General features: G+C 36.7%; 4 protein-coding genes and 1 long non-coding RNA gene across 7 annotated transcripts; 3 read left to right on the top strand and 2 right to left on the bottom strand.

Annotated features, from left to right (window-relative positions):
* The first annotated feature begins 35,173 nt into the window (after window positions 1–35,173).
* Window positions 35,174–36,818, top strand: PGK2 (phosphoglycerate kinase 2). The gene has a single exon (XM_045498505.1). It carries the CDS (start codon window positions 35,287–35,289, stop codon window positions 36,538–36,540), a length of 1,254 nt encoding a protein of 417 aa, XP_045354461.1. The 5' UTR covers window positions 35,174–35,286; the 3' UTR covers window positions 36,541–36,818.
* A 6,158-nt stretch (window positions 36,819–42,976) lies between these two features.
* LOC123608490 lies at window positions 42,977–47,109 on the bottom strand. Its single transcript, XR_006717255.1, has 3 exons — window positions 46,597–47,109; window positions 46,268–46,400; window positions 42,977–43,065 (listed from the first exon to the last, which is right to left on the bottom strand). It is a non-coding gene; the product is annotated as an uncharacterized LOC123608490 (long non-coding RNA).
* Window positions 47,110–48,092: 983 nt separating this feature from the next.
* On the top strand, window positions 48,093–101,402 carry LOC123608488 (cysteine-rich secretory protein 2-like). Its single transcript, XM_045498501.1, has 9 exons — window positions 48,093–48,117; window positions 74,836–74,872; window positions 84,423–84,493; window positions 89,601–89,717; window positions 90,500–90,587; window positions 95,632–95,777; window positions 96,187–96,284; window positions 98,201–98,289; window positions 100,729–101,402. Exons 2-9 carry the CDS (start codon window positions 74,845–74,847, stop codon window positions 100,854–100,856), a joined length of 765 nt encoding a protein of 254 aa, XP_045354457.1. The 5' UTR covers window positions 48,093–48,117; window positions 74,836–74,844; the 3' UTR covers window positions 100,857–101,402.
* Window positions 53,179–110,025, bottom strand: LOC123609897. Its single transcript, XM_045500911.1, has 3 exons — window positions 109,899–110,025; window positions 109,469–109,836; window positions 53,179–54,107 (listed from the first exon to the last, which is right to left on the bottom strand). The coding sequence occupies exons 1-3, from the start codon at window positions 110,023–110,025 to the stop codon at window positions 53,955–53,957; spliced, it is 648 nt and encodes a 215-aa protein (XP_045356867.1). The 3' UTR covers window positions 53,179–53,954.
* Window positions 109,699–130,442, top strand: LOC123608489 (cysteine-rich secretory protein 2-like). Of its 3 annotated transcripts, none has more exons than XM_045498502.1 (10): window positions 109,699–109,819; window positions 110,676–110,776; window positions 111,857–111,893; window positions 113,552–113,622; window positions 119,507–119,623; window positions 120,553–120,640; window positions 124,616–124,761; window positions 125,417–125,514; window positions 127,876–127,964; window positions 129,907–130,442. In XM_045498502.1, exons 4-10 carry the CDS (start codon window positions 113,554–113,556, stop codon window positions 130,032–130,034), a joined length of 735 nt encoding a protein of 244 aa, XP_045354458.1. In that variant the 5' UTR covers window positions 109,699–109,819; window positions 110,676–110,776; window positions 111,857–111,893; window positions 113,552–113,553; the 3' UTR covers window positions 130,035–130,442. The 3 variants fall into 3 exon arrangements, with proteins under 3 accessions (XP_045354458.1, XP_045354459.1, XP_045354460.1); XM_045498503.1 differs by lacking the exon at window positions 109,699–109,819 and adding an exon at window positions 110,272–110,295; XM_045498504.1 differs by lacking the exon at window positions 109,699–109,819 and adding an exon at window positions 110,513–110,534.
* The last annotated feature ends 13,737 nt before the right edge of the window (window positions 130,443–144,179 follow it).

Below are 144,179 nucleotides of genomic sequence, written 5' to 3'. Positions count from 1 at the left end.
AGGACACCACAAGAAAAGAAACTGCAAGTCAATATCCCTGGTGGATATAGATGCAAAAATGTTCAATATAATACTAGCAAACCCAATTTAGCAACACATTCAAAGTATCATACATGTGATCAAGTGGGATTCATCCCTGTGATGCAAGAATGATTCAACATATGCAAATTAATAAATATGATACATCATATTAATGGAAAAAGATAAAAGTAATATCATATTTCAATAGATGCAGAAAAAGTATTTGAGAAAATTCAACATTCTTTCATGATAAAAACTCTCAACAAATTAGGTAGAGAAAGAACATACCTCAACAAAATAAAGGTGGTATATGACAAGCCCACAACTAACATCTTAGTCAATGATGAGGTTGGCAGATTTTCTTTACTCTAAGATCAGAAACATCATGAAAAATTATATGCCAACAAACTGGGCAATCTGGAAGAAATGGATAAATTCCTAGAAACTTATAAACTAACAAAACTGAAACAGGAAGAAATAGAATATTTGTAAAGACTCATAACCAGCAAATAAATGGAATCAGTAATCAAAAATCTCCCAACAAACAAAAGTTCTGGGCCAGATGGCTTTCCAGGGGAATTCTACCAGACATTTAAAGACGATTTAATAACTATTTTTTTTGAACTGTTCAAAAAAAAAAAAATAGAAATGGGAGAAAGACTTCCAAATTCATTCTACAATGCCAGCATTACCTTGATTCCAAAACCAAAGATCCCACAAAAAAGGAGAATTTCAGGGAAATATCCCTGATAAATGGATGCAGAAATTCTCAACAAGATACTAGTCAATCAAATCCAACAGTACATGAAAAGTATTATTCTATTCCTTGTCTATGGGAGTGGTTCTACATCTGCAAATCAATCAGCATGATACAACCCACTGATAAAAGTAAGGATAAGAACCATATGATACTCTCAATAGACGCAGAAAATGCATTTAGCAAAGTATAGCATCCATTCTTGATAAAAACCCACAACAAAGTAGGGAGAGAGGGAAAATACCTCAATATCATAAAGGCCATATATGAAAGACCCACGGCTAATACCATCCTTAATGGGAAAAACTGAGAGCTTTTCCTCTGTGATCAGGAACAAGACAGCAATGTCCACTCTCACCATTAGCATTTAACATAGTATTATTGGAAGTCCCAGCCTCAACAATCAGACATCAAAAAGAAATAAAAAGCATCCAAATTGGCAAGGAAGAAATCAAACTTTCACTATTTGCAGACGACATGATACTCTATGTAGAAAACCCAAAAGACTCCACTCAAAAATTGCTAGAACTAATACAATTCAGCAAAGTTGCAGGATATAAAATCAACATGCAGAAATCTGTTGCATTTCTATACACCAATAATGAAGTGGCAGAAAGAGAAATCAAGAAATCAATACCATTTACATTGCACCAAAACCCATAAAATACCTAGAAATAAACCTAACCAAAGAGGTAAAAGTTCTGTATTCTGAAAACTATAGAACACTTGTGAAATAAATTGAAGAGGACAGAAGGAAATGAAAAAAACCTTCCATGCTCATGGAATGAAAGAACAAACATTGTTAAGAGTCTGTGGTCATGAATAAGGTCAATTTTTAGAGAAAACAGACAATAGAGCCATCTGTGGTCAGGACTTCCAGCTCATAGAGGAGTAAGTATTTCAGTGCATTAAAGGGACAATGCATTGCAGGATGCATGGATGCAATCATCCCTGAGTTAGCCAGTTAAATTTCAGATCTAAGCACTTGATAACCTGGTCATAACAGGCAAGATTTCTTTGCCAGTGAGTGCTTTACTTATTATCATTGCCAGGAGATCCCATATCTAGATTGGGCGTTTCCTGTCAACTATAGTTCTTTTAGTTGTATAATTTTTATATAAATATGTAACTTTGATATGAAATCATTAAAGCTGCAAAAATCATGTTGTTTTTTCTCTGTGCCAGGCTATTAATTCATCTCTGGTGTAGAAAATTCCTCACGTGAGGGATAATTCTAGAAAATGACCACAAGATGGCAGCATATACATATGATAGTTAAACTTTAGCTGCCAAGGAAAATTAAACTCAGACTGATATCCTAAAACCATTCTAAAGAGTAGATAAATGATTCCATAAAAGTGTAACTTACAGTAAACAAACAAAAAAACTTCCAAAGTTGTTGGCAATATGTTGCAGTCCTTGGAGGAGACATACACAATGAGGGAGGGATGGGAGTGCTGGGGACATTATTTGTCCCACACCTTCTTATAGAGAGGTTTTACCCTCATATCACTTGTAGAATAGCTCCTGCTGACACCCAACTTATCCGTGCTTCAGTTTCCTCATTTGCAATTAGGGACAATAATACTACTGCCGCCCTTGTAGAGAAGCTGTGAGGATAAAGTGAGGGAAAATATATACTGAATCTATAACAGATCCTGCTATTTTGTATAAGCTATTAATATTTATTATTCATAATTTGCAATTGAGCTACCTGACACTATACTTGCTTCTGATCTAAGCTGTCATTTATTAATTGTGCATGTAGTAAAAGATTTAGCATATCACATTTGTATTGCATGGCGTTTTCACTAAATCTTTGGACCAAACTTTGGGTGTGAATAATGGAACACATTTATAGATGCAGAAACTGAGATGCAAAGGGATTAAATAACATGTCTGAGGTAAAACTGCTAATAAATGACTAGGATGGATTTCTAAGCCTGCTCTGACTTATTGGAATCATTTCCGTCAACTCTTTACTATATCTGAACATGATTACCAAAATTTCATTTTGTGATACATTGGATGATACGTTAAATCGAAATATTTGTCTTCCTCTTCCTACCAAAATATTTAAGAGTAATCTCATTATTTAAATTAAAATTTTTAGTTTACATGGCTCTAAGAATGGGACACGGAGCAGAAACAACATAAAATGCAATACCTGCATGTGTAGGTGTAGTCAGTCTAATGCTTGTGAAATAAAATTAAAAAAAAAAAAAAAAAACATTCCTACTATAAAAATAGGGGAAAGTATATAAGTTAAAATTAAAGGATAAAATAAAGAGATAAAACACCTTAGAAAGTAAAGAAAAATATGTCACTTATAAAGGGGGGAAAAAAACATTTGACATCATATTTTCCCAGAATATTACATAGCAGAAGATATTGGAAAAATGATGGTTAACTGATTTAGAAAAAGTGATGTTGTGTGTTCCTGTCCATGGGAAAGAGCCAGGATAGGAAAACTACTGCAGTGGTGCCTGGGTGGCTCAGTCAGTTAAGTGTCCAACTTCGGCTCAGGTCATGATCTCATGCTTCAAGAGTTCTTGCCCCATGTTAGGTTCTGTGTGGACAGCTCAGAGCCTGGAGCCTGCTTAGGATTCAGCATCTCCCTCTCTGCCTCTCCCCTGATCGCACTCTCTCTCTGTCTCTCTCTCAAAAATAAACATTAAAATAAGTTATAAAAAGAAAAGAAAAAACTGCAATGTTAAAGACATACCGCAGTATTATTAGTGCCAGACAAGCATAACCGTCTTTTCTTTGACAGTCAGAAACCCACAGGTTAGAATGAGAAAGATTTTACAATCACATGGTCTACCAACTTAAAATGCATGGAAGGCTTAGGGAATACTGAGGGTTTTGATGTGGAGACAGTGAGTGCTAGAAACATTTGCTCACATTTTAACATTTTAAGATAAATCAATACTTATTTTTATATTTCTTTACTCATTTCATTTCAATATTTGGATACAAGGAGATTTTTTTTTATATTTCTTTACTCTTATTTTTATATTTCTTTACTCATTTCAATATTTGGATACAAGGAGATTATGTGCATTACAAAAGTAAGACACATCTCTCTCCCATCCTGTGACATACATAAAATACAGTCAATGAATAGACTACCCATTGGTTGTATTGGATCTATCCATTGATTGTATTCGGTTTACCCATTAATGGTTTATCCATATAATGATCTTTTGAGTAATTGTCAAGTGAGTCATCAGGCATACTAATGTCAGAAGAACATTTATCTTCATCCCTGGGATGCTATAAGTAGGATGGTACTTTGGACCTGACATATTTAATAACTGGAACTCATTATAAATTTTATAAATTTAGAATTTGTTCTTAGAAATTAAGTGCATGTATGATAGGAAATCTTAACTCACCTCTGTATTATCAGGTGCTGTGATTGGTCTTAGCTAACTAACCAAGTTAGTATTTGGTTATGGAAAGTTGCAGCCCAGTTTCATACTGGATAAAAATTGCAGATGTTGTAAGAGAAAATTCCTACACTATATGATCATTTGCAAATCAAGCTCTTCTCTTCTTTCCAATTGTTTTCAGAAAATTCTGAAACACTGAAGCTGAATATCAGCTTTAATGATACAGTATAAATATGGACATAGTCTGTTGGAAAAAATTATCTCAAAAATGACAGGATGCTACACACATGCACATACACACACACACACACACACACACACACACACACACATACGTGCACACACAAACGTCTTCCTTACAATCAAAACCAAGGCTATATTTTTAGCAAACAATATCTAATTATGTTTTTTATGCAGATATTGATGTGACCACATGTGAATAATTTTGATATTTAAAAAAAATTTTTAAACATGGACATTGTTATCCACTTGGTAATTATTAATTATATAATAATGTTAGTCTCTCAGGTTTCATCCTCTTAATAGGTGACATTTATTTGTGGGAAATAGGGGTGCCTGGGTGGCTCAGTTGGTTAACTGTCTAACTCTTGGTTTTGGCTCAGGCCATGATCTCACAGTCATGAGGTCTAGCTCTGAGTCAGGCTTAAGATTAAGGTTCTCCCTTTACTTCTGCCCCATCCCCACATGCCTAAGCGCGCGCTCTCTCTCTCTCTCCTTCAAAAAAAAATTTTTTAATTAAATACATAAATACAATAAAATATTTGTGGGAAATAACCTTTCTTACATAAAACACTCTATAGGGTTAATAGAAACTCCTACATCCCCAGCCTCATTTTGTCCTGAATTCTTTCCTAAAAAATATTTTTTATATTAAAATATTTTCAAAAATACTTTAGATAACATAGGATCTATATCTTCCCCTGAGAGTAAACCAATTTGTCAGAAACAATTTCTATATCAACTGTTTTATTTTCCCACTAATATTTGATACAAATTCTGTTATAAACCAGTGTCTAAATACACAGTGTTTGTCCCTGAATTTTCTTTTCTGCTGTCTTGGTTTATTTATACCACCCTGTGACTTTTTCTCAATAATGGTTTAATATTTGTCTTAATATCTGATAGAGTAAGTGGCCCTTCTTTTATCTTCTTATAAAAAATTATCTATTAATGAACTCTTCTGCTTAGTAGTTGAAGTATCATTAGAAAAATAACTGCTACTATGAATTTGAACTCTTTGGCTTCTAATTACTTTGTTAAAATTTTAATTTAAGGGATCACCTTTGAATCACCTACAAATCAAGAAGTTTTGGAAAACAATTTTCTTTTCCTTTAATTTTTTAATGCTTTTTTTAAATTTAAAAAATTATTTTAATTTTTTAAATTTATTTTTGAGAGAGAGACAGAGTACAAGCAGGGCAGGAGCAGAGAGAGAGGGAGAAACAGAATCTGAAGCAGACTCCAGGCTCTGAGCTGTCAACACAGATCCAGACACAGGGCTAGAACCCATGAACCGTGAGATCATGACCTGAGCTGAAGTTGGATGCTTAACCAACTGAGCCACCTAGGCGGCCCTGTAACACAATTTTCTTTATTTCAGGAAATGAAACTACATGTTGTGCAAGAATTTAGTGTGCAAAGATCTTACAGAAAAATAAAATATTTGTGATCTGGGTGGTTTAGTCATTTCATTTTGTCCCTATATTTATCTGAGGTCCTTTGCATTTATTAAGAAAACAAATTTGGTGCTCAGACACCAGATTTAAAACCTGAAAAAAATAGATATCATCAATGTAACACCACAAACCATGTGGGAAATTTTCCTGGTCTCTACTTTGGGAGGTCATGATCAAGTCATCTGTACTGACAGTGGGGAAATGTGTCCTTGTGGTTAGATGTCTAACAGGTGAGTCACTCACAATCCTCAGGTCAGCTCTGCCACTTTTGACATGTGCTCTTGGGAAAATTGTTTATCCTCTATAAATCCCAGCTATCTCATCTGTAATCGGTGACTGTGAACAGACTGCAGCAGTTTCAATGTGAGAATTAAATGAGATGACATATGTTAAACTGCTGTCAGGATGCCTAGAACATCAAAACTGCTCAATAAATCATGGTTGTGGCTATAACATGTCTTAGAAAAAGAACACAGAAAGAAAAGAACACAGAAGAACCCCACATTTGACAAACAAAAATTAAACAATACTAAATTGTCTTACTATTTAGTAATTTGTTCTAATATTTATGTAAGAGTAGTATGTTACTGAAAAACATAGACAAACAGATAAAATTTTAGATAGATAAAACAGGTACTTTAAAATGCTTGCATTGTTAATCTATCCACAGTGTTACTGTAGGATTCTACAATAACTTGTTAAAACTAGTTCTACTTAAATAATCAGGAAAGAGGATTATACCACTATTTTTTTTACCTTTATTAACAATGAGAAAAGCTCACGGAAAATTTTTTTTACAATGCCAACTTAGTAGCTCATGGCTATTTTCCTAATAGAGTTTATGGCTTTGTAAAAGAGAAATGTTAATATTTAATAAGAGATTGATTCATTTTGTTCATAAAACAAATGATTAAATTGGCTTATAGGCACACAGACTATTGGGCAACTTAGCACCCAGACTCTGTGGAGTGCACATTCCTTATCAGTTTTCAACAGAATTGTGAATCGAAGCTAAAATGCACTAAATTTTTAACCAGTTACTAATAGGACAGATTATAGATTATTTCCATTTCTTATGTTGTATTTCAAAGTTGATTTTTAGGCTACTTTTAAAAGTTACCCCTCTGTGATACAATATACCCTATTTTTCAGTATAAAGAGATATTTATTAAAATAGAATATATTCTGGTTCTTATAAGACATTTCAATGTTTCAAAATGAATTCACAGCACACAACATCCGACCTTTGACTGCAATGGAAATAAATTATAAATCAATTACAGAAATTTATCTGGAACATTCTCAATTGTTTTCTGACACTAAATAACTCACAAATAAATAGCTCACAAAGCCCGAGACAATAATGGAAAATTAAGAAACTACTGGAACTAAATGAAACTAAAACCAAATATCCAGTAATTTGGTTAAAAATTAAAGCAGTGCTTACGGGGAAGTTTATATTACTAAATGCCTATGTTAGAAAAGAAGGAAGTTCTTATTTTATAATTCTAGGTAATCAAGACAATATGGTATTTTCATCAAGATGAACAGAGCCTAGAACAAACATAGACATAAGTGACCAAGTTATTTTCAACAAAGTTGAAAAACATTCTGTTGGAAAAGAAACGCCCCTTCAACAAATAATGTTGCAACAGTCTGGTATCCATATGCGTAAAAACTGAACATTGATCTATACGCTGAAATTTATGCAGAAATTAACTCAAAATGGATCCTTGACATTAATGTAACATCTAAAACATCTGGAAGAAACAAAGACGTGTGAGTTGGTAGGCAGTTTTCTTAGAATCAATGAAAAATAAAGTTCATAAGTGAAAAAAATGATAATTTGGCCTTTTTCAAAATTAGAAACGTGTAATTGATACACTGTTAAGCAACAAAAACACCATTCAGGGGCGCCAGGGTGTCTCAGTCAGTTGAACCTCTGACTCTTGATCTCGGCTCAGGTCATGATTTCCCCATTTGTGAGACTGAACCCCATGATGGGCTCTACTCTGACAACTCAGAGGCTTCTTGGGATTCTCTCTCTCCCTCTCTTTCTGCCTCTCTCTCAAAATAAATTAATAATAATAAACACAATTCTTCAAAATTGCATATGTGATACTGAAATTGTTTCCAAGTTTACATAAAAATTCTGACAACAAAAAGACCTATATGTATGTATATATATATATATATATATATATATATACACATACATATATATAAATTTGCAAGGTTTTGAACACATGCTTCACTGCAGAAGATAGACAGGAAATAAACACATGAAAAGATGTTCAACATCATTTATTGTTAGAGAATTCCAAATTAAATGATGAAATAGAACTATAAACCATTAGAACAAAAATTAAGAAGACTAAGTAAAAGAAGGTATAGCAGTTGGAACTTGAACACACTGTTGGTGGAAATGTTAACTGGTACAACCATATTTGAAAAGAGTTGGCAGCTTCTTAGAAGTAAAAAAATTTACAACTATCAGTCTTGTCCATTCCATTCCTAAGGATTTAACCAAGAAAAATGAAATCGTATATCCATACAAAGATTTGTACATGAACGTTCATAACAACTTTTTCTTTGATAGTAAAAAAACAAGAAACATTATAAATACATCAATAAGTGAATAAGAGCCATCCAATGTTCTAGGTAATAAATAATTAGGAGTAAGTTTTCCCTCGGATCAACTGAACAAGGATTTGAAAAATTACTAGGTACACATAGCTGTGATTTGGAAGCACGGGTAAGAATACATCAGCTTGCCAAAAAGTAGCCATAGTGTCCCTGTTTGTGATTAAAATTGGAGATACAATAGAAACGTTGCTGAGACCAAGATTTCCTGGATTAGGGTGTAGAAAGTGAGTGGCGGAAAAGTAAGCATGACAGTGTGTATTCAGAACAATGATTGGAATAAAAATTAACCTACTTAGACCACTGCAAAGTTGTGACATACCCACCCAAACAGAATGACTTAAATAAATTGTCATTAGAATATTAGCAGAAGCTGGAGTTGAACCTACATAAGCATTATGTAGCCATGTTATCTCATTCTCTATGCACACTCATCCTAAAACAATAGCTTTTTAAACAATTGCAAAAAAAAATTATATGTGTATGTAAAACTTGCAGATCTCTAGATTCTTCCCAATAATAGAGAAAATACTATATGTTCTCAAAGGAATTCCTTCTGAAATAATTTAAGATGTACTTTAAATATATACCTGTGGATTCTTAAATCGTTAAGCAGATTAAACTTTCTAAAAAATAATGCCAATAGCTAACTCTCTATGGAGAGTTGGTGGTGTCGTCCAGTGCTTATGGTCCTATAGTCTAGTCTATATTCCATAAAATTCCATATTAACTTACCCACAGATTTCCAATCTGGGAATGTAGTTACACATTGATATCCTATATAAGAACAGACACAAAAAAATATACTATCATCTCTATAAAATGATTTTTCCTTTCCCTACATACTCAAAGAATTTGAGAGTAATTTCTGGTTCAAACAATATTGTTATCCTTTAGAGCTACTCCTCGAAGTTTTAGCTCTATCAAAAGCTTTTATTTATAATTGATGAGATAAATATTTAAAAATAAGAAAATTGAAAGGTGTCAGGAAATGTAGTTGTGGATATTCTCATATGTTTCATACTCACAAAGTGAACCAATAGAACTCTGAGTATCAATTTATTTATTGTTAAATCTCTACAAACCCATGAAACTTAGTTTTGCATGAATTGATAGAATGTGTTTTCCTTCCTTATCAAATCTCTTTGTACTCATTTCTTGCTTAACTTCTGTGCTCTGTCTTCTCTCTGCAATCCCTTGGTATATAATGTGCTCAGTTCAGGCTTTTCAATTACTCAGATTCGTATTTCCTGAGGCAAGACAGAAATTCATGTGGACTAGATTACTAAAGACTTACATTGCCTGCCCTAGAGAAGCAACTCAGTACCTAAGCTGGCCACTGCTGATGTCTGATGCAGTAAGGACAAGAGATGAATACATTTTCCTGGGTTTCCAAAGCTGCATTAATATCCTTGGTGTGGAAAGTTCAAATAAGAGTTGAGGTATTTTTGAGATGAGAGACACAAGACACAATGCAGAGGAAGGCAGGCATGATTGTCGGGTGGACACCCCTGGATTTGATTTCCACATGTTTTGGGTCCCTCTGAACTGGAATTCCTGGCCACTGTACTGTAAGGACCTGCGATGCAGGAGGGGGTTGGATTTAGAGTCAATAGGTGAGTAAGGGGCTACCCAACTGTAGACCTGGGAGACAATGTGGAGCTCAGAGCAGTGAATTAGCAATGTGGCCTTCTTTGTCCCAGGGGAAAGGCTGATCACTCCTGAATACCGTGCGCCATCAAAACCCATGCCATGAATGAATGGCTAATTGAACAAATGTTTATTTTAAGGTCTTTGCTTTACGAACACCTCTATGTGGTTCCTTTCAAGTCATACCCATAGGCTTCTCTGATTTGCATTCACCCTTCTCCATCAGCTTGAAGTGACAGAGACTCAAATGTTAGTTCATTTGATTTCAGAGTTTGCTCATCATCTGCTACTGTCAATTTCTCACCAAATCACCACAAGTTCACTCACCAGTAAGGCAATACTGCCAACAGAGATACTGCTGAATCTGCCTCCTTTCATAGGGTGTTTTTTGTGTGATCAGTGATGCATTTTTTTAAAAGAAAATTTTAATGTTTATTTATTTTTGAGAGAAAGAGAGAGGGTGCACACATGTCCGAGGTTGGGGAGGCCAGAGAAAGAGGGAGACAGAGGATCCAAAGTGGGCTCTGGGCTAACAGCAGAGAGCCCAATGCAAGGCTCAAACTCATGAACCCAAAGATCATGATCCCAGCCGAAGTCACACACTTAACCTACTGAGCCACCCAGGCACCCTAGTGATGCATTTTAAAAAGTAAAAACAAGGGGTACCTGGGTGGTTCAGTTGGTTAAGCATCTGGCTCTTGACTTCAGCACAGGTCAGGATTCATGGTTCATGGGTTTGAACTCCATATTGGGTTGTGTGCTAACAGTGTGGAGCCTGCTTGGGATTCTCTCCCTCCCTCCGTCTCCCCCTCACCTGCTCATGTGCTCTCTCTCTCTCTCTCTCTCTCTCTCTCTCAATAAATAGACTTTTAAAAATAAATAAATAAAAAGTAAAAACAAGAAAATATCTTGGAACAATATGTACAAATAATTATTATAAATGGGTAACATGTGTGCTAGAAAATATACACTTTATTTAAGGGATACAAGTATGTGTGACAAAAAGATAGGAACAATAAAAAAATCATTCTACAATCTTATTGCACATGTACACTTGGCTCACTGAGTTCTTCTGATAATTTGGAACCCAGGGAAAAGTAATTCCCTCAACATATGGCTTAGAGAAGATAGTTAACCTCTTCAGTTCCTCTCCTTACACATTTGATTTTATAGGAAGTCACAAAACCATAAAGTATCAATCTCATTTGTAAATTGCATTTGTGATATTTATAATAATAAAAAACAATAGCCTCTACTCCTTTTGTAGCACAGAGATCCCCTAAAATATACCACATTTACTTTTTTTTTAATTCTGTGGCATTAGTGCTGAGTAGCATCACATACATTCACATAATTGTGAATTAAGTGATGTCTCTTTTTTGTTGTTGTTGAAGCCACAGTTGTGCAACACCACCATTCATCTCCAGAAATTCTTAGTCTTCCAAACTCAAACCATACCCATGAAACCATCACTCCTCATTTCCCCCTGCCCCCAGCTCCACATTCTACTTTCTGTATTTACTAGTTTGACTATGTTAAGTACCTCCTATAAATGGAAACACACAATATTTGTCCTTTTTCAACTTGCTTATTTCACATAGTAAATATCCCCCAATCTGTGTTAATGCATGTTATAGCATGTGTCAGAATATCATTCCTTTTTAAGGCAAAATTCTCTCCCATTGGATGCATAGACCACATTTTGTTGATCCACTGATCTGTCAACAGCCATTTGGCTTATTTTTACCTTTCAGCTATTGCAAATTATGTTCCTAGGAACACAGGTGAGCAAATATCTCTTTGAGTTTCTGCTTCCAATACTGTTATACACAAAATGAAAGTATTGGATTATTACTAATTTTATTTTCAATATCTGAAGAAACCACCATACTGTTTTTCACAGCAGCTATATAGTTTTACATTCCTACCAAAAGTTCACAAGCATTCCAATTTCAGCACTTCCTCACCAACACCTGTATATTCTGTTTTGTTTTGTTTTGTTTTGTTTTGTTTTGTTTTGTTTTGTTTTATAGTAACTTGCTAATGGGTATGAGTTGGCATCATATTATGGTTTTGATCTGTAGTATTGAACACCTTTCATGGGCTTATTGTCCGTTTGTGTGTATTCCCTGGAATGATATCTATTCAAATCCTTAGCCCATTTTTAAAAATTTATTTTTAATTCCAGTATAATTAATGTGCAATGTTACATTAGTTTCATGTGCACAATATAGTGATTCAACAATTCTATGAATTACTCAGTGCTCATCAAGATAAGTGTGCTTTTAATCCCCTTCACCTATTTCATCCATCCCCTCACCCCCCTCTCCTCTGTTTATCATCTGTTTTCTGTAGAAGAGTCTGTTTTTTGGTTTATCTCTTTTTTGCTGTTGTTCACTTGTTTTGCTTCTTAAATTCCACATATGAGTGAAATCATATGGTATTTGACTTTCTCTGACTTATTAATTTCATTTACTTTGGCCCATTTTTTAATGAGATTGGTTTTTTCCCCTTAATTATACTTGAGTTGCAGGAATTCTGTGTTTTGGATACTAACCCCTTCTCAGGTATATGTTTTGCACATAGTTTTCCCCATTCCGTGGGTAGCATTTTCAGTCTGCTTACTGTGTCCTTTACTACACAGAAAATTTTAACTTGATGTCATCCAATTGCCCATGCTTTCAGTCTCATGTTCAAGAATCATTACCAAATCTAATGTCATAAAGTGTTTCCCTGTTTTCTTCTAAGAGTTTTATAGTTTTAGTACTTACATTTAGGTTTTTAATCCATTTTGAGTTAATTTTTTTAAATGATTATTTTTGAGAGAATGAGAGAGTATGAGCGAGGGAGATGCAGAGAGAGAGGAAGAGAGAGAATCCCAAGCAGGCTCCACACTGTCAGCACAGAGACAAACAAGGGGCTCAATCTCACCAAACGTGAGATTATGACCTGAGCTGAAATCAAGAGTTGGACACTTTACCGACTGAGTCGCCCATGTGCCCCTTGAGTTCAATTTTTATATGGTATAAAGTCAGAGTACAACTTCATTCTTTGTCATTTGGATATTCAGTTTCCCCAGCACCATTTGTTGAAAACACTGTTTTCCCCATTAAATGGCTTGGGACTCTTTCTGAATATTATTTGACAATATATGTAAGGGTTTATTTCTGGGCTCTCTATCCTTTCCACTGGTCCACATGCTTGTCTTTATGCCAACACTACATGGCATTTATTACAGTATGTCCCTTGATTTTTATGAAACAGCCAAGCAGACCTCTTTGTTACCTGATTTTCCACACAGGTTTGACAAGAAAAAGGGAAGGAGTCAGGGTTGATGATAGCCACTCATGTTTCTTAGGGAAAACTCATAAATAGATTTTCTGGTTTCAATAAGAATGAGTCAGGGAAGGTTGACACATGATTCTGATCATCCCTGAATATATTAGGTAATGTGATTGAGAAATTAGTCTCATGCACAGCCATGCACAGCCTCTGTACACAATATCAATATTCAAGTTCCCTTTGAACATTGTCCTCTTCATTACAAAGTAATCAATGCCACTTCTTTTTTTACCTATAGTTTCCCCTCTACTCATCACTCATATCCCATAAAAAATGCATGTTGGGAATTTTAAAATAGATAAATCCAAAAGCCAACTTATTTCCAAAGAAAAATAAAAGGACAATAAATAGAAAAAATGGCAATAATCAAGTCGCCTTCCTCTGCCAATATTATTTCCTCTGCCTGGTTGCCATAATTTCCAGCTGTGAGTGTGCATAAACAAGTTTAACTAACAATTGTTGGTGAGGATGTGTTGAAATTGGAGCCCTTGAGCCCTGTTGTTGGGAACGTATAATGATGCAGTCACTGTGATAGGCAATATGCCAATTCCTCAAAACATTAAACATAGAACTAGCATATGATTCAGTAAGTCCACTTTCAGGTATTATTCCCAAAAGAATTGAAAACAGAGACTAAACTAAAGATTCACACAATCAAGTTCATAATAGCATCATTTATGATAGCAAAAAGGTGGAAGCAACCCAAGTGTCCATCAATGGATGAATGGATAAGCAAAAGGTGATGTGTACATACAATGGAATATAATTCCACTTTAAAAAGGAAGGAAATTCTGAGCCTTGCTACAACACGGATTAACCTTGAAGACATGCTAAATGATATAAGCCAGTCACATAGGGACAAATACTGTAAGGTTCCACTTAGATGAGTGACCTGGAGAAGTCAAGTTCAACAGACAGAGAGTAGAGAGTGGGATATGGAGAACCATTGTTTAAGGGATAGAGGGTCAATGTGAGAAGATGAAAAAAAATCCTAAAGATGAATGATGGAGGTTACACAACAATGTGAATATACTTAATGCCATTAAACTTCACACTTAAAAATGATTTAAAAAATGGTAAATTTTCTGTTATGTATATTTTTCACAATAAAGAAAGGAAAAGAAAAAATCTTAATCTAGCTTCTGTCTTCATACAGCAAATTGTGAAGAAATCTTCCCCATTTTTTTTTTTTTTTGGTTAGAACATCCATTTACTAAATTAACACTGTTCTCAACATAGAAACAAATAACACTTCAGAAATTTTGTTTTTACAAGTATTTTTTAACTGTTTATTTATTTTTGAGAGAGACAGAGACAGAGTGTGAGCAGAGCAGGGGCGGAGAGAAAGGGAGACAAAATCCGGAGCAGGCTCCAAGCTCTGAGCAAGCTGTCAGCACAAAGCCTGACGCGGGGCTTGAACTCACAAACTGCGAGAACATGACCTGAGCCAAAGTTGGATGCTTAACCAACTGAGCCACCTAGGGGCCCCTGTTTTTACGAATATTTTAAACATTGTATTACAAACATTACACAATGGTGGATACATCCATTCACTGAAATAATTGAGGTGTAATTGACATATAGCATTGTGTAAGTGCAAAGTGTACAACATAATGCTTCAATACATGTATATATTGCAAAAATGATTGATACAATATAAGAAGCCTTTGATAACTGACTTCATTTAACCCATTACATGTATTCAATACAGATTTAATTAACTCATGTAAATCAGATATACTTACCTACTGTTAATAAAATTAAAGTTTTATATCTTTAAGACAAGTCTATTTTCTCAGTGACTGTGGCTTTTTTGAGACAATGTTGTATAACCATGCTAATTTCTTTCAGTTAGCTCCTGTTCCCGAGCTAATGAAGTCATTAGCTGTCATGAAAAAATACAAGGTCTTGAATGAGGTCACATGGTGGTAGAACAAGTCTGCAAATCCACTTGCTATTTTACTGAGATAAAATAGCTCATTGTTCACGTACTATGTTGCGGAGATAGAGAGATGTTTATTGGATCATATCTTTTACCTTATTTTTCCCCGGTAGCACTTACTGAATTTTGTTTAATTGGTACCTGAAATCCTAATTGATAGTAATCAACAGGGCCTCAGTTTATTAACATCAGTGTCATCTACTCCTCTCTTGATACAGCCTGAGCTAACACTGTTGCAACCTTTATTAATGCTAGAGCTAAAGATGGAGTTCAACATAACCTCATCAAATCATGTGAGTTATAGCTGTTAAGGTTGACATGATTCATTGGATGGCATAACTGAAACCTTTTTAGTCACTTTTCATTTACTTCTCCTCACTTTTTCATTTACTTCTCTTTCAAATCAATCACTAAAGCGATCTACAAAACAGAGTCTCATTACTTAATTAAGGCAAATATTACTTAATTGAAAGTGGTTTACATGTATCATATATTCATTGTAACTTCCATAAACATATGAAAAGCAGGAATAAACAACATCACACGTCCTTAATTTACAAATATTTGTTCAGCAGTGACTACAAAATATAATGCATATAGATGGGAGGTCGTCCCTTCATGTCAAAGGAATCACAGAAGATATATGAACAATATGACCTAGTATTAAAAATAAATAAGTTCCAAAAGGTACACTAGAAATATAGGACTAGTGCCAGAGCAGCGTAAAATGGATTCTGTTTAGAGACTTGGTGGGAGTACAACAAGTAGACTACAGGATATTAGGGATTTGACTGGTTCAGAAATGTGCAGCTAATTCACAGCCACTTGGTAAAAAAAAAAAAAAAAATATATATATATATATATATATATATATATATATATACTATACATATATATACATATATATATTTGTATAGAACCCCACATTTCTATCAAATTTATATTCATTTTATAAAAATGTGAATGGCATGGTAAATAAATAAAAAGTTCTTTTCATCCTCATCAAAAATTAAAATTGACATTTTGTTGATTTTCTCAAAAATATTTGTGTCATGAGTACAGTTGGGATATAACATAAGAACGGGGTGCTTATGTGCAAGGAAGTGCCTAAGATAGTAATGAAATACTGTATTAGGTATAAAAGATAAGTAATATGCAGTCCCAAGGAGTGCCTGGGTGGCTCTGTTGGCTGAACGTCTGACTTCGGCTAAGGTCATGATCTCCCAGTTTGTGAGATCGAGCCCTGCATCAGGCTCTGTGCTGACAGCTCAGAGCCTGGAGCCTAGTTTGGATTCTATATCTCCCTCTCTCTCTCTGCCCCTTCCACGCTCATGCTCTGTTTCTCTCTGTCTCTCAATGATAAATAAACGTTAAAAAAATAAATAAAAATAATAATATGAAGTCTCAGGATATTCAGAGGGGAACAATGTCTAATGCTCACGAAGGGCAAGAGACAAATACAATTTGACCTACCACTCAAGGGAGAACTAAGCAAGTTAGTAGAAAGTCAGGGAATCTCATGTCCTGGGGGTGCAGCAGAGAGGGTGCTAGAAGACTTCAGGGACCACACACATCCAGTCAGTCAGGGCCATAAATGGATATCAATGCATGTGAGTAGGAGGCTTCGAGGCTGAAGAAAACAAAAGTCAGGACACCTAGTCACAGGAGTACTGCCAGCTTATAAGACAGTGGAGTGTTTGGTTTGGATAAAGGGATGTAATCTAAGACAAGACTATAAACAAGATAGAAAGGAAGGTCTCATCCAAGGAGAGCCAGACACAATGCTAGTCTATATTTCTCAACATAGCTCAACAGAGACTCTCCTTGGCCTAAGTAACGAATAAGAGGGCCAAAATCTTCACAAAGGCTGAGGCTCCACATTCTCTTTGTGGATGGTAAATTGCCCTACAGCCCACACCCTAACCTGAGGCCCCAGTCTCTTGAATCAACACCATCTATTGCCAAGAACTTTCCTTAATGGAAAATTCTGCCCCAGAAAAGGAAAACAAAAATGACACAGCCAAACAAAACTCAAAACTAAAAGAGATAATCACAAATTTTAATGCTTCCTATTTTCCCTATGCTTCTCCTGTCCTGTTTCTGAGAACAAGGTCTATCTTGTTATTTTTTTTTTATTATTTAAAAAAAAATTTTTTTTAACATTTATTTATTTTTGAGACAGAGAGAGAACATGAACAGGGGAGGGTCAGAGAAAAGAGGGAGACACAGAATCTGAACCAGGCTCCAGGCTCTGAGCTGTCAGCACAGAGCCCAATGCAGGGCTCGAACCCACTGACCACGAGAGCATGACCTGAGCCGAAGTTGGACTCTTAACCGACTGAGCCACCCGGGCACCCCAGTCTATCCTGTTATTTAAACTGATTCATCGGGGCGCCTGGGTGGCGCAGTCGGTTAAGCGTACGACTTCAGCCAGGTCACGATCTCGCGGTCCGTGAGTTCGAGCCCCGCGTCAGGCTCTGGGCTGATGGCTCAGAGCCTGGAGCCTGTTTCCGATTCTGTGTCTCCCTCTCTCTCTGCCCCTCCCCCGTTCATGCTCTGTCTCTCTCTGTCCCAAAAATAAATAAACGTTGAAAAAAAAAATTTTTTTTAAATAAACTGATTCATCATTGCAGAACATAACAAAATATCCCCTTACCCAAAAATGTAAACAAATACCACCCAAATTATAAACTTACCCTAAATAAAAGTCAACATCAACTTAAAGATCCTACTGTAATATTGTACCACCCTAGGGTATTATAATCTCTTATGACCTATTTACAAAACGTCCTAATTCTGGGTGTTCTGGAAGTATTACACTCATTGTTATTCTCTTCCTGTGGTAGTACAAAGTCTTGAAACACAACAAACTGACCTGCTTTTCTACACGACCACTGATTAATAATTGTCATAAAAGGCCTACAACCAAAATTCTCATCCTTTGATTCTCAGATCAGATCATATAAACCTTTTTCCCTCATATCCATACAAATGAATCTAAAACTGGAAACACAAAAAGATTGAAAGTCATAAAAAATAAAACAGAAAAAAGAAACATAAAAAGGAATCTGTGAGTGGAACCATACAAGTACTCCAGACTTTGCTAAAGACAAAAAAAATTCACTTTGGTTTGCAAAAGATTCAAGAATTTTCTAAAACATTCAAGAAATAATATGGCAATGAGAAAGAATGAAATTCTGCCATTTGCAACAACGTGGATGGAACTGGAGGGTATTATGCTAAGTGAAATAAGTCAGTCAGAGAAAGACAGATATCATATGTTTTCACTCATATGTGGAACTTGAGAAACTTAACAGAAGCTCATGGGGAAAGGGAAGGAGAAAAAGTATTTTCAAACAGAGAGGGAGACAAAAACCATAAGAGACTCTTTTTTTTTTTTTAATTTTTTTCAACGTTTTATTTATTTTTGGGACAGAGAGAGACAGAGCATGAACGGGGGAGGGGCAGAGAGAGAGGGAGACACAGAATCGGAAACAGGCTCCAGGCTCTGAGCCATCAGCCCAGAGCCTGACGCGGGGCTCGAACTCACGGACCGCGAGATCGTGACCTGGCTGAAGTTGGATGCTTAACCGACTGCGCCACCCAGGCGCCCCCATAAGAGACTCTTAAATACAAGAACAAACTGAGGACTGATGGGAGGGGTGTGGGGGAGAGGTGATGGGCATTGAGGAGGGCACTTGTTGGGATGAGCACTGGGTGTTGTAAGGGATGAATCATGGGAATCCACCCCTGAAACCAAGAGCACCTGTATACACTGTATGTTAGCTAAGTTTACAATAAATTATATTTAAAAATAAAAAACAAAAATAAATAAAACCAAAATTTTCACACAAAAAAGAAAATCTTTAGAATATAATTTTTATTTTTAGAAGTTTGTAGTTCACGTCTATGACCATACCATCCTGAACGCATCTGATCTTGTCTGATCTTGGAAGCTAAGCAGAGTCAGGCCTGGTTAGTACTTGGATGGGAGAAATTTGTAGTTCACAAGCAATTTTTAAAAGGAGATTGATTGCTTTATAAAAATAAGTATAATATTACTGAGAGATTATTCTGATAATAAAATAAGTAACTACATTTGCTTATATTAATACAGATGATTTATCACATCAGCACCCAGAACTCTGTACACACCATAGGTCAATATAGATTTCACATACATCATCAACAGGAAAGTCAAATGAAACTAAACTGAACATGACTTCTTAAATGACTTATTAATGGACTAAATGATAGATTATATCTTGCGACTTACTTCAAAGTTTTTTTAACATCTCCAAAATTTAATAACCTATATTGAGATCTTCTCCCCACAGGGTTCTTGTTTCTCTAGGAAGATACACTCAGTCAGGCAGTCTTTCATAGACTTCCTGGATTTCTGAGTAGATGGTGTTTTCCAGGGTCTGGGTGGGAGGGTAATGAGGTGGTATTAGTCAAGGGGTACAAAATTTCAGTATACAAAATGAATGAGTTCTAGGATCTACTATACACCATAGAGTTTATAGTTAATATTGTGTTGTATACTTAAATGTGTGCTAAGAGGATAGATCTTATGTTAAATGTTCTTATCTCTCACACATGAAATAATAAATACAGAGAGCAGTAAGAAACTTTGGAGCTGATGGATATGCTTATGGCATAGATTATGGCGATGGTTACACAGATATATACTTATCTCTAAATTCATCAGGTTGTATACGTCAAATATGTACAGCTATTTGTATGTCAATCATACCTCCATTAAGTGGTTTTTTAAAAAAAAAAAAACTATAAAAAAAAAAAGACTTGCTGGAGAGGCAGTTAAGGGCTATCTGCACAAATAAAATCTAAAACACCTGGGCAAGAGAAATAGCAAAATATAGAATTGTGTGCACATATGTAAACATAGGTGAAAATTAATTTCAATAAAACAGAAATTTCAGGTTGACCTACATGTGGGGTGATATGGATAAGCATGGTGAAAGCATCAGGGGGGGTTCCCCATATAGGTCTTCTCCACATGCTGGCTAGACTTTTCTCCCATACCAACAACTATTAAGCATGACCCTTGCCCCTAAAAAATGCATACTTCCTGGTATGCACTGTCAACCTCTTCTACCACTAATATTATAATGAGAGATCAAGTTTTTCAATGTATTGGCTGATCAAGATTGGTCACTTAAGAGTGAATGGTAGTGTTGTCATATGTCTGATAGAAGATGTCATCAATTTTATAATACATATTTATTATATAGGTCAACAAAAGGAAAACCAATACTGCTGAATGTCTTCAATTCCAGGAGCATCCTGATTTCAGAGAAATTAAATTGTAAGAAAAGCATAATGTATTTAATATGCCTGATATCACTGCAAGTGTTCAAAATATTTCTGGAAGACTATGTCAAAACAATATAATTAAGATACGTGTAAGTAAAAAGATAAAAGTAAAAAAAACTGATTTTATTATGCTGAGATTAAATCATCCCTTAAGTCACATGTATATTTTTTTTCCTTTGAGTTTCTATTTAAACTAAAGAAATTTAGCAAGGAAGCCCAATGTAACATCAACCTATTCCCATAAACAGTGTCTTTTTATATAGGCAATAAATACAAATAATATAGAAATCAATTTATCATTTATAGCAATAAAAACTCTAAAAACTGTGACCATTATCATTAATCATCATGGGATTACAAATTGAAACGACAATGAGATATCACCTTACACCTGTAAGAATGGCTAAAATCAGAAAGACAAGAAACAACAAGTGTTGGAAAGTATATGGAAAAAAAGGAACCCTTGCTGCAGTGTCAGTGGGAATATAAATTGGTGCAACCACTGTGGAAAACAGTGTGAAGTTTCCTCAAAAAATTGAAAATAGAAATACCATACAATCTAGTAATTCCACTACTGCATATTTACCCAAGGGAAACAAAAACACTAATTTGAAAACATATATGTACCTCTATGTTTATTGCAGCATTATTTACATAGCCAAGATTCAAAAGCAACCTAAGTGTCTATGGATAGATGAATGTTTAAAGAAGATGTGGTACATACATACAATGAAATATTACTCAGACATAAAAAAGATGAGAGCTTGCCATTTATGACAATATGGATGGACTTAGAATGTGTTTTGGTAAGTGAAGAAAGACAGAGATAGATAAATATCACATGATTTCACCTATATGTAGAATTTAAAAAACAAAACAAATAAACAAACAAACAGATGAAAAGCAGAAATAGAGCCATAAATACAGTGAACAAACTAATGGTTGCCAGAGGGGTTGGGATGGGGAATGAGTAAAATAGATGAAGAGACCTGGGAGGCACAGGCTTCCAGTTATGGAATTAATAAGTCATGGGATTGAAAACTACAGCATAGAGAATATATATAGTGACTGGTATTGTAGACAGAGGGTAGCTACACCTGTGGTCAGCATAGCATAATGTATACAGTTGTCAAATCACTATGTGATATACCTAAAACTAATATAATATTGTGTATCTTCTATCTTTCAATAAAATTTTTTTCAATAAAAAATAAATTAAAAAAATAAACTACAAACAAACTGTTATAAAAGCTCCCTTGCCCAATACCTAGCCTACAGCTTCCATAAGATTACTGGTAAGGAACAAACACAATTTTTTTCAATTAGAAAGATATAAAACTGTGATCATTACTTATTTAGAAAATGAGTTTTACTAAGATTTTAAGTCATACTTAGCTTCCCAGATTCATTGCTTTGTTTTAGACTTAAATTGCTCCCTGGCAGAATAAACTTTCCCAGAGCTGTTTTTTTTTTCTTTTTTTAAAAAAATAGCCACACTGAGATTAACATTCTGATATTTTTTAATGACTTAAAATACCTTTAACTCTTCTATTTACATTATATGTTAGCTAGAAATAAAAGTTTTTGTAAAAAGTCATTTTTTGTTTATTTTGATAAATGGGATCTCGATAAGAATATTTTCCCTTGTATTTCACCATCTTTTTCCATTCTAGAAACTTAAAAAAATATTTTCTCGGTGTGAATTCAGCATATTAAAATTAAATTTTAATTAAATTTTAAATATTAAAATTCAGTATATTATTTCTAGGATGTTTGTTTGTTTCCAATGTTGGCTATTCTGCACATCATGTTATGTCTTCTTTTAACCTGAGGTCTTATGTCCTTATTCTATCATAGGATTTTTTTTTCAAATATTTTATCACCTTCATACATTTTCTCTCCCTTTATGACTTCTCTGTGATGGATACTGTCACTACTGTTAATTTTCCACACCCCTTGGCTTTGTCCTCACTCCTCTTCTTCTTCTTCTTTTCTAGTGCATTATGTCAGTATTCTTCTACAAATGATCTGATCACTAATTCATTCTTTAGTTATATGTATTTCTATTTTATTAAACAGCCCATCCCCTTGAGTTTTGTATTTCAACTTTTTTTTTGTCTAATATGTTCCAGTGGTAATGCTTCCTACCTGCTTCATCATCCTTCATATTTCCACTCTTTTTATTTCCCTAAGGTTAGTTTCTCATTTATTTTAATCTTGTGTTGAATTCCCATTCGTTTGCCTCCTTAGATACATTGTACTATTTGTTGCCTTTCTCTCATAATGTGGAAACTCCTCAGATATATTGAAATTTTCCCCTTATAAATGCTTTTGCTGCCTTGGTTACTAATGTCTGTGGGGTGAGCCAAATCTCAGGCACTAAGTTCACTTTGTGTGTGTGTGTGTGTGTGTGTGTGTGTGTGTGTGTGTGTGTGTATGTGTGTTGAAACTGGAAGAAAATATCAATTAAGAGAGTCTCCTATACTGCAGTGGATGATTCCCTGTTCCTTGTTCCTATTTATACCATGGATGTTATCTATACTCTATGAAATATTATAGTTCATATACTTCAATACATTCTTCTTTCCCAGATTATCAGTTGAGAGATAGAAACTGCCACACCTAAACATAATTGTCCTTGGCTCCACACTTCACCTAGACAAACATTGGCCTTACATTACTCTACAACTGACACACTTAAAAATGTGGGGGGAGGAGAGATATTTAAAAGTAATCTTTAAGGTACTGGTTTCATGCTTCTTGTGCAAATTTATTTTTTTTTCTTTTTTGCCTTTGTCTTTCTTTCTTTTCTTTCTTTCTTTCTTTCTTTCTTTCTTTCTTTCTTTCTTTCTTTCTTTCTTTCTTTCTTTTTCTTTTTTTCTTTTTTGCTTGAACCTTTATTTTGCTGAGCTGCGAAACCAAAACTTCAAGACTGTCCAGCACTTATCCTATTAGATAGAATTCACAAGACGTACTCCTTCCAACTACTATCCCAATTAAGTCCATTCTGATTGTACTCACTGGTTTGATGTCAACAGGACACAAGGGAAAGGTGAATAGTGCAACAAAAATCCTCTACAGAAGCCTAGTCTCTCTCTCTCTCTGGGCTTTGGAATTCCAGAAGGCTAATTCTTCTCCACCACCCCTCCCCAAGAAAAGCAGGAATTCAAAAATCTTCAACTCTTATAGGACTCCTGTAGGTTTTATAGTTGCTAAAGGAAATCTATCTAATCACTACTGGCATCCCAAGACCAGGAAGGGACACAGAATGAAAATCAATTGCACACATTTCCATCTTGTACAGAGATTAGTGATGTGTGGTCACATTTTGAATGTATATATTCTTCAAAACTATTTCTATTATGATAGGATTTCAAAATCAATTTTCCTTGTCCTCTGCAGTATTCTAATAACTCCCAATTTCTCTAATTTGTGCTGGAGATACAAAAACACATTCTCATTATTTGTCTCTCCTTTGGCTAGAGCTTATGCAGACTACAGTAGTCTCCTTCCTCACCTGTATCTCTTCTCTATGTCAGTATCTTCAACATGTTATAATGGATGAAGCCCCAAGAAATATTACAAGGCAAACATTTTTATTACATTAAAAATCAATCAACTAGATGTAATTTTTTAATTGCTAAATATGTTTTATATTACGCAAATCACTACAGATTCATCACAACTATGATAAATCAGTGGTCTTAAGAGATAAAAAGCTTTGATGAAAATTCAGTAGATGATTGCTCAAGAAATACCACATGTTTTCATTTTCTATTAAAAACTTTGAGACAGCCAGACCAACACTAAACCTTCCTGCCCACTTAGAAAGCTGATCTGAGGATTAACACAACAGTCTGCACAACCTGATCCACAGAATTCAGCAGGTACACATTGCTGAGAAGTGAGATGGGGGAGACAGAAGCCACGGAGGGCAGGGAGCCGCTTTTGTGTGTGGAGTTAGGACAGAAACGTGGAAGGGGGCGGGGGGAGAATATGGGAAAAGCTTCCACCCGAAAGCAGATAGAGAGAAAGTGGAAAAGTGGAAACAGCTGCAGGGACTGAACTAAAAAGGAGAAAGGAGAAAGGAGAGGGTATAAATTCCATTAAGACTGTAAACTGGGGAGTGCAGAGTCTGAAACTCCGCAACACAATACCTGGTGGTGCTCTGGTGGGAAGGGCGAATCCCCAGGAGCAGAGTGGAGTCCAGGGTTCTTCAGGCCACACGGGAGAGGCGGTCTCCTGCTGGGAGGACACCTGGTAGAGGCTGTGTGGGTCCGCCAAAGGCAAGGCTCCAGTGGACCCGAGAAAACAACCACTTTTGCTGGTGCTGGAACAAGGTCATTAAGGGTGAAGCCTGGTGCTAGACGTGTGTTGTGATTTTTTCATAATCCCTGAAATGCTGCTGCTACACTATCTCGCGAACTTTTTCTGGAGCGGGCTGGCACCCGGCTGCAGTCTCTGGGTACCGGTAGCAGCAAGGTCCTGCAAACATTCCTGAGTGCCTCCGGCACCCAGCCATTGTTCCGTGAGACCCTCCTGCAGAGGGGCAGAATGGGTCGAAGCCACAGTCCCTCAAAAGTAAGGGGTCAGGAAAAACAGCCACATCTGAGACAGAACTCAGGAGGGAGGTGCTGTCTGGGGCTTGGTCACGGACTGTGCAAAAACGGGAAGTGGACGGAAGCTGAAGACAAAGGATGGATGTGCAATTGCTGACTGGGGAGAACAGAGTTTCCAAAAATGGAGAACTGGGCGAGAGCTGGGCGAATCCATGGAGAGCTCCAATGGAGAGCTGGGCCACTCCATCGTCACTGCTCCCGCGCATGCGCATACACACCTACAAGCACCACAATCGTCCACCCCAGTAAGCTAAGCAGCGCCACCTAGTGGAGAATGGAGTTATTACATTAAGCCATGCCGAACTGGGCCAACCTCGCACTTCAGGAACACAAGTCTTTCCGCCTGCTTAGTTTATGGGCTATAAAATTCTTCATAGTTTGACTTCTAGGGGAAAATGAAGTAATTTCAGTCATATTTCAGTCTGTTCGCCAGTCCATCTATTCAATTTTCTTTCTGTTTTTTCCCCATTTTTCTTGTCTCTCATTTTCTTTTCTTTCTCTGAATACAAAAAGAGAAAAAATTCATTTTTATTTTTAATTATTATTAAAAATATTTTTGTTTAATTTTTTTCTACTATATTTTTACTGTTGTGTAAATTTTTTTCAAATTCTATTTTACTTCCATCATTTCATTTTAGTCTACTTCAGTGTATTCATTTTTTCAAATTTTCAATCGATTTTCTTTTTTTTAATTTCCCCTTTTTTCTCTAATCTATTAAGCCATTTTCAACACCCAGATCACAACACACAGGATCTAGCATCATTTATTCTATTTTTTGCATATGTGTTTGTTTCTAATTTTTTAATTTATAATTTTTTAAATTTTAATATATTTTAATTTTCATTTTTTTACCACATTAATTCCTTTTCTCCCTTCAAAATGATGAAATGAAGGAATTCACCCCAAATAGAAGAGCAGGAAGAAAAGACAGCCAGGGACTTAACCAACACAGATACTAGCAAGATGTCTGAACCAGAATTTAGAATCACAATAATAAGAATACTAGCTGAAGTCAAAAATAGATTAGAATCCCTTTCTGTGGAGATAAAAGAAGTAAAAGCTAGTCAGGATGAAATAAAAAATGCTGTGACTGAGCTGCAATTTCAAATGAAGGTCACGGAGGCAAGGATGGATGAGGCAGAACACAGAATCAGTGATATAAAGGACAAATTTATGCAGAATAATGAAGCAGAAAAAAAGAGGGAGATGAAAGCAAAAGAGCATGATTTAAGAATTAGAGAAATCAGTGACTCATTAAAAAGGAACAACATCAGAATCTTAGGGGTCCCAGAAGAGGAAGAGAGAGAAATTGGGGTAGAAGTGTTATGTGAGCAAATCATAGTGGAAAACTTTCCTAACCCAGGGAAAAACACAGACATCAAAATCCATGAAGCACAGAGGACTCCCATTTTATTCAACAAAAACCAGCCATCAACAAGGCATATCATAGTCAAATTCACAAAATACTCAGGCAAGGAGAGAATCATGAAAGCAGCAAGGGAAAAACAGTCCCTAACCTACCAGGGAAGACAGATCAGGTTTGCAGCAGATCTATCCATGGAAACTTGGCAGGCCAGAAAGGAATGGCAGGATACATTCACTGTACTGAATCAGGAAAATATGCAGCCAAGAATTCTTTATCCAGAAAAGCTGTCCTTCAAAATAGAAGGAGAGATAAAAAGTTTCCCAGACAAATAAAAACTAAAGGAGTTTGTGACCACTAAACCAGACCTGCAAGAAATTTTAAGGGGGACTCTCTGAGGGGAGAAAAGATGAAAATGCATGCACACACACACACACACACACACACACACACACAAATAAAAAAAGACCAAAAGCAACAAAGACTAGAAAGGACCAGAGAACACCACCAGAAACTCCAACTCTACAAGCAACATAATGGCAATTAATTCATATCTTTCAGTACTCACTCTAAACATCAATGGACTCAATGCTCCAATCAAAAGACATAGGGTAATGGAATGGATAAGAAAACAAGAACCATCTATATGCTGTTTACAAGAGACCCACTTTAGACCTAAAGACACCTTCAGATGGGAAGTAAGGGGATGGAGAACCAGCTATCATGCTAATGATCAACAAAAGAAAGCCAGAGTAGCCATACTTATTTCAGACAATCTAGACTTTAAAATATAGACTGTATCAAGAGATAAAGAAGGGCCTTAAACCATAATTAAGGGGTCTATCCACCAAGAAGACCTAAAAATTGTAACCATTTATGTGCCAAATGTGAGAGCACCCAAATATTGTAAATCAATTAATCACAAATATAAAGAAACTCATTGATAGTAATACCATAATAGTAGGGGACTGCAACACCCCACTCACAGCAATGGACAGATCATCTAATAAAATCAACAAGGAAACAATGGCTTTGAACGGCACACTGGACCAGATGGACTTAACAGATACATTCAGAACATTTCATCCTAAAGAGCAGAATGTAAATTCTTCTCCAGTGCACATGGAACGTTCTCCAGAATACACCACATACTGGAACACAAATCAGCCCTCAGCAAGTACAAAAAGATTGAGATCATACTGTGCATATTTCCAGACCACAACACTATGAAACTCAAAATCAACCACAAGAAAAAATTTGGAAAGGTAACATATACTTGGAGACTAAAGAACATCCCACTAAAGAATGAATGAGCTAACCAAGAAGTTAAAGAGGAAATTAAAAAGTTCATGGAAGCCACTTAAAATGATAACACCACAATCCAAAACCTCTGGAATGCATGAAATGTGGTCATAAGAGGAAAGTATATAGCAATCCAGGCCTTCCTAAAGAAGGAAGAAAGACCTCAAATACACAACCTAACCTTATGCCTTAAAGAACTGGAAAAAGAACAGCAAATAACAACCAAAACCAGTAGAAGACAGGAAATAATAAAGATTAGAGCAGAAATTAATGCTATTAAAACCAAACCAAAACAAAACAAAACAAAACAAAACAGGAGAACAGATTAATGAAACCAGATGCTGGTTCTTTGAAAGAATTAACAAAATTGATAAACCAGTAGCCAGTTTGATCAAAAAGAAAAGGAAAGGACCCAAATAAATAAAATCAAGAATGAAAGAGAGATCACAACCAGCACAGCAGAAATAAAAATAATAATAAGAGAATATTATGAACAATTATACACCAATAAAATGGGCAATCTGGAAGAAATGGACAAATTCCTAGAAACATATACACTACCAAAACTGAAACAGAAAGAAATAGAAAATTTGAACAGACCCATAACCAGTAAAGAAATCGAATTAGTAATCAAAAATCTCCCCCCCCACAAAAAAACAAACAAAACAAAACAAAACAAAAAAACAGGAGTCCAAGGCCAGATGACTTTCCTGAGGAATTCTACCAAACACTTAATGAAGAGTTAACGCCTATTCTCTTGAAGGTTTCCCAAAAATAGAAATGGAAGGAAAACTTCCATACTCTTTCTATGAAGCCATCATTAACTTGATTCCAAAACCAGACAGAGAACTACAGACCAATTTCCTTGATGAACATGGATGCAAAAATCCTCAACAAGATATTAGCCAACCAGATCCAACAATACCTTAAAAAATTATTCACCACAACCAAGTCGGATTTATACCTGGGATGCAGGGCTGGTTCAATATCTGCAAAACAATCAATGTGATTCATCACATCAATGAAAGAAAGGACAAGAACCATATGATCCTCTCAATAGATGCAGAGAAAGCATTTAACAAAATACAGCATCATTTCTTGATAAAAACCCTCAAGAAAGTAGGGATGGAAGGACCATACCTCAAGATCATAAAAGCCATATATGAAAGACCAAACGTTAATATCATCCTCAATGGGGAAAAACTGAGAGTTTTCCCCTTAAGGTCAGGAACAAGACAGGGATGTCCACTCTAGCCACTGTTATTCAACATAGTATTGGAAGTCTTAGCCTCTGCAATCAGACAACACAAAGAAATAAAAGGCATCCAAATCAGCCAGGAGGAGGTCAAACTTTTACTCTTTGCAGATGACATGATACTCTATATGGAAAGCCCAAAAGATTCCACCAAAAAACTGCTAGAACTGATTCATGAATTCAGCAAAGTTGCAGGATATAATATCAATGCACAGAAATCGGTTGCATTCTTATACACCAACAATGAAGCAACAGGAGAAATCAAGGAATCAATCCCATTTACAATTGCACCAAAACCATAAAATACCTAGGAATAAATCTAACCAAAGAGGTGAAAAACTACACTGAAAATTATAGAAAGCTTATGAAAGAAATTGAAGAAGACAAAAAAAAAAATGGAAAAAGATTCCATACTCCTGGGTAGGAAGAACACATATCATTACAATGTCAATACCACCCAAAGCAATCTACATATTTAATTCAATCCCTATCAAAATGACACCAGCATTCTTCACAGAGCTAGAACAAATAATCCCAAAATTTGCATGGAACCCGAAAAGACCCCGAATAGCCAAAGCAATCTTGAAAAAGAAAAACAAAGCAGGAGGCATCAAAATCCCAGACTTCAAGCTATTCTACAAAGCTGTAATCATCAAGACAGTATGGTACTGGCACAAAAACAGACACTCAGATCAACGGAACAGAATAGAGAACCCAGAAATGGACCCACAAATGTATGGCCAACTAATCTTTGACAAAGCAGGAAAGAATATCCAATTGGAATAAAGACAGTCTCTTCAGCAAGTGCTGCTGGGAAACTGGACAGTGACATGCAGAAGAATGAACCTCAACCACTTTCTTATACCACACACAAAAATAAACTCAAAATGGATGAAGGACCTAAATGTAAGACAAGAAGCCATCAAAATCCTCGAGGAAAAGCAGGCAAAAACCTTTTTGATCTTGGTTGCAGCAACTTCTTACTCAACACATCTCCGGAAGCAAGGGAAACAAAAGCAAAAATGAACTATTGGGACCTCATCAAAATTAAAAGCTTCTGCACAGTGAAAGAAACAATCAACAAAACTAAAAGGCAATGGATAGAATGGGAGAAGATATTTTCAAACAACATGTCAGATATCCAAAATCTATAAAGAACTTATCAAACTCAACACCCAAAATGCAAATAATCCAATGTAATGGGCAAAAGACATAAGTAGACATTTCTCCAAAGAAGACATCCAGATGGCCAATGGACACATGAAAAAATGCTCAATATCACTCATCATCAGGGAAATACAAATCAAAACCACAATGAGATACCACCTTACACCTGTCAGAATGGCTAACATTAACAACTTAGGCAACTTAGGCAACAACAGATGTTGGATTTTTTTTCTTAGTCCATTTTTTTTAAGTTTATTCATTTATTTTGGGGGGAAAGGGAAGAGAAAGAGGGAGAGAGAATCCCAAGCAGGCCTCACACTGTCAGAACAATGCCTGACATAGGGCTTGAGCCCATGAACTGTGAGATCATGATCTGAGCAGAAATCAAGTCAGACACTTAACTGACTAGCCACCCAAATGCTCCCCCAGTTTTTATTTTATCGATTTTTTCTATTGTTTTTCTATTCTCAACTTCATTTACCTCTGTCCTAATCTTTATTATTTCTTTTCTTCTGCAACATATGAGTTTGTTTTTTTTCTAGTTTCTTAAGTTGTAATCTTAGGTTGTTAATTTGAAATCTTATTATTTAACTTAAGCATTATAGCAAGAAAGTTCCACTTTAGAATTGCATTTTTTGTGTGTTCCATACATTTAATTATATTGTTTTTATTTTCATTCTTCTCTAAGCAATTTCTAATTTCTCTGTGATTTCTTCTTTTTTTAATTGGTTGTTTAAAAGTGTGTTAATGTCCACAAATTTATGAGTTTCCCAGTTTTTCTTTTGCTATTGATTTCTAACTTCATCTAGTTATGACCACAGAAGAACTTTATATATACTTTTTAAATCTATTCAGACTTCATTTGTGGCTTAATATTTGGTCTATCCTGGAAAATGTCCTACTGCACTTGAGAAGAATGTGTACATTCTTGTTGAGTAGGATGTTCTATGTATGTCTTTTAGATATAATTGGTTTATTGGATTGTCTTCTCTTTCCTTACTTATCTTCTATCTGGTTGTTCTATTCATTATTGAGAATGGGTTATTGAAATCTCTAGCTGTTGCTGGGGAACTGTCTACGTCTCCCTTTAATGATACCAGTTTTAGCTTCATATATTTTGATGGTCTGTTCAATGTGCAAATGCTGATAATTTTTAGATCTTCTTGCTGTATTAAGCCTTTTTAAAAAGTTTTTTTATTTATTTTGACAGAGAAAAAGAGGGCACATGTATGCACATGCATGTGAATGGGAGAGGGGCAAAGAGAGAGAGTGAGAATCCCAAGCAGGCTCTGTGCTGTCAGCTTGGAGCCTAATGCATGCAGGGCTTGAACTCATGAACCATGAGATCATGACCTGAGCCAAAACTAAGAGTTGGAGCTTAACTGACTGAGCCACCCAGGTGCCCCTGTATTAAGACCCTTTTATTAATATATATTGTCTTTCTTTGTTGTTTTAATCCTTTTGCATTTAAAGTCATTTTTCCCCTAATTTTAGTATAGCTACTCCTGTTCTTTTTTGGTTACTATTTGCACAGAATATCTTTTTCCATCCTTCCACTTTCGATCAATTTTGCCTTTGGATTTAAGCTGAGTCTTTTGTAGACTGCATACAGTTGGATCATATTTAAAATTTTTTAATGTTTATCCATTTTTGAAAGAGGACAGACAAAAGTGTGAGCAATGAGGGACAGAGAGAGAGGGAGACACAGAAACCAAAGTAGGCTCCAGGTTCCAAGCTGTCAGCACAGGGACCGAAGTGGGGCTCAAACTCATAAACTGCGGGATCATGATCTGAGCCAAAGTCGGTCAGTCACTTAATCAACTGAGCTACCCAGGTGCCCCTGGATCATATTTTTAAATTCATTCTGCCAATCTCTGTCTTTTAATTAGAGAGTTAAACCCTTTTACAGTTAAGTAAGTACCGATAAGGAGGAACTACTTCTGTCATTTGGCTGTTTTCTATATGCCTTATAACTTGTTTGCCCCTTATTTCCTGCATTACTGATTGTTTTTTTTTCTTTTGTCTTTATTTAACTTTTGTAGTGAAATTTGGTTTTCATTTACTTTTGTGTATATTCTATAACTATTTTTGTTGGTAGTTAGCGACTGAAGTTATAACAGTCTAATTTAAATTTATACCAGTGTAACATCAATAACATACAAAAACACTGTCATTTTATAGCTCTGTCTCTACTACTTTCAGTTATCACAAGACATAAACTATTAACTTTTTCAAGTGCACTAGTATCTTATATGACATAGAAAACAAAGTGTATAGAGTTATAAACCATAGTTATAGTAACAGTAGCTATGAGTTTAGTTATGGAATTTAATATAGGGCATTTGTCTTGGATTATCCATGCAAGCCCAACTTAATCAATGAGTTCTAGCACACTGAATTTTTTTCTGGCTAAAAGTAGAAGAGACATGCAACAGAAGTGAAAATCAGAGATTCCAAGAGTAAAAAAGATAAACAAATTTATCAATGGAAGATTACATTTGTGTATGGTTCTTTTTGTCTTCACTTTATCAGTTAGAAACCTTTCTTCCAGAGTTACTTAAGTGATCTTTTTTATCCCCAACATTTTTAATGGTATTTGTCATATATTGTAATAGTTTGGCTTATTTGTCAGTCTGCATTCCAACCTGAGATTTCTCAACATCCTGGTCCATTTTATTTTATTTACATTTACTAAAGTTCAGTCTCTATAATATATAATTCTATGGATTTTGACTTGTACTCAATAATGTAGTGCTATATAGAAAAGTTTTATCATACTAAAAATCTCAACTAATAATAGTTGACCTCCTCCATCTTCCTTTAAGGCCTGACAACTACTGATATGCTTTCTATCTCTTTGTTTCATCTTTTTTCAAATGTCATGTGAGTGGAATTTTACGAGGTCTACATACTTTTATGTCTGGCTTCTTTAGTTAGTAAAATACATTCAACTTGTATTCAGGATTTTGTGTAAGTAAATAGCATATTCCTTTTATTTGAGAATATTACATTGCATGGATATATCTACAGTTTTATAGATGTCACCAATTTAAAAGCACTCAGTTTTTGGCAATTATGAATGAAGTTGATCTAAATATTTGCATACACAAGTTTGAAACAGTATAGGTTTTCTGTGCACTTGAACAAATACCTAGGAGAAGAATTGATGGCTTATATTGTAAGTCTATGTTTATAAGAAACTGCCAACTTGTTTTCCAAAACAATGCTGTAGCATACCTCATTCTTCTTGGCAATAAATGAGTTTCTATTGCTATGCATCTTTGACAGCATGTATTATTGTCATAGTTTGGAATTTTAGCCATTGTAAGAGTATAATTTTATCATTGTAGTATATACCTAGGAGTGTAATTGCTGGGTTTTATGGTAACTCCATGTTTAACATTTTGAGGAAGTGTCAAACCTTTTTCCTAAAGTGGCTGCAGCATTTTGTATTCTTACCAGCAATATGTGAAGATTCCAATATCTCCACATCCCTGTCAACACTTGTTATTGTCTGCCTTGTTTTAAATTATAGCCATCCTACTGGATTATGCCTCAAACATATTTTTTTTTTAATTTTTTTTTTCAACGTTTATTTATTTTTGGGACAGAGAGAGACAGAGCATGAACGGGGGAGGGGCAGAGAGAGAGGGAGACACAGAATCGGAACAGGCTCCAGGCTCTGAGCCATCAGCCCAGAGCCTGACGCGGGGCTCGAACTCACGGACCGCGAGATCGTGACCTGGCTGAAGTCGGACGCTTAACCGACTGCGCCACCCAGGCGCCCCTATCAATAATATATGCTACATTCAACTTATGGAAACTGCCATATCAACTAATTACAAAGCCAGTTTTTATTATTAAGCCAATCAGCCATATATTCTTTCCCCCCAAATTAAATCTCTTACTCATTTTCAATTCATATGGGCATTTTCATCCTCATGAAAATCATTCCTCTTTTCAGCTCAATTTCTGATTCATACAGGTAATGAATCAAAGAGCCAAAAAAAGAGAGGCCTTATCATAACTGTCGTCTGAAAGAAAAGTCACTATCACCTGCAGTGTTTAACTGTTACCCTCTTTGTCTCATGGGATTATCCTAAAGCCACCAAGCATTCTCTCACAGTTGTTTGAGAACAGAATAAGCAAGGTAATAAAAACAAATCATTCCCACTTACCCTAGAATATACCTAAAGCCAATGGCTAACAACAAGCTAGACTGTTAACGGAAATATGTATCAAGGAAAAACAGAAGCATAATATGTTGCCTTGAATAAATAAGGATTTATAGACCCATCATTTCAACCCATCTCTTTATTTGGTACTGCAGTTTTTTCTATCTCAATATAATTAAGATTTGACATGGTCGAGGGTTTTTTCGTTGTTGTTTTGTTTTGTTTTTAAAAGTAAGAGCAAGAGTCAAAATATGTGGAAAAAGAACCTGCAAGAGCTTTAGCAGAACTATTCTTATTCCAAGGTTTCTTCACTTCCCCAGCTCTCACTGCAAGCCAGGTACCAATCACTACTCGGGTTCGTGTTCAGCACCGGCAGTTTGACGCTTTACGGCAACATATTCCAAATCAAGATTGACAGGACCGTTAACCAATTGCAGAGCCAAGTTTCCTTTTCCCTAGTTCAATCACGCCTGCCCTGTGGGGGACTTAGTGATGAAAAGGAAGGGGCGGGCCAAGGGGAAAGCCGTTGGAAAGCATCACCCATCCAGCCTCCCGAGAGCAGTAAAGTGGTTCTTCAGCATTGGGATCCAGGTGTCAGCTTCTGTCTTTGTATTATCAAGATGTCTCTTTCTAAGAAGTTAACTTTGGACAAACTGGATGTTAAAGGGAAGCGAGTCATCATGAGAGTAGACTTCAATGTTCCCATGAAGAAGAACCAGATTACAAACAACCAGAGAATCAAAGCTTCCATCCCAAGCATCAAGTACTGCCTAGATAATGGAGCCAGGTCAGTAATTCTTATGAGTCATTTAGGTCGACCTGATGGTGTTCCCATGCCTGATAAATACTCCTTAGAGCCAGTTGCTGCTGAGCTCAAATCCTTGCTGGGCAAGGATGTTCTGTTTCTAAAGGACTGTGTGGGCCCAGAAGTGGAGAAAGCCTGTGCCAACCCGGCTGCTGGTTCAGTCATCCTACTAGAGAACCTGCGCTTTCATGTGGAGGAAGAAGGAAAAGGCCAAGATCCTTCTGGAAATAAGCTTATAGCTGAACCAGGTAAAATAGAAGCCTTTCGAGCATCACTCTCCAAACTAGGGGATGTATATGTCAATGATGCTTTTGGCACTGCTCACCGGGCCCACAGTTCGATGGTGGGAGTGAATCTTCCCCAGAAGGCATCTGGATTCCTGATGAAAAAGGAGCTAGAGTACTTTGCCAGAGCCTTAGAAAACCCAGAGAGACCCTTTCTGGCTATACTTGGTGGAGCCAAAGTGGCAGACAAAATCCAACTGATCAAAAATATGCTGGACAAGGTCAATGAGATGATAATTGGTGGTGGAATGGCTTATACCTTCCTTAAGGTACTCAACAACATGGAGATTGGTGCATCCCTCTTTGATGAAGAGGGGGCCAAAATTGTCAAAGATATCATGGATAAAGCTAGTAAGAATGGTGTTAACATTACCTTTCCTACTGACTTTGTCACTGCTGACAAGTTTGAGGAGAATGCTAAGGTTGGCCAAGCCACTGTAAAATCAGGCATACCTGCTGGATGGATGGGTTTGGACTGTGGTCCTGAGACCAACAAGAAGTATGCTCAAGTTGTGGCCCACGCTAAGGTAATTGTGTGGAATGGACCTGTAGGGGTATTTGAATGGGATGCCTTTGCTAATGGAACAAAAGCCCTCATGGATGAAATTGTGAAGGCCACTTCCAGGGGCTGTATCACCATTATAGGAGGTGGAGACACTGCCACTTGCTGTGCCAAATGGAACACTGAAGATAAAATGAGCCACGTGAGCACTGGAGGAGGTGCTAGTCTGGAACTTCTGGAAGGTAAAGTCCTTCCTGGCGTGGAAGCCCTCAGCAACCTATAGTTGATGATATTCATGTCTACTATTTCCTGTCCATAGGCTTCAATTCAACTTAGTGCTTTACATTTCAACTTGACTTTTGTTAGTTAGCCCCAGATCAAGACCTATGCAATGACTAAGATATTGGCTATCAGGAACTCTTAACATTAGTACAGCAATGCAACCCAGTTTGGCCATGCATTTGCCTGCTCTCTTCAAGATCTCATTTGAACTTTACCATTGTGATACACAGGAAGGACATAATCTTGCATTGCATATTAAAGTGAGTTGAATAAACTTAATCTCTCTCTCTCTCTCTCTTTTTTAATTTTACTACAGCTTTGTTACTGTTTCACTACTTGAAACATGGAAAACAAGAGAAAACCCAAACTGTTGAAGGATGGGGTAGAAGCTAACAAACTTTTAAACAATAAAAGAAAAACAAATGAAGAAAAATAATTGTGTTTAAGAATTCATGGGTAACAAAGCTCAGCTAAAAGGAAATTTCTTACTAAATAAGAAAGAAGAGAAATAAAAGATATTTATTGAATTCAAGAAGTTAAAAAAGGGAAAGAAATGAAACCCAAGAAAGGAATTATGTCTCTATGTGTGGATGCACTATAGTACATATATATGTCTGTGTACTCTCATATGGGATCTACAAATTCAATCCACATTTTAAATAATTGCTTAATATGTAAAGCAGAATTGTTTTAATAAATGGGTAATATATATAATTGCTAAATCTTAAAACTAGATTTTTGAGATAAATATATTTATAGTCATGAGAAAAATAAGGATATAAAAAGTCTTCCCTGTTAGAAAATAGAATAAGAAAATACTCAGAAATGTAGAAGAAATTAAAATACTTATTGGAAAATATTTTGCCTAACTCTATATACAAAGAGCTGTCACAAGGCAATACTGTTAAGTTTAAAGTAAAAATGCAGAGTAACTTATCCCAGTTGTAATAGCCTATGGCCCATAGCACCAGGTCAATTCTATAAATTAACTTAATTAAAAATAAACTAAAATTAATTAAATAATTAAACTTTTAATGTTAATATGCCCAAAACTTCAGCATATTTCTGAGGACAATATTCATAATGCCATGATAATCCCAGAGAAAATACAGGAGTTAAGATATAGATTTAAAAACAAGTAAAACAAAAACCCAAAATTATAGCAGTTGAAATAAGGTTATACTGTATTATTTTCTTTCATAAAAGTCCAGGGTAAAAGGTGGACTCTTCTCCATGAGGTCATCTAGGGAACCAATCTAGTGAAACAAATCTCTTACTCTCAATAAGTAAGTTACATTTCTGTGTGTGAGGTGTCAGTCTGCATTTTTACTGCTTGATATCCAGTCCAAAGGAGAAGTTAGTGAAAGGCAATGTGTTTCTTTTACACACATGTCCCCCAAAATTCAGGAATTTTTCTTTTATTGGCTATTTTGTGTTCTGCTGGTTATTAGTTGCATGATGGGGTCTATTTTGCAAGAGAGGCCTGGGAATGTATTCTCTGTAGCTGGATACCTTGTACTCAACTAAAGATCAACAGATTCTATTACTAAAAGGAAGTGGAGAGGCAATAAATACCAAGGGAAAAGTAAAGGCTCCTGATAGACTTTCACTCTGGCCACCCCAGTATCCATGTATGAGTATCCATGTATCCTTCTTCCTACATAAAGAAAATATCCTTTCTCCAAGAAATATAATAAAATGTCCAGTTACTGCATCCCACTCAAAACTGAGTATCTCTGGGTGATACACAATCTTTTCGATATCCTGTGGGGAGCCCAACAGTCTGATGAACAGAAAAGTGCAGTCATTTATTTCTCTCTCACCTACAGCACTCATACACACTCAATATACAATGGTGGCGAAGAAATAAGAAAGTGCAATTAAAAATCCTCACCTAAAAAACTCATTGGTTCATTACGATTGGGAAATAAATAGGGCTGGCTCAGAATTTCAAAAGCTCCCACGGCCTGGCAGTAAAAGAACTTCTGTGGTCAGACTGGTTTTCTTCTCTGGGAGGAAGTTTCTTACCCATTGTCCCTTTTTTGGCCCCAAGTTTGATCACCTGGGAAATTTTCTTTGTTTCCTAATCTTCCATGCCATCTTCTAAAGCTGATGTTGGAGAGTTGGGCCACATTAGGCCACCACATGGTTCTCATAGCTTCCTCTTTGATGCTGTGGTTTTAAGAAATCAAGGATTTCTTCATATCACACAGTTGAAAACCTTTTAAGGCCAGGTTAGTGACTTTTCAACTTAAGAATCAAGATCTCTGTGTGAAAGAAGCTCACCCAAAAATATCTTCTAGTTATGTTTCTTATTCTCCTGACTCTTGCTTTTAATTAATTGGTTGCCTTGCTGGCCTCACTTCCTTTTTCTTCATTTTAAGATTAGTTAACTTGTGGCCCTCCAAAAAAGTAGGCAGTGGGAAGGCAACACCTATCACCTGATATTTGCCTGTGACCTCCTCATTATTTTTGGCTGAAAACTCCAAATGAGAGACCTTTGAGTAAAACTGACAGTCTTTCTTGTGTTGTTTGTGGGAGTGAGACTGTTAGCTTTTCCAACTCTGAGAGAACTTACTTTCCTGGTGTATTAGCCAATTTGGGTTGCAGGCAACAAAGAGATTGTCCAATATTTCCTGGATATGCTCATTTTTGGGGGTTGCAGTATTTTGCTTAAGACAGCGTGTAATAACCAAATGTACTGATATTCTGCTTCTTTCTAAACACTTTCTCTGTAGCTTTAAGCTCTACAGGAACATGTTGTGCCTACCACAGTTTTACCAAATGCCACAGCAGAAACATGATCAGCACCTCCCAGCCTTCCATGCCATTTTACTCTTTTCCTTCCACCTGACCTCTACATGAATACTATGTTGTATGAGTTTTTTTTTAAGGCAGCACCCCACCTACAGGTAACAATTTCTACATTAGTCTCTACACTAGTGATTCCCACCCAGAGACAATTTTTCCTTGTAGAGGATATTAGCCAAAGAATGGAAACATTTTTGTTAGTCACAACTGGGATGAGAAGAGGAACTATAGGCATCTTGTTGCTGTGGCCAAGGATGCTACTAAACAACCTACAATACAAACACAGCCTTCACAAAAAAGTACAATCTAGCCCAAAATGTCAACACAGAGATTTCTTTCTTTCTCATGTGACATTCCCCAGGGTGATTATGGGTAAGTAGGCACTTCTTGAGCTGACCCAAAGATTCAGGCTAGGAAAATGGCTCTATTAACACCTGCACCTAGCTTTCATCGTTAGGAGCAGAAAGATCAATTCAATTGTTGACATTTTCCAGCCAACAGGATAGAGAAAGAAGAATCCACAGTAAGCACCATGTCTTTGAGAAAGAGAACAAGAAGTTCTTTTGGCCTGAACTTAGCAATGTGATCATATCTAGCTCACAGGGAATAAGGGCAGTGCATTCTTTGACTGAGTGATCATGGGCTCAGTTGAAACTATTACTAAAAAAAAGAATTAAAGGTGAATTTAAAACAACATCAAATGGAAAGACTTATTAAAACTTTAGAAGACATGAAACTAGACCACTTTCTCACACCATTCACAAAAATAAATTCAAAATGGATAAAGGACCTGAATGTGAGACAGGAAACCATCAAAACCCTAGAGGAGAAAGCAGGAAAAGACCTCTCTGATCTCAGCCGTAGCAATCTCTTACTCGACACATCCCCAAAGGCAAGGGAAATAAAAGCAAAAATGAATTACTGGGACCTTAAGATAAAAAGCTTCTGAACAGCAAAGGAAACAACCAACAAAACTAAAAGGCAACCAATGGAATGGGAAAAGATATTTGCAAATGACATATCAGACAAAGGGCTAGTATCCAAAATCTATAAAGAGCTCACCAAACTCCACACCTGAAAAACAAATAACCCAGTGAAGAAATGGGCAGAAAACATGAATAGACACTTCTCTAAAGAAGACATCCGGATGGCCAACAGGCACATGAAAAGATGCTCAACATCGCTCCTTATCAGGGAAATACAAATCAAAACCACACTCAGATATCACCTCACGCCAGTCAGAGTGGCCAAAATGAACAAACCAGGAGACTATAGATGCTGGAGAGGATGTGGAGAAGCAGGAACCCTCTTGCACTGTTGGTGGGAATGCAAATTGGTGCAGCCGCTCTGGAAAACAGTGTGGAGGTTCCTCAGAAAATTAAAAATAGACCTACCCTATGACCCAGCAATAGCACTGCTAGGAATTTACCCAAAGGATACAGGAGTACTGATGCATAGGGGCACCTGTACCCCAATGTTTATAGCAGCACTCTCAACTATAGCCAAATTATGGAAAGAGCCTAAATGTCCATCAACTGATGAATGGATAAAGAAATTGTGGTTTATATACACAATGGAATACTACGTGGCAATGAGAAAGAATGAAATATGGCCTTTTGTAGCAACGTGGATGGAACTGGAGAGTGTGATGCTAAGTGAAATAAGCCATACAGAGAAAGACAGATACCATATGGTTTCACTCTTATGTGGATCCCGAGAAACTTAACAGAAACCCATGGGGGAGGGGAAGGAAAAAAAGAAAAAAAAAAAGAGGTTAGAGTGGGAGAGAGCCAAAGCATAGGAGACTGTTAAAAACTGAGAACAAACTGAGGGTTGATGGGGGGTGGGAGGGCTGGGAGGGTGGGTGATGGGTATTGAGGAGGGCACCTTTTGGGATGAGCACTGGGTGTTGTATGGAAACCAATTTGACAATAAATTTCATATATTGAAAAAAAAACTTTAGAAGACACTGAAAGATCTTAAAGATCATGTTTCTGTACATTTAGAGAATAAGCATACTTCATGGAAAAAAATTATGAGGGAAGTAAAATGAGTTAAGGGCACTATGAGACTGAAAATAAGCTGGCAAAAGGTAAAGGAGGTGACAAATTTAAGTATTGCTAATACAAAATATTAAATGGTGTTAGAACCATTACATAAAAGAATTAAAACTGCAAGGGAAAGAATCAGTGCCTTGAATTAGAAGATTGGGGGGAAAAAACAGAATTCAAGCAGACCTAGAAAGTAAGAAATATTTGTGTGTGTGTGTGAATATATATACACATACTTACATACCACATACATACATGTATGACATGTATATTTATGAATAATATATAGTACATAGTTGTAATTGAAATTTTATTTACTTCATTTTTTTTTCTTTTTTTACTTTTTTAAGCTTTTATTCAAATTCCAGATAGTTAACATACAGCGTAATATTAGTTTCAGGTGTCCAATATAGTGATTCAACATTTCTGTACATCACTGTTGCTTATCACAAAAAGTGCACTCCTTAATCCCCATCACTTCTTTAACCCAATTTTATACTTACATTTAATAATTATATACATTAAAAATAGTTTTTTACTTTTTAAAACCAACTTTTAAAAATTATTTTTAATGTTTATTTATTTTTTAGAGATAGAGTGTGAGTCAGGAGAGGCAGAGAGAGAGAGGGAGACACAGAATCTGAAACAGGCTCCAGGTTCTGAGCTGTCAGCACAGATCCCAATGCAAGGCTCAAACTCAGGAACCAGGAGATCATGACCTGAGCTGAAGCCAGATGCTCAACCGACTGAGCCACCCAGGTGCCCAAAACCAATTTTAAAAAGAAACTGAAAATTAAGGTATTAACCACAGGATGGTGGGACTGCTCTGGGTTTTGGGTTCAAACCAAAAGTGTGGGACTTACTTGTTTCCTGCAAGGTTGCAATTTGAATTATTTAACACATGCACTTGGAGGTTACCATTTACTTATTTTCTGTGCATTTTTTTTTGAGAGAAAAAAGTGCAAGCAGAAAAGAGAAAGGGGGGGAGAGAGAGAGAGAGAGGCAGAGAGAGAGAGAGAAAAAAATCTGAAGCAGGCTCCACACTCAGTCAGGAGCCCAATGCAGGGCTCGATCCCACAACTGTGACATCAGGACCTGAGCCAAAATCAAGAGTCAGACACTCAACTGACTGAGCCACCCACGTGCCCCATTTTCTGTGCATTTTTTATTTAAAAATACTGTATTTAAATAGCTTATTTCAAGCAATGTTAGTTAATAAAGCTGTGAAGAAACTTTGTTTTAAAAATTAGGTGCTATATTTCATGGCTTTATGCTTCCATTAACTTTGCTTTTAAGTATTTCATATTTTAGTTAGTTATTAGACATCTCCTAGTGATCGTAGCAAAGCTTGGGTTTCCTAATTCAATGCATGTTAATAATAAACCAAGAAAGGTGGGGATGTCTGATAAAAATTAAGAGTGAAATATTTGGAAAATGACAAATTAGAAAAGCATATGAGTTTATATATAAAAGAAAATATTTTAGTTGGTTTATCCTTCCCTTAGAGACTCCAAGATTCCTTTCCTTACTTCGTGGCCTGACAGTAAACAGTGCAACTGTGGGCTTACCTTCTTTGTTTCTTCTCCCTTGAGTGTTGTTTCATAGATTTTGCCTGTTTTTCACTCATTCAGATGAGATGGTGTATCTACTCCCTGCTATTCCACCTTAATCAGAAGTGAAAGCTGAATCATTTATTTTCAGAGTTTTACACTAATAATCTTTTAAAGATCCAGCTTTTAAATTTGTCATCCTTTCTTTTCTAATTTTAGTAAGATTTTTTTTTTTTCTTGGTCAGAGTCACTTGCTTTCTTGGGAGGGCATATTTTTTAGAGCAGTTTTAGGTTCATAGGAAATTGGAACAGGAAGTACAGAGTGTCCATGTTCCCCTGTCTCCATAAACATATACAACCCCCATTATCAATGTTTAGCAACTGCCTGGTACATTTGTTGCAGTCGATGAACCTATATTGGCACATTATCATTTCCAAACTTTATATTTTACATTAGGGTTCATTGTTGGTGTTGTACATTCCAAGGTTTTTGAAAAATGTGTTATGATATGTATCCATCATTATAGTATATCATACTGAATAGTTTCACTGCCCTAAAAATTCTCTGTGCTCTGACTATTCATCCCTCTGTGACCTTAACTTCTGGAACAGTTGACCTTTTTACTATCTCCATAGGGTTTTTTTTTTAATTTTTAATTTTTTTTTATTTGAGAGAGAGCATGGGCACAAGCAGGGGAGAGGGGTAGAGGGAGAGAGAGAGAGAATCCCAAGAAGTCTCCACACTCAGTGTGGAGCCCAACACAGGGTTCAATCCCACGACCTGGGGATCATGACCTGAGCTGAAATCAAGAGTCCAATACTCAACCTAATGAGCCACCCAGATGCCCCCTCTATCTCCATAGTTTTGCCTTTTCCAGAAGGTCATACAGGTAGAATCATGATGTGTTGGCTTCTTTCACTTATGGTATGCATTTAAGTTTCCTCCATATCTTTTCATGGCTTGATAGCTCCTTTCTCTTTAGGATGTATCACAGTTTATTTCTCCATTACCTGCTGAAGCACATCCTAATTGCATCTCAGTTTTGGTAATTATGAACAAAACTGTTATAAGCATCTATGTGCAGATTTTTGTGTGGAAAGACAGACAGGATGTACTAAGTAAAAGGAACTGTGGTAAATAGACCTTCAGTAATACACTGGTAAGGTGTGGGCATAGAGAAATTATTTTATAGTCCTATGATTCAGCATCAGTCTTTTAGCAACTTTTGCTTTGTTTTCACCCCCTTTGGTGGTACAGGGAAGCTAGAGGGGGCTGGAGTTGGTATGCAATTTACCCTATGTGGAAGGCTAGAACAAGATAAGTTGGGTATTTTCCTTTCCCCAAGTCTGCTAGGCTCTGAAAAATCCCCAGCAAATTACACTCTGGTAACACAGTTTCTCTTGAAGACAGGTTTTATTAAGTAGATCAGAATGCTCTGTCATATTTTGAAATGGCTAGTTTCTTCCCACCTCAGAAGCCTGAGGGGATTTTTCTCTGATCTTCACTGCGAGGACTTGACAGACTTTCTGCAGTTAAAACACAAAAGTGAGTGTGGGGGACCAAGAAGCTAGGGGCTGAGATGAAGTCTTCATCTCTCAGGCTTATCTACACTGAGCCTCTGTCAATTCCTCAGTTACAGTCCTAATTTTCCTATCGTGGTGCTGGTTTCTGTGGAGTTCTTTGCTAATGGATTTCCTCTCTGGTAAATTGTGATTATCTGTATCTATGTGTCTGTCTTCTCTGCAGTTTTGGAGTCAGCAGTTGGTCCTGTGGCTTAACAGCTCTGATAGATCTAAGAAGAGCTTATTTTTCAGATCATTCAGCCTTACTTATATTGGCACACACTGACGACTTTGTAAGGTTCTTCCGTGTTGGACAGCAAACTGAAGATTTGGGTTTGTTTTTATTTTTGTTTCAGACTCAAACATGTTCTTGATTTCTTAACATATTTTATAGATATTATGTTATGGAATCCATTATAATTAGGGCAATGAAATAATAGGTTTTAAGTTGGCTGAAATTATCCATTCTTCAAGCAAAACTCATCCACTAAAAATTTCTTGTATGGGATTGTTTTAGTCAGCAGATAGCTATCCCTCAGTCCAACATATAACTTAGCTTTGGAACCTTTTTTATTTCTACAATGCAAGGCTGGCTTTGCATGTTAAATTTGATATATCACAGGTATTTTCCTTAATGGCAAGGGCTATACGAGTTTTCTCATGTGGAAATAAATCACTATATGTCCAAATGTTCATACTGAATATTTAATTAAAACCGTAGGCCATTTTTTTTTTTTAGTAGGAATCTAAACCACTCAGCTTGTTTTCATTTTCGTTTTGCTTCTTGGTTGCTGTTGTTCTTGGTTTGTTTGTTTTGTTTGTTTTTAGTTTTGATAAACTAATTCATTATTTTGTCTTAGAATAACAAAATAAAACTGAAAAAGAGAACAAAAGGAAAGTATGTAAAAGGTATGGGTACAGCAGGGTTAACAGAGTATTGGCAAACAACTGTAATAGACTTTCACCAATTTTTCTCAAGCAGTTTGAATTTATGACAATAGTTTTCAAGTGTTCTTCTGGGTTTTTACAAAAGCAGATTGGGGCACAGTGCGAGAAACAGTGGATTTGGCCATTGCTTACAAAATCAATTACATAAAAGCCTAGCGTCACAGTTATGTTTGCAAAGCTAAATAGAACAGCAATCTAAACCCTTTCTTTGGCCTCTTATATTATAGGCAATAAGATTTCCCAAAGGCTATAGTGTAATTTTAAATCACTACATGGAGGGGTACCTGAGTGGCTCAGTCAGTTAAATGTCCAACTTTGGCTCAGGTCATGATCTCATGCTTCATGAGATCGAAGCCCACCCCCCCCCCACGCTCCCCTCCTGCCCCTCCTCCCCCCCAGATCTGGCTCAGTGCTGACAGCTCAGAGCCTGCAGCCTGCTTCAGATCCTGTGTCTCCCTCTTTCTCTGCCCCTCCCCCACTCATGCTCTGTCCCTGTCTCTCAAAAGTAAATAAACATTTAAAAAATTTAAATCACTACATGGACACACTTTTTTTTATGTATAATTTTGAGAGACAGAGAGAGCCTGAGTGGAGAAGGAGCAGAGAGAGAGGCAGACACAGAATCCAAAGCAGTCTCCAGACACAGAGACTGACGTGGGGCTTGAACCCAGGAACCCTGAGATCATGACTTGAGCTAAAGTCTGACACTCTACTGACTGAGCCACCCAGGCACCCCTACATGGATACACTTGGAAAAAATTTTTTTTTTAATTTTAATTTCCACTGTTTCCTTCAAGGGTCATACATGAAGTTCTGATGAGTTGTGTGGGGCCATGGGCAGCTTCAGGAGTGCTTAGATAATTGCACATGTGACTCAGATGGAATGAGAGGCTGAGCCACATTATGGAAGCTGTCTGTCATGCAAGAGGAAATCAAGCCTGAATTCAAGGGACAAAAACAAACACATTGTCTATTAGAAGTAGATGTCACTGGTCTCATTATTTATATGAATACATTACATGTGGAATAACAAATTAAAAGAAAGACAGTTTTTCTCCTAAAGATTGAAACTGTGCACATTAAATGTGTCTTATAAATAATAATCTTGTTCTGAAGGTAGGTTAATTTACTCACACATTCAAGTATTCAGTACCAGTTCTTAATGTTATAATAAGATAGTCAATTCGTCTAATATTTCACAGACCTATGAATGAAAGAAAAAAATAAGCAAATGCTTTTATTTCATTATGATAAGTACTATATAACACAAATGAAGTGTATTATTTGAGTTGACAATGTGCTGATGACTTGTGACCCTATTCTTTATGGGATAATGTGGGCAATAGGTTTCCAAAAGACCTTATTCAATTTTAATAGAATCACACTTTGCTACTTCATTGTTCTCCATGTGAATTTTCTAATAAAGAAAAACTTCTATCACTGAGGTACTTCTCATACCTTTCATACTATATACACCATACACATCATTTAACATATTTGGTTTGCCAAAAGTTATAGGTGCATGCTCCACACAAACCCTTTACTCTTGTAGTTTCTGCTCTGAATCTCCAGATTTTTTTTCAATGCAGATAAACTGAGCTTTCAACCCAGAAGGAAACCTGAAGCCGGGCTCAATGTCACAGATGTATGACCTGTGCAGTCAGCCACACAGGGCTCCAGTCTCAGAAGAACTCCATTTTTGCTTTAATGTTCTACCATTTTGTAATTTTTTTAAACCTTATTTACTTATGTTTAGAGAGAGAGAGAGAGAGAGAGAGAGAGAGAGAGAGAATCCCAATCCCATTAGGCTCTGCACTGGCAGCACAGAGAATGACTTCGGGCTCAAAGTCACAAACCTGAGCCAAAATCAAGCACTGGACACTTAACCTACTGAGCCACCCAGGGACCCTGACCATCTGTAATTCCTAATACTTTTGGACATGGAGCCTGACATTTTCATTTTGTGCTGAACCCACTGTCACTCAAAAATCAGGTAGCCAAGCATGCTGAAGATGGCTCTGAGCCCAGAGTTAAGGAGACTAAGAAGCTGAGTCTTCAATGTCTCTCTCTGGATGCTTGCAGGTTTCTCTAATTCTTCAGAATCATACAGAGGCCTTCCTGAAGATGGATTGTAGATTCAAACCTCACAGAATGCTTCAGAAGACACAATCTCCCACCCCGCCAAAACAAATCTTATTTCAAAACAAATCTCAACCCAAATATGATCTCTGAATATGTGTGTGTTTAAATGCTGAAGAAAAAAAAAAGATCAGTTTTGGCTTCCATATTGGCTCCACCCCTGCTCTAAAATGTGCTCATGTTGTTCTTAGTTATCTTTACCAATAAAAGAAGAAAAAAGCAATTAAAAAGAACATGATGCCTTTCAATGTTCCCAAGATGGGTCATTATAAAATCTCATGACAATTCTTTATTTTTCATATATTTTACAGATCTGTCCAGAGGTCAGCAGAACAGGTGGTTGATTTAGAATATTTCTGTCAGGGGAGGAGCCAAGGTGGAGGAAAAGCATGGAAGTTTTTTGTGTGTCTCGTGTCCATGAAATACAGCCAGACCAACACTGAACCATCCTGCCTAGAAAACTGATCTGAGGATTAACACAACAATCTGCACAACCTGAACCACAGAACTCAGCAGGTACGCAGCATGAAGAGGTGAACTGGGGGGAGAGAGAAACCGTGGGGGGGGGGGCAGGAAGCCACTTTTGCATGCAGAGAGAGGACAGAGATGGGGTGGAGGGGAGAGTATGGGAAAAACACCCCCCAAAAAGCAGCTGGAGAGAAAGTGGAAAAGTGGAAACAGCCTCAGGGACTGAACTAAAAAGGGAGAAAGGAGAAAGGAGAGGGTTTAGATTCCATTAAGACTGTAAACAGGGGGACTGCAGAGTCTGAAACTATGCAGCACAATTCCTGGCGGTGCTCTGGTGAGAAGGGTGAATCCCAGGAGCAGAGTGCAGTCTGGGGGTCTTCAGGCCAAATGGGGAGAGGTGGTTCCCCTGCTGGGAGGACACCTGGTAGAGGCTGTGTGGGTCTTCTAAAGGCAAGGCCCCAGTAGACCCGGACAACAACCACATTTGCTGGTGCTGGAACAAGGTTGTTAAGGGTGAAGCCTGGTGCCAGACGTGTGTTGTGATTTTTTCATAATCCCTGAAACGCTGCTGCTACACTCTCTCGCAAACGTTTTCTGGACCCGGCTGGCACCCACTTGCAGTTTTTGGGCACCGGTAGCAGCACGGTCCTGCAAACATTCCTGAGTGCGGCGGCACCCGGCCATTGTTCTGTGAGACCCTCCTGCAGAGGGGCAGAATGGGTCAAAGCCGCAGTCCCTCAGAACTAAGGGGTCAGGAAAAACAGCCGCATCTGAGACAAAACTCAGGAGGGAAGTGCTGCCTGGGGCTTGGTCACAGACTGTGCAAAAGCGGGAAGTGGATGGAAGCTGAAGACACAGGACGGGTGCGCGATTGCTGATCAGGGAGAACAGAGTTCTGATACTAGGGACTGGGTAGCTGGGTAACGCCATTATCACCATTCCCGCGCATGCGCATACACACCTACAAGTGCCACAACAATCCACTCCAGAAAGCTAAGCAGCGCCATCTAGTGGAGAACGGAGCCATTACACTAAGCCCCACCCAACTGGGCCAACCTTGCTCTTCAGGAACAGAAGCCTCTCCGCCTGCTTAGTTTATAAACTATAAAACGCTTCATAGTTTGACCTATAGGGGAAAATGAAGTAATTTCAGTCTGTTTGCCAGTACATCTATTCAATTTTCTTTCTTTCTTCTTTTTTCTTTTTTCTCTTTTTCATTTCTGTTCTTTTTCTTGAATACAAAAAGAGAAAAAATTCATTTTTATTTTCAATTTTTATTAAATATTTTTATTTAATTTTTCTACTGTATTTTTTTACTTTTGTGTAAATTTTTTCAAAATCTATTTTACTTCCATCATTTCATTTTAGTCAACTTCAGTGTATTTATTTTTTCAAATTTTCAAATGATTTCCTTTTTTTTTTCTTGCCCCTTTTTTATCATATGTATCAAGCCCCTTTCAACACCCAGACCAAAACACACATAGGATCTAGCATCATGTATTCGATTTTGTGTGTGTGTATGTGTTTGTTTTTAATTTTTTAAATATATTTTTAAGTTTAATTTTTTACTTCATTAATTCCTTTTCTCCCTTAAAAATGATGAAATGAAGTAATTCACCCCAAAAGAAAGAGCAGGAAGAAATGACAGCCAGGGACTTAAAAAACAGAGATACAAACAAGATGTCTGAACCAGAATTTAGAATCACTATAATAAGAATATTAGCTGGAGTCAAAAATAGATTAAAATCCCTTTCTGCAAAGATAAAAGAAATAAAATCTAGTCAGGATGAAATAAAAAGTGCTGTAACTGAGCTGCAACTTTGAATGGCTGCCACAGCAGCAAGGATGAACGAGGCAGAATAGAGAATCAACGATATATAGGACAAACTTCTGGAGAATAATGAAGCAGAAAAAAAGAGGGAGATTAAGGCAAAAGAGCACAATTTATGAATTAGAGAAATCAGTGACTCATTAAAAAGGAACATCAGAATCTTAGGGGTCTCAGAAGAGGAAGAGAGAGAAATAGGGGTAAAAGGGTTATGTGAGCAAATCACAGGGGAAAGCTTTCCTAACCTGGGAAAGACACAAACATCAAAATCCAGGAAGCACAGAGGACTCCCATTAGATTCAACAAAAACCAACCATCAACAAAGCATATCATAGTCAAATTCACAAAATACTCAGACAGGGAGAGAATCATGAAAGCAGCAAGGGGAAAACAGTCCCTAACCTACCAGGGAAGACAGATCAGGTTTGCAGCAGACCTATCCACAGAAACTTGGCAGGCCAGAAAGGAGTGGCAGGATATATTCAGTGTGCTGAATCCGAAAAATATGCAGCCAAGAATTCTTTATCCAGCAAGGCTGTCATAGAAGGAGAGATAAACAGTTTCCCAGACAAAGAAATTTTGCAATAAATTTTAAGGGGGACTTTCTGAGGGGAGAAAAGATGAAAACACATGCACACACACACACACACACACACACACAAATAAAAAAAGACCAAAAGCAACAAAGACTAGAAAGGACCAGAGAACACCACCAGAAACTCCAACTCTACAAGCAACATAATGGCAATAAATTCATATCTTTCAGTACTCACTCTAAACATCAATGGACTCAATGCTCCAATCAAAAGACATAGGGTAATGGAATGGATAAGAAAACAAGATCCATCTATATGCTGTTTACAAGAGACCCACTTTAGACCTAAAGACACCTTCAGATTGAAAGTAAGGGGATGGAGAACCAGCTATCATGCTAACGGTCAACAAAAGAAAGCCAGAGTAGCCATACTTATATCAGACAATCTAGACTTTAAAATAAAGACTGTATCAAGAGATGAAGAAGGGCTTTATATCATAGTTAAGGGGTCTATCCACCAAGATGACCTAACAATTGTAAACATTTACTGCCAAATGTGAGATCACCCAAATATGTAAATCAATTAATCACAAATATAAAGAAACTCATTGATGGTAATACCATAATAGTAAGGGGACTTCAACACCCCACTCACAACAATGGACAGATCATCTAATAAAAAAATCAACAAGGAAACAATGGCTTTGAATGGCACACTGGACCAGATGGACTTAACAGATATATTCAGAACATTTCATCCTAAAGCAGTGGAATATACATTCTTCTCCAGTGCACATGGAACATTCTCCAGAATAGACCACATACTGGGACACAAATCAGGCCTCAACAAGTACAAAACAATCGAGATCATACCGTGTATATTTTTAGACCACAATGCTATGAAACTCGAAATCAACCACAAGAAAAAATTTGGGAAGGTAACAGAACATTTCTGTCAAAAATCCTGGTTAAATTTTGTCTAAACGTTAGGTGTTTTTTTTTTTTTCTCTCTAAACACATACATAATTCCTTTAATAGAAAGCAATTGGTGTAAGTTTAATGTGTTATTTATAGCTGTTGATTATGAAATTGCATTTTTAGAAAAGCAAATATTACCTAATGATGTTAAACCATTTTTTTTAAATGGAAGTTATACTTGCTCAAGGTATTTAACTTTTTCTTACTATACTCCTAAAACTCTGAAATTATTTAGACACTGATTTCTTTAGAAGGATTATTTTTGTCAGTTTGTACCTGAAGCAAGAGAAAAGCAAAAGTGTAACCACCGCAGGTTTGATGGAATACTTTTGGTATGGCCGCCTGAACTAAGGTAGTAAAAGAGAGTGGAGAAAGGAAGCTGCAGGCAGCAAGACCTAGTAGTGGTTGAGGAACTGTGACAAAATAATTCCCAGACACTATCAACCAGTTAGATAGTTATGGGGAAGTAAGCATGAGATGATGGAGAATAATTTTGATCAATAAAGAAAATGAGGGTAGTGTGATAAAAAAAATATTCTATATTTTAAGAAGCATGCAGACATTAACTGGTCTATAATTAGATAATCAATTAATTGATCAGAAAATCTTCAGTTCTTAGACTGAGCCATTATCAAATAAAGCCTTTAGGTACACTGTAGAAAGATGATAAGTCTCATTGGGAGAAAAAAGGCAATATAGATTTGTAGTGATAAATACCTAGTAGTAAGTTCTCAGAAGTTTAGGATTAACAGTACTTACATGAAACTGACTAGAGGCCTCAAGATGCATGCTGTTAGAACGAGGTTCTCAATGTGTGCTTCCCAGCCCAGCAGCAGCACCACCCAGAAACTTGTTAGAAATGCAGATTACTGGGCATCCACAAGACCTACTGAATCACAAATGCTGGGGTTGGAATCCAGCAGTATGTGTTTTAATAAGTTCTTCAATGTTTCTATTTCATTTAAAATTTGAAAGCCACTGGTATAGAACAAAGATCACTTTTTAAGGAAACAGGAATTGTTCTATGTTCTAATGATAACCATGTCACTATGTGGCTTTAAGTGAGGCAGAGCATTTCACTTTTGTAGGCTTTTTTATTTGAAAATTGATATGTAAACTATATATAATCTGAAGTTATTTCCACTTCCCAAATTATATGTCTCTGAAACACTCTGAAACAAGTATACTTGAGACTATTGGCTACCATTTTAATCTAAATCTCTTGCCAAATAGGGGGAAATGGCCCAGGAGATAATAGACAAATGACATAGAGGTCTAAATTGAGAGGAATAAAAATAAAAAAAAAGAAAAAAGAAAAATAAAGAAACAAGAACACCAGAACTTTGGCCATCTCACTATAGATTCCTTTTGCAATTTGACTCTTTCTCCCTATATATGAAAGCAAATTTCCCCCAAACTACAGCGTCTGAGAACTTTTAATTGGTGCATTGATAACTTTTTCAATTAAGAAAATTTATCTACAGGGGCGCCTGGGTGGCTCAGTCATTTGGGAGGCCAACTTTGGCTCAGGACATGATCTTGCAGTCTGTGAGTTTGAGCCCCATGCCGGGCTTTGTGCTGACAGCTCAGAGCCTAGAGCCTCCTTCTGATTCTGTGTCCCCTCCCCCGCCCCCACCCCTGCTGCTTCCCCACTCATGCTCTGTCTTGCTCTGTCTCTCAAAAATAAATATTAAAAAAATAGAAAATTTATCTACAATTGAGAAGAAAGTGGACTTAACTGGGTAGACCTAGATATTACCCCTGCAAGAAATCTTACCCCAACCACCCCAATCCACATAATCTGATGAATGACTCACCTTTGGGGTGTTTTCTTCTTTGTGCAAACCTCTTGTTTGAAATTGAAAATTTTCAATAGAAAATTCAATAGAAAATTGAATTTCTATACAACTAGTGAGAAGTCATTATTGAAAGTCGCCGGAAGTTGATAATAAATGTTCTGCAAACTTTAACAGAGGGAAGACACATGCATCCTTAATTACTTTTCTATGAAATGGAAATGATATTAGGATATATCAGGTGTGTGTGTGTGTGTGTGTGTGTGTGTGTGTGTGTGTGAAGACTACATGAGACAGTCTTTCTAAAGTGCTTGCCAGTGTTTGACAAAAGTTCTAATTATGTAAACACTTATATTATTAACAGTAGTAGGATGCTTTGCCTACACTACCACTTCTAAGATTAAGAACATTTTCATAAGATCAAGTTCCATTGGAAAGAAGTATTTCAAGGAAACTGTATATATTAAATAAATTCAGTCCAGTCCCATAAAATGTGCCAAGCCCTTTGCTCACCTGTAGTCTTGGAATATCCTTGTCAAAGTTTGGGTTGGCTGTGTTCTGACATACACTGAAGTACACTCTCCTTGGTATCTGAAGTATTTAACACCTGCTTGGACTGTAAAGGGTTTAACACATCCTGTTCCCTAGTGATGAAATGGGCCAATATATCACACTGAAGTTTTGACATGCAGTCTTTTGTTTTGTTTTTGTCTTTTATATGATACCTGAAAGTATAGTACACCTTCCATTATTTTATAGCGAAGGGAAGAGCAAGGACTACTCTGTCTAGTGGAGAGCTGCTTATGTTGTATCTTGCAGTACATTCTCTATTCTTACCTGGGTTTGCATGTATTCCATATAAATTTTTGAAGAAGGGACTACACCTTATTCGTTTAGGCATCTGCAACACATAAAACCTTATCTGACACGCTGTAGAAGCTCAGCAAGTTCTTATTAAGTGAATAAGCTAATTAAATGACATTGTAACTGCTCTTCCTTTTCACCTGAGTTAGTAATAGATTTAACTTATTGAGAGCTTAGTTTAACCCCTGGACTAAGCACTTTGCCAATGGTAAGTCATTTAATCCTTAGAACTGTACTACAAGGTAAAGTTATCCCATTTTATGAATAAAAAAAACTTTAAGCAGAGAAAGAATGAACATCTTGTTCAGGGTTGAGTATTGGAGACTCTTTATACTCTAAGCTCTAACCATTAGGGATCACCATCCCATGGGATCTTTTTTTAATTCAGGCAGGCTAAAACAATGATTCAGGAAGCATTTCAGAGACATTGAGAGAAAAAAAATTAAGAAGCTATATTCTTGAAACTAATGTAACATTGTATGTCGACTATACTTAAGTAAAAAATACAACATAAAAAAGAAGCCATATTCATATATATATCTTGGTTTTTCCAATATGTTGCTATTAGTTTTGATAATAATTGATCTTTTTTTTTGTATGGTTCCATTGAAAGAACGGTTTTGTTTTTTTGTCTCAGGAAAAAAAGTTACTTGTTGAGATTGCTGTTACATTTACAATTTTTTGAGAATGGAGGCTTCCACTGTCTGTGAAAAATGTGTTTTTGTTAAAAAAAAGTTCACAGACCAGTCTCCTCTAGGTTAACAATTTTTTTAACATGGCCTAACACAAGTGTGAGCAAGGAACCTGTGTGCAGGGTTTTTAATATAGAATTACCTGAAACTAATGTAACATTGAGTATCAATTATACTTCAGAAAAGTGTATATATATTTTTTTTACAATTTGATAGTATTAACACTTGAGTGTAAATATTCAAGAAATTATAAAACTTTATCTCCACATTGTTCTTTTAATCAAAGATATAAATATAGAACTTTCCACTTTCTCTGTGTTGAAATCATGTCAAACATTCAATCGAGGCACCAATGAATGAGAGCCCACAAAGCTCTTCCACCGAAAAGTGGTAAAAATGGACAAGGGACAAATTCATTGCAAATCAATAATTCACAGCAGGCTTTTTAAAATAAGTGTTCTGTATTTGATTCTAAGATTACTATGTAGATGAGTAGATAAAAGTAGGAGGCTTGCTGTATTGTTTTCACCTAGACTTCAATATTTTTTACCAAAATGTTCATCGTTCTTAGAGGACTCACCTGAAACAGCATTGGCAATAGCAAAGAGGATAGAAGAAGGATAGAAGTCACCAAAGTTGGTTTCAAAATTGCTATCCTTCCCATTGCCTCCCTTCCACAATATCTCAGAATTCAGGACACTACAACTCAGCCTAAATATCTGCTTCTAACCCCATGGCTCACTGTTAACTGAATATGCATATTGCAAGGACAGATGTAAACAGTAACCCAGGGTTTTGGTGCCTTAATTAAAGAAGGATTTCCCTGATACCTAGAATTCAGATTGCCCTTTTACTGAGTCCTTAGAGGTTCTACATCTTCAGGCAACTCACCATTCAAGATGTGCAAGGGATGCTTTGCTTTTGTAAGGGGAAGCACACAGTGGTAAATAGAAAATCAGCACAAAGGTTCAGTCAGCACAAAATTAGCAAGAAACTATAGACACATTTCTCAGTAAGATTGTTTTTATGAAAGAGTCCACACATGGCTTTGAAGGACTCCCATAAAACTACCTGGGCCTACATTTCTCTCTAAACTGTTCTTGTAGCCCTGTTACATTTACTGCAGTTGGGAAAACACCATTGTAAATGGTCCAAACTGATCTATGTCTATTTCCCACATGTGATTATATCCACATAGGTATCAATGAATGTTAACAAACCACTTGCTGAGCTTTAAGGATTTAGATGCATAAATGATTATGGAACAGCAGAGATAAAACTATTTAGCAAACAGAGTGGTCTTAGACTTAGTGTTTAGTGAGGAGACTGACAATCCGTAGAACAGTTCCAAGTGGAACTAACTAAAGAGAACATTGTGCTCCTCAAATTATGCTTATAATAAAGCAAAGGATGGGAGAAAGTACTGTGAGTAGAACTACTGTGAGTAGAACTAGCCTAAAAGCCTAAATCAGAGAAAAAGCATAAGCCTTCTTAGAGGAAAAGGCAAAGGTCTCCTGACAAATTAGAACTATTCCCTAAAAACTGACATAAACTGTTGCTTCTTAATTTTTTTGGAGTGCTAAAATGCCCAAAGTAAATAACTAGCTGTTCCCTAGGAATGTGTCCTGTGGTTTTGAGAACTTTATGATGATTGAGATTTCCTAGAAATCTCACTAGGACTCACTAGAACACTAGAACTAATACAGGCTTGATTACAGGGTTAAGAGGACTAAGAATTTCAAAGCTGAAGGTGAGACTTAGCAGAAAATCTTGCCAACAAGACAGAAAAAAAAATGAAAGGATGTGATCTAGAGGTTTTATTTTGCATAAGGTATTACGAACAAAAATCCATGCTTACACATTATCCCACTCAGGGAGAGAGGTCAAACTGAGAAGGTGAATCAAACTTCTTTAAATATAATGAGATACTACAGACAGAACAAAGATGTCAGTGGGAACAACATAACAAATACCTGGGAAACCTGAATGATATGACTAACAAGGAAAATAGAGGATTTACTTCTATTGTGTCAATATTTGAGTTGTGAACATCCTGGAGGCACCAGGTGTTGTTCCGGAGCTATTCTTGCAGTAGCTTATAATAATATAAGCAATTGCTTCTTAGTTTATATTCTAAACTCTTGATACATGCATATTCATTATACTACATTGACAGTATGTATAAAGTCAGTATTCATTATGCTATAATGACGGTATGTATAATGACATATGTTTAAAGTCATTAATGTTGGTTTTATTTCATTTCATCTCTTAGGTATAGAGATAGCCTGTTTTTCAGCAGCATGATCGTAGTGGAACTAACTGAAAAAAACACTGTTCCTTTCTGCATCAACCACACTGTGTAAATACTGGTACAATGAATGATTCTTTTATAGGACCACAGTATTGCATCTGAAAACAAGGTTTATGTGAAACTGAAAATACCGTTTATACCTCCTTTCCTTCTTTCTGTATTATTTGCATTATATAACCAACGCTGCAATGCACTAGATAGTTTAATGTTAATTCCATAGTTTGAACCAATATTTCTGTCTGTGGAAATGTAGCTTACTTAAAGTGATAGGTGTTTGTACCTTTCTTGTTTCTATCGAGACAGAAACAAGATAATCTAGAAAATAAATGCCAGTAGTTATTTACAGGATATATCAAACTTGGAAAGTCCCAAAATACCTGAAAAATTCATCCAGAGTCACTAAACACATGAGAAATGCCAGAGGAAGATATAAAAGTGTATTTTTTGCAAGAATATGACAAACTATCATATTTTGTCAATAATTAATGATTATGATTCAAAGACTCACAATGCTCCCAGGCTGAAGGACGTTCTCAAAAAAAAAAAAATGAGACTAGGAAATATTTTCCTTATATAGAGAATCAAATCAGGCAATTATTTGTTTAGATCTTTATAAAGAGCCTTTTATTTCATTTATTTCCTCACAGAATTTTCAATAATTAGAAATTACACTTACCTAAAAGCAGAATAATTAATATCATGAAGAAAATCACATCCTGAAGGCAAAAATATCTTAATTTTTCTTTTGTGTTCTACTACTGGTTCTTAAGATATTTTCATTTGGATAAAAGTAAATCATGCAAATAACACCTTTTTTCTGATTTCAAAAATAATGAATATTTTTTTAAATGTGCAATGAGTACTGTATACTAATGACATGCTACTAATTAAACAGTTTTTTTTAACTTTTTTTAATGTTTATTTATTTTTGAGAAAGAGAGAGACTGAGGGCGGGGAGGGGCAGAGAGAGGGAGACTTAGAATCCAAAGCAGGCTCTAGGCTCTGAGCTGTCAGCACAAAGCTCGACACAAGGCTCGAACTCATGAGCCATGAGATCATGACCTGAGCTGAAGTCGGACATTTAACCGACTGAGCCACCCAGGTGCCCCATTAATTAAACAGTTTTAAGGAAAGCTCAGGGTTTACAAGCAAAATATGAAATGATTTAGTAGACTAACTGTGAATTAGGCATTCCTCGACTAAATGTCTGATTCTACTATCAACGCAGGGCCAAACTGAACAAGAAAACTGGGAGATATTTCTATCTTTGCCCCACACTACTTCTATTTTAAAATGATTAGCTCCTGTCAACTTTTTAATACAACACAGGCAGTCTTGCTAGAGTCAGAGGTCATACTCCATCTTATTTGGATACCATCTCGAGCAATGTGTCGCGCAAATTCTCTGTAGCCTCCTGAATTACTATTTTTTTTAAGTGTCCTGTAGTCCCCAACATCTCTTCAAGAATACGGTGCCCAAGATTATTTTTTAAAGTTTATTTATTTTATTTATTTATTTTGAGAGAAAGAGAGAGCGCATGAGCAGAGGAAGAAGAGAGAGAGGGAGAGAGTGTATCCCGAGTAGGCTCCACGCTTAGTGCAGAGCTCAGGCAGGGCTCAATCTCAGGACCCTGAGGTCACCACCTGAGCCAATATCAAGAGTTGGATACTTAACCAAATGAGCCACCCAAGCACCACATAAACACTAGAGACAGAGTGTGCCTGGGTATGTGCTGGGATTTCAAGATAAGAGAAAAAATTATTGTGATTCTTTATCAATTCCATTGGACTTGGGTTGGACTGCACCCCAAAGCAGAGAATGGGTACTGGGGCCCACACAGGTACTAGTCTGTCTTGAGTACACTTCCTAAATGACACTGCAGACTCTATTCCATTCTAGACCCTGGAAGGAGCCTTAGAACTTTTGCTTCAAAGCCCAGTGGCCCCCTGACATTCATATCATAGCACAGAGTTATTTTAACAGCATATTAATAAATAATGCTGAATTCACTTATAAAAGAAATTCTTACTTTTTTTAATTTCTTCAGTTTCCCAGCTTTTAATTTGTCTTGCCATGTAATTCCAAATTCATCAAGGTTATTTGCCTCTTTCTTTGATCAGTACAGATATATCTGGTTCCTAATTATCCTAACCCTATTTTTTCCGGTTTCCATCTATACATCTGTTCTTTCATTTCCTGTGCTTCTTGTACAGAATGGCTTATGACATTCTTATTCTTTTAACTACAAATGTATTCATTAAAAGAGGCTAAGATCATCTGACAATTTCATGAACTCTTCTGGCATAGTCTGGCACCAAAATTTTTGTACTGAAATATATGTAATTTATTATGAATGACTTTAATTTTATTTTCTTATTACATTATGCATGGGCATTATTAATAACAACCTTTCAAAAAATTGTGTGTAGACATAATTTATGTTTGATCCTATTCTTAGACATGGGCTGGCAGGGTTCATGCCCCATGGATATGTCAAATTGGGCCTCAAAGGTGCTCATGTACTTTGGAGTAACATCCTTGAAAATATCTAAGTATCCCAGAAGTATGGGCCCCACTCCCTGTTACTCCATGTAGACTACTCCCCAACCCTAATCCCCATACATGGGATCTAGATGCCCCCAAAAGCAACACAATTGAACCTATAGGGTGCCTCAGGCTCCCTGGCAAGTCCTTAGTTCCAGGTGGGCTATCTGGTAAATAGATTGCTCTCTTTGGTTAGTGGAGTATTTTTTTTTACAGGATCAAATGGTATTGGGCCAATAGAATGGTATTTACATGCTAACTTTAGGTATGATAAATGGTTAATGAAGAAAAGGGTCCCACAAAAAGAATTTTCTCAGGGCTTCACATACACTAGAGGAAGCTTTGGGTATATTATTCCCTAAGTATTTTCAGAACAGTAAAATAGATGTTAAAAAACATTGTGATAAAAGGGAAGCTCTGGGAACACAGGGTATACATTTCTAGTTATAAATAAGTAATGGAGATGTAATGTACAGCAAAGAAACAAACAAACAAAAAGGGAGCATTGAGTCCAATAGGGCTAAGAACCAATGTATCATACTATACGTTACTGAAATTTCCATAGGAAGGCTTTCCTTCTTATTTCTGCAACAGGGAAGGCCAGAGCATGAGGAAGAGGTTTCTGAGTGTAAAGTCTCTAAGGAGAATATAATCACTGCTTTTTGCTTCATACTGGGAATTCTAGCAATTACCTTGCAAATAGAGCCAAGTCATAGAAATTGGCCAAGAGTTCTCTCTACTGGGTACAGCACTGATGTCTTCCAGTACACTCTATTCTCCTGGTTGGGAACCTTTTTATTCCAAACGTAATTGCAAATTAGTGAAATCCATGAGTGAGATATACTTTGAAGCAATGTGAAGAGAGAAAATCAAACATAATTGTAGTAAAACAAATTAGGAAGAGTTACAAAACCCATACTGCATCAAATAGTTCCAAGTGCAGAAAACTTCTTGACTGTGTTCACTGTAAAAGGACAGGAAGAACTGTGTGTTTACTCATGCTAAGGGGACTGGGTTATAACTCACATGATGGTTAATGTCCTTTCACTGAAATATTATGGTTTTACTTAAGTTCTGATATATTTCAGTAAGAACCTTATTCTTTTGTAACTGGGGCTTGATCACTTAAGCGTCTGACTCTTGATTTTGGCTCAGGTCATGATCTCGCCTTTCATGAGTTCGAGCCCCACATTGGGCTCTGCACTAAAGATGTGGAGTCTGTGTGGGATTCTCTCTCTCCCTCTCTCTCTGCCCCTGCTCAGTCTCTCTCTCTCTCTCTCTCTCTCTCAAAATAAATAAATAAACTGAAAAAAAAAGTGCCAAAGATAAAGTCACATTCACCCAAAGGTCTAAAGATGAAAAATAATTGAATATTAAAAATAATTATGGGGTGCCTGGGTGGCTCAGTCGGTTGAGCGTCCGGCTTCAGCTCAGGTCATGATCTCACAGTCTGTGGGTTCGAGCCCCGCATTGGGCTCTGTGCTGACAGCTCAGAGCCTGGAGCCTGCTTCGGATTCTATGTCCCCCCTCTCTCTCTGCCCCTCACCCACTCATGGTCTGTCTCTCTCTGTCTCAGAAATATATATATATATATATATATATATATATATATAATTAAAGAAGAACCCTCCTTTCATGCAATCAATGATGGAAGTCCTGAAAAATTAACTACAGATAAAATAGTCACATATTTTGTGCTTTTAGTGTTTTCTCCAGAGGAAAAAAAGTGTTTACTAAACATGTAAAATTATGCTAATAACAAAGATGACAGTAACCACATCGGCAGCTTTCATGCCTTAAGCAATGTTCTGAAAAAGCTTTACATATATAAACTAATTGAATTCTCACAACCATTCATGAAATGTATACATAATTAACCCCGGTTTTACAAAGAAAACTAAAGCATAGAGTTAGCACTTGGTGATTCAACCAAGTAGAGGCAATACCAGAGCTGCACAAAGGGCTGAACACAGGGTTTTCTGCTGTAGGAAAGGTATTTGAATATCTGTGGAAGTGTTCAACTTGTGATAATTGCCATTCACCTAATGTTGCTGATATTTCACCTACAAATCTCACAGTTTAAGTCAGGGGACTCCAACATGTCATGGAAGACAGATCATTAAATTTGGAGATGAGAATATAGTTTCATTTCCAGCTTTTCCTATTGATTACTCTATGATCTTGAGATTTTATTTAACTTTTCCAAGTACCATTCTTTCAAAATGGAGAGAACAACACTTCTCCATCACAGCTGTTCAGAAATTCAAACGATGTATGTGAGGTGCTTTGTGAGCTTCAAAGTGCTACACAAATGTGGAAAATCAATATCTATTTCTGGCCTTCTCATCTCATTCATACATTTCTGGTACTTTCAGCGTCTTTTCATTTTCTCAGATATGTCATTTATAATATCAGATTTGTCCAGTCACTTATCTAACTAATTTGTATTGAGCCTGTATGTGCAGAACACTCTAGGGGAATCAGGAAAGGCCTTTTTAAAAAACTAATATTTGGGCTAACATCTGAAAGATGAGAAAGCTAGTCATGAATCTATGAGGGTATAGGTTCAGGCTAGAGCCACCCAGGCAAAGATCCCAGAAGGCGTAAGGTTTCTAGAGTGGAAATGAGCTTTCATCCAGAAGTGTTGGCAGGGCCATGTGGCTGAAGCATCATCAGGGAGAGCGAATGTGATTTCCACGGGAAGCACAATGTATTAGTAGAAGAGAACCCTTCTGAGTTTGGGATTAATGGAGGAAAAGTCTAAAAGCAAAACAAAGCAAAACAGTTAGGCAATGAAATGAAAAGGAACACTGGGTGAATTAAAAGTTGGCTCAGACCTGATCTTGAGAACCATGCATATGAAAGTAGTGTCCTACTCAAATGTTTTCCTAGGCTGAGGGTGGAGATGGAGGCAGTTATCCCTGAAGCAGTAAAATCACATGGATAAAGAATCACGAAGTGATGGAAACACAACTCAAGACAAAGGGAAATTTAGAAAACTGGAGAACAGCATGTGGTAATTATATCTAAAATCTTGTCCAGCAGGCAGAAGAGAATTTCCCCTACCCCTTGTAAAATGGAAATTTGCCTAGGACAGTATCACCTGAGTAAATAGTGTAATCTGACACCACACAAAGGGAGTAGCACTAATTATTCATATGAATAAACCTGTAATTATAAATTGTTTCCTATTCCAAGACAGGGATCCCAAGGTCATAAAAACTTTTGTTTGTGCTTAGGATTAAAATGAAATGAACCTAGGTCATTACAATCTTGTGTAACTTGATAGAAATAATAAAATTTTAGCTGGAATTTAGCCTAATCAAGGCTGGATTGCTTTCACTCTGTGAGTATTCAGGAGATAACCAACAACCTGAAAAAGGTAGAAATAATAATACAGGCAGCTGCAATTAATCTATAAGCCTCATATTAAAGGCAGATGAGGCAGGGGCACCTGGGTGGCTCAGTCGGTAAAGTGTCTGACTCTGGTCATGATCTTACAGTTATGAGATGGAGCTCCTCCTCCCACCCCAGATAGGGCTCCACACTAGGGGTGGAGCCTGCTTGAGATTCTCTCTCTCCCTCTTCCTCTGTTCTTTCCCCCTTGCACTCGCTCTCTCTCAAAAAATAAAATAAAATAAAATTTTAAAAAGTTAAAAAAAAAGGCAGATAAGGTGTTTTCCTGAATGAGAGGCAAGAAATACGGTTTCACATGCAGTCATAAGAATTGGAGTCTATGGAGTCATAGATGATCTTTGAACACCATTGCATTATTGAAAGTAAAATAAAAAGGTCGCATGCCAAAGAGCAAGGAACTGGTGCCAGGTGTAGCAAACCCACATAAATCACTAAATGGATTTCTTTATTCCTTGGACCTTAATTTAGGGGGTGATTAACATTGGACAAAGAGCCACTTGCTTAGGGAACAATGAACCAGCAGGCCCAAGCAGCCACTAGTTGACCTTTGAGAGAATATAATGAGCTCAGGGAAAGTACATGCACAGAAAGATTAGTTAATGCCTAACACGGATTTGCATCCTTCTGGAACACAGATGATGACATTGTATGCAGTTGGAAACAAGCCCCAGAGAAGAACAAACTTCCAATTGTTACAAACGCAAGTCTATTGTGAGGAGAGAAAGCTTTAGGTTTACTGGTTCCAGTAGTGTGGCTCTTAACTCCTCAAACTGTCTTTCAATGTGTTGGGAGAATTCTCTTCCTTCTCTATTATTCATTTACTAACCAAGTGTTACCATTCTCCACTCACCTATGCCCTCATTTCTCTTCCTGTGCCTTTGCTTTTTTTTTTTTTTTTTTTTTTTACCTTATTGGGAATGTGAATCACCCTCATCTATCTCCAAGCCACCGTGTCCCTTACTCCTTCAAAGTTGAGCTCCAAATGTATCGCGTTCATGAACACCTGACCGACTAATCTTAACTTTAAAAAATGTATGTATCCCTTCAAATGAGCACTTTTCCTTATTCTTTATTTGTTACATGTCAATATATGTTGACATATACTCCATGCAGGAAAAGTGCTAAGAACTGGGGATAAATATATACAAAAATCCAAGGGTCAAGAATATTACTGTTTAGAAGGGAAATGAACATGTACATAAAAGGCCACATTTAAAAATTACTGAGTTATTGTACAAGAGGTATGTATAAAATAAAATATGAGCATAAGAAACATATTCAAATATACCTTCAGGACCTAAGGAAAGCCATCATGAAAAAAATATGATGAATCATGGGAATCTACCCCCAAAACCAAGAGCACACTGTTTACACTGTGTGTTAGTTAACTTGACAATAAATTATATTTAAATATATATGTGTATATATATATTAATCTTATTTTATTTATTATTTTTTTAGAAGGAGTACATGAGTGAGTGACGGTCAGAGAGAAAGGGAGAGAGAGAATCCCATGAGGGACAAAGAGAGAGAGAGAGAGAGAGAGAGAGAGAGAAAGAATCCCAAACAGGGATCCATGAGCTCACCCAATGTGGGGCTCAAACTCATGAACCATGAGACCATGACCTGAGCCAAAGTCAGATGCATAACAGTCTGAGCCACCCAGGCACCCTAATAATATATATTAAGTTGAAATACAAACAATAAGTGAGATTTCAGGATGAAGGAAAGTAAGGAAAGCAGGTGCACAAGTGTGAAGACATGGGAGGAGATGTGGTTTTTCAGATCAGTAAAGCAGAAGGAGAGACCATGGAGCACATGGTATGGAGGAGCCAAATCATGAAGAACTGCACACCATGGAAAGGAAATTATTCTAAGTGGAACACACAAATGCTTACCTATTAGAGCTCTTTCAAGACATAGCAGGGGAGCTGGGTCCTGGAGGACACTGCCATGCTAGCCCTAGCCTTGTTTGTCACCAGATTGCGGGAATGTCCCTGTGGGCTGTGAAGGCAGAGGCTGAGGTGGTTCTGCAGCAAGGCAAGAAGCACTTGAGAGGGTAAGAGCAGTGGCAGTTTGATACCTGGTGTTTTTTTTTTTTTAATTTTTTAAATGTTTATTTATTTTTGAGAGAGAAAGAGCATGAGTGAGAAAGGAGCAGAGAGAGCGAGGGAGACACAGAATCCGAAGCAGGCTCCAGGCTCTGAGCTCTCAGCACAGAGCCCAAAGTGGGGCTCGAACTGGGGATAGGTGAGATTACCACCTGAGCCAAAGTTGGATGCTCAACTGACTGAGCCACCCAGGTGCTGCTGCTACCTCGTATTTTTAGGCACTGGTTTGCTCCGGCTAAATAACTATTCTTTTTACCACTGTGTACTTCCTTGTTCAAATCAATATTATTATGGTATGTATTTTATTGCTTATTCTGTTTATTATTATAGTTTAAATCATATAGAAACATTAACAAACTTCAAGCATGATAATACAATGATAATTTATGCATCATTACTCTGGCATCAGCTGGGGAGAAATAACGGAATAACAAAAACATGGAGAACAAGAGCAGTTAAAATCTAGACGATAAATGATGAGGGCTCCATCTAGAACAATGGTGCTGCAAATGTAACAGATGAGCTGGTAGAAGCAATAACTTGAACTGATACTCTGCTGTTCTAATTGGATATGAGTAGGGATAATATGGAGACGACAGTCTAGGATACATTTCAAGACTTTTAGTCTGTCCTGGATTTTATATTCAAAACATGTGCCTTAGTATTCAGCTCTTCCTAGAACCATAATACTTCTTGGTCTAGGAAATCCCTGATATACATAGACTAGCCTTAACAATAATTTTAAATAGTGTCCTCTTTCAACTTCAGAGGATCATAAATTAGGTGGTCATTTTAGCCAGCTTTAGAAAACTTGTCAAGTGACCCCACACATGTATGGCTATTAGAAGAGTTTCCCAAATGTAAGAATCACCTAGGAATCCTATCAAAATGCTGAAATCTGAGCTCCACTTTCAGTAATTCTGATTCTGTATGTTTAGGATGAAATAAAGCAAGACAAAACATAAAACAATACAGAAATCTATAAGCTTTTTCTTTAATCAAGTACCTTTGTTAATTTTAATTATATCATTAGGAATACTATACGAATATGTCCAAATGAATTGTCTACTATCTCTTCTCTTTCTCTCCACAGAAGACAGAACAAATTATACATACAATAGGTGCTCACTACATCATATATTGCTTCTTTCTTAAAGTTTATTTATTTACTTTGAAAGAGAGAAAGAGAGAGCATGCACACGTGGGGTAGGGGTAGAAAGAGAGAGTGAGAGAGAGAGAATCCCAAGCAGGTTCCAGGCTGTCAGCCCGGAGCCAACATGGGCTTGACCCCATGAACCAGAGCTCCACCTCACAAACTGTGAGATCATGACCTTGGCCCAAATCAAGAGTTGGACACTTTCCCAACTAAGCCACCCAGGTGTCCCTCATATATTGCTTTTATTGCTCAAGTATATGTGTGTATATTGAGCAAAATAACCTAGAATTGAATAAATAGCCCTGAGTGTCCCTAGTGAAAACTACTATGACCTTACCAACCATATAATGCCACACAGAAAACCTCAAGAACATTGTAATCATTCTTTTCTTATAGCTTGAGAAGATAAATAAGGACAATAGAAAGAATGACAAGATGGGGTGGGGGAAGCTCTAAGAGATGAAGAGATTTAATGGAGAACTTGGGAACTGTAGGCAATTCTACATGCATTTTTTTTTGACTTGCAGAAATTGGCTAGAAAACAAAATTCTCCTTGGGGAAGTATTTGAAGTTATTTTCATGTAATTGTTATAGAAATCCACATGGCTATGATTGTTCATTATTCTGCATGAATAAGCACTACCTGTGCTGACTAAATGGACTGGGACCAGTGGAAATAACACAAGGTGTCTGGTCACCTGAGAACATTCTGAATATGACCACTCTTGCCCAGGAGATGTAATGAAGTGATATGCATCAGAGTCAAAGGACCCAGACAGGGAAAAAGCAGAGCATAGACTGTCAGCGACTGAAATCACAGAAGAGCCTCTATTGGCACTGAGGCAGTCTCAGAGTTTTAAATAAAGTTTGAGAGGCTCCTGAGAGCTATTACTTATTGCAGTCTAAAGCTCTCTATCCTAACTTAGCATTCCACTTAGAATGACTTGGATTTAACTGCATCTGATAAGGCTAAGTAGAGGATAAATGTGGAGCCTTTCAGGCAGAAGTAGCTGAAAGGCCAAACACTGTCATGTTAGGATTCCACCCATTTTAATATAAATAAAAAGACTCACCTGCAGACAAAAGATCACTCTCCCCATAGGGTTTGCCATTCTACTTTTAGAGAAAAAATTAATTATCTGTAATTTTTATTCCTATGGAATCGTTTCTTACTAGGTAACACTGCTCAGTGGCACCTATCTTTTCTGATTTGAAATCATAATTTTATCAAATACCTACTTTCACACATCTTTTTTCTTAGTGTGATAACCTGTGAAATGAGGAATACTATTCATGGGGAAGTGACTTAACCAGTCAAAATCAAGAAATAAGCATGGGTTTAAATCCCAAAATTTGATTCAGTCATCCCTCAATACATCTTTGACATCCATGCTCCACTAGTCTGTCCCCAGTAGGATGATGGACAGTTGTGCTCTTTCTTAAGGGAATTTCAAACAAAAGGAAGGTCAAGCATCAATAAGTTAATATATTAGATACACAGAGGCCCATTTAGTTTTTCTGAGCACTTCTGAAATCTCACTATCCAAAAAGTTTACTATGAAATTAGGACAATCACAAAAGTCTTTATAAATTATTTGATTACTATGACCTATGAATATTTATTAAAAGAAGTATGCATCAGCAATGTGAAGCCCATATATGCTAGTGAAGAGGGTAGAAGATGAACAAGCTGTTTTCCTTTCCTTCCTCACTCTCTTACTCCTCCTGTACACCAGTAAGACCTTTTTGGTATTCAGTTTGTTTATTTCTCTTCCTCAACATCTTCTAAGACAAAGGAAAGAGTCACTATAGACGATTAGCTGCTATTTGCAACGTGTCTTTATTTATGAGATAATGCTAATTTTAAAATGCACCTAAGTCTATGGCCCTCAATTTCTTGGCAAGGACACAGAGATGGTCATTCATTTTCCTAAGGTCACCCTGATATTCTTTAATAGAATTTGGCCTTTAACACTTGAACTTCTGTTTAAATTATACTGATCCTTTCCCATGACATCTAAAACAAGAAACTAATCTTATGAAAACCACTGCATTCAACCAAACAAAAATGCACTTATGGAAATATTTTATGTGTTCAACAAATAGCAGGCTTGGGAAAAGACAATAAAAAAGTTTATAGTATTTTGGGGATGCAAGCTGGTGCAGCCACTCTGGAAAACAGTATGGAGGTTACTCAAAAGACTAAAAACAGAATTACCCTACAACCCACAAATTGCACTACTAGGTATTTATCCAAAGGATACAGGTGTGCTGTTTTGAAGGGACACATGCACCCCCATGTTTATAGCAGCACTATCAACAATAGCCAAAGTATGGAAAGAACCCAAATGCCCATCAATGGATGAATGGATAAAGAAGATGTAGTATATATATACAATGGAGTATTACTCGGCAATCAAAAAGAATGAAATCTTGCCATTTGCAACTACGTGGATGGAACTGGAGGGTAAGATGCTAAGTGAAATTAGTCAGTCAGAAAGACAAAAATCATATGACTTCATTCATATGAAGAATTTAAGAGATAAAACAGATGAACATAATGGAAGGGAAACAAAAATAATATAAAAACAGGGAGGGGAACAAAACAGAAGAGACTCATAAATATGGAGAACAAACTGAAGGTTATGGGAGGGGCTGTGGGAGGGGGGGATGGACTAAATTGGGTAAGGGGCATTAAGGAATATGCATTGAAATCATTGTTTCACTATATGCCAACTAATTTGGATGTAAATTTTAAAAAATAAAAAATAAAATTAAAAAAAACTTTATTGTATTTGTTATCACATATCAGGTATCATCTTAAAAGTTTTATGTTTACTATACAATTTTTAGTCATCAAAGCAAACCTATTAGATGAAGATATACATTTTACAGAAGAGAAAAGCTGAGGCTTGGAGAGGATTTCCTAAACCTGACAGTTTGCAAAGATTATGCTTTCAGCCTGTAAGCTATAGGCAGTTGGTAACTGGGAAGTGAAAGTCATAGAAAGCTGGGCCATGAGAGATCAGCTTCAAGGCAGAGATCCTATTCATCTTTGCAGTAACTAGTTAGTTTTGAGTGATCAGCACAGAAATGACAACAGGCAGCAAGCATACAGTTGTTACTATGTCTAAGATAAGAGGAGAGCTGGACAGGGAAGGAGGGACTTATTTGACATTTCTGTTTAATTTATGTTATACCCAATCTGGTTAGAGTATACTAGGTAAACCCAAGAAGAGAACACTAATTTTAAGAATAAATGTGGGGTACCCAGTTACTCAGTGGGTTGAGCATCTGACTCCTGATTTTGGCTCAGGTGATAATCTCATGGTCTGTGAGATCAAGGCCCATGTCTGGTTCTGTACTGACTATGTGGAGCCTGCTTGGGATTCTCGCTCTCTCTCTCTGCCCCTCCCTTGCTTGGGCTCTCTTTCTCAAAATAAATACATAAATCTTAAAAAATTTTAATAAAAAAGAGAAGTAAGAAATGCAACATTCTCTAAACAAGATGCAGTGTTTAATAGCAATGGTCACTGAGATACTCAATTACAAGTTCCACTAAAAGTGTTGGAATGCACAAACCAAAAATATGGTGGTCCCAACCCCTGACCCTCTCCTTTTCTTGCCACATGAGTTATTTTATTTAAAAACTCAAAGGAAAAAAAACAGTTGGAATGGAGTTAAAATATAGACATAGGAGCAAATGACTTGCCCTTTTAACATAAAGTTTGGATATGCAAATGAGAAAAAGATGAAAGATACTCACTGATAAAGTTGGGAGGGATGCATCCTAAAGGGCCAACAATGACAATGGTGGATGTAAATACAGAAAAAGACAAACTAATCACGGCAGGTGAGGGAACAAGTGTGGTTGCAAACAACCATTTTAGAAGATTACGGTCAATTTGTCAATCCAATATGTTTACGGTATTTTGTGACCCAAAGTCACAATATGTTTTTATATTTGTTTAACTTAATAATAGGGATGCTAATATTTGACAAGAAAAAACCTTATATATCATGGGGCATTTATGATTATGTAGTCATAACAATGAATATAAAGTTGGAGGACATCTATTAAGTGTTAATTATGAGTCAAAAATATTTTTCCTTTTTATGCCATTTTCTATACAATTACTATGGTAATTTCTCACATAACTACCTATACCTTGGTAAATCAAACCACCTTTCAAAAAATTCAAATACAATCCCACAGCTTAAAGTATTAGGGACAGGTTTCTCCAGACACAGAGGGAAAAAAAAACCACATAAAATGGGAGGAAACTAACACTTTAGAAATTCTTACACATGTAATCTCATTTTATCACAACCAAATAAAATAATAATACTATTCCCATTTTGCAATGGGAAAACTTACTGATAGTGAAAACTTACAGGCAGAAAAACAATGTCTCAATATACATTGACATAGAAATGTAACCTCTGTCCATCAGATCATAAATCTCAAGCTCTTAACAATATTCTATACCATTAAGTAGAGAGGAGAATGGGCTCTGGGTGCTTCTGGATATGGTCTTGCCCATGAAACACATTCTCCCATAGAAAATGGTTGCACAGAGGACGATTCCAAGGTGACTTTGTCCAAGTGGCTGATTCAGTTTATTGAGAACTCTCACCTCACATACACATAAAATAAAATACATTTAAGGGATTAACTGGACACATGGCAGCTGAGTGTTTAACAGGGTTTTTTTTTTTAATTTTACAGTACAATCTACCTTGATTTCTAAGCTCTTTTTTATACAAAAAAAAAAGTTTAGAGTAATATCTAATTATTTGACTTATTAATTAATTGCAATTAAATATTATATCTGTTGAGCAGACACTATTCAGTTCTAGTATATGTTTACCACATAACTCATAAAGCCAGTACAGACATGAAAGTGAACAGAAAATACTGAATTACCACATTGTGCAATCTACATGCTAACATGAGCACCCAGAAATTCCTGCCAGTGCTATGTATGTGATTTATTAGTTTATACTCCCTTATTTATAAAAATTCAGTATTTGGAATCATTACATTTTGGAGGTAGAGAGAACCTGAAATTATTAGTCTAACTCTCTTCATTTTTAAGATATGGAAATAAGCCTGGGACAATTAAATAAAGCCTTCCACAGATGAACAGACTCAAATGATGATAATTTAGTATGTAATGTAGATCACTGTTATACTGAATTTTACACAACCAGAAAATAAAAGTTAATACCATAAGAACTTGGAACTTAAAAATACTAATGAGTTATGGGGTCTTTTGTCATTATGTTATATGTTATGTACTTCCATTTATAAATATCACTATTGAATATTTTAACTCTCTATAGTTCACAAAACTAAGCTTAGCTTTACTATTACATAAGTAATCTTGAAAAGCCTCAAGTTGCAAACAGAATAATTTGGTTAAGATTTATCCAAGTATTGGGCACCTGGGTGGCTCAGTCAGTTAAGCGTCTGACTCTTGTTTTGGCTCAGGTCATGATCTCTTGTTTCATGGGATGGATTGAGCCCCGTGTCAGACTCTGTGCTGACAGTGAGGATCCTGCCTGGGATTCTCTCTCTCCCTCTCTTGCTGCCCACTCTCTCTCTCTCTCTCTCAAAAATAAATAACCATTTAAAAAAATGAATTGTGAACGTATTGACTGTCAAACATGTGGATAAATTATAACAGCAAAATAGCTCCAAAGAATAAATACACAAGCCCTAAATCTGAAATAGCAATTTTATTTTGATATCCACATGCACAATTTGAACAATCTTGAGAAGACATCTTGTACACAGGAAGTGTGTCTTTTCTGTCACCAGGAGGATCCCACGGGCAGGAGGCTACTCTGGGTTTAACAGTGGGAACAGATGTGCCGGCTGGGATGATTGACTCCCCATTTTTTGTGTGCCTTTCCCCTTCCCTCTCCAGCCTGGTCAGTCAGGTGTGAACCTGGGCCCTCTTACTTGGCCCAACTATGGCCAGGAGCAATGTGAGCAAAGAATTTTTCAATCCACAGGGAAATGAGAGAATGCCACCCTCTACAGGGCCCTCCTGTCAGCAGTCAGGATCCCAGTGGAGTCCATTAGTCACAGGGAGTTGCCCATTGAAACCACTGTGGGAAGGGGACCTAACAGAGAAGTGTAGACAGAACTCAGAGACAGGTGGCTATTACAAAAGAAAGCCATCCCTGGGCCCACATGCCCTGCCATGTGACCTTGGATAAGTCCCATAACTCTGTGTGCCTTGTTTCTCATCTGCAAAATGGGGTAACAGGAGCGCTCACCTTATGTGGTTGTGAAGAGGGCTTAATGAGTCATTCCACACACAAATTTATGACTATCGCCAAAATTCTAGCTACATTTTAAACATGAAGAGGACAGTTTCAAAAGTTTGGGTTTTAAATGTTTCTAGAGAAGAAAAGGGCAATCCTGTGAATTATACAAAAGTATAACCCTCCCCAAACTAACAGAGCCAAGTGGACAGATTCTCTACTTGAATCTTCCATTAAGAAAGGATCCACTTTTGGAGAAAGGGAGATTGTGAAAAGATTTAGATGATAGATTCCCAAGGCACAGGTCACAATGTACCAAGCCTGGAAGAGAAGGAAACATGGTCAATGACATGCTTTTACCATGTGTCACCCTGAACCAATCTCTTGTTTTAACATTCCAGTAACTCTTGACCTTGTTTTCCCTGAATTTAAAGGCCTACAACTTACTCTAGTATTGAGGTTATAACAAGCAACAAAGTGTAGCAAACATCAGAGCTGACAGTTTATCTCAAATTACTTTGTCAGTCTTGACAGTGAACAAGACTGGACCCAAATAGCAAATGTCTCCATTTGTCCAGTGAGCTGCACATAATACCTGAAACCACCACCTCCCCATCAGGAATGTAGCAGAAAAGGAGAATTTTCTCAAAACCATATGCCTGGATGGGGCTGCACCACTGGGCAGGTATGGCCTGGACACTGAGGAACACTGGTATACACACCTGGTCCCGAAGCCCTGCCTTAGCTTTGGCCATCTGAGCCAGAGTACAGGATCTGAGCCATTGCTTGAGATACATTGGCTGGGGTGCCTGGGTGGCTCAGTCAGCTAAGCATCTGACTCTTGGTTTTCAGCTCAGGTCATGATCTCACGATTTGTAAGTTCGAGCCCCACGTCGGGCTCAGTGCTGACAGCCTGGAGCCTGCTTGGGATTCTCTGTCTCCCTCTCCCCGGCTCGCTCAAAATAAATAAGCTTAAAAAAATTAAAATAAAAAAGATACACTGGCTGATATTCCTTCTGGGTGGGCCCCTCACATCACCACGTACTTTGTCAGGACTTCTAATATTATTTGCTAAGAAGAAATCCAGAACTGGAAAATCAGGAAATCGAGAACGAGGTTTAAAAAATGTTTTGGAGCCAAACCCTCCTGAGGACATGCAGAGAAATGGGGACACCCGCACAACATCTACATACAACACACAGTTACAACTAAACTCATTTTTTAAAAGCAGCAAGTTTATCCAATTAGAATTAGAATGCATTTCATTATCCATTTTAAAGGACTAAAACTTTTCAGACAAAGGAGATAAAATCTTTCTGCCTTAAAATTTTTCAAGTCAGAAAACTACAAACTACATGTGACAAATTGGTTTAATGTTGACCTAGCTTCATGTTCCAGGGCCAGGCCTGACGGGTATAAATTCGCTTTAGAAGACAGTAAAATGAAGCTGTGTGAGGCACCCCCTTGATCCCTTCCTGCATTCCCTAAATCAAGTTTTCTAGGTCATTCTTTCCATTAGAGAATAGGCCAAGTTCTGATATATATCCAATAAACAAATTAAACACTCTAAAAATAATTACAGTAAATCCAATATTAACTTTAGATATCCTGTACAAATCAAGTCCTGCCAATAAACTAAAGAATGACCTCCTAGCCCTTCCACTGAACAATGTTAGGTTTACTTGCAGAAATGCATGCATAAGAACATGTATCTACATTCAGTTTATTTAAGCATTTCCCACAGTACTGGACACATCACAGCTCCCAGTAAGCAAATGTGTCAGCTTATGGACTCATCCAGCATCCTGGGAAATATCTGGAAGAAATATTGCATTTCCCAGCTCCATAGAAGAAAAAGCTGTGCATAAGCTCTTCAACCTGCCTACCTCTGGACATATGGAAACATTAAATAACCTCCACCCAAGGTCTACAGAGAATTCACTTCTAGGAACTAAACAGGCACTGAGAATAAATGCACACCAAAGGAGACATCTAAGGACATCACCTGAGCTGAAGAAAAGCCATTCAAAAAAAAAAAAAAAAAAAAAAAAGCCATGTGGAGAATGACAAGATATTGCCAAAACTTCAGTTAAACAATCAGCAGTGAAATTTGAAACTATTGGTATGACAAATACTGTTTCAGACCTGTTGACTTAGATTCACTTGCGCAACCGTAATTGGCCCAAAACAGGAAATAAGTGTAATGTATATATACTGCTCTAACCTCTTTTTCTCCACCTTCCTTCTTCCTACAGATAAAGCAGATGTTTCAGCCAGCTCTGAGAATCAGCAGTAAGTAATGTATTTATTTTAAGGTGAACATTTTATGATGCAAATACATTGATGCTTTTTCAGTGGCAAATCATATATTGTAAAAGAATCTATGATTTTTCAAAACTTAATCACTTTTATTGAGAGTAATGGGCTTAATTTTTATACTCTTTCTTAAGCTGAGAAAATACTATGTAGCTCTATTATTCCAAAAGCACTTTTAGCGAATTTAATATTTAAATTAAATTTTACTTTTCATTCTAAAATAGGTAATATAATTTCCATGTTTATGACTTTTGGAAACAATTATACCAGAACTTCCTTTCAAGGCAAAATGAATAAAGAGATATGTGTCACATACTTCCATATTAATAATTTCACTCATATTCACATATATAGCTATGTCATTGATACAGACTATATTAAAGTAAGGATCAGAAGCTATTGCTAATAATTTTAAATCTATCAAAACAAAATTATAGCACTGACATAGAGATAAAAAAAATATCCTGAATGATTATCAGCATAACAATTTCCCTCGTGAAATTCCCTCAAATCAAAAAGAAAACAAAAGACTTATAAGTTTTCTGATCAAAAGTTAATCTACATAAGCAAATATAGTATCTGCTGTGTATATTTTATATAAGAAAGCAGCTTCAACAAAGAACTTTTTCTGGCAAATAAGAAATGGTACCTAATCACAACATTCAAGGAGTTATTTACCCTGCAGAGCTAAGATTTTATTTGCAAAAATATTTTATTAATGTTCTCCTCTATGGCTAAACTGCCATCCAGGGAGTTTAGGAAGGATTTATACTGTTCCCAGAGAAGATCTGGTGTTGCGTCTTTTGTCAATTAAAACCAAAATCTACACCTGCTTCTATGTGACTCACCTTCTGGAGGAGCATCAAAGGAAATTAAACCGATGACAAGTTGCAAATGCAGGAACTACTCTATAATGATGCGTCGTGAGGTAGTTTGGAACCCCTGAATAGAGCTCAGACTTGTAAGAGGAAGAGGCAAATTAGGAGGAAGGGTGTCAGACCTCTAAAGTAATGTCTAAATCAGATAGTGCTAATAATTCCAGTGATGCCGTTTAGTAAATTCGAGTAAGGGAAAGGAAAAAATGTGGAAAAGAAAAAAAAAACTTGCTTTTGGGAACTGTCAAGGCAGCTACTGTTATTTAGGTATCTTTGCAGATTTCTTAGATGATGATGTCTAGAAGTTTGGCAAACTTTGTACAGTATCATAGGCTGCTTTCTGTAGTGCAGACAAGTGGCTGAGATAAAGAAAGTGACCAGAATGAAGATTAAATGTGACATCTAAAGTTCAAAAAGATTGCATCAAATACTTTCCTGTGCTGTGAATGGTATGCAGATGTGTCTGTACCGACAAAGCACACATTATACATATGTGTGTTGATGCTTTTAATGACATTATTTTTTTCTGGTCTAAATGTTTGAAACGTTTTCATCCCCTCCTTTCAGGAGCTAGGGCTTTGAGGCCAAACTGTCTGCACTTACCCTCCGGTTCTTTTGCATGCAAGCATATGGCATTTCATTATTAAATCTCTGATCCTGGGACTGAAGATCTGTAAACTAGGGTATTGAGTCATGTAATCTACTATCTAGAGTGTTGGGAGTTTTAACGGGCCCATAAAGAGTGACACAGTGCTTCACACAAAACACAGGTCACCATGTAATGGCATGATCATATAGTTCACTTAAGGCAAAGGGATATGGTCTTGAAAACATGCATGTAGAACATTTCATCTATTTATAAATTTAATCCCTCTGTATTTACTTTCATAGGTAATGATTAATAAGGATTTGGTTTTTTTGCTTCTTTAAAATTTTCCCCATATAGCAAGGTAATTTCCCCAAAGTCACATGCTAGATAATCTGTTCTTCCTCTAATGCTTTTCTATGCTACTTTGTTTTGTCTGTCTCTTAAATTTTCTATTCACTTTCATTGGCCCATTTTTCTCTTCCTAATACAACATCCAAATTTTGTCAAAACAAGTTTGGAGCCTATTTTAATAACTAATATGAAAAGATTACCAAATTAATTCTTCTTATTAAAAAGTATATTCAGTTATTCATAGGCCAATTAGAATTTTTACTAGGATTACATAGAATTTTCATATTAATTTAATTAGGATATTAACTTTATTATATTAACACATACCATAATAGAATGAAAATATCTTAACTTATGCATATCTTCTTTTGTGTCCTTTACTAGAGTTTAAAAGTAGTCTCCAAACATTTTTTTTTCTAATTCTTGGTTATATCGTATAAGCTTTATATTTTTTGTACTATTTTTTTTTAAGTTTATTTATTTATTTTGAGGTGAGAGAGAACACGAGCAGGGGAGGGGCAGATAGAGAGTGAGAGAGAGAATTCCAAGCCAGCTCCACACTGTCAGTGAAGAGCCCCATGTGGGACTCGATCTCATGAACTGTGAGACGATGACCTAAATCAAAGCTGGTCACTTAACAGACTGAGCCACCCAGGAGCCCCTATTTTTCGTGCTATGAGTTGTATGTTTCTTTTTAATCTTATTTTCTAGTTGAGTGTTGCTAGTTTATGGCAATGGTATTTTTTATAGGTTGACTATTACATCTTACAAACTTTTCATTATGGTGCATTCTCCAGATAATTGGCCATATCATTTAAAAATAATACTAATATTACCTCTTCCTTTCAAGACTTACAAATATGTACTTTTTTTCTTATGACTTTGATAAGGACCTCTCTAATATGATGTTGAACAATACCAATGACATTAGTCATTCTTTTTTTGTTGTTGTTGTTCTCAATATTAAATGAATGCACCTAGAGTTTCTCCAAACTAGGGATATTTAGCAATATTTCCATTACCAAACTAGTAATCTCTCATCTTCTTTGTTCTTATTTTTAACTATAACTAGGGGTTGAATTTAATAACATATTTTGCCACATGATTTTTCTTTAGTCCATTAATGTGATGAATTTGACCAATATATTTTCTAATTTTGGATTATTCTTTTTATAATTTTGAATTATTCTTACAGTCCTGATATAAAACTTACTTGATCATGGATTTCTTTGAAATTTGTTTTTATTTGAGTATAGTTGATACACAATGTTATATTAGTCTCAGATGCACAACTTAATGATTTGACAAGATTATATATTATATTATGTTTACCTCAAGTATAAGCTACCATGTGTCCCATTACATCACTCTTACAGTATCACTGACTATATTCCTTATGCTTTGCTTTTTATTCCCATGACTTACTCATTCTGTAACAAGAGACCTGTATTTCCCTCTCCCCTTCACCCATTTTGCCCCCTCTGCATCCCTTCCCTTTGGCAACTATCAGTTTGTTCTCTATATTTATAGTTCTGATTTTGCTGTTTGTTTCTTCTTCTTCGTCTTCTTCTTTTAAATTCCATTTATGAGTAGACTGTCTCCCTCAGTCTGACTTATTTCACTTAGTATAGTACTGTCTAGATGCATCCATGTTGTCTCAAATGGCACCAGATTTTCTCACTATATCATTTCTTCCATCATTCCTCCAGAGTTCATGTCAGGGAGATAATACGAAGCCTGCCTATTTTTACAGCCTAACTAGAATAGAAGCCTAAATGCTTACTTTATTTATTTATTCATTCATTAATTCATACATACATACATATTTTATTTTATTTAAAAAAAATTTTTTTAATTGTCTTGAGAGAGAGAGAGAGTGCATGTGTGAATGGGGGAGGGACAGAGAAAGAAGGAGACAGAATCCCAAGCAGGCTCCGCACTGTCAGCTCAGAGCCCAATGCAGGGCTCCAACTCACAAACCGTGAGACTGTGACCTGAGTTGAAGTCAGACACTTAATCTACTGAGCCACCCAATTGACCCTATACATAATTTTAGGGAGAAATAGAATGCCAGTGGGGGAGAGGTGCATAGAAAGAGAGAGCTAGAGAGAGAGAGAGAGAGAGAGAGAGAGAGAGAGAGAGAGAGAATCCTAAGCAGGCTCCAGGCTCCATACTCAGCAAGAAGCTTGATACAGGACTCAATCCCACATGACCTGAGCCAAAATCAAGAGTCAGACGCTCAATCTACTGAGCTATGCAGGCACCCTGAAAAGCTTGCTTGTTAAATCAACCCTTTTATGAATTCTTCTCTTAGGAACTAAACAAATTCTCCCTAGTGTCTAATTTGAAAATCCTTATTTCCATAAAATGGACTTTTAAGGCAAGGTATGGCTATATAATTTTTGTAAGTTTATGTTTTTCATTAATTAGTAAGCAGTGATATCATGTCATTAGAGAAAACAACTTATTTTTTTCAAGGGAGTATTTCAAACTTAGGGGTGCTCCTAACACCAATGTAAAGAAGAAGCTATATGCTATAATTTAATTGTGTATATAAATTTATGCTTTAGAAAGACACAATTTGCTCCGCTGTATATAGTTAGCAGTAAATCATCAACACTTGGACTTGTAAATCTTTGAATCCCTTTGACTTTTCCCTAGTCACACTCTTGAGAAATTACTGATCTCTTGAAAAGGAAAATTATGAATGGCAGAGCAGAAAATTGTATAAGAAGAGAGACTTGGTGACTTGCATGTAGCAAAATAACTCTTTTGAGGGCAAGGATTTAGAAAGAATCTAAAGTTTGTTCCCAAGGAAATAGTCGAGGAGATATATCATGACGCACATTTAAAAATTGTCTATATGCAAGTGAATAACAAGAAGACTCTATTACTTTCCTAATTTTTTTAAAAATCTTTGCTTACTTTTGAGAGAAAGAGAGAGACAGAGTGTGAGCAGGGGAGGGGCAGGGAGAGAGGGAGACACAGATTCTTGAAGCAGGTTCCAGGCTTTAAACAGATAGCATAGAGCCCAAAGCATGGCTGAAATTCACAAATAGTGAAATCATGACCTGAGCCAAAGTCAGAGGCTTAACTGACTGAGCCACCTAGGCACCCCTCCTAATTCTTTCTAATGTTTTCTGTATGACTCTACCAAATGGAAATGCAAATAAAACGTATCCTATCTGCACCTGCTATTTAGGGAGGCCCCTGGGGGCAAGAGGTGAGGTGGAGCTAAATGCATTGGTCTTACAATATATCTGAATATCTGAATACAAAACATCTGAAATATTTATTTCCAGAGCCTTGCTCTATGCTAGATTCTTCCCTTTCCTTCTCCAAAAATCCCAAAATGGGTCTCAGCAAAAGACAATAAAACTTTACCTTTCACTTTTGCACACATGGGAAAGTCCAACCAGCTCACACTGTGGGCATTAGGATTATGGGCTCCCCTAACAACATGCTAAGACAGGGCTGGCAAGAATCCTGTCCTTTTTCCTTGACCATGCTCAACAATATCTAGCATGCTATCATGGATAGAATGTGGAATAACTGATTGCCATTGACTTGAAAAAAAAAGGGAGGGTCTATTTTCCTCTTTTGCTTTCAAATTTTCTAGGAGGCCCAACTGAGGCCATGACAAAGGGATGTGCATGGCCCAAGGACACTAGTGTAAGAGTGAGTCCCCTGGAGACTTTGTAAGCTTCTGCAGCTCCCTCTCTGACCAAATATAGAGTGAACCATCTTTTGCCATAGCTACTCACAATGTAGATATGGGGGGAAAGTCAAATGTAAAGAAATTGAGAGAAAATAGAATATTAATATAAATCAGAAAAACTGAATAAAATACAAATTGACTGGGTGGGCTTTAAATGTTCCCATCCAGAGACAAGATCGGTGTATTTGGAGTTAACCTGTGAGTTTCTTTGGAAAGAAGAACTTAGAAATGTTCACATTCTTGAAGGATATGGTTAAAATTAAGGTTAAGAATTAACATGACCAAAGACATAAAGGGCATATGATCAAAGGATAATGAGGTATAAACAAGGAACCCCTCATAAGGAGAGTTATGAGAAAAAGATTATCTAATGAATAATGTACCTACCAGGTTGGGTTCCCCAGGTAATGGTAACAAAATCTGAGACACAGGAGGTCAAAAAATACATTTGGGATCAATTCCCTATGAAGGGAGGGAAGGGAAGCAAGATTGCTCCAAGATAGAAGTCAAACTGTGGTGTAGTCTAATCGGAGGCTTCAGCCCATCAATTGAAGTGCCAACAAGCTGAGAGATTTCTTCTGGGTACACCTCCACCTGAGGGCACAGGCATCCTTTACTCTAACATTACTTATCTCCCTATTAACAAGAACCATATGAAGTGATCCTATGTCACCATAGTCCAACTTGAAAAAGATTTTCAATTTCATATAACTAGTTACAACAGGATTAATGACAATAAACCCCAGACTTCTTAACATCTATAGTGCACCCTTTCCATTATCACAATACCAGGTGCCAACTTTAGGTGTTCAGGTTTGTTCAATAGGGACCAGGTAACTCTGAGAAATGAACAATGTTTTTTTGGACACTAAGTTTATGTATTTGCTTTATACAGAATTTAAGTTAATTTTTATTTCCATAATCTTTCTTTTCTGTCTTCAAATTTTCATTTTATTCTCCTACCTCTTCCTCTGTTCCACCTAATAATTACAGTATAAACAAAATCAACTTTTTCTTACTTCTGTAAGTGATATTTTAATGGGATAGAAGAGTTTACATTTCCAAAAATCTGTAGGAACACCTGCATAATTTGTATCCCTCATAGAACTCTCTTGCAGGAATATGCTGCTAATTTGTGATTTTCATTCTAATTCTCTCCCTTTCTGTTCTAATTATTTAAAAAATATTATTAAATAAATACTTCATTAAATAAAAAAATACTTCATTAAAATGCCAACAAACTTCTCCATTATTTTAACAAAGTTACATATCTAAAGGTTATCATAATGAGGCATATTTTCAACACGAGATGCATATCCTAAGAAAATTGATAGATGCATATCCTAAGAAAATTACTTGAGCTCTTTAAGTTTTAGGAGTTTTATTTCATATTTGAGGGACAATAGTAGAGGATTAACTTGTTAATATTGTGTATTTTTTTTTCTAATCTTTTCAAATGTGTTTAGTAATCTACCAGCTATTTAACAGCCAGGAAAAGCTTTATACTAATGCACGAATATTTTTAGTCAAGGCAGAAGATTCATTAAATGCTTTCATTCTTACCAGGAACCCCAGGCCTCCAAAAAGTATAATACAGTTTAGTGGGAAATAGATATTGAGGCTAAAAGAAATCTTGGGTTCTGTCCCAGCTATACTTCTGTGCCTCTGTTCTCTTACATGATTGTCATAATGCCTAAACTGTTAGCTACACCAGGTTGCAAAAAAAAAAAAAAAAAAAACAACTATTAGGCTTGACAAAGTCAGACATACTTTCCAAAGAGTTAATAATCTTCTTCTTTTTCTAATTACAGTAATTACAGTAACACAGTCTTATAGAAAATGCAAAAAAGAATGTCTCACCACGTGAAGATAAACTAATTCTCTTGTATTTCTGTTTAATCTCATTTGTTCTTTGATAATTATTTTGTGGGAGAAGGGGATGAGATCCTATTTATGTTACTTCAGGAGAGTAATAATGTAAGCATTCCCAAATCTCCCTAACATCAAGATTGTCAATATGACCATGCAATAAAATTTCTTCTCTTACCTTAAAACTACTCCAAAATACCTGTGACATGCTTTTTGTCATAGATCCATGAGCGAAGCAAGGCTCATTGAGATATGGATGCTGGATGGGAGTCAGAGGTAACCAGATCTCTCAGTGTCTTGCTCACACATGGGCACCTGAATGCAAATCTGTAGCTCCAGAAGATTTCAAATTACCATATTTTATGGACCTTCAAACTCACTCAGAAATAACCTAACCCTCAAATACCAAATATGGGAATGTGTGTGAGACTTCTTGGGCTGCCATGACAAAATACCACAGACTGGGTGGCTTCAGAAATTTGTTTTCTCACAGTTATGGAGGTTCAAAGTCTGAGACCAAGGTGACAGTATAGTCAATTTCTGGTGAGACTTCTCTTCTTGACTTGCAGACAGCCACCTTCTCACTATGTTCTCACATAGAATCTTCTTGTATGTGTGAAGATGAGAGAGAGGAAGGGGGGGGTGGGGAGAGGACTCTGGTATCTCTCCCTATATGTACGCTAACCTCATTGGATCAGGGTTCATTCTTATCACCTCATTTAATCTTTTAAAAAAATTTTTTTTCAACGTTTATTTATTTTTGGGACAGAGAGAGACAGAGCATGAACGGGGGAGGGGCAGAGAGAGAGGGAGACACAGAATCGGAAACAGGCTCCAGGCTCTGAGCCATCAGCCCAGAGCCTGACGCGGGGCTCGAACTCCCGGACCGCGAGATCGTGACCTGGCTGAAGTCAGACGCTTAACCGACTGTGCCACCCAGGTGCCCCAACCTCATTTAATCTTAACTACTTTCTTAGAAACCCAAATACAAATATAGCCACAATGGCTTCCACATATGAATTTTGGGAGGGCACAAACATTCATCCATAACAGAAGCTAAGAATTTCCCATATACCATTTTTTAACTTTGAAGCATAAGCATTGTTTTTGTTATAACACCATCAGAGACATAACTGTTATGTCTAATATACTCCAACAAGAGAATGTATTCTAACTTATTTGGGCATTTTATCTCCCTGCTATTGAGCATGTAGTAAATTGTAAGGTTTTTATCCTTATAAAATTAATGTAATAAAAATGTATGCCTAAAGTTTTTCCAGTATACATTATTATTTCTTCAGGATTCCAAGAAGTTAAATTAATGAGGCAAAGGATGTGAACCTATTAAGGGCATCAGTACAGATTGTAATTTAATCTTAAAAGTGAGAAATCTACCTTCTGTTTTTAGACACAGAAGGAGAATGTTGCCTTTTTTAGAATTTGAGGCATTGTAATACTGAAAGGTTTGAATGGGAATGAATGAGGACACTGGCTACTTTGGTGTAGTTGAAAGTATTAAAGAAAAGCACTTCCTTCTCAGTGGATTTACCTAGGGTTCTAGTAATGTCAAATACATGAGCTAGATTCATGGCAGGAAAGAAATGGCACATGATAACTAGTAATTTGAAGAGATCTTAATGAGGGTATACTTATGAAGGATTAAGAAGGATTTAAGGAAACCAGCAAGGACTATTCCAGTGGTATCCCAGTATTGCTAACAGTTGGGAGCTAATACTTCTCCTCAGTAGGCAATGTGAAGAAGCCATTCCTAGAATCCGAAGGGAAGAGCTACATAGACAAGACTGTGGAACTAGGGTAAAATAGGGTAGTATGCAGATGCACTTCACATTTATAGGTGTACTTCAAAGGCTTCAACCGAGTACCTCCTTTTGTTCTTTACATCCTATGAAGGGCTGCTTCTGGGTGAATCCATTATCATTCTATTGGCATCTTGTAACAAATCTTCTCTTGTTATATTATTAGTGAACGTGGAATAACTGAGATCATTACTTTGTTTTGTTTTGTTTTGTTTCCTATATTCCTCAGAAGTTCATGCACTAAACATTCTAATGCAGGTCTTTGTTCCCTTTGTGGTTTTTTTTTTTTCTTTTTTTCCTCCCCCAGCCATGGCCTTATTCCTGGAGTTGCTGTTCCTGGCTCTTGTGTTGCTTCCATTCTTTCCTGCAAATGGACAGGTACGGTCAAGTTTAAAAATATTTTCAGAACGATTGAAGCAACTCTGAGGAATAGCAAGCTATTAGATCAGTTTGCAAAACTGAAAAGTACTACAGTGTCTGGTACATCACAAAGTACTCATCCGTTGCTCGAGTACTTAACACAGTTAATTTTAAGGCTGTGATGACAAGCTGTAGCCTCTAGCCACGTGAGGGTATTGAACACTAGAAATACAAATGATCGGGACTGAGATCTGCATAAACACATGGAGATTTCAATACTTAGTAAAAAAAAAAGTCAAAGTATTTCATTAATAATTTTAAAATTGATTGCATGATGAAAGCATAATATTTTGAATCTGTTAAATAAATATGTTATTTGATCTGTTTATTTTTTTCCTTTTCAAAGTGGCCACCCAGAAATTAAAATTATGTTTGATACAGGGCACCTGGGTGGGTCAGTCAGTTAAGTGGTTGACTGTGTTTCAGCTCAGGTCATGATCTCATAGTCATGAAATCAAGCCCTGCATCGGGCTCCATCATGGGCGTGAAGCCACTTAAGACTTTCTCTCTTTCTCTCTCCCTCTGGCCCTCTCCCTCTCTCTTTCTCTCTCTCTCTTAAAAAAATTTTTTGGGTGTGCCTGGGTGGCTCAACCAGTTAAGCATCCAACTCTTGGTTTCAGCTCAGGTCATGATCTCACCACAGTTCATGAGTTCAAGCCCTGCGTTGGTCTCTGAGCTGACAGAGCAGAGCCTGCTTGGGATTTTTTGTCTCCCTCTCTCTCTGCCCCTCCTCTGCTCGCTCTCTCTCTCAAAATAAACAAACAAAATTTTTTGTATAAGTTTGATACTGTAATTATATTTCTATTGACAGCAATGATCCACAGGTTTAAAAGCTGTTCAAATATCTTTTTTGATTTCCTTTTATTTAATTCATTACAATGTGATTTTCACAGAAAATTAACAATATATTTATATATTATATAATCTCACATTAGCAAAACTTCTTCACATACTTCACCACATTTATTTTCATAGTTACTGTATGATAATAATTATACCTATTTTTAATTTTTTTTTTCAACGTTTATTTATTTTTGGGACAGAGAGAGACAGAGCATGAACGGGGTAGGGGCAGAGAGAGAGGGAGACACAGAATCGGAAACAGGCTCCAGGCTCTGAGCCATCAGCCCAGAGTCTGACGCGGGGCTCGAACTCCCGGACCGCGAGATCGTGACCTGGCTGAAGTCGGACGCTTAACCGACTGCGCCACCCAGGCGCCCCTATTTTTAAATTTAAAAAAAGAAACTTTACTAGTGATATTAAGTATTTGGATTTTTTTTCATGGTCTTACAATTAGTACGTAAAGAATAAGATGCTCTAATTATTCCTTTAAAAAAATTTTTCATCTTCCTTTTTTTTAATATAATTTATTGTCAAATGTTTATTTATTTAAGAGAGAGAAAGACAGAGTATGAGCAGCTGAGAGGCAGAGAGAGGGAGACACAGAATCTGAAGAAGGCTTCAGGCTCTGAGCTGTCAGCACAGAGCCCAATGCAGGGCTCGAGCCTACAAACCACGAGATCATGACCTGAGCCAAAGTCAGATGCTCAACTGACTGAGCCACCCAGGCACCCCTAAGCTGCTCTAATTATTTCTAATACACTGCTGCCCTTTAATAATCCTAAGAACAGGATGGATCATTCTCTTAAGAACTTAGCGTGTAGGTGCTTATACAATGTGTCTATCTTCTGATCAGAAAAAGTCTGTCACTGCTGTCTGTTTGTGCATTCTTTGTTAACTCTGAGCATACGAGAACAGCTAGGGATCCTCAGATCAAAGAGTTCAGACAATAGGTCAAAACTCACATGGCATTCAAAAATACAGTCATTATATTACCACAATTAATTTTCAGTCTGAAGATAATTTGCTCATCACCTCGGTCTTCAGTCAAAAAGTTTGCTTTCTCCCCAGTCTCTTTCTTAAAGATTTTTTCATGGTCCTTACTGCTCCTCTGTTATCTCTCTGGTCCATCTCCTGGTCTTCATTTTTGAAATTATTTAAAGGAGAGATATTTTGCTCTTTTGTACCACTAATCATTAGCTAATCAGATTCTCTACATACTTTCTGCCCCTTCTCAAGAATGCTAGAAAACACTAATCATCCTTTATAACCCCAATCCAGACCATCTTTTACAAAGTTTTCCTAGCCTCAATCAAGAATTCACCCTTTGTTTTTTTGTATATCTAGCAGAATCCACCTATCATTTTAGTTACATTCTAACTGAAATATATGTAATTATTTTATTAGTTATGTCATATAGTCTATCAAAATAAACTTTTTAAGGATCAATAGATAGATACCATGTTAGATCTATTTTATGTTCAACACTCTTCATATTTCCTGTTACCTAATAAAAGCTCTCTTGAAACTCATTTAAAAACAACAACGACAAAGACACGTCTTCAGTAGGATTTATATCTATACAAAGCAATATAGGATATGAAGGAGGAAATAATGACTTCTTTCGCGGGGGCCAAATTTTTATGTATTTTGAAATGAAATATTCTTAAGCAGGTTTTTGAGGGTCAATAGGAAATATCCAAGGATGTTATTTTATGCTTTAGTGTAAAGCAGAGGTTGGTCACTGTTAATATTTCACATGCGCATCCTTTCTAGCTTAGGAGTTAGTAGCTGCGGATGTGCCACATCTGTGGGTACAATGGCATTCACTATTGGTTCCTGCCTTAGGAACATACAAGCAAGCAGGAGAAATGGATGCATAAATAAATAGTGGCGATATACATGGCTAAACCTAAACTTACATTATTTGGAGGGCTTCGAGGGAACTCATTATTGGGATAGGAGAGAATAACTTACCCCAGTGTGTCAGGTAAAATCAACAAAGGGCCCTGTCTGTTTAGACTTTGACTTCAAACTCTTGCTCATATTCATACAACAAAACACTCATGTATTAATTTAAGTCATCAATTATCTTAACCTGTGGGAACAACTCACCTACCCTAGGCTAGACACAACCCCACACACACATACACACGTACAATGATAAAATATACCAAAAATTTCAGCAGCTGATATAATACTCTATTCTGTTACTAAATAGGAACAGAATCAGCAATGGCCCATTAATTAGATGACTTTGCTCCCTCTAAATGGCCTTGGAAATTTTTTGATGTTGCAAAATTATCTTTTGAGTGACCCCATGAAATCAGATCATAATAAAGTAGATCATAATACATATCATAACAGGAAGAATGATTTTACTAGAGTATTTTTAAGTACTTTAAATTTTTTTTAACTTTAAAATTTTAAACTTTAAAAAATTTTAAGTTCATTTATTTTGAGAGAGAGAGAGAGAGACCAGGTGCAAGAGCTTAAGCAGGGGAGGGGTGGAAAGGGAGAGAGAAAGAAAATCTTAAGAAGGCTCTGCATTGTCGTTGCTGAGCCCAAAGATGTAGGGCTTGAAACCACAAACCATGAGATCATGAGCTGAGCTGAAATCAACAGTTGGTGGCTTAACCAACTGAGCCACCCAGTCGCCCCTTACTAGAATATTGAATAAACTTTGAATCTGAACATTCTTTCTCCAAATACATTATTTCTCTAAATACAGGACATGTCAGGTCAAAATTTCCTTAAAGTCTAGGATGAATCTTGAGCTCCACTCTCATCCCACCTGCTGCAGCCTGATCAAATGTGAATCAAGGTGTCTTAATGTTTCCATTGAGTACCTTTATGGTTATAAAATATTATCACTCATATGGATAGAAGCAGCACATTAAGAGTTCCCTTGAAACTAGAAATTGACATCTGTGGCCTCAGAGAATATTCTAATTTGTCATGCTCCGAACTCCATTACTATTCTCAAAGCTTTAAACTGCTTTTTCTTATTTGTCACAGTTTTGGCTCAAGTTCATTGGCAATGCTTAGTAACTACTATTGGCTTGAACTGAATGCTTCTAAAGTGATCATTGTTCCCTGGAATTAATATTTACTCTTAAATGCAATTTTTTAAAAGTAAAATACAACAAAATGTTTAACAAGCAAATTCATCTTAGGAAATATGAAATCACCACATAGAGGAAAGGGGGGAGGCCACTGGGCTGGGGCACCGGTCAGGGAGACTAAGGACAGAATCAACTACATAAGAAATGGAGGAGGGTAGGCACCGGGGAGAGAACCAGAGGCCAAGAGAATGGGGGCTGTGGACCTAGTTAGGGAGAAGGCAGGGCACTGGGGGTTGGACAAAAAAAATCAAAATAGTTTGGCTATGTGGGGTGCCTAGAGTGTCCAACTTTGGTTCAAGTCATGATCTCACAGTTGGTGGGTTCAAGCCCAGTGTAGGGTTCTGCGCTGACAGCTTGGAGCCTGGATCTTGCTTCAGATTCTGTGTCTCCCTCTCTCTCTGCCCCTCCCCTGCTCATGCTCTCTCTCTCTCTCTCTCTCTCTCTCTCTCTCTCTCTCTCAAAAATAAATAAACATTAAAAAAAAGTTTATCAAAATAGTTTGGCTATAAATCATAAACACACTATGTTTCTACAGTGGGGAAAGGGAGAAAGAGAGTAAAAGGGAGGAGAGGCTGTTATGAGGAGGGGCTATGGGGGTCCTACCGCCCTGCTGTGAACCCCCTCCCCATCCTAACCCCTTCCCTCTATGTCTGTGAATGCATGTGTCTGTGTGGGCCTGTGTGCAGACTTCCCTATTCCCCTCCCCACCCACACCTCACCCCCACCCTAATTGCTGCCACTTAAGTTGCTGCTAGCTGTCATTCGGCTTCACTCCTCTGCCCAACTTCTTCAGAAGGGGAAAGGGGAGGAGGGGGGGGAGCAGCCCCCAGACAGCCCTGCCCCCACCTTCCCCCTCCACTTCTACCAGAAGTCCTGGGGAGGGGGGGAGGTGGTAGGAGTCGGGGTCACAGTATTTTGTGACAACCACTCTGTTGGCAAACTTGCGACCCTTCAGGCCCTGCATGGCTTTCTGGCAGTCAAACAGGGAAGTGAACTCCAGGAAAAGCCTTCTGCAGCTGGGCACCTCAAAGCTGTCCAAGGGCTGAGGGACCAATTTTAACAAATGTTAAAATGGTAACCATAATTTTATTTCTCTTTAGGATCCATCCTTTGCTGCTTTGTCAACTTCTCGAACACAAGTCCAAAAAGAGATTGTAGATAAACACAATGAACTAAGGAGATCAGTCTCTCCACCTGCCAGCAACATGCTAAAGATGGTAAGAGGCAGTGATAAAGGCTAGTGATGTGAAAAGTCACGATAAGAGCAGGGAGCTGGTAACTGACATCTCTTAAGTACCTTGTGCTTACATAATTTTGCTTCTATTTTGCTATTTCATTTGAGCTGTGTTATGGACAGGACAGAAATTAATTTTCCTTTATATGGTTAAATAATTTGTCAAGGGCTATTAGGTTGGGAAGGCAAAATTAGAAGCCAAATCTTCAGACATCAAATGTGAAGCCATTACACTTTTTGTTCACTGTCTTCCCTAGTCTAAAATAAAGGAGTCCCCTTTCCTTCAAAATCAGTGCCATTAAGAGTAAATAACAGTCCACTTTCCAAGGCATAATCCATAAAACTAGATCTCTCCCATTTGAATGCAATGGGCTGTAAGTGGAATTGGGAATAATCTAGGCCAGTTTATTACTATTGAAGTATAATTTAAATACTTCAATATATTTGATGAGTATTTAGAGTAGCACTATTACTAAAAATCCTAGGTGTGTTTCCTCTCCTATCATAAATTGTCAGTGTTATTGTATTAGGTATTTCTCTCACTAGACACATCATTTATGAACTTCTTTTCACATGGAAATTGTCACTGGGGCCCATAAACACACACACACAACTAACAAAAAGATCCTTCATACCAAAGACAATTACATAATATATCTATAGAAGCTTTTAAAATAGTGCAAATCAGTCTACCAATCAGACTATAAAGCATATGCTCTATTGGAGTTGAATCTTTAAGTGCATTTTTTTTCTTGTGACATTTAGGAATGGAGCAAAGAAGCAGCAGCAAATGCCCAAAAATGGGCAAACAAGTGCACTTTAGAACACAGCAAGGCAAAGGACCGAAAAACCAGTATGTAAATGAGCAAATATCTGTGGAATAAATGAATAATAAAATAATATTAGAAAAATCAAGTAAAATGGGACATTCAGGGATGCTGAAAGAAGACTTAGTGAATAAATGTGGCTCTTTTTAAAATCAAAGTATCTGTATAGGGAGGGATCATTATAGATACCATTTTGGGCTTGTTGATTGCATTATGCCAAGAATTTCTGAAGCAATACTTCATTTATCACTCTGAACCAGCTCATGAATAAACAGGTCATGAATCATCATTTCTCCAATTTTAGAAATTATAAGATAAGGACAGGGGAGGAATGACTTCCCCAAGACACAATCTGAAGTGTCCTTACTGGAGAGTTTCATGCTTTGGGCAGGCTTATTGATCTCTGATCCACTGCCCTTTTTTGTGATATTGTGTAGCTGTTTGGTGTTTTGATATCTCCTCATTTTGTATTCATAAAATATACTGGATTATGTTGAATTTTTCCTGAATTTTGCTGTAAACATACCTAAACTTTTTAAATCATGATTAATATTTTGTGTATGTTGATTCAGTTTTTAGTTTTTGATAGTCAAGTACTTTATATAGACTGTGTACCTGTAATGCATAGAATAATGTTATATGCAAAAATATGTATAACTTTCAAGAATTAGAAAAACTATTGGAGAAAACTTCTGTGCATAAACTGTTCATAAAATATTTATTTACATTATTAAGCATGACAGACAAACCCAATTGGAAAGTAGTGAATAATTACTTGTAACTTCAGTAGAACTACTGTTATTTATATCGCTGATGCCAAAATTATAATGAAATTAGGTAACTACATTCAGTAGAAGCTTAAAACAAATGGTCTTAACATCAAGTTCTGTTAGATTCTTAGTTTCTTTCCTTCCATATTAAAGAAAATTCCCAAGAATATTTTATACTCTCTTTAAGCAGCATGTAAACATTATACTTTAATCCACCAAAATGTAAATATTAAGTGAGGCCTGAAATGATAGGAAAATGTTTCTGGGCTTCAAGGCATTTCATTCTTTTTCTAAATTAATTTTATTACAGCAACAGTGCTTAAGAACACTTAAGCACATGAGACCTACATTCTTGACAAATTTTTAAGTGTACTATACAATGCTGTTGACTTCAGGTACAATGTTGTACAGCAGATAGCTAGAATTTATTCACTTTGCTTACCTGAAATTTATTGATTAGTAAGTTTCCATTTCTCTTTTCCCTCATTCCCAGCCACTACCATTGCACTCTTTGATTCTATGAATTTGACTCTTTTAGATACTTCATATAAATGTATTCATGCTTGTAGTTGTCTATCTGTGACTGCATATTTCACTTAGCATAATGTCCTCAAGTTTCACCCATGTTATCACATGTTGCAAAACGGCTTCCTTTTTTAAAGATGAATGATATTCCATTGTATATATATATCTCATCTTGTCATCCATTCCTTTGTCCATGGACATTTAGATTGTTTCCAAATATTGGCTATTGTAAATAGTGTTGCAATGAACATGAGTGTGCTAATATCTCTTCAAGATCCTGATTTCAATTCTTTAATACTCAAGAAGTGGTATTGCTGGATCATTTTGTAGTTCTACATTCAATTTTTTGAGGAACCTTCATATTGTTTTCCACAGCAACCACACTATTTTTCATTCTCACCAGCAGTGTTTATGATTCCACTTTCTCTACATCCCTACCATTACTTGCTGTCTTTTGTTTTTTTGATAATAGACATCCTAACAGAGATGTAAGGTGATATCTCATGATTTTGATTTACATTTTTGTGATGATTAGTAATGTTGAACACCTTTTCACATACATGTTAGTCATCTGTATGCCTTCTTTGGAGAAAAGTCTGTTCATGTCTTCTGCTCAAAAAATGGGCAGAAAACATGAAGAGGCACTTTTCCAAAGAAGACATACAGATGGCCAACAGACACATGAAAAGATGCTCAACATCACTCATCATCAGAGAAATGCAAGACATCACCTCACACCCATCAGAATAGCTAAAATAAAACACACAAGAAACAACAAGTGTTGGAGAGGATGTGGGAAAAAGTAAACCCTGTGCACTGTTGGGAATGCAAAGTAGTGCAGCCACTGTGGAAAACAGTATGAAAGTTCTTTGAAAGTTAAAAATAAAACTGCTTTGTAATCCAGTAATTGCACTACTGGCTGTTTACCTAAAAACTACAAAACCGCTAATTCAAAGGGATACATACATCCCTATGTTTATAGCAGCATTATTTACAGTAGTCAAATTATGGAAGCAGCCCAAGTGTCCATTGATAGATGAATGTGCAAAGAAAAGAAAAAAAATATATATATATATATAATTCAGCCATAAAAAAGTTTTGCCATTTGCAACAACATGGATGGGGCTAAAGAGTATAATGCTAAGCAAAATCAGTCCCAAAGAGACAAATACTATATGATTGCACTTATATGTGGAATTTAAGAAACAAAACAAACAAGTAAAAAGAGAAAAGGAAAAAAGAGAGAGAGAGAGACAAACTAAGAAAACGATTCTTAACTATAGAGAAAAAACTAATGGTTACCGTGGGGTGGAGATGGGGAATGGGTGAAACAGGGGATAGGGATTAAGGAGGGCACTTGTCTTGATGAGCACAGGGTTATGTATGGACTTGTTGAATCAGTATATTGTACACCTGAAACTAATATAACACTATATGTTAACTATATTGGAAAAATAAATTAATTAATTAAAATAAAATAAAATAAAATAAATAAAATGCTAAATGAAAAATGATAAAAGATATACAGAAAACAAAACAAAACAAAAACAAATCTTCTGCCCATTTTTAAATTGGGTTAATTTTTGCTATTGGGTTATATGAGTTCTTTATATACTTTGAAAGTTAACTCCTTATCAGTTATATGCTATGCAAATGTTTTCACTGTTTCCACAGGTTGCTTTTTCACTTTGTTGATTGTTTCTTTTATTTTGCAGAGCTTTTTCGTTTTGTGCAGTTCTACTTATTTATTTTAGCTTTTGTTGCTTATATTTTTAGTGTCACATTCAGGAATTCATTGCTAAGATCCATGTCAAAGAACTTTTTCCCTATATTTTCTTCTAGGAGTTTTACTATTTCAGGTCATATGTTTAAGTCTTTAATCTATTTTGAGGTAATTTTTGTGTGTGGTGTAATTTAGGTGTCCAAAGTTACTCTTCTCCATGTGGCTGTCCAATTTTCTCATCATCACTTCTTGAAGAGAGTGGGTTTTTTTTTGCCCATTGAGAAGAATTAATATTGTTAAAATATCTATGTTACCCAAAGTCATTTATATACCTGTTGGCTGGTTGTACATATTCCTTGGAGAAATGTCTGCTCAAGTTGACTGTGTTCACAAAAGATCTTTAGTCAGTTCCTCAGGCAGCCCCCATAAAAGATGGAGATTTAGTCATCCCATCCAATTCTTGCTCTTTCATGGAAAGGCTAGGAGCTAGGGTTTTTTATCTGCTCACTCTGTGCTGAACCAAGAGAGTCTATGGCTACTGCCAGCCCAAACCTCTATCTGTTCTCATTTGCCCCAGGGAACTAGATTATGCTAGGTCTAGTTCGCATTCTCAGAGACACAAGTCAGAAGCCAGGCTTTGGGGCAGCCTCTGGAAAGTTTGTGGCATTGGATACCCAGACCAACTCTTCCTCCACCCCTACCCCCCAAGGAGAACCAGGTAGCTGTGGTGTTTGTTCGCTTGCTCTTTTCTGAGCTGAAGAGAGGAGCCATGGCATCTACCAATACAAAACACCATCTGTGTTCTCCCTCCAGGGGGGCAACACTGTGCCAAAGCCATCAAAGCTCCAAGACTGGCAAGAGAGATGTCAGCTTTTTGGGAAGCCCTAGGGAAATAGCATTGGACACACCAATCAACTCTTTGCTTCCTCAGGAAAAAGAAGCTGAGAGCTAAGATTTTTCATTTGCTTGCTCTGTGCTAAGCCATGGGGAGGAGATGTGATATCTACCAGTCCCAACCACCAACTCCATTTTCCTCCAGATGGCTAGCCTGTGTCTGACAATCAGAGCTCCAAGACTAGCAAGACAGAAGCCAACCATCTGGGAGTTTTCCTTAAGGAAAGGTTGGGGGGGCTGGACAAATGAACCAACTCTTTCCTTCTCCTGGGAGAAGCTGGGAGATACGGGATCTCTTCCTGATCATATGGCAGAAACTATGCTGAGGGTAGGCATTCTAGCAAGAAGGTGTCCTAATTTCCCTACAGGCTTCAGTTTGTCTGGGTTCATATTCTCCCAGGGTATAGAAGCCTTGCAATTAGTTTTGGATTTCTCACAAGGGCAATTTGTTTGGGAATTGTTGCTGAATCAGTGTGTTTGTCGGGAGAAGGAGAATCCAGGGCTTCCTACTCCACCATCTTGCTGATGTGACCCTCTGCAAGGCTCTTCTTACCTATTTCTCTGAGGAAGATTTGGTCTGATGACATTCTGACTTATTGATTAAGGGAGGATCCAGAAACTTTGAAAACTGCCATCTCCCCTGATGTCAGTTGCCTCTTAATTGGGACTCTTAAAGACTGCCTGTAGAACATTTTTTCCAAGTTCACACAAAAATCATACCATAAACATTTACTCAGGGTCCAATATATGAAAAATATCTGGCAAAAGTAGGCATGAAGAAGAAAAAAAAGAATAAAAGTTGGTCACTACCCTTTGCATGCTTACAATACAAAGCTGAGACTACAGGAAACATTACACATGTGAAGAATTTTGCATGGAAAAGAATGCATCTCTGACACCCCAAAAGGAGAAGCGTTTTTAAAGCATAAGATCTTCTCAACCTATTCAAAATTTTGCATGTTCGGGTCAGCCTCAATGTGGTAGACAGATATGTCTTCTATTCAGCTTAATAGTTGGTAAGGACAGAAGCCGTTTTATTACGTGTTAAGAGTTGGCAAGCATAGGCACTGTTTGAAAGGCAACATCTTTGTGTTCGTTTAGTTAATTTCTTTTGCCATGGCATGCTTTATTGCTTCATTGTGATCTGGTTCTCCTTAGGTACAAACTGTGGTGAGAATCTCTATATGTCATCTCACCCTAAGTCATGGTCAGCCCCAATCCAAAACTGGTATGATGAGAAGGACAATTTTATCTATGGTAAGGGAGCAAAGACTGCTGGTGCAGTTGTTGGACATTTTACCCAGGTAAGGAAAACAAATTAAAATACTTCTGCCACAAATGTTCTAATACAGAAAGCTTCTCCAAATTATGATCAACCCGTGTTCAATTTGCGTGAGAATGTGAGTAGACCTAGTAGCCTTGGTGTTGGCCAGTACTTCATCTAAAGCTGTCATTTATTCCTTGGCTGGCAGAACTCTTCATAGGGAAGCACACCCTGTATTTTCCCAACATTATAGTTCATAAAGTGAGGAATGTATATGAAAATTCAGTATTTTAAAATGTGTGATTTGCTTCAATAATTGAACTAAATATTTCCACAAGGCAATACCATAATGGTAACATTTTTTTTTTTCAGTTTTACAATTGGTACTATTTGTTTTCAATATTTTCCCTCTTTCATGTACTCTCCTATGTTCCCTTCCGGATTTGTAGGTTGTCTGGTACTCCTCTTACTATGTTGGATGTGGAGTTGCCTATTGTCCCAATCAAGATATTCTGAAATACTACTATGTTTGCCAATATTGTCCTGCGTAAGTATACGCTTTAGAGCTGAATGCCAATAATTCCATCTGCAATTTAATATTTTGAAATTTTCGTATATTGAACAAACTACAATACAAAGAATATTTCAATAAAAAGAAGGAATTGTGTCTTTGGAAATGCCTTTTGAGTTGAGATACATTCAATTTATCAGAGAAGACACCAGGTTTTCAGTTCCAAGTGTAAAATCTGAAACTCTATTTCCCCCAATTACAGAGTGACATCTTTTCTCTCAGTGACGTTTCCCTTGGGCTCACAGCTATTCAATGAGCATGGGTAGTGTGCATTTCTGTGGATTTGATGTCATTAGTTCTCACTAACTTCATACTCTAGGAAGGTGGCAGCCTGATGGTTAAGCAAGGGATGGACTGGGAAACTGGGAATGGCTGATTGTGATTTCAGCTCTTTCTGCTAAAATGTTCCCACCCCTGCTTATCTAAAATGCTGCCTATGTTATTACCATCACAGACGACTCATTCATTGGCTCTCAAAGGTGTTTTCAAGAGATCTTTAATGTATTTCAGAGTCCAGGAGAGAAGAACATCCTTAATCCTTGTTTTTCAGAAGTTTGCACAAAATCTCCATAATGAACCATCCTTTAAGGTCCTGACTTGCAGCAGGAAATGTGTTCTTTCATCAAAGATTATGTTTGAACTTACCCAGAATAAATTCTGTGGATATACTGAAGATCTAATCTCAACATATCTGTTAACCTTAATTTCTTTAAATGTTTGAAATTCCTTGCCATCGGGGACAGGGGGACCCCTAAAACCAAGCTATCTTCAGGCTTTATTTTGAGACTGTCGATAACCCAAGTATATGGATCTCCTGTTTGAGAAGTATGACTCCTAATGTCATTTTCCTGCAAGGACCTATGAGGGTTTAGTAGAAAGAATTGAAAAGTTCCTAGGAGAATGCATCTAAAGTCACTGTCTGCCTCTAAGAAAGGAGGATCTGACGCCAGGTATCTGAAATGAGAGTTGGAGTGAATAATGAGGGAAAGCAGGGGTGAGAGAACTTCCAGGACATATTTGTGTCTATTTCACATTTTTCCAGGGGCTCACACACATTCAGGTATATTCTGTGCAGGGGCTGAGATTTAGATGCATGGCCTTGTGTTGTCGGCCTACTTGGAGCAATCGAGATTTTGACTGTCTTGTATTTTCAGATAATAATGGCCAATCGAATAATATTCACCAACGAGGGGTAGACTAGTTACTGTAAGACCAATATACCTTAGTGATTAGTGTTAATAAAACCATTTTTCTAACATTCCCTCTTTTTTAAGTATTAAAATCTTACACACAAAACCTCTAGACATTCAAAAATCTTCCTGTCACCCCTACTCCCAAATACAACACACCAAAAATCACTTGAAAATCATCACCCCTATCTAGAGGCCAAAAGTATCCTGGGCTTTACCTTCTCTAGTTCATATTTAAAAATTATCATATTTTCTTTTTTAAATGTAAAATTACATGTAACTTTAAGCATTTTCCCTATGGCAACCCTTTCTTTCCCAGGAACTTGCTGTCTCTCTAAGAAATATGTTTTATCACCAGCCAGCACCTTGGGGTACACTGCTTTAGCAATTGACCACATCTTCTGGGTGAGAAAGAATGTTGCCATGTTGAAATATACTCCAAAAATTTTAGACCCCATTTATCCCATTTTGGTGTCTCAGGCTGGGAGATTATGGTCAAGGAAGTAAGTGAATGTGTGAGTTATTTTCTTACTTTACCTGATGTATCTGAGTACATTTTGGGAATTTTAGTTTTTCAGTTATTTGACATGATTAAAAACACTGAATAAATACTCAGGTATTTGTGGTGATAGGTGCCACCCTAGTAGCATAAACTAAACTGAAAAATGAAAAATGTTTGACACTTTGTATTTCAAATTTCAGTGGTAATCATCTTAACAAGATAAATACACCCTACCTAGAAGGAAAGCCTTGTGCCAGCTGCCCTTATGACTGTGACAATGGACTATGCAGTAAGTTTGAAGTCATTAACTTGCTAGTACATCTAATAAAATGGACTGACCTTTTTTTTTTTTTTAATAATTAGGAAATTTCAGGCACCTGAATGGCTCTGTCAGTTAAGCATCTGACTCTTGATTTTGGTTCAGGTGATGATCTCAGGTCAAGCCCCATGCCAGGCTGAAAGCATGGATCCTGCTCAGGTTTCTCTCTCTCTCTCTCTTTCTCTGTCTCTCTCTGTCTCTCTCTCAAAATAAATAAATAAACATGAAAAAAAGAATTAGAAAATCTTCTGATTGTAAACCAACTTAAGCAATTCCCTCATGCAAAAGACAAAAAATATTCAACAGAGGGTGTTTAATCAAAAAATGTACACAACCCAGTATCTATATTTATTTGTAACTAAAACCCTGTAACCATATATAACCTAAAGAAATATCTACCATCAATGTATATTTGTGCTTATGTTGGACTCATTACCTATTGGCATATATAAAAATGTTTCTGTGAAAATATTCATTGTAATTGAATATTTTTCCTGTCAAAATTAATGCAATTGTAGCAAAATTTCATTATTGCATTTTAAAAAGAGAAAATATGTACAAACATAAAGGTATGAGATCACAGATATGGTTCAGTCCAGACACCAAACATTTCTTTTTTTTTTTTTTTTTTTTTAATTTTTTTTTCAACGTTTATTTATTTTTGGGACAGAGAGAGACCGAGCATGAACGGGGGAGGGGCAGAGAGAGAGGGAGACACAGAATCGGAAACAGGCTCCAGGCTCTGAGCCATCAGCCCAGAGCCTGACGCGGGGCCCGAACTCACGGACCGCGAGATGGTGACCTCGCTGAAGTCGGACGCTTAACCGACTGCGCCACCCAGGCGCCCCGACACCAAACATTTCTTATACACCAATGAGTTCATTATACTAAATTCATTTTTCCCATAGTATAGTTAGAATAATCAAGTTTAATTTAATAACCATTTGCATTTGTGTTTGTTAGTAATTTTTATATACTTTTAAAATGTCGATCAAATCCTTGTATAGCAATATTAACTCACAGAAGTCTAAAAAATATTTTAGCAAAAAGGACTACATTTAGTGTCATATATCTCATTTTCAGTGTTGTTATGAATATAAATACTGAGAGTTGGTATTTTTGTTTGGTTGGGATATGTCATTAAATTATTATGAATAGTATAATTGACCCATTACCTGAGATTTTTGCCTTTCAGATGCATTCACCAGACTAAACTGTAGCATTCTCAGTATACTAAACTGCATGCAATCTCAATTGTATAGCTTCAATTCAGAATATTGATGATATCAAAGCTATACATCAATTAAATAAAATACTTACACATCTGATGAATACTATTTGTTAATGGGTCTGGAATTTATCCTGTTAGTAATGAGCAACCAACTGAAAGATTTTAAACAGAAGAGTGATGAAGTCAGAATTGTGTTTTATCAAGATCTGGCAGTAGTATGGAGAAACAAGTGGATTCAAGCCAGCTTGGAGACTGTTGAAAACATGGGTTCAAAAGCCAAATGGATGTTTTTACTGCATTAGGACAAAATGAATGAAGAGAAATGGACAGTAATGAATGACAGGAAAGAAGTAGAATGGCTACTGTTTGTTACTTGCATTTGTTGAGTGCTGATAAAAAGTAGAGAGCCATGAGTTCGTATTGATTCCCAATATCTGGTTTGAATTATTTAGTAGTTAAGTTTCATTTCTCTGATACTGGGGGAGTTGAGCTGGGAGTTGGGGAGGGACTCCAAAGGAATGCCAAGTTTGCAGGTAAAGTGATGAATTTAGTTTGAGAGTTAATTGAGTTTGTGGCCACTGAGGGACTTCAAAGTGGAAATGTCAGATAATTGTAGTAAAATTCCCTCCCATTTTTATATCCACATCTTCTCATAATGGTTTATTATTCTTGAAAGAAAAACTAGTAGCTCTAGCATCTAGATGGAGCAACAGTGTCTAATATAACTTTTTGCAATGATGGAAATGTTCAATCTTTGCACCGTCCTGTAAAGTAGCCACTAGTCAGATTGGTCATGGAGCACTGGGAATGTAACATGTGTCACTGATAACCTGAAAATGTATTTTCTTAATTTTATTTAATTTTAATTAATTTAAGTTTAAATTTAAACAACCTCATGGCTAAAGGCTACAATTTTGGATAGTGCAATTTTAGAGACTCACTTACATTTATTTTACTTTGTTTTCTGAGGAAGAAAAGTAGGTCAATTCATCTTAGAAACATTTCAAAAAGCTCAAATTTTAAAAGAAGTGGTGGATTAATGTGTCCCTTGACATCATAGTGTAATGATGCCAACTTGTTTTTTCAATTGTGTTCTCCCCACTTGCATTGAATGTATTGTTTGTGTTGCTGCTATAGAGGAAAATTATAATGAACTAATTTCTTTGTTTTTATTTCAGCCAATGTTTGCAAGTATGAAGATAAATATCAAAACTGTAATGATTTGAAGAAAACACTAACCTGTGCCCATAGTCTTCCCAAGGACAGTTGCAAGGCTTCCTGCTATTGTAAAGATAAAATTTATTAAATACCCAATACAGACTGAGGGGGGCTAAGTAGAGAAGGGCCACACTATCTACTTAGATGTGACATTAGCAAAGATATTGTCAGCATGTTGGCTACAAACTTGATTCCAAGTAATAAGGAGTCTTTTTCTCTTGGATCTACTTTTTATTTTACAGAAATTTCTTTCATCAAAGGATTAAAAAGTTACATAATCTATGATTATATTATCTGTTGCTCATGTAAAAATTATGAGCAATAAGGAAATTCTGAGAAACCATTACAGACAAGAGGAGACTAAGAAAACATGAGAACTAAATGGAACGTGGTCTCTCAGATCAGATTCTGGAACACAAAAAGGTCATTAATGGAAAAAGTGGTGAAATCTGAATAGGGTATGAATTGTTTTTGATAGTAATGTCTCTTTCTTATTCTTGACAAATGTACTAGGGTTATACAAGATGATAACATGAGGGGAAATTGAAACTGGGTGAAGAGTATATAGGAATTCTCTGCACAATCTAGCAAAATGTCTATAAATCTAAAAATACTCCAAAATAAAAAGTGCATTTAAAAAAAAAACACTTTTCTTGGCTCCATAATGCTTGGAAAATTCTCCTCTTGATTATCCGGTTATTCTTTCTCAGACACCCCTCCCCCAGTGTCTCTACTCCATTGCTAAATGTTTGATTTTATTTTTTTCATGGACCTTCCAGATAATACCAATGATTGGACTGTCAAATTAGACTCATATCCTTATCCAGTGTCAAGATTCACTATTTCAAGGACAGGAATAGTCATGGGGTAAACGGAAAATAGGGAGAGGTTCAAGATCATCAATGCAGTTCCTGAATGTTATTTAAATTTTTTTAACACTTACTTATTTTTGAGAGAGAAATAGAGAATGAGCAGGAAAGAGGTAGGGAGAGAGGAAGACACAGAATCCAAAGCAGGCTGCAGGCTCTGAGCTGTTAGCACAAAGCCCAACTCAGGGATCGAACTCAAGAACCATGAGATCATGACCTGAGCCAAAGTCTGATGCTCAACTGACTGAGCCACTCAGGCACCCCTTGAATGCTATATTTGCAGTACATTCCTTAATATCTAAAGTGAAAGTCTTCTTAGTCTACTTTCAAAATCTTTCCATTGACTTCTTAAGTACTTAGGATAACACTCTAAAACTGATCTGCAAGAAGTTGAATTTTTTTTTATACTTTCCCTTTTAACCTCACTTCATTCCTCTCTCCTTTATTTCTTATGCTCTAAGTACAATGATCTTATCAAATTCTTTCAAGCTCCGCAGGATTTTCCATACCTAAAGGCATTTTTATTTGCTATAGCTCTGTCTGAAAGAGTCATCCTTCTAGTATTTGCTAGAATAACTCCTTCACATTAAATGCCACCTTACCCAAGAGATTCCTTTGAGTATTTAATCTGAAGAACTCCCTCCATTTTCTCTCATAGCTCCTTGTATTTCTTTTACAATAATCATTGCAATGTATAATAATTCATTCCTGTATTCAATAAATATTTATTGAAAAATGTCTTTGGTATTTACTTAGGTACTTTGAAATAGGGTGATTAACAAGAGAGACCAAGTTCCAAACTTCATGGAGTTCAGACTTTCATACAGGAAAGAAGAAGGAAATTATTTGCAAATAAATACTTAAGATATTGGAGGTGGTAAGTGCTATGAACTAAAATGGGCAACACAATAGAGAATAAAGAGGACAGACTAGGAAAATGTTAATAGGAGAGTCAGGTACATCCTTTCTAAGGATGGATTAGAATCATAACAGAAGTGAGAGAACAATGGATAAGATAATTTGATCGAAACAAAAACAGAATAGTAAGTATAAAGTTGTTAAGGTAGGAATAAAGTTAGCATATTTGAGGAAAGGCAAGAAGACTAGAATGACTGAAGTGGAATGAGCAAGATAAAGGTCATTTTGAAAGCAGGTCAGAGAATTGGGCAGAAACTTAGTCCCATGGTATGCCCTAGGGCACATAAAGAATTAGGATATTGTTGTAATCGAGATAGCAAGCCATGAGAGTATACTGAAGAAGAGAGTGAGATGATGAGGTACAGACTGTAAGAGAATAAGAGTGGGAGCAAAAACCCAGTTAAGATACTATTGACTCATGAACATAGATACAACATTTAAAAAGGATTATACACCATGAGAAAGTGAAGTTATTGAAGGAATAAAGTGTTATTTAAACATTCATAAATCAATTAATGTCATATACCATTTTAAAATAAAGGTATCATATATTTAGATATGCAAAAATGCATAAAAAGATGCAAAAAATACACTTGACAAAATTCAACACATTTAATGAAAACAATTTTCAAAAAACTGGGAATAGAAGGCATCTTCCTCATCTTAATAAGAAATATTTTACAAAATCCTCCAGCTAGCCTTATATGTAGTATTGAATGACTGAATTATTTCTTTATATTATAGGTGAAAACGATATTAAAGTATTTTTTAATCTGGAATCCCCTAACAGTAATAAAGCAAAGCTATCAGTTTGCACCACTTTGTTCACATTGTAAGTGAACTGCCAATGCAGTAAAATTAAGAAGAAGAAAATAAAAGCATACAGAGTGGAAAAGGGCACTGGGTAGGTGTCCAGAGACCTAGGTTCCAATCTTGCTCTCCCTGGACTACCTACATGTAACCTTGGGGGAAGATGGCAGAGTAGATGGACCCTAAGCTCACCTTGTCCCACAGATACAACTAGATAACATTCACATCAGTGTAAATAACCCAGAAAATGATCCAGAGACTGCAGAACAAACCTCACAACTAAAAGTAGGGGGGATGCCACATCAAAAAAAGTTAAGAAGGGTGAAGACACGGTTTGGGAGTGAAATGGACCATGGCCATCCACAGTGGGGAGAGAACCAGTGGCATGAAGAAAGGCAAAAAACAGACTTTCATACTGGGGAGCCCACAAACAGTGAAGACAAATCCCTGTAACATTTGCCTTTGAAAGGGGGCTGAATTTTGTGAATTCTTACAGCCAGGATCAAGACTTAGAGCATACAGTTTTAAAAATCAGTGGGCTCTGTCTCTAGGAGAGCCCAGAGGGCAAGAGGAAGGTGAATCCTTGCCCTGAAAGAGCACAACAAACAGCCCATTCAGATACAGCACAGAACCAGCAGTTTAAAAAACACTGGTGGCAGATGGGAGGGAGACTGATTTGTTCATCTCAGAGTGCCGCCTGGAGAGAGATAAATCATGGGAAGACCCTTTAGGAACAAAGGACCTGGCAAGTGCCATTTCCGTCTCCTGCCCCCCAGCATAAACAATGGCCACCTGTGGGAAATAAGCACCAACACTCTTACCTAACTTGCTTGCACGAAGCTTGTCCACCCCCTGTATCAGTGGATCCACCCTTCCCAGTCATGCTTGTCTCATTCCTAGCATTGTGTGCCCCCTTCCCCTCCCAGAGGACCACCACAAACTCTGTCAACACCACATCTCCCAACCCTTGTGTTTTGTTGGACCTCAGTTCCTGCAGCAGTGAGGGCAAGTATCATTTCCATGGATGCAGAAAAGGCATTTGACAAAGTACAACATCCATTCATTATAAAAAACCTCTCCTAAGTAGGTCTAGAGGGAATATACCTCAACATAATGAAGGCCTTCGGGAAAAACGCAGAGCTTTTCCCCTTAGGTCAGGAACAAGACAAGGATGTCCATTCTCGATCCTTTTATTCAACATAGTAATGCAAGTCCTAGCCAAAGAAATTAGACAACATAAAGAAATGAAAGGCATCCAAATTGGTAAGGAAGAAGTAAAACTCTCACTATTTGCACATGACAGAATACAATATATTTAAAAAAACAAAGACTCCACCAGAAAACTACTAGAACTGATAGGTCAATTCAAGAAATTCTCTGGATACAAAACCAATATACAAAAATCTGTTGCATTCCTATACACTAATAATGAAGCACCAGAAAATGAAATTAAGAAAACAACCTCATTTACAGTTGCACCAAAAACAATAAAATATTTAGGAATAACCTAAACTAAAAACATGAAAGATCTGTACTCTGAAAACCATAAAACACTGATGAAAGAAATTCAAGAAGACACCAATAAATGGAAAGACATTCCATGCTCATGGGTTCGAAGAACAAATATTATTAAAATGTCTAGGGGCGCCTGGGTGGCGCAGTCGGTTAAGCGTCCGACTTCAGCCAGGTCACGATCTCGCGGTCCGGGAGTTCGAGCCCCGCGTCAGGCTCTGGGCTGATGGCTCAGAGCCTGGAGCCTGTTTCCAGTTCTGTGTCTCCCTCTCTCTCTGCCCCTCCCCCGTTCATGCTCTGTCTCTCTCTGTCCCAAAAATAAATAAACATTGAAAAAAAAAAAATGTCTATGTTACCCAAAGCAATCCACAGATTTCGTGCAAGCCCTATCAAAATACCAACAGCATTTTTCACAGAGCTAGAACAAGGCCCCTAAAATTTGTATGGAACCACAAAAGACCTCAAATAGCCAAGCAATCTTGAAAAAGAAAAGCAAAACTGGAGGTATCACAATTTCAGACTTCAAGTTACATTACAAAACTGTAGTAATTAAAACAGTATGGTACTGGCATAAAAATAGACACATTGATCAGCAGAATAGAACAGCAAACCCAGCAATAAACCCACAACTGATGGTCAATTAATCTTCAACAAAGGAGGAATGAATACACAATGGGAAAAATCTCTTCAACAACAGTTATTGGGAAAACTGGACAGCCACATGAAAAGAATGAAACTGGACCACTTTCTTTCACCATACACAAAATTATAAAGTCAGAACGGATTAAAGACCCAAATGTGACACCTGAAACCGTAAAAATACTACAAGAGAGCACAGGAGCTCTGACATGAGCTATAGGGACACTTTTCCAGATCTGTCTCCTGAGGCAAAGGAAGTAAATGCAAAAATAAACTATTGAGACTATATCAAAACAAAAAGCTTCTGAACAATGAAGGAAACAACAACTAAAAGGCAGCATACAGAATGGGAGAAGACATTTGCAAATGACACATCTGATAAAGGGCTAGTATCCAAAATGTATAAAGAATTGATTATAACTCAACACGCCAAAAACAAATAATCCAGTTAAAAATGGACAGAAGACATGAACAGACATTTCTCCAAAGAAGACATACCAATGGTCAACAGACACGTGAAAAGATGTTTAACATCACTCATCATCAAGGAAATGCAAATCAAAACTACAGTGAAATATCACTTCACAACTGTCAGAATGGCTAAAATAGAAAACAAAAGAAACAACAAGTGTTGAAGAGGTTTTTTGGAAAAAAAAAAAAAAAGGAACCCTGTGCACTGTTTGTGGGAATGCAAACCTGTGCAGCCATTGTGGAAGACAGTATGGAGGTTTCCAAAAAATTAAAATTAGAATTACCATATGACCCAGTAATTTCATCACTGGGTGTTTACCCAGAGCATATGAAAACACTAATTAGAAAATATATACGCACCCCTATATTTTTGCACCATTATTTACAATAGCCAAACTATAGAAGCAGCCCAAGTTTCCACTAATAGATGAATGGATAAAGAAGTGATAAACACACACACACACACACACACACACACACACACACACACACACACCAGAATATTATTCAGCCATAAATAGAATGAAATCTTGCCATTTGCAGCAACAGGGATAGAGCTAGAGAGCTTAATGCTAAGCAAAATAAGTCAGTCTGAGAGAGACAAATAACATACGATTTCATTCATATGTGGAATTTAATGAAACAAATGAGCAAAGGGGAAAAAAAGAGAGACAAACCAAGAAATAGACTCTTAAGTATGGAGAACAAACTGATGGTTAGCTGAGGAAAGGTGGGTGTGAAGAATGAGTGAAATAGGTGATGGGGATTAAAGAGTTCACTGACCAAGATGAAAAAGTAAATTAAGTGAATAATAATTTTAAAAAAACGAAGAGAAAGGAAAGGTAGAAACTGTCCTTATTTGCAAATTAAAATGATTTTTGTAGAAAGCCAAAGGAATCTATAAAATAGCTGTAAGAACTAATAAGCAAGTTTAGCAAGGTCACTTGTTTACAGGGTGGAGGGGGAGGAGAGTATATTACATGTAAAGGAATAAGGTAAGAATTACAGTGGATTTCTCTGCAAAGTTCATGCAAGATGCTACCCCCAGCTCTCAGGCACTTTCAACACTGCTCCTTTGAGCTCAGCACACTGTTAACTTTTGATTTTACTTGAATATTTAGAAGCACTTGTACTATTCCTTTCAATAGTGGAGTTGTACTTTCAAGTGCCTCAAAACCTACAAGGTTTCTTCTGTTCTGAATTTGCCCTCCATACCAAATTCATCATCAACACTGCTCTTTTAATCTCTTCACATCCCAACCATTTGTTCTATTTCTACTGCTCTAAAATTAATATGGGAAAATGTCACCATCTTCTTATTTTTTCTGTCACCAATTTCTCCACTCTGTGAATCACCCTGCACAACGTTATTAGGTACCTTTTTAAAAAAGTTTTTATTTAAATTCCTAATTTACTAAATTTACTAAATTCCTAAATTCCTAAATTTATGTAGTTAACACACAGTGTAATATTAGCTTCATGTGTATAATATAATGATTCAACACTCCCATACATTCATTATACAGTGCTCATCACAAGAAGTTCACTCCTTCATCCCCAACACCTCTTTAACCCAGCCCCCACCCACCTCCCCTTTGGTAACCATCAGTCTATTCCCTGTAGTTGAGAGTCCATTTCTTTGTTTGCCTCTCTTTTTTTTTTCCCCTGTGCTCATTTGTTTTTTTTTTCTTAAATTCGACATATGAGTGAAATCATATAGTATTTTTTCCTCTGATTTATTTCTCTTAGCATAATACTCTCTAGCTCCATTCATGTCATTGCAAATGGCAACATTTCTTTCCTTTTTTGTGGTTGAGTAATATTCCATTCTGAAGCTTTTATAAAATAATATTTGATCATAAAATTTCCCAACACTCAATGAAAGTACATCCCATGTTATATAAAGAAGCGAATCTTGTTAGACTTCTACACAAAGTTATGCCAACATTTTCACCAGCCTATCATTCTGACTTATATACACCTTATGATACATTGATTTGTCTGTTTCTGCCCTTCCAAACAAGTGTTCTAAACTTTTTTTTTCTAATCCAGCCATGCACATTTTTCAAAGAAGTTCAAGTGTCACTCCACCACCTAATTTTTATCCAGATTGTATCAGCTCATAATTCCTAATTATTGTAGATATTTCCTATTCCAGCTACTTAGAACTAAACCAGACTGCCTGGTAATGTTCATGTGTATGTATTTTTCCTACAGTACTATATGTCTTAGAGGAAAGACATGATGTGCCTTCTTCTCTGAATTCCCTAAGAATCTAGGCCAAGTCAATATATTTATTTTCTCAACAAATATTTATAAATTATTACTCAGGTAACTGGTATCATGCTAGTCTTGACATATAGCAATAATCTATAGAGATACAGTCCATTTTTCAAATACATATTTACTCACAATATCTATCACTACCACACTCAAGTTGCTCTCATTTTGACATCATCAATGGGAACAGGTAATAATTATAGGTATGCTGTCTCCCAGAATGAAAAATAGGATATTCACAGTAAATTATAGACTGTTATAGGATAACAATGAATTGTGTTGTACTAATAAAAAAACAAATGGACTAAGCAATTCTATTTATAAATAAATGAGTAGCAACTATGTGGATATAAGTAATTGAAATGTTAAATTAATAATCTAAGCAAGACACAATGAAAACATGAATATAACAGTGAGAAAGATAGATCCGGGGCTGGATTTTGTAAACATTCAGAAGGGCAAACTGTCAGGAGTTAACTTTGATTGAATGTAACCATAAGAGTAAATCAGGCTAGGATGACTTCTAAATTCTGAAGTTTTTAGTTAGTGGTACTTGAACTAAAAGAGCAGTACAAGAGAGTTAAAATAACTTCTGTGCATTGGGCACTTGGAATTTTAACACTGCCAGGGGAAAATGACACTCAGCACTATGAGACATGGCAGTTTGCTATAGTCTCAAAGGTTGGAATGAGAAATTTCAAGCCTCTTCGCAGGGGGTACAGAGAACTAACGTGTGATGTACATTGATCCTTGGTTTATCATCTTTTGACCAAGTGTATTCTTGGTGTGATGAATTCATTCATTCCTTTAAATCTTGAAAACAACTAAGCATTGAAGAAAATGCATCTATTACTCATCTGCCATCTGTGAAGACAGACAATAAATACATCTTCAACCAAGGCCAGATAAGCCTGCTGCACTTGAAGCCACCGGTCTTGGATCAGGAATTCTGGGCATTTTCCTAAGACCTGTTCCTGTTACTCTTGTTGAATTTCTTCACTACAAACCATTTTGGAAGGGAAGAAGGGAAGGAACACTAAGTTTGTTTAACTAAACTAAGTTTGAACACTAGGTTTGTTTATAAGCAAGCCTGCAAAAGGTCCTCTTTATGTAACCCTGAATACACTATTGTACCAGACTGGTATTGCACTGAAAACTTAAGTATCTATGGCCTTTACCAATCTGCTCTTTAAATGCTGACCTGTGTTAATTCAGGAACTCTTGTATGAAAAGGAGCACCTCCTTTTTCAGTCACCCCTTGCATTTTGAAACCTGGTATTATTTCCATCTTCTTCCTAGGGTTCAATTGTGGGAGCAGACATTTCCCTTCCTCAAAGGAAGGTGTGCAAGATTTTTTCCGCGCGCCATTGGAGGGGAGGCGGTTGTAGGAATTCAGTAAGCTGACGACTGCGCTGAGGGCACAAAGCCCGTGACGTAGCTCTTCGCTCACACCTGCTTGGACGAGTATCTTACTCTCGCTGTCCAAGCAGCGAGCAGCAGCCTCTCTCTGACTCCGTCCACCCTGCAGGAAGATCTGGGCTCTGGAGCCAGGGTAAGACTTGCAGCAGTCTGGGAAAGGCAATGATCAGGGCCCGGGAGGTGGGGTGAAGATGAGAGAGAAAGATCTGTGCGGTGAGGAGTCTTCTGGTCCTCCGCGCCTCTTCTGGGACTCTGGTGGGCACATCGGCTGATCAGTGCAGATGCACGCAGAGTTTCGGTTTTGTTGCATATCTCTGATCCACCGAAGACTTTCAACATGTCTCTTGATGTTTATCCAGTTGGAACTCTTTACCTGTCTTAAAAGATGAATCATTCCATTTACATGAAATGCTCTGATTCATAGCTGAAGCCTGAAGTCATTTGTAAATCAGGCCTTTCATGAGGTCAAATTAAGAACTTCAGTTTTTTATTTCTGTTTTGAATGCACTGTTATTAGGAACTATATATTGCAGGCAGTTAGAATGATGGCTGCTGACTCTTCTGGACTACATGTCATCTACTGGCTTCCAGGAAAAGACATGAAGACATGTAGGTGTGACCCCAAATCCATGTAGTAAAAGGTTACTCTGCGGGTGACTACTTATAGAAATTATCTTCCAAAGAGTGTATAAGGATTTGGGAATCTGGAAAATATACCGTGATATTCCAAGGAAGTCAGTCAGTCAATAGTTAATTGAACTTGTTTAAGAGGCCCACTTCTTTGCTACTGTTTGAAGGAAATACCAAGATATCAAAATATAATCTGATCTCAGAAGGATTCTTGATGGGTAAGATCAAATAAATTAAAATTACTAATATTAGTAATACTAAACACAGTTAAGCTTTAGGTTTGTGACAGAGATGATTAATACTACTTATTTATGCTTTCCATCTTTATTTTAAATATTGTCTTTTTTCCCCTATTCTAGGATTATGAAACTGAACATCATGCTCTTCCTACAGACACCGTAGAACCATGTCATCCCAGTCTTAAAACACCTGCAAGAAAGGGGACAGTACTTTTCCATTAGTAAGTAGCAAGGGGGAAAATGGCAGCCAACTTTTCAGCTCTGTATGAATGTGGATTTTGCCATTGCTTTCATTGATGCAACAAAGATGATTATAGGTTGGGTAAGTGACGGGGAGGGAACAGGAGAGTGGTAGGGAGGAATATGTGGCATCATAGTCTGTTGAATTATGGAATTGTGAATCATCTAATATAATCCCATTGAATGATTGAGCTATATAAAATTACCCAGCTAATGTGTATATCTATCAATGAGCTGATGAGGATGCAACAGTCCAGATGTTAGAACATTTTTTTTAAAGTTACAAGATTCCTAGTAGACCTGGGCCTTGAACATTTGAATCTCCGATGAGATTATGCTGATTTTTTTTCCTATGATACCCAGATGTAAAAACAGATCTTATGACACTTCTAAAATTAGAAATTGAGTCAAACAACATGCATTTATGGAAAGATCTTACAATCTCAGCAAACTATCACACATTGTAAAGGATCATCATAAAAATATTAATAATTTCCATTTACTGAGTATTATATTGCAGACACAATGTTAGGTGCTTTATGTATGTTGTGCCACACCCTTTGCAAACCAAAGCTGTTGATGTGATAGTCCCCATTTTACAGCAGAGAACCTTGACGCTCAGGATTTCTGAGAACTGATGGTTTCTAAAGACTATGTTTAATAAGCCATAGAAAGTTGCTAATTGGGAATTAAAAGAAAGCTGAGCCACAGAAGTTCAACTGTAAGGTAGGACGCTGGTTATCTTCACAATGATTAACCAGTCATCAGTGGTTATTATAAAAATACTAGGTCAAAAAAGCAGCATCTAAAAGAGGGGGCAGGGCTGGTTAGGGAGGGAAGGCATGCTGTATTAACTTGTGTTAAAAGCTGTATGGAAACTAAATAATATCAAAAGCAATGCCAGACAACTAGCAATGAAATTTGAATATATAGGTGTGAAAAATTCTGTTTCAGAAATCTATTCATTTAGGTTTACTTGCACAACCAGAATTTGCTAAAATATAAATAGATATAACATGTATTGTGCTCTAAGGTCCTCTCCACCTCCCTTCTTTCTACAGATAAAGCAAATACTTCATCCTGCTCTGAGAACCAACAGTAAGTGATAACTCATTTATTTTAATGTGAACATTTATGTGTCAGTCATCTTTGTTTTTCCAGTGGTAAAAATAATATATTTAATACGTTTATCTATGATTTTCAAAACGTTATGGATAAATTTTTACTAAGAGAATCAAGTTAATTTTACTCTTTACTCATTTTATCAAGTTGAAACTCAAATTAATTCTTTACACTTCAGCTTAAAATAGATAATAGAATTCTCGTGTTTGACTTCAAAACAATTATTCTGGAACCATCTTAACTAGAAGAAATGTAAATATGGCAAATTGCATATATTATGTACTTCCATATTGATAATTTTTGCTATGAACATGTATTGTCATGTATTAATACAGGTATTGTTAAAATAGGGATGAGTGCCTCCAGTGTGCTACAAAATGATTGCTTTTCTCAGGTGAAAACAATGTTCCTGTCAATGTGCATTGGCTTTGACCTTACTTGGTTGAAGGCTAATTTCTGAAGTTACTTAAGAACTTACCATTGGCATAGATAAATTAGCTTAATCTTTAATTTCTTCATCTTAAAATATAGTCATACTCACCAAGGTATGATAGTGAAATTAAACATCAAGTTTTGCATTGCACTGTCAATAAATGTTCACTCCTCTCCTTTTTGTGAGCACATTATTGAGGATAAAGGGAATGCAGCGAACAGGTATCAGTTGTCTACTATTTACCCATCAATAAGTCCTGAGAAGTACCACAGATAAATTGTTCAGAGTTTTCTTTCTCTTCAAGAATTTGGGAGTACCAATCTCACATGAAGAACACAAATCAATGTAGCATTCCCTTAGTTTACAAAGTTAGTAATTTATATGACTAACTGCCAGAAGACCAGTGCTTATTTAAGCTTAGTGGGTTTGTTGCTTTGCCTAAAGGACCAAGAATTTTTTTTGACATACTGAGAAAGGACAACATGGGCCACCCAATGTTGAATGCCTTTTAAAAAGTTAGTGAATATATTAAACAACTTTTATACCAAATCATGAGTTCAGCAAATTTGGACAGGCTAGATTTTCAATATATTATTTGTATTTTATTTTTTTATATAGGAAAATTTGAGATATAGACAAGTATAAGGAATAAAATCAAAATAATTTCTAATCCCTCTGCTGGGGAAATAACCACTAATAAAGTGTACATTTATTTCTGTATAATAATAATCTTGGAATCTTGATTAAAGTCATATGTCAATAAAAGAACTAACAGTTCTGGTTTTTATAGAACACCAAGAGATGGTGCACATTGAAAATAAGCTTTCCCCAAAGATTGGGATTATTAATCAATACAGTATCAACTCTGAAGAAATCTGGTTTTCCATATTTTTAATGGATTTTAATGGAGCAATAGAGCTGAGCAGAAACATCGTGATGTATTCCTAACCTTTATAGGTATACTTCAAGAGCATCAGACAAGTGTTTAAATTTATTTTTTATTGTCCCTATCAGTGACAAAGTTGATTCCACTATGATTCTGCTTGCACCAGATGAAATCTTGTTACATTTCTTATGAATTTGGGAATTACAGTTCCATTAAAATAGCCAAGATCATTACATTGTTTTTTTCCTCATAGTCAGAGGTCTATGTACTACATATTTTAATGCAGAACTTTGCTCTCTTTGATTTACTTTCCAGCAATGGCTGTATTCCCGATAGTGTTGTTTCTGGCTGCTGTGCTGCTTCCATCTTTACCCACAGAAGCAAAGGTAAAGTTAAATTGTAAAATCTTTTTAAAGCTATCCAGGTATCTTTCGGGATGGCTAGGTCCTTTGAGAGTAGAAGGGGCAAGAGTGGACATCACAAAGTACTGATTGGTAGCTCAGATCCCTTAACGCAATTATCTAGATGACATTCTAAGGCTGAGCTCTCCAATACAGCAGCCACTAGTCATATGTGGTTAATGAACACAATGTGGCTTGTCCAAAACAAGATATACTGTAAGTATAAAATACATACTAGATTTTAAAGATGTAGTACTGAAAAAGAAGGAGGAGGAGGAGGAGGGGGAGAGAATATATTCAATAACTAACTTAGATATTCAATACTCGATGGAATTATATTTTAGATAATTAAATAATGTATTAGGTCTAAGGGCTGTTGTAAGAAATAAATGCAAGCTATGTGGCTTAGAACAACAGAAATTTATTCTGTCACAGTTCTGGAGACCAGAAGCTTAAAATTTAGATGTCGGCAGGGCCACACTCCCTCTGGAGGATCGAGAAGGAAATCTGTTGTCTGTTTTTCTTTTAGCTTCAGGTGGCTTCCACCAGTCACTGGGATTACTAGGCTTGTGGCTATATCACTTACTCTCTACCTTCCCTTCTCCTTTCTGTGTCTCTTATAAGGGTACTTGTCATTCGATTTAGACCCTACTTGAATAATAATAATCTTGAATAATCCAGGATGATTTAATATTGAGATCCTAAACTTAATTATATCTACAAAGACTCTTATCTAGATAAGGTCACATGGACAGAATCTGGGGATTAGGACGTAGACATACAATTTTTGTAGACTTCTAGTCAACTCATTACAAATAAAATTTATTATTTAAAATAATGTGAATACATTAAAAAACCATACACCACAATAAAGTAGCATTTATTTCCAGGATGCAAGTGTGGTTCAATATTTGCAAAACAATCAATGTGAATCATCATGTGATTAAGAGAAAGGATAAAAAATATACAATAATTTCAATAATTCTAAAAAAATATTTGACGAAGTACAACATCCTTTCATGATAAAAAACCTTTGGAAAGTAGGTCTGGAGAGAACACAAGATAATAAAGGCCTTATGTGAAAACTCACAGCAACATCATACTCAATGGTGAAAAAATGAGAGCTTTTCCCTTTAGGTCAGGAATAAGATAAGAATGCCCTCTATCACCACTTTTTATTCCACATAGTAGTGCAAGTCCTCACCACAGAAATTAGACAACATAAAGAAATGAAAGGCATCCAAATTGGTAAGGAAGAAGTAAAACTCTCACTATTTGCACATGACAGAATACTATATATAGAAAACCTGAAAGACTCCACCAAAAAACTGCTAGAACTGATAGGTCAATTCAGGAAAGTCACAAGATACAAAATCAACTATACAGAAATCTGTTGCATTCCTATACATTAATAATGAAGCATCAGAACGTGAAATTGAAAAAACAATCTCATTTACAGTTGCACCAAAAACAATAAAATATTTAGGAATAAACTTAGCCAAAGACATGAAAGACCCATACTCTGAAAACTATAAAATGCTGATGAAAGAAATTCAAGAGGACACTAACAAATGGAAAGACATTCCATGCTCATGGGTTGGAAGAACAAATATTATTAAAATGTCTATATTACCCAAAGCAATCCACAGATTTCATGCAAGCCCTATCAAAACACCAACAGCATTTTTCACAGAGCTAGAACAAGGCCCCTAAAACTTGTATGGAACCACAAAAGACCTCAAATAGCCAAGCAATCTTGAAAAAGAAAAGCAAAACTGGAGGTATCACAATTTCAGACTTCAAGTTACATTACAAAGCTGTAGTAATTAAAACAGTATGGTACTGGCATAACAATAGACACATTGATCAACAGAATAGAACAGAAAACCCAGCAATAAACCTACAACTGATGGTCAATTAATTTTCAACAAAGGAGGAATGAATATACAATGGGAAGAAGACAGTCTCTTCAACAACTGTTGTTGGGAAAACTGGACAGTCACATGAAAAAGTATGAAACTGGGCCACTTTCTTTCACCATACACAAAATTATAAACTCAAAATGGATTAAGGACCCAAATGTGACACCTGAAACCATAAAAATACTACAAGAGAGCACAGGAGGTAATGCCTCTGACATCAGCTGTAGGGACACTTTTCTAGATCTGTCTCCTGAGGCAAAGAAAGTAAAAGCAAAAATAAACTATTGGGACTACATCAAAACAAAAAGCTTCTGAACAGTGAAGGAATCAACACAACTAAAAGGCAGCCTAGAGAATGGGAGAAGACATTTGCAAATGACATACCTGATAAAGGCTTAGTATCCAAAATATATAAAGAACTGATACAACTCAACATGCCAAAAACAATCCAGGGGCGCCTGGGTGACTCAGTTGGTTAAGCATCTGACTTCAGCTCAGGTCCTGATCTCACTGTCTTTGAGTTTGAGTCCCGTCTCCGGTTCTGTGCTGACAGCTCAGAGCCTGGAGTCTGCTTCAGATTCTGCGTCTCCCTCACTGCCCCTCCCCAACTCACACTCTGTGTCTCTCACACTCAAAAATAAATAAATGTTTAAAAAAATTTTTTTAATAATAATCCAATTGAAAATGGACAGAAGAGGAGTGCTTGGGTGGTGCAGTCAGTTAAGTGTCCAACTTTGGCTCAGGGCATGATCTCTCAGTTTGTGGGTTCAAGCCTTGCATCAGGCTCTGTGCTGACAGCTCAAAGCCTGGAGCCTGCTTCTGATCCTGCATCTCCTTCTCTCTCTGCCCCTCCCTCATTCATACACAGTTTCTCTCTGTCTCAAAAAATAAACATTAAAAAAATTTTTTTAAATGGACAGAAGACATGAACAGACATGTCTATAAAAAAGACATACCAATGGTCAACAGACACATGAGAAGATGTTCAACATCACTCATCATCAGAGAAATGCAAATCAAGGCTGCAATGAGATACCACCTGACACCAGTCAGAATGGCTAAAATAAAAAAACACAAGAAACAAGTGTTGGAGAGGTTTTTGAGAAAAAGGAACCCTTGTGTACTGTTGGCGTGAATGCAAACTGGTGCAGACACTGTGGAAAACGGTATGGAGGTTTCCAAAAGATTAGAATTACCATGTGACTCAGTAATTTCACTACTGGATATTTACCCATAGAATATGAAAACACTAATTAGAAAATATATATGCACCCCTGCATATATCATTATTTACAATAGTCAAACTATGAAAGCAGCCCAAGTGTCCACTGATAAATGAATGGATAAAGAAGATGTGGCATATATATATATATACATACATATATATATATATATATATATATATATGTATATATATATGTGTGTGTGTGTGTGTGTATATATATATATATTCAGCCATAAAAAAAAAAGAATTAAATTTTACCATTTGCAGTAACAGGGATAGATCTAGGGAGTATAATGCTAAGTGAAATAAGTCAGTCGGAGAAAGACAAATACCATATGATTTCACTCACGTGGAATTTAAGAAACAAAACAAATGAACAAAGGAAAAAAGAGTGAGCAAGCAAGAGAGAGAGAGAGAAACCAAGAAACAGACTCTTAACTATACAGAACAGATGGTTACCAGAGGGGAGGTGGGTGAGGAAATGAGGAAAATAGGTGATGGGGATTAAAGAGTACACTTATTGGGGCAGTTGGGTGGTTTAGTCAGTTAAGCATCTGACGCTTGATTTCAGCTCAGGTCATGATCCCAGTTTGTGAGATAAAGCTCCCCTTTGGGCTCAATGCTGACAATGCAAAACTTGCTTCGAATTCTCTCTCTCCCTCTCTCTCTCCCCTCCCCCTGTTTGCATGTTCTAAATAAATAAATAAATAAATAAATAAATAAATAAATAAATAAACATTTAAAGAGTACATTTAGCATGGTGAATAAGATATAAAAAAATATATAAAAGAAATTAATATTAACTGCTTCTTATTTTACTTTTTTTAAATGTGACCACCAAAAAGTTAAAATTACATATTATGCTTGAATTGTTTTTCTAATGGACCCATGGTCTATGATTTAAAAAGTAAATGATAGTCTTCTCCCCACAAGATCTTTTCTTATTTACTTTTTAAAATTCATATCAGTGTGACCTCAAAAAGAAATTAACAATACCATAACCCTAAATTAACACAACTTCATGTATCACCATGTTTAATTTTCATCATTACTATATGGTAAAAATATACCAATTTTTTACATTAAAAAAATGTACAACCTCTTGGGGCACCTGGGTGGCTCAGTCGGTTGAGCGTCCAACTTCGGCTCAGGTCATGATCTCACGGTCCGTGAGTTCAAGCCCCACATTGGGCTCTGTGCTGTCAGTTCAGAGCCTGGAGCCTGCTTTGGATTCTGTGTCTCCCTCTTTCTCTGCCCCTCCCCACTCGTGCTCTGTCTCTCTCTATCAAAAAATGAATAAACGTTAAAAAAAAATGTTTTAAAATGTACAACCTCTAAAGGTCTTGGTGTTTGTTTTGCTTTGTTATTCATGCTCATAGACTTGGTATGTGAGAGCCCTACTCTTGAACTCAACTCTTACAATTAGAATAAGCTACTTTGAAGATGTGGTGTATATATACAATGGAGTATTACTCAGCAATCAAAAAGAATGAAATCTTGCCATTTGCAACTACGTGGATAGAACTAGAGGGTATTATGCTAAACAAAATTAGTCATAGAAAGACAAATATCATATGACCTCACTCATATGAGGACTTTAAGACACAGAACAGATGAACACAAGGGAAGGGAAGAAAAAATAATATAAAAACAGGGAGGGAGACAAAACATAAGAGACTTAAATATGGAGAACAAACAGAGGGTTACTGGAGGGGTTATGGGAGGGGGGATAGGCTAAATGGGTAAGGGGAATTAAGGAATCTACCCCTGAAATTATTGTTGCACTATATGCTAACTAACTTGGATGTAAATTGAAAAAATAAGATACAATAAGCTACTTTGCTTAAATAATCCCAAGAACAAAATCCATCATCCTTTTCAATGATTAGAGGGTATGTGTCCATATAAAGTGTCTATCTCTTGATCAGAAAATCTCTGAATGTGAGAAGCTCTGGTCATTGCTGTTTCCCCACCTTTCTTTAACCCTTCTCTTATAAGAGGACATCCAAGGACCACAGATTGCTAGGACTAGAACTCATCAGACCAGAGAATCCTGACACTGGGTCAAAACTCATTTGGCATTCCGTAACACAGATTTTAAGATTCCTTTAAACTCCAAGATGAACCTTGAGCTCCACCCTTATCCTATCTGCTGCAGCCTGATTGAATATGAATGAATGTGTCTTAATGTTCCTATTGTGTGCCTTTGTGGTTATAAAATATTATCACTTATATGTCTATAAAAAGCAAGTCTATATGTCTATAGAGAAGGTGAAGAAAACCATATGGGGCAGAAGGTATGTAAAGAATCTTATTAGCAAACATTTAGTGATTCAAAAGAGCAAAATATATCTCTCTTTTAAATAATTTTGTAAATGAAGACCAGGAAATGACCAGAGATATAACAAAGGATTGGGAAGGACCATTAAAGGAGAAAAAGCACATTAAGAGTTCCTTGAAACTAGAAATTGGCATCTGTAGCCTCAGAGGAGATTTTAAGTTATCATGCCATGAATTTTATTCTCATTCTTGAAGCTTCAAGTTACTTCTTTTCTATTTGTCATAGCTTTGGCTCAGGTCCATTGGCAATTCTTAACAACTACTATGAGCCTGAACTGAATGCTCTTTAAAGTGATCTTTGTTCCTTCAAATTAACTTAGCCCCCACCATACGCAATTTTAACAAATGTTAAAAAGATAACCTTAATTTTATTTCTCTTTAGGATCCATCCTTTACTGCTTTGTTAACCACTCAAACTCAAATCCAAAAAGAGATTGTAAATAAACATAATGAATTAAGGAAATCAGTTTCTCCACCTGCCAGCAACATGCTGAAGATGGTAAGAAGCAGTGATAAAGCCTAGTGGTATGAATCAGTGGTGGTAAGAGCAGGGAGCTGGTACTGGCATTTCTTAAGAACCTTGTGACTTACAAAGTTTTATGTCTGTTTTGCTATTTAATTTGAACTGCACTATGAGCAAAATAGAAGTTAATTTTCCTTTGTAATGGTTAAATGATTTGTCAACGTTATAGGGCTTATTAAGCTGGGAAGGGCAAAAATTAGAAGCCAAATCTTCAGACATCAAATGTGAAGCCATTTTGTTCACTATCCACTTTAGTCTAAGATAATGGAGTCCCCTTTCTCTCATATATTTTATTTTTTGTAAGTAATCTCTATGCCCATGTGGGGCTCAAACTCAGGACTCCAAGATCAAGAGTCATATGCTCTACCAACTGAGCCAGCCAGGCAACCCCTAGGAGTCCCCTTTCCTTCAAAATCAGTGCCATTTAGGGTAGATAACAGCCGCTTTCCAGGGAATAGTCCAAAAAAGCTAGATATCTCCCATTTGAATGTAATGGGCTATGACTGAAATTGGGAACAATCTAGGCCTATTCATTACTAAGGAAATATAATTCAAGACTTCACATGTTGAGTATTTAGAGTAGCCTTATTACTAAAAATCCTATGTGTGGTTCCTGTACAATCATAAATTGCCAGATATTATTTTATTAGATATTTCTCTCAGTAGACACTTCATTTATGAACTTCTTTTCATGTAGAAATTGGCACTGGAGCGGATACACACACGCACGCACACACACACACACACACACACACCTAACAAACAGGTCTTCTGATACCACTGACAATTAGATAATATACCTAGAGAAGTTTAAAGTAGTGCAAATCAACCGACCAAGTATGTTATAAAGCATATGCTTCTTTGGAGTTGAACCTCTAAGTGTATTTTTTTCTTGTGACATTTAGGAATGGAACAGAGAAACAGCAGCAAATGCCCAAAAATGGGCAAACAAGTGTACTTTAGAACACAGCAATGCAGAAGACCGAAAAACCAGTACGTAAATGAGCAAATATCTGTTAAATAAGTGAACAAATAAAAGAATATTGCAAAATATTATGGAACATCAAATAGAATGGAACATTCTGGGACCTTGTAAGAAGATCTAGTAAATAAATGTTGCTTATACTGCTCTTCTTAAAATCAAAGTATCTGTATAGGGAGACATCCTTATAAGTACCATTTTGTGCTTTTGATTTTTTATATTATGCAAATAATTTCTGAAGCAACACTTCATTTGTTCCTCTCAACTAGCTCATGAGTCAACAGTCAACAGTCATCATTTCTCTAACTTTAAAGATTAGGGACATGGGAGAAATGACCTAAGAGCACATTCTGAAGTTGTACAGCCAGGCTTATTGATTTCTAATCCACTGCCCTTTTTGTGATATTGTGTAAGTGTTTGGCATTTTGATATCTCTTCTTTTATATTTATAAAATATACTAAATTGTTATTTTTTTCCCTGAATTTTACTCTGAAAATACTTAAAGCTTTTAAAATCATGATGAATACTTTGCATATATTGATTAAGTTTTCAAGTTTTGCTAACTACTTTGTATGGACTGTGGGCTTATTTGCATAGATAATATACTCAAAAACTATACAATATCTTATCAAGGTTTATAAAAACTATGAAAGAAAAATACTTTTATGCATAAATCTTACATGAAATAATGATTTACATTATCAAACATAATACATTTAGGCAACTCAGTTTGAAAGTAATGAATTTTTACCTGTATTTTCATTATAATTATCGCTTATATTGTTGATGCTAATCTGTTAAAAATTATGAAGAGAATGATGGTTTTCAGTAGAAGATGAAAACAAATGGTCTTAATGATGCAAATCTACATGGTTAGAGTCTTAGTTTATTTTTTCCATATTGAAGGTGATAGCCAAGAATATCTTATACTCGCTTTAAGCAGTATGTAGACCTTATATTTCAAGCTACCAAAATGTAAATATTATTTGAGATCTTGAAAAGATAGAGAAGGGGCACCTGGGTGGCTCAGTCGGTTAAGCATCCGACTTCGGCTCAGGTCATGATCTCACTGTTAGTGACTTCGACCCCCGTGTCAGGCTCTGTGATGACACCTCAGAGCCTGGAGCCTGCTTCGGATCCTGTGTCTCGTTCTCTCTCTGCCCCTCCCCCACTTGTGCTCTGTCTCTCTCTGTCTCTCAAAAATAAGTAAAAATGTAAAAAAAATGTAAAAAAAAGGAAAGATAGAGAAAATTTCTGGGCAGCAAGACACTTCTTTCTCTCTTAATTTTATAATGGTAAGAATACTTAACATGAGACCTACACCTTTAGCAAATAGTTAAATGTACTATACAATATTGTTGTCTAGGTAAAATGTTGCATAGAAGAATTTATTCATCTGAAATTATTCATCTTATTTATCTGAAACTTTATGCCCATTGATTGGTGACTTCTCATTTCTCCTTTCCCCCATCCCTGGCTACCAGTATTCTACTCTTTGATTCTATGAATTTGACTATTTTAGGTACTTCTTGTAAATGGAATCATGTAGTAGTTGTCTGTCTATGACTGGCTTATTTCAGTTAACATTTTCAAGATTCATCCATATTGTCTCACCCAAATGTAGAATTTCCTTCCTTTGTAAGGATGAGTGTCATCCATTGTATGTATATGTGTCTTTTTGTTCATCCATTCATCTGTCCATGGATTTTAGGTTGTTTCCACATGGTGGCTATTGTGAATGGTGCTGCAATGAACATGAGAATGCTAATATCTCTTTAAGAACCTGATTCCAGTTATTTTGGATAAGTACTCCGAAGTGGTATTACTGGATCATTTGGTAATTCTAGTTTTAACTTTTTGAAGAACCCCTGTACTTTTTTCCATAGCACCTATACCATTTTTATTTCCACCAAAAGTGTACACCATTCCAATTTCTCCACATTCTTCACTCATTGCCCTTTCTCCACCCGTCATAAACATCCTTACCGATATAAGGTGATATCTCATTATTTTGATTTGCATTTCCCTGATCATTAGCAACATTGAGCACCTTTTCATATACCTGTTGGTCATTTGTATATCTTTGGAGAATGTCTATTCAAATTGTGGTCAGAAAAGATCCATAGTCAATTCCTCAGGCAGGCCCCTGAAAACAAAGGATCTTTGGGCATTCCAGCCAACTCTTTCCCTATCCAGGAAGAGGCTAGAAGCTTGCGATTTTTATCTCCTCACTCTATGCTGAACAAGGAGGGAAGCTATGGCAAATCTTTATTCTCATGAGCCCCACATCTTGTTATGTGAGGTCTGTTAACATTCTCAGAGAGGCAAGTCAGAAGTCAGTCCTTTGAGCAGCATCTGGAAAATTTGTGGCCCTGGATGCCCAGACCAACTCTTTCCCACCTTTGGGAGAAACAGGCTCTGTTTCTGAGAAAGGGAGAGGAGCCATGGCATCTACCAATCCAAACCACCATCTCTATTGTCCCCAGGGGGCAAGACTGTGACTGTGCCAAACCTGTCAGAGCTCCAAGAATACCAAGCCATATGTTAGTTCTTTGGGCAGCCTTGGAGAAATTCAGGCATTAGACACACCAATCAAGACTTTGTTTCCCAAGGAGGAAACTGAGAACTATAATTTTTCATATGTTTGCTCTGTGCTGAGCCAGGGAGAGGAGATATGGTATCTACCAGCCCCAGACACTATCTCCATTCTCCTCCAGGTGGCTAGCCTGTGCCTGACTACCAGAGCTCCAAGACTAACAAGACAGAAGCCACCCATCTGGGAAGTTTTCTTTGGGAAAGGTTGGGTGGCTGGACACATAAATCAATTCTTTCCTTCCCCTGGGAGAAGCTGGGAGACATGGGATTTCTTCCTGATCATATGGCAGGCACTGTGCTGAGGGTAGGTATTCTAGCAAGAGGCTGTCCCAATTTTCCTACAGGCTTCAGTGAGTCTGGGCTCATATTTTTCCAGAGTATAGAAGCCTTTCCATTAGTTTTGGAATTCTCACAAGGGCAATTTGTTTGGGAATTGTTGCTGAATCAGTGTGTTTGTTAGGGGAAGGAGAATCCAGGCTTCCTATCCTACCATCTTGCTGATGTCACCCTGCAAGGTTTTTCTTACCAAATCTTCCTCAGAAGATTTGGCCTTATGACATTCTGATTCATTGATTAAGGGAGGATCCAAAAACTTTCAAAACTTCCATTCCCCCCTGATGTCAGTTGCCTCTTAACTGGTGCTCTTAAAATCACTTCTAGATCTTTTTATCCAAGTTCACACAAAATCATAATCATAATCATAATCATAATCATAATCATAATCATTTACTCAGAGTCCAGTATATGAAAAATCTCTGGGGGCGCCTGGGTGGCGCAGTCGGTTAAGCGTCCGACTTCAGCCAGGTCACGATCTCGCGGTCCGGGAATTCGAGCCCCGCGTCAGGCTCTGGGCTGATGGCTCAGAGCCTGGAGCCTGTTTCCGATTCTGTGTCTCCCTCTCTCTCGGCCCCTCCCCCGTTCATGCTCTGTCTCTCTCTGTCCCAAAAATAAATAAACGTTGAAAAAAAAAATTAAAAAAAAAAAAAAAAAAGAAAAATCTCTGGTGAGGGTGAACAAGAAGAGGAAAAGAATAAAAGTTGGTCACTGCTTTTTGCAAATTTACAATACAAAGCTGAGAGCATAGAAGATATTACACATGTGAATTTAGCATGAAAAAGAATGCATTTTTGGCAATCCAGAGGATTTTTAAAGCATACGGTCTTCTCAACCTACTCAAAGTTGTACATGTTGAGGCCAGCCTTAGCATGCTAGACAGATCTGTCTTCTATTCAACTTTATAGCTGATAAGGACAGAAGTCCTTTTATTATGTATTAACAGTTAGCAAGTATAGGCACTATGTTTGAAAGGCAACATCCTTGTGTTCATATAGTTGGTTGCTTTTGCCATTGCATAGTTTATTGCTTCCTCATGAATGATGTTTCCCTTTAGGTACAAAATGTGGTGAGAATCTCTATATGTCAAGTGACCCTACTTCCTGGTCAAATGCAATCCAAAACTGGTATGAGGAACGCAATAATTTTGTCTATGGTGTAGGACCTAAGAGTTCCAGTTCAGTTGTTGGACATTACACCCAGGTAAGAGAAACAAATGAAAACACTTTTGCCACAAATGCTCTAATATAGAAAGCATCTTTAAATTATGACCAAGCCCTGGGGCGCCAGGTGGCTCAGTCAGTTAAGTGTCTGACTCTTGATTTCGGTTCAGGTTCATGAGATCGAGCCCCATGTAGGGCTCTGAGCTGACAGCGTGGAGACTGCTTGGGATTCTCTCTCTTCCCTCTGTCTACCCCTTCCCCACTTGTGTGTGTTCTCTCTCTCTCTATCTCTCTCTCTCTCTCTCTCTCTCTCTCAAAATAATTAAATAAATTTTAAATTATGACTAAGTCCGATATTTAATTTGGGTAAGAGCCTGACTAGATAGAATAGTCCTAGCATTAGCTGGTACTTCATCTAGAGCTGTCTTTTTTCCCCATAGTTTGCAAAACTCTTGGTAAGAAAGCATACTCCATACTTTTTCTAAATTAGGATTGGATAAAATAGTGAATGCAAGTTAAAATTTAATATTTTAAAATTTGTGACTTTGTTTCAATAATTGAACTAAATATTTCCATAAGGTACTTGGCTACAAACTATAATAGTACCATGTTTTCAGTTTTACATTTGTTATTATTTTTTCAATATTTTCTATCTTCTTTAATGTACTCTCCCATATTCCTTTTTGGATTTGTAGCTTGTCTGGTACTCCTCTTTCCACGTTGGATGTGGAATTGCCTATTGTCCCAATCAAGAAAGTTTAAAATACTACTATGTTTGCCAATATTGTCCTGCGTAAGTATATATTTTAGAGTTTAACACAATAATCCTATGTGCAGTTTAATATTTTGAAATTCTTACGGAATAAACAAACTGGGATATAAAACACATTTCAGTAAAGGGAAGGAAGGAATTTTTTTTCATTTTTTAAAATTCATGCATAGTTGATCCACAATGTCATATTAGGTTTAGGTATATAACATAGTGACAAGTCTGTACCTTATGCCATGCTCACAAGTGTAGCTACCATCAGTCACCATGCTATTACATGCTATTACAATACAACTGACTATAGTCCCTATGCTGTACCTTCTATCCCCATCACTTATTTATTCCATAACTGGAAGTTCATACCTCCCACTCCTCTTTACCCATTTTACCCATCCCCCACCCCCTTGTACCTATGGTCTGTTTCTGCTTTTTGCTTATTTGCCTGATTTGTTTTTTAGAATCCACATACAAGTGAATCATGTGCTATCTGTCTTTCTCTGTCTAACTTATTTCACTTAGCATAATGCCCTCTAGGCCTATCCAAAAGGGATAAATCTTTAGAAATGCCTTTTAAGTCGTGATACATTCAGTTATCAGAGAAGAGACCACATTCTAAATTCCAAGTGTAAAATCTGAAACTCTCTTTCCTTAATGTGACATCTTTTCTCTCAATGACCTTTCCCTTAGGCTCACAGCTATAATGAGGGAAAGCGTGGGTAGTGTGCATTTCTGTAGATTTGATGTCATTAGTTCTCACTAACTTCATACTCTAGGAAGGTGGCAGCCTGATGGTTAAGCAAGGGATGGACTGGGAAACTGGGAATGGCTGATTGTGATTTCAGCTCTTTCTGCTAAAATGTTCCCACCCCTGCTTATCTAAAATGCTGCCTATGTTATTACCATCACAGATGACTCATTCATTGGCTCTCAAAGGTTTTTTCAAGAGATCTTTAATGTATTTCAGAGTCCAGGAGAGAAGAACATCCTTAATCCTTGTTTTTCAGAAGTTTGCACAAAATCTCCATAATGAACCATCCTTTAAGGTCCTGACTTGCAGCAGGAAATGTGTTCTTTCATCAAAGATTATGTTTGAACTTACCCAGAATAAATTCTGTGGATATACTGAAGATCTAATCTCAGCATATCTGTTAACCTTAATTTCTTTAAATGTTTGGAATTCCTTGCCACCAGGGACAGGAGACCCCTAAAACCAAGCTTCCTTCAGGTTTTATTTTGAGACTGTTGATAACCCAAGTATATGGATCTCCCGTTTGAGAAGTATGACTTCCAATGCCATCTTCCTGCAAGCACCTATGAGGGTTTAGTAGAAAGAATTGAAAAGTTCTTAGGAGCATGCATCCAAATTCACTGTCTGGCTATAAGAGAGGAGGGTCTGACGCCAGGTATCTGAAGTGAGAGTTGGAGTGAATAATGAGGGAAAGCAGGGGTGAGAGCACTTTCAGAACATGTTTGTGTCTAGTTCACATTTTTCCAGGGGCTCACACACATTCAGATATATCCTGTGTAGGGCCTGAGATTCAAATGCATGGCCTTGTGTCTTTGTCCCACTTGATACTATTGATATTTGGACTCCCTTGTATTTCAAATGAATTAAATGGCCAATAGGTAATGATCACAAGCGAGTTATAAGTTAGTCACTATAATGTGATTACACTCTGGATATTCATGCTTCTCAAAACTTTTTTTCAATTAACGTTCCCTTTTTAGTAAACATAAAAATCTTTCACATACCGCCTCTAGAAATTCACAAACCTTCTTTTCCTTCCCTGTCTGACAAGCACACACACCACTAACTACTTAAATATTACTACTCTCATTCTAAAAGTAAAATGTGTGTCTGTCTGTATGTGTGTGTGTGCATATATATATATATATATATATATATATATGTATATGAAATTTGGTATTTTATTATGTTTCAAATAAAAATGATATTGTAATATTAAATTTTCTTTTCCAAACTATAATCCCTATGTCCCAGAGGCTCTTTTGTCTCTCTTGGGGGATATGCTCTATTCCCTAGCACTCACATTGGGTGTACTGTCTTAACAAATTTGACCATGTCTAGTGGGAGATGAAAAGTGTTGCCACATTGAAATATACTCTAAAAACTTTACACTCCCATTAATGTGATTTAGTTGCTCAGATTGAAAAATTATAGTCAAGGACATGGGTCAATATGTGAAGTATTTTCTTAATTTGAATGTTACCTGAATTACTCACTGGGAATTATATTTTTTCAGTTTTGTTAACATACCTAAAAGCATTTAATAGTCATGCATATTTGGTAATTTATACTGCTTTGGGGAGTATAAACTAAACTGTAAAGTGAAGTTATTTGACATTATGTATTTTAAATTCCAGCGGTAACAATGTGAGTAAAAAGAATACCCCTTACCAGCAAGGAACACCTTGTGCCAGTTGCCCTGGTAACTGTGAGGATGGACTATGCAGTAAGTTTGAAGTGATTACCTTGCTATTATAAGAAACAGTTGATGTTTTATTTTATTTTTATGGGTTAAGAAATCTCCTAAAGGAACCAATTTAAATAGTATCCTTATGAAAAAGACAAATATGTTACTTAACAAACTGTGTTTATGTAAATATTTTACACAGTTTATTTAGTAACCTACACATTACTTGCAGTGAAAATATTACCACATGTAAGATAATGAAAGATCTACCATCAATGTGTTTTTGTGACTATGCAAAGCTCATTAATATTAACTATACATATTTCTGGTAAATAGTTCATTTCCTCAAAGTTAGTATCTTTATACCAAAAGTCTTATTTTGAAATGTAAATCTATGGGTGTAAGATCACATTATAGCTCAATCTAGACAGGCAAATGAAATATTATATTTTTGTGTGCTAATGAGTTCATCATGCTGATTTCCTCTTTTTTCTGTAGTATAATTGAAATCACAGTATTTAACTTAATAATTACTCTCCCTGTGTTTTGATAGTAGTTCACTGCATATTTTTAATAGCAAAATCAAATCTGTGTGTAGCAGACTCATAGACCCACAAAAATATTGTTGCAACAGGAGAGAATTTAAAAAAATATCATATATATGATTTCTAAAGTTGTAATGAAGTAAAAATAGCTGTTAGCTCTTTATAGTTGGGATGCTTGGATTAAAATTATTATGAATAAGAGTTGAATAAATATCATTTGTTGAGATTTTTACCTTTCAAGTACATTCACCTTTAGTTAGCATTCTTACTGACTGAATTATATAGGTATAATTCATAATATTGATTGTATTAAAGCTATAAATCAACTAATGAAGAAAAAAGGGTTACATATTAACAACTCTTCTGAACGCTATTTGCTAAGAAGCATGGAATTTATCCTGTTATCAATAAGCACTCAACTGAAAGGTTTTAAACAGAAAAGTGACAGGGCAGAACCATGTTTTATAAAGAGCTTCCTAACAATAGTATGTAGAAACAATTGGATGGAAGCCAGCTAGAAAATTGTTGAAAACTATGGGTTAAAAAAAAAAAAAAAAAAAAAAAAGATGTCTTTACTGCATTACTGACAAAATGAATGAGATAATTGGACAGGGTTGGAAAACAAGGAATGGAATAGCCAGGGTTTGTTACCTGTCCAGGTTGAATGCTGGTCTGAAGTAGGAAAGATGAAGTTCTGACTGATCCAGTCTTGGCCTAAATTACTGAGTAGTCAGAGAGCCATTTCTCTGAGATTGTGGGAGGGGTACAAGGAGACCATACCCAAGAATTGTCAACCTTGTGAGCAGTATGATGAGTAGCTTGAAATTTGTTGAGTTTGGGGAGGATCCAAGAAATACCAGAAGGAAAGAGTGCATATTATCATTGTTTTGCATCTTTATCTTCCCATAGATATCTGTTTCTCCAGAAAGAAAGCTTTGGAGTCTGAAACAGTGCTATTGAAGAGTATGAAATGAAGGAAATATTCTCTATCAGCATATGTCTTACAAGTAGCCATTAGTCACATGTGACCTTTGAACACTTGAAATGTGGCTAGTAAGAATAAGGGGCTAAATTTTTTAGTTTAGTTTAGAATAATTTAAATTTCAATAGCTACATGTGACTAGTGGCCCCTACATTAGACTGCAGGTGTAGAGAGATTTATTTATATTCATTTTACTCTTTTGGCTAAGGGAGAAAAGTAGGTCAATTCATTTAGAAACATGACCAAATTCAAAATAAAAAAGTGTTAGATTGATCAGTGAGCTTGACTAAGGCACCTGATATGTCCCTTAAGAAAGGAAAAGCCCATCATTGTGTAAGTGATGTTGACTTGTTTTGTCCAGTCTCCTACCCATCTCATGCACTTTGAATGTGTGGATTGTTTTGCTGCTACTAAGGAATATGATAATGAGGTAAATAATTTGTTTTTGTCACAGCCAATAGTTGCGAGTATGAAGATCTCCTTAGTAACTGTGATTCCTTGAAGACAACAGCCGGCTGTGGACATGAATTGCTTCAGGAAAAGTGCAAGGCTACTTGCTTGTGTGAAAACAAAATTTACTGAGATGCCCAGTGTGCATTGCAAAACTAAGTGAAGAGGGCTGCATCATTTAGTTAATACATATCGCAGGGGATTTTAGGCATGTTAGTTACAAATATAGTTCCACACAGTAATGCATTTTTTTTCTCCTGGATCTTTATAGAAATCTCTCTCATACAGTGATTTACAAAAGCAGCATAGTCTATGATGACAACTTCGGACTTTGATAGCAATTTGGTACTTTAAACTTAATGAATTGAATCAAGTTGAGAATTTTGAAAGTTGTATAATCATAGACTTTTGGTCACTGAAAGGGATCAGAATGGAGAAGTACGTTTCTTGAAACATCATGCAAAAAAAAAAAACTATAACATCACTGTCATTCCTACTACATGAATTTTTACTTGAATAAAGTTTAAATTCAAAGATTGACATGTACCTTTGTCTTATGGCCTCCTCTTTAAACAAAAGTAATCACGTTTTAGAATAAAAAAATGATTCTTGCACAATATTTTTGAGTATTCATAGTTCACCCCAGCTAGACTCAGCCCAGATAAATGATTATACAGTGCAAAATTTCCAAAATATTTGCCTATAAAATTTTAACAAAAGTGGAAATCAGCTCTGTTCTTACTTATTCTTTGATATTTTGATCTCCCTACAGGTTTAGTTGATAAGTTAAAAGAAAACATTATCTGAGAGCATATACAAAGATAGCCTTCCAAGAAAAAAAAATATTTCAGAGAGATTTATCATTTATAAGTTTGCATACATTCTCATTTAATATTGATGACAAAAACATGGTGAAGTAGACCCATTTTATAGGTGAGAAAACATACACAAGAAATCTAAAAACGGTTAAGGAGGCTGAGGTGCCTGGGTGGCTCAGTTGGTTAAGGCTCTGACTCTTGGTTTTGGCTCAGGTCATGATCTCACAGTTTGTGGTTCAAGCCCCATATCAGGCTCTGCACTGCTAGAGTGGAGCTTCTTAGTATTCTCTCTCTCCCTCCTGCTCTCTCTCTCTCTCTCAAAATAAATAAGTAAACTTTAAAAGAAAGAATAAGCATTTTATGAAACCTAGTATCCAATCCTGATGAAACTCTCAGCAAAACAAGAAGGGAAGTTTCTCAGCTTGATAAAGAAAAGCTATAAACAAATGTATAGCTAACACTGTATTTAATGGTGAAAGACTGAATTTTTCCCCTAAGTTCAGAAAATAGGCAAAGATGTCACTCTCATCACTAAGCATTATACTAGTTCTGGCCAGTGAATCAGATAAGACAAAAAAAACATCTAATTAGAAATGAAGGAGTAAAACTGTCTTATGGATAGAAGCAATGGCACTCATAATCACCAACTGGGAAATATACCTACATATACAGTTGACCTTTGAAACACAGGGGTTGGGGGACTGATACTCTACACAGTCGAAAATCTGTGTATAACTCTTGACCCTCCAAAAACTTAACTACTAATAGCCTACTGTTGAACAGAAGCCTTACTGAGAACATAAATAGCTGATTAACACATTTTTGGTATGTTATATGTATTGTACACTGTGTTCTTACAATAGAGTAAGCTAGAAAAAATATTATTAAAATAATTTCTGTACAGTTCTTTACTCTGCAGTACTCTAAATGTATTTATCCAAAAAAATCCATGTATAAATGGAATCATACAGTTCAAACCTATGTTGTTCAAGGGTAAGCTGTATGGGGACAGTGGATTTTTGGCAGTGGTAGAGAGGAAACTCAATGGAGAAAGAAGAGTCTTATCAATAAGTGGTGGTGGGAAAATTGACATCCATATGTTTAAAAAAATGAGTTTGGTCCATACTTTGCACTGTATACAAAAATTTATCATAGACCCAAATAAAGAAATTAGAAAATGTTTAGAAGATGTAAGAGAAAATATTTGTGACTTCTGGTTAGGCAAATATTTCTTATATACAAAGTCATCTATAAAAGTAAAAACTGATAAATTGGGCTTCATCAAAATGAAAAAATTATTTTCTTCAAAAACACTCATAAGAGAATGAAAGGACCAGTCATAGGCCATGAGAAATTGTTTACAAATCATCCATCTGAGAAAGGACTTGTATCAGGAATATATGATGACTCTCAAAACTCAGTACTGATGAACACAGGCAACCCAATAAAAATGGGCCAAAGATGTGAACAAACATTTCATCAAAAAACATGTACAGATGGCAAATAAGAATATGAAAAGATGGTCAACATCACCACTCATTAAAAAATGCAAATTAAGGGGCGCCTGGGTGGCGCAGTCGGTTAAGCGTCCGACTTCAGCCAGGTCACGATCTCGCGGTCCGTGAGTTCGAGCCCCGCATCAGGCTCTGGGCTGATGGCTCAGAGCCTGGAGCCTGTTTCCGATTCTGTGTCTCCCTCTCTCTCTGCCCCTCCCCCATTCATGCTCTGCCTCTCTCTGTCCCCCAAAAAATAAATAAACGTTGAAAAAAAAAATTAAAAAAAAAAAAATGCAAATTAAAACCACTATGAGAGACCACTACCTAAGTATCAGACCGAATAAAATGAAAAACACTCACTATACAAAGTGCTGGTGAAGTTGTAGGAAACCTGGATCCTTCATATACTCCTTCTGGGGATATAAAATGGTGCAATTACTTTAGAAAATATGTATTCAGGTTCTTAAAAAGCTATATACCTACCATACGCTCTAGCCTTTCCATTTCTATGTGCCCATGAGAAAAGAAAACATAGATCTCTTCAAGACCCGTCCTTGAGCATCCATAGCAGGTTTACTTGTAATAGCAAAAAGTTAGAAACAATCCAAATGCCCACTAACATGTAAATGGATTAACCAACAACTCAGATGAGTCTCAAAGTAGTCTGAGTGAAAGAAGACATAGAAGTGTACATACTGTGTGATTCTATTTATATGAAACTAGAAAATGCAAACTATAGTGACAAAGCAGATCAGACTTAAAGTTCCTCTTTTATAAAATGACTATAATAATTCTATGTTTCTCATAAGGATATTTGGTAAAAATTTAATGATATAGGTAAGCATTTAAAATGTCATAGTGTTGGGGAGCATGGGTGGCTCAGTTGGCTAAGTGTCTGACTTAGGTTCAGGTCATGAGCTCATGAGTTCAAGCCCTGATCAGGCTCTGTGGTGACAGCTCAGAGCCTGGAACTTGCTTTCAGATTCTGTCTCCCTCTCTCTCTGCCCCTCCCCACTCATTCTCTCTCTCTCATAAATAAACATTAAAAAACATTTTTTAAATAAAATGTCATAGTGTTGGGGTGCCTGGGTGGCTCAGTCAGTTAAGCATCTGACTCTTGGTCTCGGCTCAGGTCATGATCTCATGAGTTTGTGAGATCAAGCCCCATGTTGGGCTCTGGGCTGAGAACATGAAGCTTGCTTAGGATTCTCTCTCTCTCTCTCTCTCTCTCTCTCTCAAAATAAATATAATTAATTAATTAATTAAAATTTTTAAAAAATGTCATAGAATTGGTTGCAGGGTGATGTCAGCAAATGGCAGCATAGGAATTTCTAGCACTTATCCCCCACCCAAAAACATCATTCACAAAAATACCTTCACAAAAGCCAAGGATTCTAGGTGAGGGATACAGCAATTGGGTGAAGCACAAAAACAAGAAAAGATTCACACTCACCTGATCCTTCACCTACCCCAGACCTAAGCAACCCAGTGTGGACTATGGGGAAGTAGAGTGCAGTGAACACCTGACTTCACCGCAGACCTCAGAGCTGGCCTACCTCAGCACCAGACAACTTCCTGCAGCCCTCAGAGGCTCCCTGCAGACTTGCAAATCCAGCCCTCAGCTCACCCCAGTGCTACTGGCTCTAGAGGCCCCAGGTAGATCTCTAATGCTTCAGGCAGCTTACTTGGGTCCAGGATCCCAGTGGGCCCTCATGAACCTCGTCTGCTGATCTACCCTGGATTATGTTGGCTTCCACAGCTCCAGGCAGCTCCTGTGGCCTCAGAATCCTGACAGGCTCCTTCAACCTTAAGCAGCTCCCATGTCACCAAACTTCCAGGGTGATCCCATTAATTTAGCCTCCCAGCTTATCCAAGCAGCAGCTTCTCCTGAGGTTGGAGCACCTCCCTTGGTACCAGGTTCCCTGTCAGCCTGGCCAACCCAGGCTCCAGGCCTTGTCTTCAGGAAGTTCACATTCTAGTGGGTCCTTGCCTCTCTTGTTTTTTTCACAGCTGTATTTCCAGCACTCAGCAGAGTGTTTCACACATAGGCCCTCAACAACTGTTTGTACCATAAATAAATTATATCAGTGAATAGGCCAACAAGTCAATCATATATTGTACACTACAAGTGTCATAAAGAATACAAGCAGGAGCATGTAACAAAAAGAGAGAGAGAGAAGAGGAGACCTATTTAAATATCATTCTGGGGAGCCTGGGTGGCTCAGCTGGTTAAGCGTCCGACTCGACTTCAGCTCAAGTCATGATCTCATGATTTGGTTCGTGTGTTTAAGCCTTGTGTGGGATTCTCTCTCTTGGGATTCTCTTGTGATTCTCTCTCTGTATCTCTCTCTCCATCCTTCCCCTGCTGTCTCTTTCCTTCTCTCTCTCTCTCTCTCTCTCTCTCTCAAAATAAATAAACTTAAAAATAAATAGATAAATAAATAAATAAATAATAAAAATTATCATTTTGTCTTTGGACGCTTAAGAAGCAGTACTAGGCTTCATAACTTCCTATGCAGGATGCATATACTCCATGCAGACTCTAGCTACCTATATTGTCATCCTACCAGATACTAAAACTGAGATCATTGAGAATGAGGGTGAAAGATGAGTGTTAAATTTTAAGTTTACGTATGAATTTTGTGGAAATTAATGGACTATGTAGGCATGTAATGAGAATATTGGAAGTACAAAAATGGATTAAATATGCAAAATATATAAATATATAAAATATTTTATCTGATTTAGTACAGTTATTTAAATGAAAAATTTCCCAAAGGCATAAAACTGAACTCACTGAGTATAATTAAAAAACAAAACAAAAATATTACACTGATGGTTTGGGGATGGGGCTGGGGGGATGGGTGAAATAGGTGATGGTGATTAAGGAGTGCACTTGTGATTAGCACTAGGTGTTACATGGTACTGTTGAATCATGCTACTGCATACCTGAAACTAATATAAAACTCTATGTTAACTAACTAGAATTAACATAAAATTTTTAAAAATAATAAAAACAAAATAAACTGTTTTAAGGAACCAATGGCTATAAATGACACTGGACTGGATGGACTTAACAGATATATTCAGAAAATTTCATTCTAAAGCAGAATACACATTCTCCTCAAGTGCACCTGGAACATTATCCAGAATAGATCACATATGGGGACACAAATCAGCTCTCAACAAGGAGAAAAATATCAAGATCATACCGTGCATATTTTCAGAGCATGACACTATGAAACTCGAAATCAACCACAAGAAAAAATTTGGTAAGACGTTAAATATTTGGAGAATAAAGAACATCCTACTAAAATAACGAATGGGTTAACCAAGAAGTTAAAGAGGAAATTAAAAAGTACATGGAAGCCAATGAAAGTGATAACACCACAACCCAAAACCTCTGGGATACAGCAAAGGTGGTCATAAGAAGGAAGTATATAGCAATCCAGGCCTTCCTAAAGAAGGAAGAAAGGTCTCAGATACACAACCTAATGTTACACCTAAGAGAGCTGGAAAAAGAACAGCAAATAAAACCTAAAAACAGAAGAAGGCAGGAAATAATAAATATTAAAGCAGAAATCAATGCTATAAAAAAAAAGCAACATTTGAACAGATCAATGAAATCAGGAACTGGTTCTTTGAAAGATTAACAAAATTGATAACCCCCTAGCCAGTCCGATCAAAAAGAAAAAGAAAAGGACCCAAATAAATAAAATCAAGAATGAAAGAGGAGAGATCACAACCAACACTGCAGAAATACAAGCAATAATAAGACAACATTATGAGCAATTATAGGAAAAAAAAAAAAAGGACAATCTGGAGGAAATGGACAGATTCCTAGAAACATATAAACTACCAAAACCAAAACAGGAAGAAATAGAAAATTTGAACAGACCCATAACCGGTAAAGAAATTGAACTAGTAATCAAAAACCTCCCAAAAATATAAGAGTCTAGGGCCAGATGGCTTTACAGGGGAATTCTACCAAACATTAAAGAGGAGTTAACACCTATTTTTTTTTTTCAACGTTTTTATTTATTTTTGGGACAGAGAGAGACAGAGCATGAACGGGGGAGGGGCAGAGAGAGAGGGAGACACAGAATCGGAAACAGGCTCCAGGCTCTGAGCCATCAGCCCAGAGCCTGACGCGGGGCTCGAACTCACGGACCGCGAGATCATGACCTGGCTGAAGTCGGACGCTTAACCGACTGCGCCACCCAGGTGCCCCAACACCTATTTTTTGAAGCTGTTCCAAAAAAATAGAAATGGAAGGAAAACTTCCAAACTCATTCTATGAGACCAACATTACTTTGATTCCAAAACTCTACAAAGACCCCACTAAAAAGAACTACAGACAAATTTCCCTGATGAACATGGATGCAAAAATTCTCAACAAGATAATACCCAACCAGATCCAGCAATACGTTAAAAGAATTATTCACCAGGATCAAATGGGATTTATACCTGGGATGCAAGGCTGGTTTAATATCTGTAAATCAATGTGATACATCACATTAATAAAAGGACCAGAACCACATGATCCTCTCAACGGATGCAGAGAAAGCATTTGACAAAATACAGCATCCTTTCTTGGTGAAAAAAAAAAAAAAAAAAACTAAAGAAAGTAGGGATAGAAAAATCATAAGATCATAAAAGATCATAAAAGCCATATATGAAAGACCCACTGGTAATATCATCCTCAATGGGGAAAAACTGAGAGCTTTCCCCCTAAGGTCAGGAACATGACAGGGATGTCCACTCTCTCCAAGTTATTCAACATAATATTGGAAGTCCTAGCCTCGGCAATCAGACAACACAAAGGAATAAAAGACATCCAAATTGGGAAGGAAGAAGTCAAACTTTCACTCCTCACATACAACCTGATACTCTATATGGAAAACCCAAAATATTCCACAAAAAAAAATTGCTAGAACTGACCCAGGAATTCAGCAACTTAGCAGAATATAAAATCAATGCACAGAAATTGATTGCATTTCTATACACCAACAGTGAAGCAACAGAAAGAAAAATCAAGGAATCGATCCCATTTACAATTGCACCAAAACCAAAAAATACCTAGGAATAAACCTAACAAGAGAATTGAGAAATCTATACACTGAAAACTATAGACTGCTTATGAAAGAAATTGAAGAAGACACAAAAAAATGGAAAAAGATTCCATGTTTATGGATTGGAAGAAGAAATATTGTTAAAATGTTGATACTAATCAAAGCAATGCACATATTTAATACAATCCCTATAGAGATAACACCAGCATTCTTCACAGAGTTAGAGCAAAGAATCCTAAAATTTGTATGGAACTAGAAAGACCCCAAATAGCCAAAGCAAACCTGAAAAAGAAAACCAAAGCTGGAGGCATCACAATCTCAGACTTCAAGATGTATTATAAAGCTGTAATAATCAAGAGTAGAAAACCCTGAAATGGACCCACAAATGTATGGCCAAGTAATCTTTGACAAAGCAGGAAAGAATATCCAATGGAATAAAGACAGTCTCTTTAACAAATGGTGTTGGGAAAACTGAACAGTGATGTACAGAAGAATGAACCTGGAGCACTTTCATACACCATACACAAAAATAAACTCAAAATGTATGAAAGACCTAAATGTAAGACAGGAAGCCATCAAAATCCTCAAGGAGAAAGCAGGCCTCTGATCTTGGCTGCGGCAACTTCTTACTCAACACGTCTCTGGAGGCAAGGGAAACAAAAACAAAAATGAACTACTGGGACCTCATTAAAAAAAAAAAAAGTTTGGGGCGCCTGGGTGGCGCAGTCGGTTAAGCGTCCGACTTCAGCCAGGTCCCGATCTCGCGGTCCGTGAGTTCGAGCCCTGCGTCGGGCTCTGGGCTGATGGCTCAGAGCCTGGAGCCTGTTTCTGATTCTGTGTCTCCCTCTCTCTCTGCCCCTCCCCCGTTCATGCTCTGTCTCTCTCTGTCCCAAAAATAAATAAACGTTGAAAAAAAAATTTAATAAAAAAAAAAAGTTTATGCACAGCAAAGGAAACAATCAGCAAAACTAAAAGGCAACTGACGGCATGGGAGAAGATATTTGCAAACGACATATCAGATAAAGGGTTAATATCCAAAATCTATTAAAGAACTTACCAAACTCAACACCCAAAAAACAAATAATCCAGTGAAGAAATGAGCAAAAGACATGAATAGACACTTCTCCAAAGAAGACATCCAGATGGCCAACCGCACATGAAAAGATGCTCAACGTCACTCATCATCAGGGAAACACAAATCAAAACTACAATGAGATACCACTTCACACCTGTCAGAATGGCTAACATTAACAACTCAGGCAACAACAGATGTTGGTGAGGATGTGAAGAAAGGGAAACTCTTGTGCACTGTTGGTGGGAATGAAAACTTGTGCAGCCAGTCTGGAAAACAGTATGGAGGTTCCTCAAAAAATTAAAAATAGAACTACCTTATGACCCAGTAATTACACTACTAGGTATTTGCCCAAATGATGCAGGTGTGCTGTTTCAAAAGGACACACGCACCCCAATGTTTATACCAGCACTGTCGACAATAACCAAAGTATGGAAAGAACCCAAATGTCCATCAACTGATGAATGGATAAAGAAGATGTGGTATATATATACAATGGAGTATCACTAGGCAATCAAAAAGAAGGAAATCTTGCCATTTGCCACTACGTGGATGGAACTAGAGAGTATTATGCTAAGCAAAATTAGAGAAAGACAAATATCATATGACTTCACTTCTATGTGGAATTTAAGATACAAAACAGATGAACTTTAGTGAAGGGAAGCAAAATTAATATAAAGACAAGAATAGGACAAAACATAAGAGACTCTTAAACATAGAGAACAAACTAAGGATTGCTGGAAGGGTTGTGGGCGGGAGGATGGGCCAAATGGGCAAGGGGCATTGAAGAAGATACTTGTTGGGATGAGCACTGGGTGTTATACATAGGGGATGAATCACTGAAATCATTATTGCACTATATGCTAACTAACTTGGATGTAAATAAAACACACACACACACACACACACACACACACACACACACAAAACATACTGGTGATGGGGGCACCCAGGTGGCTCAGTCGGTTAAGTACCTGGCTCTTGATTTCGGGTCAGATCATAATCTCACAGTTCATGGGACTGAGCCCTGTGTTAGGCTGTGTGCTGTCAGCTTGAGATTCTCTCTCTCTCTCTCTCTCTCTCTCTGCCCCTCCCCCACTAGTTTTCTCTCTCTCTCTCTCAAAAATAAACATTTTTTTTATTTAAAAAAAATTTTTTTAATGTTTATTTTTGAGACAGAGAGAGACAGAGCATGAACAGGGGAGGGGCAAAGAGAGAGGGAGACACAGAATCTGAAACGGGCTTCAGGCTCTGAGCCATCAGCACAGAGCCCGATGCAGGGCTCGAACTCACGGACCGTGAGATCATGACCTGAGCCCAAGTCGGATGCTTAACCGACTGAGCCACCCAGGTGCCCCAAAAATAAACACTTAAAAAAAGAGAGAGAGAGATAGCAGTAATGCTTAATAAGTTCTATATTTCTTTTGTTTCCCCTTAGAGTACCAAAGTTAATTAGAAAACATACTACATTCCAAGTGCCATGCTGAATTTTTATATGCATTTTTTGCATTTTATCCTCACAAAAGTCCTTTGTCTACATTTCACAGAAAAGTAAACAGGGATAGGATGGTTAAGTACCTTTTCCAGATATAAACAGCCAGCCAAGGTCAGACCATGAACTCCACCTGAATATAATAGCCTGATGAAAGCCTAATGCTTTTAAGTATTGCACAATGCTGTTTCCTGATCTACTAAAATTAATTTACACTGGGTGTTAAAATGTATTTACTTGAAAAGAAAAATTTTCTTTATATAAAGTTCTTAGACTGCTTGTTCTATACCCATAAACATGGTGTTTTTTTTTTTTTTTTGACAATGTGACATTTAAGACTTGTAGTTACATAATATTCAGGCATAGAATACCTTCTATAACTTCATAAAATTACATAGTGACTCAATCCTACTGACTTGCATTTCTATTCATTTAAGTACCTGTTCTGTAATTATGAAAAAGGTGACAAGAGATAGACTAGACCTGGAAGCATACTGATAGATGAGGGCATGAGGGAGTACCCTGGAGTGCTGCTTACATAGCTAAATACACATGAAAAAGTTAAATTGGTTATATATCCTTAATATTCTGTGCACCATATTGTATATAAGTTGTGCCTTAATTTAAACAGACACAGATGGGGTGCCTGAGTGGCTTAGTCAGTTAAGTGCCAGACTTTGGCTTAGGTCCTGATCTCACCATTTGTGAATTTGAGCCCCGCATCAGGCTCTGCTGTCAACACAGAGCCTGCTTAGGATCTTCTGTCCCCCTCTCTCTGCCCCTCCCCAGTTCACATGTGCTTGTGTCCACTCTCTCTCTCTTTCAAAAATAAATATTAAAAAAAATTAAAACAATAAACAGTTTCAGAAAAGAAGGAAAGAAGAGGGGAGGAGAAGGGAGGGGAGGAGAGCAGAGGAGAGGAGAAGAAAGGAAAGGAAAGGAAAGGAAAGGAAACGAAAGGAAACGAAAGGAAACGAAAGGAAACGAAAGGAAACGAAAGGAAACGAAAGGAGAGATTATTGTGATATGGCAAGGAGGCACAGGTTTGGGTAGAAAATCAGGTGTTGAGTTTGAGGTAAATTACAGGTGGAGGTATCAAGTGACAATCGATTACATGAATCTGGGATTCAGTCTAGAATGGAAATAAAAATTTGGGAATCATCACAGCATAGATGATACTTAAAGTCATGATGCAAAGTCCATCAACTGATGAATGGATAAAGAAAATGTGTTACACACACACACACACACACACACACACACACACACACACACAATGGAATACCATTCAGAAATCAAAAAGAATGAAATCTTACTGTTTGCAGCACCATGGATGGAACTAGAGGGTATTATACAAAGCAAAAAAAGTCAGTCAGAGAAGACAGATATCCTATGATATCACTTCATATGTGGAATTTGAGAAACTCAACAGATGAACATAGGGGGAAGGAAGGAAAAATAAAATAAAAACAGAGACGGAGGCAAACCATAACAGACTCTTAAATACAGAGAACAAACAGGTTTGACAGATGGAGCTGGGTGGGGGGATGGGCTCAATGGGTGATGGGCATTAAGGAGGACACTTGTTGGAATGAGCACTGGGTGTTGTATGAAGAGATGAATCACTGAGTTCTACTCCTGAAGCCAAGACAACACCACTTTAACTAAGTTGAATTTAAATTAAAAAAAGAAAATATGTGTTTCAAAAACTAGAAAATATTTATATTTCAAATTAAAACTAATAGAATTAAAAAAATAAAGTCATGATGCAACATTAGATTCCTAGGGAGTGAGTGAAGTAATATGCGAAATCCCAGAATATGCTGAAGCTTGTGAAAATAAGATGTAAAGGTCCACCAAAAGTGTCAAAAACAGAAGAATTAGAAAGGATTAAAGAACATAATACAGAGTATAGTGTAAATGAATGCCACAAAGACAGATTACTGATTCCTATTTTATTTTTGTTTCTTCTATCAAGGGATGAATCTTTAAACTCTATAGCTCAGTATGCAATTATCTGAAGGAAAGAAAAGAACAATTTAATCTGTGAGGAGAGAGTAACAAATCATCTAATGCTTGGGGGATATTGAAAAGTTTTTCCAAGTAATCATAGTATCACTATAAGTTAGCCTTGAAAAATGCTGAAGAAGAACAATATAAGGTGACTGACATGACAAGTGCAAGGGACAGACAAAAAAAAACTTGAAAGCTTGAGACTAACCTGCTGGAAATTCTTATTATTTAAATTTTTTTTCTTTTATATTTTAGCATCTTGAACCATGGTTTCACATATAAAGTAGAGTAATAAACAAACTTGCCTCTAAAAAATGTTTTACAAAACTCAATGTTTCTCTTTTTGATAGTTTATGCATATAAATCAAGACTAATATCATTTTATAAAACTGTGTGTGCTTACTGTTCATCTAAATGTTCAGTAGAATTTCATTAAATTCTTATTAAAGCATGGGGACTCTTTGCAAATACTATTATGGATATTTGGAAATGCTTGAAAATGCTAATTAGAGGGAAAATATCAAAGTCTAGTTCTCTCTACTTGTTTAGCACAAGATTCTGACCTTGACTGGGTGCTACTAATCAATGTTTCCAGTAACTTCTGTGCAATCAGGCAATTAGGCTGTGCATTGGGTCAGAAATGACCAATCTCTGAGAAATTTATGAATATAATTTTATTTCTTAGTTAAACCAAGTGAACTTAGTTAAACCAAAATAAAACAATTTCAGTTGAAATGTTTGGGAAGTCCCAAAACTCCAGTGAGGGTAACCTAGATTTACTCTCTTAAGATAAGATTGGAATGTAATTATAATTTATTAAATTGCAACTTAATAAGGAAAGACTATATAATTAAACAGGGTAGGTCACTGTAAGGCAGTGGCCCTTAATTAGTCATTCCCGCAACCAGGAGCATCAACTTCACCTGGAAATTGTGAACTGTATTTTGTGAGACTGATGTAGATATTTCAAGAAGGAGGTATTGCCAAAGAAATCCTTAATGCATTTCCTGTTCTATGCAAAAGAACACTACCTTTATCAAAAATAAAGAAAAGAGTAGTTGACATCTCCACCTCTTTGGTAAACATGGAACATCACTTCTATTTCCGTGAAGAGGAAGGAATAAGAGCCAACTTCCCTTTGAGACATAATAAATACAAGGAAGAAACTTATTTAAAGGAATCATGAAAGTTTAGTTGATTCTGAAGTTCTTCCACTCTCTTTAATACCATGTTTATTATTTAAAATTGTAAGTTGATATATTGGTTGTTTGGTGCACGTACAATTGGAGAAAAAAGTAAAAGTATCTAAATGTTTCGTGTAAAGAAACATACTACAGTATATTTGATGGAATAAGAACATTGAAAGTAAAAAGCAACCATAGGCATTGATATATATCAAGTTATACTTATAATGTAGTACCTACTGGGTATCCAGCACCATTGTTATATGTCTGGCAAGCAAGTGCTAGTCTTATATAGTGCTATCTATATATATATATATATATATATATATATATATATATGTAGATAGATAGATAGATAGATAGATAAATTATATTTATATTTATATTGAGGATTTACCATTTCACATGTGCTGATTAGTTGCATTGGGAAATCCTGACATCATGGAAAGTATAGATCTCCTTCATCACCTTAAAATAATGCAGGTAGATTTTATATTATTTTCTAAATATAAAGAACTCCATTACTGTAGGTTGTTTGATTCAACTTTTTTATTGGCAACTTGGAGTTATGAGTCAAGGTGCTGACTTGCCAAATTCAGGTTGAACTACAGCTTGCAAGGATAAAGAATAAGCTGAAAGTCAAGAAGAAAGTGAGAAATGAGGTGAAGCCAACTCACTCTACAACAAAGAAAGAAAGAGGAAGGGAAGGGAATGGAGAAAAAAGAAAGGAAGGAAGGGAAAGGAATGAAGGGAGGGGAAAAAAGAAGGAAGGAAGGGAAAGGAAAGAAGGAAAGAAGAAAATAATAGAAAGCAAAAAGACTTTGATTCTGGTATACTCTTGGGTCACTGAATCAGGGTAAGCAGGAGGTAGCTGAGAAACTAAATTAATTTAAATCTTCTTTGGTGGAATACTGAAGGTGTTAACCCATTCTTCCTACTATGAAGTCATGTGGAGAAATGAGAAGCTAAGAATCTCTAGAGAATCATGACCTGCACCTGCTCCCATTGTCTGAACTCACACATCATACAATTACTTAACTCTCTGAGCTGCAGTTTTTCTAAGTGTCAATAATTTTTTTGCCCAATTACCTCAGTCTTGTGATATCACAACATAACATTTCTGAACATTT

The sequence above is a fragment of the Leopardus geoffroyi genome, chromosome B2 (genome assembly GCF_018350155.1).
Source record: "Leopardus geoffroyi isolate Oge1 chromosome B2, O.geoffroyi_Oge1_pat1.0, whole genome shotgun sequence".
Taxonomy (NCBI): Eukaryota; Metazoa; Chordata; class Mammalia; order Carnivora; family Felidae; genus Leopardus; species Leopardus geoffroyi.
The sequence above is the reverse complement of the archived record's forward strand: the minus strand, read 5'-3'. Positions and strand labels throughout refer to the sequence as shown.

Excerpts from the sequence above, each read along its gene's own strand:
- PGK2 (XM_045498505.1), top strand. The coding sequence starts at position 35,287 with ATGTCTCTTTCTAAGAAGTTAACTTTGGACAAACTGGATGTTAAAGGG.
- LOC123608488 (XM_045498501.1), top strand. The coding sequence starts at position 74,845 with ATGTTTCAGCCAGCTCTGAGAATCAGCA. Across the intron at positions 84,494-89,600 it reads TCTTTCCTGCAAATGGACAG|GATCCATCCTTTGCTGCTTT; the intron begins GTACGGTCAAGT and ends ATTTCTCTTTAG. Across the intron at positions 89,718-90,499 it reads CCAGCAACATGCTAAAGATG|GAATGGAGCAAAGAAGCAGC; the intron begins GTAAGAGGCAGT and ends TGTGACATTTAG.
- LOC123609897 (XM_045500911.1), bottom strand. The coding sequence starts at position 110,025 with ATGTTGAAAGTCTTCGGTGGATCAGAGATATGCAACAAAACCGAAACT. Across the intron at positions 109,837-109,898 it reads GGACCAGAAGACTCCTCACC|ACTGCTGCAAGTCTTACCCT; the intron begins GCACAGATCTTT and ends TGCCTTTCCCAG. Across the intron at positions 54,108-109,468 it reads GAGTTCCTGAATTAACACAG|ATGCCTAAACGAATAAGGTG; the intron begins GTCAGCATTTAA and ends TATGTGTTGCAG.
- LOC123608489 (XM_045498502.1), top strand. The coding sequence starts at position 113,554 with ATGGCTGTATTCCCGATAGTGTTGTTTCTGGCTGCTGTGCTGCTTCCA. Across the intron at positions 119,624-120,552 it reads CCAGCAACATGCTGAAGATG|GAATGGAACAGAGAAACAGC; the intron begins GTAAGAAGCAGT and ends TGTGACATTTAG. Across the intron at positions 124,762-125,416 it reads TTGTTGGACATTACACCCAG|CTTGTCTGGTACTCCTCTTT; the intron begins GTAAGAGAAACA and ends TTGGATTTGTAG.